At 42.8% G+C, this 144,179-nt stretch overlaps 2 protein-coding genes and 1 long non-coding RNA gene across 5 annotated transcripts; 2 read left to right on the top strand and 1 right to left on the bottom strand.

Moving 5' to 3' along the window:
- Positions 1-47,228: 47,228 nt before the first annotated feature.
- LOC123343563 lies at positions 47,229-113,457 on the bottom strand. Of its 2 annotated transcripts, none has more exons than XR_006572277.1 (3): positions 113,416-113,457; positions 95,863-96,110; positions 47,229-47,310 (listed from the first exon to the last, which is right to left on the bottom strand). It is a non-coding gene; the product is annotated as an uncharacterized LOC123343563 (long non-coding RNA). The 2 variants fall into 2 exon arrangements; XR_006572276.1 differs by lacking the exon at positions 47,229-47,310 and adding an exon at positions 93,791-93,868.
- On the top strand, positions 110,799-115,727 carry LOC123343560 (coiled-coil domain-containing protein 70-like). 2 transcript variants are annotated; one of them, XR_006572274.1, is made up of 2 exons: positions 110,799-111,023; positions 115,203-115,727. XR_006572274.1 is itself a non-coding variant. In XM_044978693.1 (2 exons), the coding sequence occupies exons 1-2, from the start codon at positions 111,020-111,022 to the stop codon at positions 115,673-115,675; spliced, it is 360 nt and encodes a 119-aa protein (XP_044834628.1). In that variant the 5' UTR covers positions 110,878-111,019; the 3' UTR covers positions 115,676-115,727. The 2 variants fall into 2 exon arrangements, 1 of the variants encoding a protein (XP_044834628.1); XM_044978693.1 differs by having other exon boundaries at positions 110,878-111,023; positions 115,320-115,727.
- Positions 115,728-116,746: 1,019 nt separating this feature from the next.
- Positions 116,747-119,978, top strand: LOC123344463 (coiled-coil domain-containing protein 70-like). Its single transcript, XM_044980717.1, has 2 exons — positions 116,747-116,865; positions 118,624-119,978. The coding sequence occupies exon 2, from the start codon at positions 118,765-118,767 to the stop codon at positions 119,707-119,709; it is 945 nt and encodes a 314-aa protein (XP_044836652.1). The 5' UTR covers positions 116,747-116,865; positions 118,624-118,764; the 3' UTR covers positions 119,710-119,978.
- The last annotated feature ends 24,201 nt before the right edge of the window (positions 119,979-144,179 follow it).

The raw sequence follows: 144,179 nt of genomic DNA, 5'->3' as shown, positions 1-144,179 counted from the left end.
CGCGGCTTGCCGCCCCAGGCACACGCTTGGCGTGCTGGTGCCTGGAGCCGCCCCTGATTAGCATATGCTAAAGTAGAAGGGAAGAGCAGGGGCTAGTTTGTTCCCCCACCCCAAAAAGGGACGAAACATGGCAGGGGAGTCAAGGAAGTCTAATGCAGTGGTTCTCAACCAGGGATAGATGTACCTCTGGGGGTACACAGGTCTTCCAGGGAATACATCATCAACTCATCTAGATATTTGCCTAGTTTTACAACAGGCTACAAAAAAAAAAAAAAAAAAAGCACTAGTGAAGTCAGTAGAGACAAAAAATTCATACAAATGACTTGTTTATACTGTTCTATATAGTATACACTGAAATATAAGTACAATATTTATATTGCAATTGATTTATTTCACAATTATATAGTCAGCAATTTTTCAGAAATAGTGTGCTGTGACACTTTTGTATTTTTATGTCTGATTTTGTAAGCAAGTCGTTTTTAAGTGAGATGAAACTTGGTTATGCAGGACAAATCAGACTCCTGGAAGGGGTACAGTGGTCTGGAAAGGTTGAGAGCCACTGGTCTAACTCACTTTTGATCCCTGGTGTCTCCCTTCATGATTCTCGTGCAGTTTTCTGGACAAAGTTGGCTCAAGGGGAAAAGAGGTTCTGGAGAATGTAGAGTGGGGAAAGAATCATTCTACCAAAATTTTGGACCTTGTACTGTTAGATCTCCAGGGCAATGCTGTCTTGATATCTGTGTCTGGTACACGATAAAGCACCTTGCCAGTGCTTTAATTAATAGCATCGGTACTTAGTATTTATTCACTGAGTGCCCAAAGTCATAATCTGGTTCTTGACCTGCTCCTGTAGCAGCAAAATCGTGCACTGCCCCTTACTTGGGACTTGTGATAAAACCACAACTGAGCCCTTAGTGGGTACTGTTCACTGATCATGCCAAATCCCAGCAAGCTGCATATATTTACTCAAGTCTGTTAGTCTTTCTCCACTGATCACTCCCTTGATAAATCTTACTGTACTTCTCAGAATGCCCGGAAAGCCACTGATGGCCACACGGACAAAGAAAAGATTCTTTTCTTTCTGGAAATGCTGGTGATATTTGACAGCAAAATTGCGCTTCAGAAATATTAATTAGCTTGTTTCGATCACTTGACCATGTCACTGCTGGGGTAAACACAATGTCCTCCAGCTGGTGGAATTTCAACTATAACTTGTCTCTCTCCAGCTCTGGAAAAAACTAGTTGTACCATAATTCTTCACGAGGCAAGCCACACAGTAAAGAGGGCCATTCGAGTAAACTTTACACAAGAAAGAAACAAAATGAAATGTAAGATATACTGATCTCCAGCCAAGGTTGCAAACATATTTCATTCCATACTGGTGAATCACGGTGAACTCAGCCACTCATTTTTAAAAGGAGCCATTCGGGTGGTGCCCGTGGCTTAGGCCATGCAACGTAGATGCTACTGGAGAGAAACCTGAAGCGTGGCTTAGATTAATGTTTTGACAATACTGAAATTTCAGTCTTCATTCTCATTCACTCTTTCTTTGCTCTCTCTTTTCAGATACTTCCTGACCCCTATTGTCTCGGGTTTTCATACTGATGTCAGAGAGCTTGGCTGGCAATGTAAAGAGACCTTAAAGTGGGTGTTAATGACCTGCCTCCCTAACCAGTGTAGAGCTTTACCCCAGGCTGCTGCCAGGCACTAGTGTAGAGGGCAATTTGGGGTGTGGCTGGAATGCACTGTACTGTGGACCTTCTGTTTCCTATGGCCCATAGGAAGCTGCAGGAACAGAGTGGAAATTAGCCTGCCCCAGAACACGGGGAATGCCAAATGGGCTTATAGAAGCCTTTGCTTTGAGCCTCTCCCCTGTCACTTCTGTGAATGCAGGAATGCAATAAGAGTCAGCTCCAGCGTTTCCTCTCTAGGTGACTCTGAAGTGGCCTACTCGGCTCCTCAGGGGACACTTGTATGGGATTGTGCAAATAACTTCCATTCGCAGACTCAACCCACAAGACAAACTCTGCCCACGCAAATTCCTGAATGTTACCTGACAGCACCAGTGGCTGCCTATACACACAGCCCTCACTTCCAGAGATCGATGCACAGTGAAACTGCAGCTTCAAACCTGAGACAACCAGAGCTCTCCTACACTGAACTGGAAAGCGCTGTCACAGGATGATGGACCTATATAAGCCATAACTGTAGGTTTCCCTAGGGTGACCAGATGGCAAATGTGAAAAATCGGGACAGGGGGTGGAGGGTAATAGGAGCCTATATAAGAAAAAGACCCAAAAATCCTGGGTCTGATTCTCTTTTCCCTCACCTCAATGTAAAAAAAAAAAATTGAGATAATTAAAAATTATAGCATGACATGCTGATTGTCAGCATAATTTGCCTGTGCAGACACAATGGCATTCATAGAACTAAATCATTCTTTACAATCTGTGTTACTACAAATGGATTATTTACAGTCCAAGCCATTGATTGTAACTTGTCTAGACGAGAAATTATTCTATAGTCCAGTCTATTTTAGACACATGAAACCTTGATGGCCTTCTGGCCAGGTTTGTGGGTCAAGTACTCCACATTGTAATAATAAACCCTGACTCGTGAGTATTCTGACCAGTGGCTATTGTCATCATATACTTTCCCAAACTACCCACAAGATGCTGAATGAACCGGGCATGACTTATTTTTGGTATACAACTGTCTGGAGAATGTAACTCAGTGTCATGAAATATACTGCCCAGAATAACGCTGTTTGCAGAAATGACAGTTTCCAGGGAAAACTTCCAGTCTTGTGAACGCATAAGAAGTTCCTGGAAAGTGACTGTTCATTTTTGATAGTGCATCTCCTTCTTCTCTTCCCTTTCTTTGCAGTTATGAATAATTGCTATGAGATATCATGGGAATAAGATCAGAGTAGGTCTGATAGGTCCTGAACTTTTGAATGTTCCTGGGAGTTGAAAACAATGCAAGACAGAGCCTGTGAAGTGTGCACATGAGGCAGTTCAAGAGCCATATTCAGAGGCAATGTGTAGTGAGTGGGTAGAAGTAGATGTAAGAGAACCTGCTTCTAAGTGAGCATAAGGGAGTCAAAGATGGTGTAATTTTCCCACCATTCTAAGGAAGTGCAAGTTATGAGCTGAGAAAGCAAGAAATAAATATGTTACACTTACACCTCACTTCTGAATTTGGTTCTAACAATCTATCCATCAAGAGCTTCAGCACGTATAGCCAGCTCAGGCTATTTGTGGGAGACACAGGTTTGGGACTGCATATAAAGATCACCATCAACTTGGTTTATTCCAGAGTACACACCAATTGCTCTAGACATGTAGCCAAGCACCACATTGCATATTCTGGTTTTACCTGCTGGGGATTCCCTGGGATTCTTAGCACGCAGTCTGCCTGCCACTTCAGAGCCCCAATCTAAAATGATACAAATTCCAATTGCAACCCATACTAGGTATTCCACAAGGGTATCTTTGGCCAGAGTGCCATCTAATGGGGAAATCAGCAGACAAAGAGTCAGAACTCGGATTTTAATCCTGGGTTTGCCACTGATGGGCAGTGTGGCCTAGGGCAAATCACTTCACTTTACTGCCTCTATTTAACCATTTTATAGATGGGTAAACAATACCTGCCTCACAGGGATGGTGGGAGGCTTAAATAGTGCTATAAAGTGCTCTGAAGTCTTCAAATAAAAGGTGCTGCAACAGTGCTGAGTGGTAATATAATGGAACGTGAATGGTAGGCTTAGCTTTTAGAGTTCTGAGCTGATGTTAGGGATAATATGCATATTTCCTACCTGTAATTTCAAATTCACAGCAATACAGTTATACGAGAACCTCTGAAACTGCCCCCAGTTAGGTTTAGAAGCAATAGGGATGGATACAGATTCTCTTGGAAGCAAAGACAGTCCTTTTGTTCTGTGCCTATACAGCTCCTAGCACAATGGTGGCCCTGGTCCATGGCTGGAGCTCCTCGGTGTTACTGCAATACAAATAATAGATGCTGACAATAGCCCATCCAAGGCTGAAGAATGTGCCGTGACCAGATCCATTCATTACTTGTACAGAAAATGAACTGAAATTGTGACTGCTCATTGTCATCTGCTCTTATTTGGTTGTCTGCGTTATACTGTTTTGGAAGTTCTGAACTACACTTGCTCGAGTAAGGTTTCAGGACTGCTGCCGAGTTAGGAAGCAACAGGAAAGAAGACGTGTGTCAGGTGTGAAGACTCCAGGAAGCAACTGTAGAAGTAAATAAAATCAGCACATGGCCCTTCTTTTTTGGCAAGACCAGTTGCTGCTCTTAATCCTTCCTCATGGTAGATGCAGGCACTTTTCTGCTGTTCCTAGTAAGTCTTCCCATACTGTAATGAATTTGCTGCATTTGTGAAGGCTTTCGGCTGCTTAGGCCCCAATCGTACAATTGGATCCAGACCTCCATTGACTTTCATTGAAAGAGTGAGGCCATTAAGTCAGTTGCAGGACTGGGGCCTTTATATGTAGGGTTGCCAACGTTCTAATCACACAAAACCCAACACCCCAGTCCCAGCCCTTCCCTGAGGCCACACCCCTTGCCCTGTCCCCTGCTCACTACATTCCCCCTCCCTGTCTTGTTGGAAGTGCTGCAGAGGTAAGGCAGGCTAGTCCCTACCTGTCCTGCCTCCATGCTGCGCCCTAGAAGCAGCCAGCAGGGCTCTGCACACTGCCCCCACCCTGAGCACCAGCTCCACACTCCCATTGGCCAGGAACTGTGGCCAATAGGAGCTGTGGGGACAGTGCCTGCAGGCCAGAGCAGCATGCAGAACTGCCTGCTGCGCCTCCACCTAGGAGCCAGACCTGCTTGCTGGCTGCTTCCGGGGCACAGCGCGGAGGCAGGACAGGTAGGGACTAGCCTGCTTTACTTCCACAGCACTGCCAACTGGACTTTTAAGGGCCCAGTTGGTGGTGCTGACTGGAGCCACCAGGGTCCCTTTTCGACCGGGCGTTCCAGTTGAAACACAGACACCTGGTCACCCTATTTGTATGTAGAGTATGAAAATGTCAGCTTCCCCAAGTCAGCTGCTGAGTTTTGTCTTTTCCATTTGTAGAAGCAGGACACAGTGACCACTTATGAGCTGTAAAAGGGTAAATTGGAGGAGATCTGATCTCTTCTCTCCTTAGTCTTGCTAGATAAAACTGCTACAAATGTGAGGATAGTTCTACACTGACCGACAGATTCACATCAGAATCTATGTTAGTGTCTGCTAATAAAGGATCTTGTAGAGAGCCCACCATCAATGGGATGTCTGTCGGAGATGGTGTGTGAGGGGAAGTGTGTGTGTGGGGTGGGGGGCATTGCAGCACCAGAAAGGAGCCTCAATTCCCTCTCCACCATGGAATCAGCACAATGCCTGAAGTGGGCAGTGCCAGTCAGACAGAAGGCATGAACCAGCCACGTTCCCTGAGCAGCCTCTTTCCAATGGACTCCTGTGAAACTCCCAATATAGCTAAAACCTGTTTTACGCCAGTGGTAACCAGAAAAGAAACTGGCTGTGCCAGCAACTGCCCTCCCATCGGCTGAATCTACTGGGATTGAAGTGTCGTGTTTGGCACAAGGAATGTAAATTATGCCTTACTGCATCACAGCAGGTAAATCTAGCTCAATGTGTGTGTTTGTCATGCTCTGAACTGTTATTCGTACATACAACTCTTTCCTATAAGTCTTCCTTTCCCATATAGTCTATATTAAATAATCTATTTCGTGGCGGTGGTGGGGGGAGATGACTAATATCTGCTTACTGATAAGATTGGAGGGTTCTTTGCTCTAGTGGATTACATTTGGGACTGGAAGTTACCAGAACTTTGTTCTGCCACTGACTTTAGATGTGATCATGGGCAAGCTACTTAACCTTTTCCTTATCTGTAAGATGGGGATATCAGTACTGGTGAAATTCCTAAGTACATAAGAACAGCCATACTGGGTCAGACCAAAGGTTCATCTCGCCCAGTATCCTGTCTTCCAATAGTGGCCAATGCCAGGTGCTCCAGAGGGAATGAACAGAACAGGTAATCATCAAGTGATCCATCTCTTGTAACTCATTCCCAGCTCCTGGCAAACAGAGGCTAGGGACACCCTTCCCGTCCATCCTGGCTAATAAGTATGGTGCATCTTACATAGGTATTTTTAGAAAACTTTACTACTCTCGCTCTCCTCTTCTCTGGACCAGGAAGAGTTTGAAAATCCCACTCTCAGCTTACAGGGAAGATGTATTTATATGGCTGTAAAAAGTACTGAGTAGTTGATGAACATGTAAGCAAATTATAAGAGGTTGATGGCCTGGTGACTGACAAGAAGGATTAAAGTACAGTTAAATTCCTCTTAACAATAAAATAGACTGCAGCATGTTTGGACCCAGCACTTTTTCTCCAGAAAGAAGATCGCTTTTGTGTGATCTAACTGGAGTGTGGTGATCAGTTCAACATTTGCAGCCCAGAGGTTTTGTTACACTTCAAACCTTTCTTGGATGACATTGCCACATCTATTAAAAACAATTATGTGGTGCTAGTTTGAGTCTACTGCAAGAGCTGATATTTTAAAACCACTCAAATGTGAATAACATGGGCTGGCTGGTATTTGAAATCACTTTGGCAATATTAGCCTAGGCTGGCTGGTATCTGAAATCACCCTGGCACTGCTGAGCATTAGTGGCAGATTTAGCAGCAGCAGCCATTGCAGGTGTTGAGATAATGATTCCCAAGGCTAATGCTTTACTGCTACTACTAGGAGAGGAGTCTCTGTGCATGAACAAGTACTTTATGGAACTGCTGGGTCTCAGGTTTGTTCTCTGGACAAAAAAAAGTGTGAAAAATTCAGCAGAAAATGAAACCAGCAACTTTTGATTTTTTAACAATACCCCTGAAAAGACAGGAGAGGTAAAAAGCCATTCACCAATGTACTTTGTGAACTTTTACTGTTAATGAAAGGCAGATTAAGGCACTAAAAAGTGATTTTCACTTTACAAAAGCAGAAAATGGGATGCTACCCAGGGGCCCAGTCACAGGATTCATAGATTTTAAGCCAGAAGGGATCACTATTCTCATCTAGTCTGACTTCCTGCACAACACAGACCATATAATTTTACCCACTGATTTCTTGCTTTGAGCCCAGTAAATTCTACCTGAACTAAAACCTCTTTTTACAAAGGAGTCCAGTATTGATGTGTAATTATTAAATCAGGTGCCAGCATTGTTTTTTCTGCATGCCATCAAGCACTGATGCAGTGTTTTTTGTTCCATCTTTTACCTTCTCCACTTAGACTGACGTCATCTTTGGCTTGTCATAAATAAGAGAAAATCAGAAGGTCTGTCACTATTTAGAGGAAATGAAATTAGAGAATCAAAACAAGAAAAGAGGTGGTGGCAAGCGCAAAGGTAATTCATATTATGGAAATTTCATGAAGCAATGAAACCATCTTCCCCCAGATAAACTCTCATGACCTAATTGGCTATGCTAGTCAATTGTTAATGGATCTGAAGTTATGCTTCATTGCAGCAGAGCATGATCTTTTGATCTGTGCGTGCTTTAGCCAGAGCAATTCAGCTGATAACCAGACCAATAAAATTTTATTCTAATGATTTTAGAACTATGGTTGTTAAATTCATCACTAAATCTAAAAGATTAACTGGAGGTTCAAGTTTAGATGCCCATACAGAGGTTTATTGTGGGAGATTATTTCCAGCTGCATTCCTTCCATGTAGTTTGACAATCAATAAACAGAAAAAAACAGAAAAATTCATTAGCCCTGCAGAGTAACTCCTCTATCCTCCTTCCCAGCAGCCTCTACTTTGGCTTCCAGTCAGCACAACCCCCACTCCTAACTAAGCACAATGCCATTCTTTTAAAGGTGACAAGTCTGAGTGAATTCAGCTGTATATAATCAGTTCTCAGCTGGTAGTGACCCTTTGCACTCCCTCTGGGAATTAGCCCCTCAATCCTTGGCTTGGTAGGGCCTCCTCCTAAAATCCCTGCTGAAGTGGGGTGTGGTAGGGCTTTTCAGGCTCCCTCCAAGGGCACCAATAGGTCTGGATACTCCTTCACCAGCTCATCTCTCACACTCTAAAATTCAATTAATTTGAAAATTATAGTTAATTCTCCACCACATGAGCATATCCCACATATACACAAACACACTTCAATCCTCGATGCTCAGCCTGTCTATCATTCTGCAACTCTCAATGTATTTTTTGGGTAGCAGATGAAAGAAGAGAATTTCATCCTCAAACCCTAATATGATTTGGGTAATGCCTCTTTGGCTGGGTCATCACAGATGGGACTCAACCAGGACTTCTCGCTACAATGCGGAGAGTTATACCACTTAGGGTATGTCTACACTACGAAATAAGGTTGATTTTATACAGTCAGTTGTGTACGTCCCCACAAGCACATTAAGTCAGCGGAGTGCATCCTCACTAATGTGGCTAGGATCGACTTACAGAGCGGTGCACTGTGGGTAGCTATCCCACAGTTCCTGCAGTCTCTGCTGCCCATTGGAATTCTGGGTTAAGCTCCTAATGCCTGATGGGCAAAAACATTGTCACAGGTGGTTTGGGGTACATGTCGTCAGGCCCCCCCTCCCTACATGAAAGGAACAGCAGACAATCATTTTGCCCCTTTTTTCCTGGGTTACTCGTGCAGATGCCAAACCACGGAAAGCATGGAGCCCGCTCAGCTCTCCATCACCATACATCTCCTCGGTGCTGCTGGCAGACGCGGTACTACATTGCTACACAGCAGCAGCTCCTTGCCTTTGCAACAGATGGTGCAGTAGGACTGATAACCGTTGTACATTTCCTGGAAGCTCCTGGCAGACCTCAGTGAGGTCGATCAGGGGCGCCTGGACAGATATGGCTATCCTCTTAGAGCACCGAATGGGAGTCAAAGACTCCAGGTCATTCTCTTCTTTAAGTTTCATCTCATGGAGAATCAGTCCTGCTTGGAAATCATGCAAGCTGGAGCCTTCTGCCTCAGGCTGCTCTCCCAGCCAGCAGCACTGCGTGGTTGCACCTATCCCAGCCTACCCCTTGCTCCCATGGCTCATGAAGCCTGGACAGTAGTAAGGAGCAGTTCAACTATAGGCTGAACAAGTGCAGAATAGTAGTAGAATGTGCCTTTGGACTCTTAAAAGCTCACTGGCGCTGTTTGCTGACTAGGTCAGACCTAGGCATGACCAACATGCCCATTGTTATTACTGCTTGCTGTGTGCTCCATAATATCTGTGAGAGTAAGGGGGAGACGTTTATGGCGGGGTGGGAGGTTGAGGCAAATCGCCTGGTGTCTGATTTTGAGCAGCCAGACACCAGAGCGATTAAAAGAGTACAGCAAGGCGCACTGCGCATCAGAGAGGCTTTGAAAACCAGTTTCATGACTGGCCAGGCTTCGGTGTGACAGTTGTGTGTGTTTCTCTTTGATGAAAACCCACCCCCTTTGTCAATTTTAATTCCCTGTAAACCAACCACCTTCCCCCCTTCGAAATAAAGTAACTATTGTTTTGAAACCATGTGTTCTCTTTATTAATTAAAAAAATGAGATAACGGACAAGGTAGCCTGGGTGGGTGGGGGAGAAGGGAAGGATAAGGCCACATTGCTTATTGTAGCCACAAAAAATCAAACTCTTCGAATGACAGCCTTCTGTTGCTTTGGCCATCCTCTGGAGCGGAGTGGCTAGGTGCCCAGAGGCACATAATGGGTTTCCTGGTCCTGCTTGCAGGCTAGGGAGCACTGCAGCAAAATTGGAGCTCTCAGTCAGTCTGCAAAGAGCTGGCCTCCCACAGCAAGGTGTGCTGAGTTGTGTCTCTTTGCCTGAGAGAGAATCCTGCTTTGCTTCTCTCTCTTTTTGGTTCTTGTGTGTTAAGGTTCCAGATTTCAGGAAATAAAGTCATGATATATCATGACCTTGCAGAAAGAGCGTTTTCTGTTTTTTATCCAACTGTGTGTGTGTGTGTGCTGTGAACACAGCAGCTGCCTCTTGAGCTAAATGACAACAGTTAGCGTCTTCAAGAAGCAGAGGAACTAGAAGCAAAAGTCACACTGACCTACAATGAGATGACGGAATGGGACATGTGCTGCTCACTGCCTCCGGTGCTTTTGAAAGTCTTCCCCCTCATTTATGTATTTAAATGAGGATCCATTATGATGTTTGGATGATGTTGTCTTCTAATGTGTTCCCCTACAAGCTATAGGGAATAGGCTGAAGATTGATATTACTTTCAATGAGTTACCTGAAATAGACAACCTAGTTTACTATAGTTCTCCGCACTATAAATCTACAGGGTCATAAATCTACAGTGACCTTAGCTATGATATTTTTTGTCAGTCCAAAAACGTAATACCGGTTCTTGGTCAGCCCAGGTGATTTAGTGGGTTCTTTAACTGCCTTGCCACAGACTATTTCATTTGCGTCTCCCATTTATTCTTCTAACATCGCTGATCCAGATAATAAAGAATCATCTCACAGCTATTATCTCTGGTTAATCAGTCATAATTGTCTACATCCTACATTAGGGATACTATGCTGAATTGCATTTAATATAGTAGATTCACCATGTGCAACTGACACTAAAAAAAGTGACCTTTGAAATCTAAAATGGCTTGTGTGTCATCAAGCTATAAAAAAAAACTAATTTAGAAATACTAGGCAGATGAAGAAAATGAGCTTTGTCCTTCAATCTTTACTATGAGTTTCCCTGGTGCACTGAAGACAGCCTTGTGCAGAAGAGAACTGCCCCAGTTCAGCCTTTTCCTCACTATAAAAAGTATCTATTGGTGACAATAGGTGGTGGAAACACATGTACTTGCACTGATGTTGAGCATGTTTTGTCTTTGATTACCCTTGCAGTTAAACCATGTTCTGCTCCAGTTCACCTGGGCCTGCTGCTGAAACCCATGGTCAAGAATGGATACTTTTCTTAGGCCTTGTCTTTGCTATGAAAAAAAGGAGTGTTCTTAACTTGATGTAAAATCCTAGTGCCGAGAAGGTAATTTGTAGTTTTCACATGAGTTAGCAGGGCGAGTTAAAGAATATTGAGGCACCTGTGCTTCTACTGTCATATCACAATATTAGGCAAAAAGATAGTAACGTTGGACCCTTTTTTCTCCTGCAAATCAAAGAATACAAGTAGAAAGGGGTATAGCACTACTAAGAGCATAGCTGAACTAAAAACATTAGAAAAAGGAAAAAGAAATAGGTGTCAGAAGCATCAGGTTGAGCTATCGTTGTCAATTCAGAAAGCAATTGCTCATTCAGAGTTATTTTCCCCATCTTGCCAAGAAACATACAGCATGTGAAATATGTAACTAGAATTTCTTCCCACCATTTCAGAATGAGACGTGGAAGGCATATTGGAAAGGTGACACTGTCATTTAACACTGATTAGTTACACACTCTGGGAAAAGTAAAATATCATCAAGGTGCACTCAAAATAAAAGGTAGATATCCTAGATCCTCAATGGGAATACACTAATAATACACTAAAGGCCTTTAAGATCCTCACTGCCAAAATGAGGAGTTGAGAAGCCTTCTTTTAACACAATGAGTTTTAGTATCCATATGGAGGTCCAGATGCTGACAATGACTTCTGTGTGGCAGATGTCAGTGGCTAGCACTAAAATATATTCAGCCCATTATATGTTATTCTGTGCAGAGTACACCTCCAGGACTGCAAACGGAAGAATCCTGTGTTAGGAACAATCTCAATGAACAGCATTATTTAAATCTCACCATGAAGCCAAGGGGAGTAATTACACTGTAATAATGCACAATGTTTTTAAAAGGCAGAACAATCTTGCATATTTTAAACTGATATAAATTTTCAGTTGGTACTTTTGGGTTTTAAGCTGCCTCTAATGCGGAAGTTCAAAGGCAGTCTGTCCCACACCATTATAGCCTACACCAGACAGCTAATTAATTCCCTTTTCTTATGAACCTGTGACTGAAGATGACTTTTAGCTAAACGCTCTCAACCTAGCTCTCCCCTTGATTAATACTGAACCATCAAAGCATGAATTTTACTATCGGCTCTGGGACTCAGTCAACCAGAATGTCACTTTGGAATTTAATCTAATGCTAAAATAAAGTAGCCTAACCTACTGGTGATTTCTCCCAGTGTTCTCAATGCCACCATTTATTTCACTTTTGAAACACACTTTTTTTTTTTAAATATATTTTCAAAGAGCTCGGATGACCACTCTGATATCGCCTTCTGAAATCCCTTCTAAAATTATACACACGTCTGTCCTGCTTAAACACTGACTATCACTGATGTGGAATTACATTCCCTATAGAAAAATCTTAAATCTACTTGCAGTTTCTTTATGCCTGTCTGGACAAGAACAATCTTCTTTATGAACAGCCCCAGTCACCTCAAGATCATCATTAAACAGGACACTGTCTCCTAGACCATTTGTATTTCTGTCAGTCCCCAGTACAAATCTTCAAAGAGAACACAGGGTCTTGTTTTTATTTCTCTGTTTCATAGAGCCAGACAACTACATCTTCACTAACTTTTTCTTCCAGGAAATAAATGCAATCATTGTAAAAAAGTCACCGCCTTTTGTGCAATATAATTAGCATATAAGGCAGAGTGCATTAATTTACATCATTCCAATGTTACAGATGGAAGAGAAACAGGAACTTTAAAAAATAAAATACAAATTCACTGTGGCAAACTTCCAAAGTTTCGGGAGGTCCAAGCAGCCCTTTTCAATGACAGCATTCTCAGTAGGTTGCCCTGACATTACCTTGGTTAATTTGGTGACCTAGCAAGTTTTTACTTTCATTAGAACAACTCACAAATATTAAAGGTTCCGAGACAAGCACCTGTCTAAATTAAGAGTCAGCTGTTACTATTGATCTAATCTAGGAGTCTCCAAGATCTCTCTGTATCATTTATAGAGATGTATGAAATAATTTTCAGAAAACATGAAAATGGTGGGGGTTCTCTCTGAAACGGTGCAAAATAAAATTACTTGCTATGCAGCTTTTTGCCATTTTGTTGCTTTTCGGTGAAACAAAAAATTGTCAATACAGTGAAAATCCAAAACAAAAAACAAAACAAAACGCAGACATAAGAAAGTCAATAGGAATTTTTGCCAGGATCCTGCCAATTGCAGGATCAGGGCCTGCAGGCCAAAATTTTCATAAGAGTGCAGAACCCACAGTTGGGATCAGATTTTCCTGAGAGCTCAGATCCCATTTAGACACCTAAATAACATGCCAGAGTGCTGGGCACTTTTGAAAATCTGATCCCCGGTTTGGGGGCTGAGGACTTACGGAGCGCTTAGTGGCCACGTGCACTCTGATACCGTGCACACAGGGGCGGCTCCAGGCCCCAGCATGCCAAGCGTGTGCTTGGGGCGGCATGCCATGGGGGGCGCTCTGCCGGTCACCGGGAGGGCGGAAGGCAGGCCACCTTCGGCGGCATGCCTGCGGAGGGTCCGCTGGTTCCGCGGCTCTGGCGGACCTCTTGCAGGCGTGCCTGCGGAAGGTCCCGCGGCTCCAGCGGCATGCCGCCATGCTTGGGGCGGTGAAACGTCTAGAGCCGCCCCTGCGTGCACAAGGAGCTGATAGTGCACTTTGAAGTATACCTGGCCTGTTAACATCAGCGTGCGGTACAGTCAGACCCTGGCTTAAGTCACCAGGTAGAAATGCCCTGAGTTTTTAGACTCTCGTTGAATTTTTTGGTGTGGGACGCTGACTCACTTTGAGTCAGTTGAGGTCAGCAATACTATCCCCACTCACCTCACCGATCCCCCCTAAAGTCCCCATACTTCTACTGTTTCTTTTATGTGCTCAATTACCTCTTCATTAGGTTCCCAAGTTTCTAATTGATCATTGATTTGAGGACCAGTCCTAGTCCATTGAAGTCAATGGGAACAGGATCAAGCCCTTTGGGAATGAAAGATCTGACTCCTCGGTACTGGTTTTGCCATTGGCTTCTGTGGGAGCAGGATAGGGGCTAATATGTTTATAAGGGATGATTTGGGGCATTCTTTCACAGTTTTTGTACTGATAGCTATTCAGTTACGGGTATGATTTTTTTTTGCTGAAATAATTTAACTGGTATAAACCCAAATGGATGCAATTATACCAAGATGAAGGTGCCTTCAAGCAGTATAGTTTATTCTCCTTCCCTTTGGAAATAACTATCCAAGTATAAGCACCAGTATACAGGTATAATTGCATCCACACTACGGAGATTGTACCTCTTTAACAATACCAGTATAGTTTAAGCCAGTGGTTGTCAAACTAAGGCCGCAGCTTGTTCAGGGAAAGCCCCCGGCGGGCCGGGATGGTTTGTTTACCTGCCGCGTCTGCAGGTTCGGCCGATCGCGGTTCCCACTGTCTGTGGTTCACCGCTACAGGCCAATGGGGGCTGCAGTAAGGGCGGCCAGCATATCCCTCAGCCCACGCCGCTTCCTGCAGCCCCCATTGGCCTGGAGCGGCGAACCACGGACAATGGGAACCACGATCAGCCAAACCTGCAGATGCGGCAGGTAAAGAAACCGGCCCAGCCTGCTGGGGCTTTCCCTGAACAAGCAGCAGCCCTAGTTTGAGAACCACTGGTTTAAGCAGTACATGTATGCAGTACATCCTAATGTTTAGTCATGGGAACTGCTCCATTTTGAAATGATAATTAAAGTGCTTTCACTTAATTAAAAAAAATATCACAACAGTTTTGGTCTCTGTTCTGCTACAACTTAAAATAATTACCATTGCTTTGATGTAATCCAGTTAAGTTATTCTGCATGAATGACGCTTTCATTATTCTGAGAATACTGTCTGGTTCTAATAACCAGGCATGTCATCACACTGCATTTTGTATGCCTTTCATCACAATGGCTGCAGTAACTTGGTAAATATGCCTTGATTCCTTCCAAACACTATTGAAGTCTAAGACACTGATGTAATCAATATATTTGCAAGTCAACTCATGTCCTGCTAAAAAAAAGATAAACAGATCTATTTATAAGAGTTATGCACTTTTATAAGAAGCCTCTCTCCTTCATTGGCTATAAGGCAGTTACACATTATTACTGATCTTCCATACCATGACAATTTAAATTACAAACAAGAGTTTCACTGACTGTTGATTTATTGTCTAACACAATCCTGAGGTTCAATGCACCCTGACAGTCTACAATAGGTGGATGTTGTTTAATAGTAAATTCCATTCAAAGTACTGGAAAATTACATTAGAAAAAATATTTTATATGGAGAAAAATGATCAATTGAAGTACAAACTTCTTGTAGATTTGTTCCTCCTTGGTCCCCCACATTTAAGAAATGATGTGCCTATTCATATTGTGAATCCAAACAGAGAAGAGTTTGCACAAACCCTTGCAAATTGAAACAGCCATAGTTCACACAGCTCCAGTAAATATCCTAATCAATTAATTTTTAGAGACACCTTGCACTCACAGTACCACCAATTTCAACTGCAGCTCTGGGCACTCTGCACTGCTGAAAATCAGGTTTGTGAAAAGCCTGCCCAAGATCTTTTTATTTTCCGTCAAACGCCCACTGAAAGAAGCTGAGAAAATTTTGCAAAAAAAACAGATTTTTCCAAATATAAACAGGTTCATAATAATTAGCCCTCCCCATTGGTATTAGAGATGGGTCAGAATGTAGCTTGGGTGCTTATTTGAACATAATCTGACCTTCATGATTCTGTACTATTGGGTTGAAACCAGCTGGTTCTCTCATGAGATTTGGGGTAAAGCAGAGCCCCAATTTTATTAACGCTTCAGAAAACAGTATTTTTATAAAACAAAAGATTCATAAAGCAAGAGAATATACAATAATTTATCAGACTAAGGAACACAAAGGCATTTAGAAGTAGGATTCAAGGGAATTTCATAAAATTAGTGTTTCCACAACATTGGCAGTGCTTAAAGTGAGGCGGGTGGTGTCAAGGGGGTCACAAACCTGGTTAAAAAAAAACTGTTTTAATCAATCTGGCTTCCTGAGGGGGACACTTTACCAAGTGGTCAATGGCTCCATGTCTAGTGGGCAGCTGGTATCAAGCGGAGTGCCCCAAGGGTTGGTCCTGGGGCCGGTTTTGTTCAATATCTTCATTAATGATCTGGAGGATGGCGTGGACTGCACTCTCAGCAAGTCTGCAGATGACACGAAACTGGGAGGAGTGGTAGATATGCTGGAGGGTAGGGATAGCATACAGACAAATTAGAGGACTGGGCCAAAAGAAATCTGATGAGGTTCAACGAGGACAAGTGCAGAGTCCTGCACTTAGGAAAGAAGAATCCCATGCACTGCTCCAGACTAGGGACTGAATGGCTTGGCAGCAGTTCTGCAGAAAAGGACCAAGGGATTACACTGGACGAGAAGCTGGATATGAGTCGACAGTGTGCCCTTGTTGCCAAGAAGGCTAATGGCATTTGGGGCTGTATAAGTAGGGGCATTGCCAGCAGATTGAGGGATGTGATCATTCCCTTCTATTCGACATCGGTAAGACCTCATCTGGAGTACTCTGTCCAGTTTTGAGCCCCACAGTACAAGAAGGATGTGGAAAAATTGGAAAGAGTCCAGCGGAGGGCAACAAAAATTATTAGGGGACTGGAACACATGACTTATGAGGAGAGGCTGAGGGAACTGGGATTGTTTGGTCTGCAGAAGAGAAGAATGAGGGGGGATTTGATAGCTGGTTTCAACTACCTGAAAGGGGGTTCCAAAGAGGATGGAGCTTGGCTGTTCTCAGTGGTACCAAATGACAGAACAAGGAGTAATGGTCTCAAGTTGCAGTGTGAGAGGTTTAGGTTGGATATTAGGAAAAAACTTTTTCACTAGGAGGGTGGTGAAGCACTGGAATGGGTTACCTAGAGAGGTGGTGGAATCTCTGTCCTTCGAGGTTTTTAAGGCCCGGCTTGACAAGGCCCTGGCTGGGATGATTTAGTTGGGGTTGGTCCTGCTTTGAGCAGGGGATTGGACTAAATCACCTCCTGAGGTCCCTTCCAATCCTGATGTTCTATGATTCTATGAAAACCGGCCTCAGGACTGACCCCTGGGGCACTCCACTTGATCAAGCCGTTGATCACTGCCCGTTGAGCCCGACAATCTAGCCAGCTTTCTATCCACCTTATAGTCCATGAATGGCACCTTTCAATTAGAAGCCATCATGAGCAGCTAAAATTGGAGGGTTGGTCCCACTCAAACACCCAGACTCTCAGTGGTTTACCTGTTATGAAAACTGCATTATATGCCTTAGTGTCATGTATTTAATAAACAGGATAGAGGGTCCTTTTTCAGCAAAGATAACTGCTTTTTCAAAATCATTTACAGCCATCATCAATATCAGGGAAATGGTTTAAAGCCAATGTTGATGTTGAAGGCCATATACCACAATCAGAATCCTGGCAAACACTCTCTATGCACCCAGACAGATCAATGGTGAGGTTGGGCACAGGCTTCTAATCTCCTGTGATAGTTAATTCCACCCCACGAGGGGGAGAGGGAGAGGGGAGACACACTAAGGTTCCCTTATGAAGAGAATTTGTCCTCTTTTGAGACACTGAGCCCCTTGCTTACAGCATCTGTCTAAGATCTGAGATGGTCAGAAGATTCAATCAATATCAGATCCTTTAGTGAGGACCTCATGGTAAGATGAATCCCCCAGTCTGACACACTCTATTGCAGGCCTCAGGAATGGGGATATGTGCTGCAGTTTGAAATATGAAAACCAGCTGGCCCTAACTTGAGGCCATGAAACTGCCCTGGCACCGTGAAGCCACAAGACCCACAACTAAGATTTACTCCTGCAATGTAAGAAACCAAACAGATCCCTCTGCACCTTTTGAGACATTAAGTCTCCCTCAGTGAGACACCAGACACACTCCCTGGGCTCAGGAAGCAATTCCCACAATTTAAGACACTGAGGACATTCCCACAAAGAGGAGAATCACCCCCAAAAGAAGTCTACCCTGATCAAGCTCCCACCTTTCCACTTTGAGAAGAACTTGAGGGCTGCCCAGGAAGATCACGCCCTGCCCCATGCATCTGGGGCACGGAGTTGCCCTGTGAAAAGACAATGGCCCATACAGGGAACAGCTCCTTCTCAAGGTAAGGCACAAAAGCCCCTATCGTGAATGGCTTTGTGAATGGAACAGTAAGGCTTTCACAGGATAGCTCCCTCCCATTTCCTCCACCAGAGAGAGAGTCCCTCTGCCTTGACAAACCTTTCTCTGGCTCATCCAGTACAGTCCAAGAGCTCACCTCTCATTGCAGCATCACTGTAGGAGCCTTTTTCCCCAGTCAGGAGGCTGAGCTTCCTTCAGAACTGAAGTCATTTCAGATTTGGATTCTGTTGCCTGTTTACAATGCTGCAGGCGTGACTAAGGTGATCAATTACAATAGGCCAGAAACCTCGCTTCCCTCCAGCTCCTTTGCACTATTAAGGGACTGGAAAGCAGCTGGATCTCCCCAGCTGGGGATTCCTCAAGCAGGCAGAGAGCAACAAAGCTGGCTTCCTTGCCACGGCTCCCTTGCAAAGCTAACCATTAGGAGGCATGTGAGAAAGGAGGGGGTATGGCAATGCCAAGGTTGCACTCCAGCAATCCCTAGCTGACAGCCAGCTGCCATAGATCGGAGCAGTCCCCAGAGGTACTGGATGCAGCTTAGAAACTGGGCCCATAACTTTTACTGCATTTTTTTTAAATGTAACATCTTCTAATGTCACCCAGTAGACCACCACCCAGCTAGCATGGAGAACCCAGTAACAGCGTATCAACAGCTATGATTGAGAGCAAAATGATAGCTCTGCCTGTGCTATCCCAAGGCAGCTAAAACTCACATTGATAAGAAACAGTTAAGTCCTTGGCTTTGTGAAGCTCATCTTATTATCACATCTGAAGTGGCTAGTACTCGAAAAGTTTCCTCGTTAATGTGTTATCAAAATGCCTGTAACTTTCCCTTAAAACATTCATGTGATAGCACTGGGGGGATTTCTATACAACCAAATAGCTTTTCAAAGCTGTTATAGAACACATCTTCTAAATAATGAACAAGCCGAGGCAGAGCCATATTGATATGCTCACTTATTGTAATAGTCTTTCCTGCTAATTAGGACTAGCGCCAAGAAAGTAACATGGCGTTGCTTCTGGCTCTGTTGTTTCTGCTAACGTTGTATAGTGACAGGTCTGAAACAAAACTCACCTTGGGGAAAGTCTGGATCTGAATTTAGCCCATCGCCTGCTTTGTAACATGAAAGGCAGTGTTGTCCAGTGGATAGGGTATAGGACTAGGATTCAGGAGGCGTAGGTTCTTTTTCTGGCTATGCCACTGGCCAGCTAGGTGAACCTGGGTAGGTCACTTCCCCTCTGCGTCTGTTTCCCCTCCTACCTTGTGTCCCTCTTGCCTGTTTGGACTGCAAACTCTTCACAGTAAGGACTCTCTCTTGTGATGTGTTTGGCTGGGGCCCTGTTCTCAGCTGACCCCCATAGAAGCTACACAAATAGAAATAATGTAAAAATCACAGGCAAGAGAAAGCGGATTATTTTTCTATCAAATATTGCACAACTCAGTCAATCTATACTTAAAAGCAGATGTATAAATACAAATTTAACTAGATGGATATTACTACATTAGTAACTGTGGGAGTTTTAAAATTTCCATACCAATGGGTAACTGAGGCTGCTGTGTTATTGGTAAACAGATCACATCTGTGATGGAGGAAATCTATTTAGCTGAAAAAGCTTGTGTGTTTGAAATGCCATTGTAAGTTGTGTCTGGCAGGATTTTACAATTTTGGGGGGGAGTAAATGTAGATTTTAGTGCTAAATGAAAAACGAACATCATTTCCCCCACTTTTTTCCCTCATTAATTTCAAGTTTTGAAAAGTTTCAGCCAGCACTAGTAGTTTTGTTTTAAACCCATTTTAATTTACTTTTCAGGCAGAGGTCTGGGATTTACACATAAAGGGTGAGATTTTCTAAGTGCTTAATGGAGTTGGCCACTGAGGCCCAGATCCTCAATGATATTTAGGTGCCTAACTCCCACTGAAACCAATGAGAGAAACCAACAACCACTGAAAGTCAATGGGAATAGGATGCCTAATTCCCTTATGCATTTTTTTTAAATCACACTGAAATATTAATAAAAGGCTGGAGGCAAAGTTTTCTAAACAGCTGAAGTAACATAGGAACCCAGGTCCCATATTTAAAGACACATAAGAGCATAAATTCCATTGACTTCCAATAAGATTTAGGCTCCTAAGTCACTTTAGGAAAAAAATAACCTGGGCCCTTACATCATTTAGGTGCTTTTGAAAATTTCACCATGCACTCAATAAGTTGCTAAGAACTGCTCTTTGTTTATTCGCCCTGCAATACTTCTGTTGCCCCACACTTTCATACTCCAAGGCTAATGCATGGGGTGGGGGAATGAACATATATACACCAAGACTGCTCATTATTTTAACATCAACATCTGTCAGTGGAACCAGAGACACTTTTTGGTGGTAGCCAAGTTTATCTAATTCTTTCCGCGTAATTGTCCTTACTTGATCAATGAGAGGAGGGAGGGAATTCCTTTTCGTATTCTAAATGCTCGCGTTTCTTTACTGTACTGGACATCCTGGAAACAAACCTGTCTGAATGTTATGTTTATACATGACTCCTAATTGGTGCCACATTCCTTTGAAAAGACTATAGCACTCAGAATGATTAAAAGACCCCCTGAGACAATAGTGTGCGTCAGGGACAAGAGGATGAAACCGGAGTCAATCTCTGCAAAGCCAAGTTCTTTGAGTATTTCTACACTTAAACAAAAACCCACTCACCTTTTGCCCTCCCCTTCCCGCCCCCCGTCACCCATGGCAATAAATCTTAGAGCCCAGGTCTATATGGCTCGTGCCATGGCACTAAAAATGGCCATGTAGATATTCTGGCTCAGGTTTTCCAGGCCAAGCAAGGTGTGTGTGGGGGGGGGGGGGGCTGCAGACCCCAAGCTGCAATGTCTACTCAGCTATTTTTAGCACCTGTAGTGCAAGCCCTGCAAGCTCAAGTATGCAGACCCAGGCTCTGAGACTCTCCGAGGCGGCTTTGGGGGGCAATGTAGACATATCTTTTGATGCATATTTTAATTGACAAAGGGAAATGTGGTTTATCGTTACATTTTCCCTCTGAACAAGTTACTGCATGATGCAGGAGGCTGCTGGCCTCCTATTTTTAGCTGCAGAAAGGGAAAGGAGCAGCAGCCTCATTATCCTGTTCTGAATGAGTTCAGACAACCCTGGGAGTTAAAGTGCAACTATTCAAATGTATCAACATGCAGGTGAATTAGCACTGGCACCCTTTTTAACTTGCCTCCTGCTTTGAACGTTGATGGAGCAGCTGCTTAGCTCTCACAGAGGATATTATTGACATTTCTGAGTTTGCAGTTTGATGCAGCATCACATTTCCAGTTGTACTGACTCTGGTGCATTTGCACAGGACAATGAGGTCTACAGCAATCATACAGCACACCCGGATGAACGGATATCACATTAATAGGCATATGCCCAGATCAAACCAATGCTAACCAGATTCTTTCCTTTAACAATTATATGGATTTTTACAAGCCATGTAAATACGAAGCATTGTGTACCAGATTCCTGGTGATGAATGAGCTGGTTGCACTTGTATAAGGGAGGGAAGAAACAGGTCCATAGTGCATAATTTGCTCTTGACTTCTTTGTTGTTACATTTTTCTAGAAAGGTCCAAAGAGCTTCATTATATTGTGCTCTGTTCTGAAGCGGTCTGTTCCCCTGCTTAAGTATAGAATCCTCACTAAGCAGTGCAGCTGTCCAGTGTGTGATTGTCATATACTGACTACCAAGCAATCTCTGTAAGTAAGGGTAGAAATGGGCCCTATCAAGTTATTATTCAGTTAAAATAACTATTTAGAGAGTGCCTTCTGTTCTGAAGGCGCCGCAATCATCCTACGAACAGAACAATCTTACACAGCCATGTAAGCAAGCCATAGAGATCACTTCACCAGCCACTGAAATGTTGTTGCCCCTGTAGTGCAACGTGACTGCTCTTTAGTAATGCACAGTAACAATGACACTACACAAACATAGGTGCCAACTTCCCCTCTGCCCCATGGGTGTTCAACACCCCCCGGCCCCACCCCTGCCCTGCCCCAATTCCACCCCCTTCCCCTAAGTCCCCTCCCCTGCCCCGCCTCTTTACCACTTCCTCCCCCGAGCACGCTGCATCCCCACTCCTCCCCCTCCCTCCTGGAAAGCCCTAAGCACTGCCAAACAGCTGTAAGGCGGCGGGTGGGAAGTGCTGAGACGGGGAGGAGCGGGGATGCGGTGTACTCGGGGGAGGAGGCAGTGAGAGCGGGGGGAGCTTGGCTGCTGGTGGGTGCAGAGCACCCGCTAATTTTCCCCCATGGGTGCTCCAGCCCCACAGCACCCATGGAGTCGGCGCCTATGCGCACAAATATTTAAGGCCCTGATTCACGATAGCATCCCTGTTCAGGAAGAGCATATAAGCAATTGCTTAACTTTAACCAGGTGCTTAAGTTCCATTAAAATCAATGGGATGAGCTTAAATGGTTTCCTGAATAGGGATGGTTTTAAGCATGTAGTTAAGCGTTTCCTATATCCTGTCCTAAGGCTTGAAGCAAAGTGAATACAATGGGTCTGGATCCAGAACCCACTGAAATCAACAGAAAGACTCCCATTGACATCAATGGGTGGTAGATCAGGTCCTACTTCTATCTGAAACTGCAGCAAAAGGTAGGCAGGAGGTAGCTACAAGGTAACATCCTTCTATGTGTGTGAAAAGAGCTAGGCGAGTTCTAAGGGCAGGTGGCCAAGACCTCACTTTTGTGTCTCGTGAAAAGCAGCACTTCCAGAAATAGTCTGCCCCTGCCCACTCACCCAAAAAAACCCAAACACACCCATTCTGAGGCATTAGCCCAGTATCATCTCTTAGGCAAGCATGAGACTCGACAGTAATGAATCATCAACCCCGCTTTCTTCCCTAGATATTCCTGGAAGGTCTCTTACCCAAATAATGGCACTACTCAGTGCTGCTTAGTGTATGATATCGAATAGGATTGTAGCAACAAGTGATTCGCCTGCTGATACCATAACTAACAACCTCACACTGAAACCTTTATGTGCTTCAACAGGGAAAAGCAGAAGATAATGTAGATATTGAATCGATACATTCTTTTGGGGCAAAAAACTCTCATTGCTGCAGTACCATATGCAGCAAACTAATCTTATGCATTATTATAATCAACTCCCTGCCAATTATTTTCATGAAAAGAGTTGGATTGTGTGTGCTGACAAAACCGAGCAGCAATATCAGGCTCCTCGGAGACGACACAAGTACGCTTTTCAACAGCCAACTGTTTTCAGAGTGGAACTTGAAACAACTGACAAAGCAATACTTACTATACGACAGACTGCTAAGCAGCAATGAAAAAAGAAAGTTATAGAACTAAGCTATCATTAGGGTTCTTACTGGCATATGGAATCTCCTGCTTGAAGAGCAGAAGTTTAGAAAACAGGTTCCTCAGGGGCATATCTAGCCAACAATTTGAATACAACTGTGCACTAGGACAATATTTCAAGTAAAGTTCTTGCACACGTTTATGGTAATATTACTATTTTTGTGTTGTTCAGTAAGCCATAGTACAATAGGCTGTCCGAGACATCTGGTGATGCAAGCTGCAACTCTCTATCCTTCATAAACAGGGCTAGTGTTCCCCAGGACAATTTGAAAGAAAATGTATCAAAGTGATACTGAAGTTGGCAAAAAAAGTAATTGTGAACGCAAACCCAGCAATGCTTTTTTTTGTTTGTTTGTTTGTTCCCATAATAACTTTTATTTTTAAGGCTGTAACTTAAAGCTTTTGGTGCAATAAGAACTGTGAGATAACCCCTAAGAGTATCAGATAAATGTCTCTATCCATATCTTTAAATCCAAGATCTTTTTTTCCCCTCCAGACTAGATTAGAATTGCAAATGATGCTGAATGGATCAAAAAATATAGACTTCACCTTGAGTAGTACTGTTCACACAATTCCTCAGGACAACTAGACTATTATTCTCCCAATACTTTAATTCTTTTGCCCTGTTTTTTAGTGCCGCTGTGAAATGCAGCACCAGGTGTGCTCCCAGCCTTACACCTTTGCCTCCTGTTATGTTAATAAGGTAGTCAGTATGAGACATACATATGTCCATAGCTCGGAGTGTTTTGAGTGTAGTGAAAGACAATACACTGCTTTAAAGGCAAGCAATTTATCAGAGGAGATTAATTCTTATTTTCCTCATAAATAAATAAGGAACTAATATTCACTGCCTGCATTGGTTTGAATTCAACGAGGCGTAATAAGAGATCACAGTTCCAAATTCCCTAATTCCAAGGACATGGTAAATAATAAAGAAAGGCTGTGTGGGCTGTGGGTGAGTCAGCAAGCTGAGTAGCTTGTTTAACTGGGGGAGTTTCGTTTCCACTGGAAGTGACACCATAAAAGAGTCAGGACATAACTAAGAGTCCTTGCCAGACTGTAGATCCAAATGATATATTGTGGCTATTACACCAGTGCACTTAACTATAGTTGGCTACTGAAACTCTGGTATATCTTCTGGGTGACATTTATTAGATATAAGCAACTGTTTTTCGTCCTCATTAAATGCCACAGGCAGTGTTTCTTAAAGACAGCATAGAAATATATACTATAATACAGATCTTGTATTACTGAAAAGGCATTGGGTATGATTGATTTCATTTTCACAGAAAAATCTGGGGTGAAATCTTGGTTCCACTGAAGTCAATGGCAAAACATCCATTGACTTCAACAGAGTCAGGATTTCACCAGTGGGAGCATATACAGTAGAACCTCAGGATTACGAACACCAGAGCTATGAACTGACCAGTCACCCACATACCCAGGGCCAGCTCTACCATTTTTGCCGCCCCAAGCGGGAAAAAAAAAAAAAGCCGCTCGTACTGTGCTGCCCCAAGAATGGACGGAATGCCACCCCAGGCATGTGCTTCCTCCGCTAGTGCCTGGAGCCAGCCCTGCACACACCTCATTTGGAACTGGAAGTATGCAATCAGGCAGCAGCAGAGACCAAAAACAAAGGCAAATGCAGTACTGTACTGTGTTAAATGTAAGCTACGAAAAAAATAGAGGGAAAGTATAAAAAAACGATTCATCAAGTTAAGGAAATTGTTTCTATGTTTGTTTCATTTAACTGAAGATGGTAAAAAGCAACATTTTCTTCTGCACGGAAAAGTTTCAAAGCTGTATTAAGTCAATGTTCAGATGTAAACTTTTGAAAGAATCATAACATTTTGTTCAGAGTCACAAACGTTTCAGAGTTATGAACAACCTCCATGCCTGAGGCATTCGTAACTCTGAGGTTCTACTGTATTGAGGTCAGTGGACTATTCTGAACTTACACAAGCATAACTGATACCAGAATAAAGTCCATGCCCTTCTCTATTGCAAGAGATGTTCTTGTGAGGTGAGGCATTTCCACATGACAGGCACAATCCTGCTGCAGAATGTAGTTGATGGCCAAGAATAAAAAATGGGTGCTAAAGTTAAGCTCCAAATGTCACCTAGGACCTTCGTTTTTGTAAGTGGCTAGAGATTTGAGGCTCTATTTTGGGGGGCTCAACTTGACATACTTTAAAGGGGCCCAATTTTCAGAAGTTACTGAGCACCCAACCCTCTGAAATTCAGGCTCCTTGAAGATTTCTTCAGGTGAGCACCCGACAATTAAGGCACCCGAATGCAAACACTTCTAAAAATCTTGGCCTGTGTCCTTATTAAGTATCCAAATTAAGTGACCTCGTTATCAAAACCCTGAGTGCCTAAAGAAGTCAATGAGAGTTTCTGGACACTCAGCACTTCTGAAAGTCAGGCCCCTTACTTTGGTGTTTAAATAAAGGTATTTAGATGCTTAGTGGGATTTTCAAAAGCATCTATATTGCTTGAAATCAATGGGAGTTAAGCACTTTTGAAATCTTCACTATCTGCATCTTTGGGCATCTAAATGCCATTAAAAATCTGACCCTCAAAGCCTAATTTCAGGAATTTGCTTAAAAATCTTGACCCATTTGCTTCAAGACCTTAAGAAAAAATGTTTTAGATCAATGTTGCTGTCATTTTAATATGAATGCCATTAATGGAAGGGTACGAATACTGACTAGGTGAAAAGGGGCTCTCATGCCTTTGTCTCTCCTAGGATACTTACTACTATTTGGTCAAAGCTCACAGTGTCCTTGTTAACAGAACTGGCTTTGTTAATAAAACCCGCAAGTCCGGATTCAGCTCAAGGAGAGTTATCCTTCTGAAGTGAGCACTTTCTCTCTTACAGCCCCTGACGGATTCTAAGCGGAAGCTATTTGCAAAAAAATATATTTTCACCAAAGAATGAAGAGACTCCAGTAGCCTCAAAGGACGAGTTCTCTCTCAGGTAAATTGTTTTATGACAGTCAGTGAAAGAATTCCTCCCTCCTTCCCGTGTTGTAAACAAACACAAAGAATTGCCTGCAAGGAAAAGACATCCAAGAAAAAACTACAAACAAGGTGAATATGACAGAAGCCAACCCACGATGCATGTTGTCGCGTTTCTCCTTTTAAAATTGCATGAGTTACACAAAGAACACCTCTTTCTTCCTATTTCCTGATTTGCTTAGAGCTTTGCATGGCTCCACATTTTGGACTATGGGGGTGTGAATTGCAGCATGCACTAGCATCTCCAGGGTGGATGCTGGAGGTGTGAACTAAAAAGTACCGAATTCATGTTAACATAGTCCTCTTTCAAACAGGATTAGGTTAACACAAACTAAGTACCATTCAGTTCACTCCTGCAGCGTGCACATGGGGGAGTTACAACACGGCACACCAGCCTGCACTGCAATTCACGCCCCCATAGTGCAGACTGTGGGGCCATGTAGACATAGCTAGAGTTCTATCTTCAGGTTTAAGGTTATTTAAACGTACTTTGCAGTTATCTATTTAGGGACCAGTCTTCAGAGCACCCCCTGTGGGAGGGATTTGGCCCCTATCAATAGGGGTGGTCAGGATTCTTGCAGGAATTAATCTCTAGTTCCTGTTGCTAATTATCTGCTCTTAGTCCTTGAGTCGCATAAGGATGGAAGAATATGGAAATAAGCAGCATGGTTTCAGATATGAGCAGTAACTATTTGTCCAATTTCTACAAGCCTGTTGTCTATCTAACTGACAGTAGTGGGACCTAGGGCAAGCCATTTCGCCTCTGTCACTCAGTTTCTCTGTTGCTGTAGCATAATGCTACTTACCAACCTGTGGGAAGGGCTTGTGAGGCCTACAAATTAAAAGGACTGTGTCAGAGCTAATTGTTACTGGTGGAATTTTCACAGTTGTACAAAGGGAGAGCATCCCCATGCGTGCGTGCACATCTCCCTTCCATTGTTCTGGAAATACTCCCATTTTTATAATTTAAAATGCAACATTAAATCTCTGAAGATGAACAGTGGCAAGCACGGCTAAGTGCTTAAAAAGCAGCACATCATCATTCAGCTATTGTCAGCAAAGGATCCGAGTTGCCAGACCATGAAATCCTGCACACCTATAGTTTTTGCAGCTTTTTTGCTCTGTTAACTTTCAGAAGCAAAGTGAACAGAAGGTAAAAAAATACAGTAATGCACAGGCAGTTTGTTGAACTGAAATAATGTGACTAACTGGCAAGCCCTCCTCCATGACAATCTGACAAAATATGAAAAACCCGGCACAAAGAGCTTTTCAGCCAAGATCACTATGGCCAGAAGAGATGTTGCAAAGATAAAAGGGACAGAAAATAGTTATTATCCCCCACTCAATAGCACTAATGCACTTCTGTAATACCCAGAGTTATATTTTGCTATTCCTTCCATAACTGAGTAAAAAAAATAATAAAAACATTGAGTTAATAACCTGCACCCCCAACCCAAATACACTATATATGGGCCAGATCTTCAACTGGTGTCATAGAGTGAGGCCAATTTACACCCACTGATAATCTGGCCCATATGTGTGGATATGGATAAGAAAAAATATAGATATGCAAGTCCATAAATGATGCCCTAATCCAAGCCATGGAGTAGATGAACACTGAATGTTCTAGTACCCCAGTTTTATAAACACTTCTAGATTTCCCATTACCGAAGGGTAGAAGAACCCCAGCTGTAATTACTGATGGCCTGCTCGTGGGCCTATTGTAATCGATAGCCAAGATTCCATTAACTTCAATGGAGGCCCCGATACATGACCTTACACTAGAAACTGGAAAGCAAACATCTTCTGTTCAAGTAACAAACTATTAATTGCACTGAAAGTACGCCACTAAAAGAACAGCATCTAAGAATACTAAACTTTTAATCTTATGGGCTAAATTCAGCCATGGTGTAATCACATTGGCTTTAATGAAATTGTACTAGGGTTGAATCTGGCTCATGAATAAGAACAGAACATATTTGAAAAGTATGGGTAAATGTGTTTGCCTTTGAAGAAAAAAAAAATCAGAGTAAAAACTTGATATTTTCTAAACTTTCTCTCCCCACTCCTACCCAGTAAGTTCAGGGCATGGGGAGAAGTACCAGGGAGAAGGGACAGCCATGGTGGAAAATATGCCCACCCACCAAATGTTTGTAGTCACCACCAGTGTGACATTGTACTCAGAACAAGAGATTTCATGGACTACACTGAGAACCATTCACAACTGCTATGAGATAAACTGTCCTTTGGGACCAATTTTAGAAGTGTGCAGGCTGAGTTCAATATGCCATATTCCCCACTGATGAAAACAGAGGGGTGTTACACTGTGGATGAATTTCGCCCGTTACGCCTATTCCACTCAGTTTTTGCTTCAATCCACTTAAACCCTTAGAGTACGCTCTCCTGGAATTTTGGAATATTAATAGATCTAAAGGGAAAGCTGTGTTTGTGTGTCAGTGTCATGCAAAAAACAGCTCCTGGTCCAAATGCAAAGAAGAAACCCAAGCCTACCAACCAAGTCGGACCACTAGCAAGAAATAGATATACGGTCATTTCAGAATATTGTGTTGCGTCCCCACAAAACCCAAGGAGCTTTGCATGCCTCTGTCATTAAGCAGTGATGCATGACTAACGATTTGCAAGTACTCTCCAAGTAGAGGAGTAATGAGTAGAGCTGTGCTTCGCTACTTTGAGCGCCGGCAGACAGAGGTCTCTTCTGATTTATCTTTCAAACAGAAAGGGTCAGTCTCCATTACAATAAATAATGCTTATTTGATAAGAACTTACTGTTATGGATTTCCTCTTACTCTTGGTAATCTTGCAGTGAATTCTTCTTTGGTTTTCTCATGCTTTCTCTATTCTTTTCCCTGAACCTAGTGGGGGGGAGGAATATTTTGAAAACCAATTTGTTTTTATAACAGACAGAACCATCCTTAGGTTAGTCTTTTTTGGTGCACGTTAGCTGATTGCCAAAGTTTAACCTCCTAAATTCTTAAGTCACTTTTGAAAGTGCATCCCAGCCTCCTGCATCACGAAGAGCCAGATTTACAAAGGCATGAAGGTGTTTAAAAAGGCACACTGGCACGTAGCCAGGTTTAAAAGAGCACCTAAACAGATTAGGTGCCTAAATTCCATTGAATTCATTCTATTTAGGGATGTTTGTAAACCCCTCTACACACCTGTCTACATCTTTATGTACCTAAATACTTTGGTAAATGTGGCCTTTAGATGCTATTGAAAATGTTACCTGGGTTTCTCTAGGAGCATTTCTGAGTTAAAACTAGAGAGAACAGAGGTGGCAGATTTATCACATAGGTCTAAACTTTGAGCACCCCTTGTCTACCCTGAGTCCTACAGATTTCTGTGATACTATACTCCACCCCACCACCCTCCTAAATTGGCTTTTTGTCCACAAATAGAAGATAAGTGAGGAAGAATACAATACAATTGTCTTTGTAATTCTCCAGAAGGCAGGCATTTCTTACCCAGAGGTATCATTCTTTAATAAGAAAAATTAACGTTGAGCCTAATAATGGCATCCAGAGTATTCAGAAAATAATGATTAAAAGGGTTAAAGTCTTAATCCATCTTTAAGAAACTAAGATCAAAGGGGTCCAAGTGCTTTGCTCGGATGCGCCCACAAATCCATAACTCTCTTATGCAGTAGATCTCATGTTCTATGGAAGCTGCACACAGCCATAGCTGAGGATGGAATTTGACTCAATATATAATACATTTCATGCAAATTTCTAATTGCTTAAGCTGTTCATGCCAGTGTATTTAGTATTTCCTGTTCCTAATTTTATACATTCTTCCCTAAGGCATTAGTCCTGCAAACTAACTCCACATGAGCAGACTGTGCCCTGAGCCCCACTGAAGTTTGGGGTAAGGGGTGTCAAAAGCCAGTTGCAAGGTCTGTGTCTACAAACACATTGATAAGTGTATAAATGCTAACCATACATTAAGGAAAATTCATGTTTCATAGAATGGGGAACTCAATAAAAACCACACATGCAGCTTGTTCACCCATTAATACCTCACCCCACCCCCAACCCATTTCCCTTGTTAGCAGGCCCAAGAGACAGAATAATATCTCCCAGCTCTTTTCCAATTACCGGTATATTCTACTCTTCCACTAAGTCTTCCTTCTAGGTATGCCCTTATGTGTGGCAACTCGGTGCTTTCAAACATTAATCTCATGTTCCCTCCTCACCAGTTCTGTTTGTAAATGTTCCTCTTTAGTTTAGAAAGGTCCCACCAGCACTTGCCAAAGGCATTAGCCTGACAGTACAAGAGACTGAAGGTCTGTTTATACAGAGGCTAAAGACAGCTCAGGGAGCAGTAGCACAAGCCTTCCCCATACTTCCCTACAAATATGATCTGGAGGGACTATTCTGCCTTCAAATGATGTGACTGGTCATTAGATTACCTAGCAATTCAGATCTAAACCACAGCCCCTAGAGTTGAGGCATTTGGAAATATTGGTTTTGTAGCATCTCAAGCAAAAAACTCTATATTCATTATCAGTTGGATTGTAATAGGCTACCATAAAGGCACTGGTTGTAAACCCCAGCCCCCAATTTCTCCTGGTTGAGATAGAAATAGGTTCACTTTACCAGTCCAAGGGGGGAAGAGGAAAGATGAAGCCAACACACAATAGAATGTTTTCTTTTAACAAGGCTTCAGGACAAATAAACAGTTCATAAGATCCTCACCTCAGAACCCTGGCTCAGCTCCCAAACTTAAAGACCACAAAGCTCCTAGTTAGGCTACTCTCCTAGAGCCTGAAAACACCATCAAATACCCATTGCAGGCTCTAAAGCTTTGAGACACACCCCCTTACTTAATTGTCTCTTCCTGTTTATATATAGCCAAGCCCTTGGGCAGGGCCTCCTTCATTACACTCCAGACTGTCCTCCCTGTAGGCTTTAGCCTCCCCTTAAAAGGGAACTATACTCCTTCACAGTTACATTTTGTTCTAAGGAGCATTTTGTTTGGTTTCAAGATCATATCAGATAAGTCAAAGATGGCCACTGGCAAGCTTTTCTTGCATGCTCAAAATATTTGCTATTCACAGTTTTTAGTTCTCTAGTCTGCAACATTGCCACATAGGCTTAATTCTGCAGTTTTGCAAAAGTGGCTACTGAAAACATCCCCATGGCAATATGCATAGATACATTAAATTAGAAGGGGGATATTTATTTGTTACAAGCCTACTAATGAAAACAAGACCTACAGTATTTTCCCATTTACAATTTTGGAATATTGTCTCATGCTTTTTGAGGGGAAAAGCCCTGTATTTCTCTCTATATATATCTTTCTGTTTCGGCACTGCATGAGGGAGACTTTATGGGTGACATGCTTCCTTCCAAGATTGTTTCTACTTAGAGCATGTGTGTCTTTTTATAAAATTTTGGTGGTTTGTTGTGCAATTATGCCATGATCCTGTAAACACTTGTGCACATGTTTATGTTTAACCACATGAGTCTCATTGAATGTGCACATGTGCTTAATGTTAAGCACATGCCTAAGACCTTTGCTGGATCAGGGATTTAGACAAATATGTGCAAACCTGGGAAGCATGAATATATAGTTTGCTTTCTTGTTCCTACTGAATCTTAATACAGCTCCATTTTAAAATACAAACTAGATGGAATTCTTAGGCATCCTTTTCTGTAAATAAGTAAAAATAATTGCCTGAGTGCTGAAAACAATTAATTGGTGTAAATTCAACTGAATTTGAAAATTGCCTCTCATTCAAGAACCTCTCCATTCAGTTATAACCCCATTCTCTACTGACAGCATTGCTTCAGCCTAGAAAATGTCTGTTACATCAAGTGACATCAGCTCCACTCCAGCTTGATCAGTTGCTCTTCTTCGGCTTGATGTGTTCTCTGAGCAGGTTTCTTTGTTTTCAAGGTAGATATAACCCCTGTGTTTCTTCTGCTGGCTTCTAACATTACTCATTTAGAAAGTAACAGATTATTCCAGGACATTAGAACCATTACAGATCACTCTCATTTCAAAGTTCATGGGGAAAATATATGTCACGATTGTTTTATTCCATTGTTTATTGCTCTAATAATAACTGTTGTACAGTAATCTTGCAAACTAGTCCCATACCATCTCCGTGAGCAAGATACAGCTTGGTACTAACCTTTGGGAGAATTCAAAAAGCAATGGCAAGGCAATATACTACAGTAACTATGTGAGCTGCTTTATTGCCAGTCGGCTGGAGGAATGGGATTGCATTCTAGAAGAGAAGTGCTGTTTGGACTTTGATCTTAAGGGGGTCTTTATTTTAATAAGTCAGACAGTTGAATAGGATAGCCATGTCCATGGTAGAAGATTATAGCCATGACCCTATGATAAGGTGTGCAGATGTTCTCCTGAGACACACATTTTTATTTGACCATGTATTAGAGAGCAGGATCAAGATATATGTCTCCCTTCCGTAGTAACTCTAACTTGTGTGATGTTCCTTAGTGGAGGTGAGAGGAAGATAAATTTATTGGGAGAAGGTTTATTCTATAAAATAACAAAAGTATCAGCATTAGCTTGACATTTTATCTTCTGATTGAATAAGTGAAATAATATTGCTTTGGTTTATCACCAGTACTGTTGGATTAATTTCAATCTAAACTCTACATTTTTCCTTGTTTTAAACTCTGTGTAATACTAAAAGAAACATAAATCATATTAAATTGAGAATATCTGCTATTTAGAATAAGTGGCGAGTGGGGAATCATTCAAGCAAATTAAAGAATTCAGGACTTTCAAGGAGGGTGAAATACTGGCTCACTGAAGTCACTGCAAAACTCCCATTGACTTCAATGGGTCAAGATTTCACCCCCATAGCATGAAAACAGTCTAATATTTTAGGCCCTTTTTAAGGCTTATGGTTTAATTGTATGAAGTATCAATTTATCGAGAACACAACAAAACAGATATCGTAAATCAGGTATCTTCATTTACCATTGACGTGAATAGGAGTTAAACATATACAAGGGAAGTAGAATAGACACTCCTCCTCCCCCCACCCTGGCTATAATAGTCAATAAAATTTGTGACAACTTAAAAAGAATTAAATTAAACCAATAGAAATGAAAACCTCATTTGGCCCCAGTGTCATTGGAACCATGTAACTGGGACATAGTAGCTGTTTCAGCAGGGTAGGAACGTATACACGTGAGTTTCCTATCACACAGAAAACACAGAGCAGAGTAACATACTAAGCTCACTAGCACAGATCAAATGTAAGAAGCACCAGGAGCCTACCTAGTGGAAATCCATTTGGCCCCACACAAGGATGGGCACTTGCTCCTCTACACTGTCTTGGGTGTTATATCACAATATTCACTACGCTAACTGTGCTGTTCAGGATGCTCACCATTAAAACCATATTGGACATGACGGGAGTAAAGATGGACCAATCATATATCTGGTTTAAGAAGATGCAACTGTCCATAATGCTAGCAAAGACATGTACTATACGCTGACCAGTGGAGCAGATAAGAGACAAGACCGTCATGATCCAGGAAGTCATTTTAGGAGCAGTAGAGCTTGGTGAACACAGCAACAAGTTATTTGCAAATACATGTTGACTTTTAAAAAATATATCCAGCTGCGTTTGGAGCCACACAACTTAACACTGGGTGAAATTTTCAAAAGCACCCAAGTGATTTAGATGCCTAATTCCCAGTAAATGTCAATGTTCAGGGTTTTGTGCTGCCCTCTGGCACTTACTGACATGCTTTCTTCCAATACATCTAGGATCCCCTGCAAGCACTCCATAAGAGAGGCTGTTTCTTCTGCAGTGTCTTGTGAGTTCCCGACTCCTTGTTGCTATTACCAAGAACTTTATTCCTAGTTCTGGGGGCACAGACTTAACAGATTTGGGTTGGGGAAATTTTTAAAACCGTCATGTTTTGCTTATTCTTGTTTCTACCGCTGGTTTTGCACCTTTTAAAGGGATGCCAGGGAGTCACACTCCATTTGCTTCTATTCTTGCAGCACACACGTGAGTACTTTCATCCTGAACACCAAGTTGAGCATAACTCAGAGGTGAGTGTCTGCACATGGGACAATTCTTGAGGAAGGCAAAGTAATGAAAAAACATGTTGTTCACCTAGTACTTTAACCTGAACTCTATCCTGTAAGCCAGGAGCTGTTTCAAGGCCTGACCCAATGCTCACTAATACAATAGAAGGACTCACATTGACTTCAGCAAGCACTGTCTCAGGCCCTTAGAGGCTCCAGTAGAACCCCATATGCAGTGAGGTAGCATATCCTGAGCAGCACATACATATTTCTCAGCTTTACCAATGTTTTGTTTAGAGTCTCCGGCTATGTTTTTACTACAAAAGAGGTGTATTTTTACACTGAGGTAGCTAAGACCTCGGCTATACCTATTTTACACCCATTTTTTGCAGCGAAGACATAACCTGTACGGTTTCAGAAGTGCACTTTCAGCTGCAAACGTGGTCCCTACTTGTGTGTAGATTTATTCCAGTTGTTTGCTTAAATGATGAGAATGATTAACCATGTTAACTTTGGGGGAATTATGAACCCACTCAAACATCATGGATTAGACAGTCTCAGAATAAGAACAAAACAGAACTTTCAAGGGAGAGCTACATGGCACTATGCTCATGCCTAACATCCCTTCAAACAAGTAGTACAATGCAGAGGAAGTAAAAGGATAAGGAATAGTGCTGTGTTGCAATTAAACTGAATAGTATCCAGAGAAATATGGGTAAGGAAGATAAACTTCAGGCAATAGCAAGATGAAGCAAGGAGGATGTGGGGTTACTGTGGCTTTAAGAGAATGAATTTAATCTTCAGGACGTGGGAGCTGACAGTAAGAGGATGTAGTGAGGATATCTGGAGGAAGACAAGAGCCTAGAACGTAGCAGAAAGAGTCGCCTTCCCTGCACCCTCCTCAGCTCAGTTATGGATTTGGCCCCACTCTAGGGAGTCATTCTAACCTTATCTTATTTTTTTCTTCTTTAGCCCAGATGACTTCCTCACATGCCCACCCCGTTTCATTACTGCCCCTCCCCACACACACACCATGGCCCTGCTCTACCTCTCTAGCTGAGGACTAGATGAAATGATCTGAGGAAATAATCAATGCCATTCTATGAACCTAATAGAAAGATTCACTACACAGAAACATAAATGGTTGCCTCCCCTACCTGGCTGTTTCCACAGTTCCTCAAGCTCCAGGGCTTGAGAATGGAGCTAGCTGAAAAAGGGAACAGGTTTTTTGGGGGGGGAATCCCTTTTTGAAAGTCAATTTTTTTTAACCAGATCTACTTGAAAAATTATCTCAGCGCTGAACTCAGGTCACTCTGCTAGAGCAGAGGCAAGGGCACCAGACAAGCTCATATATGTTGTTCTTAAGAGCTAGAACTGAACCGCATCCCGAGGTGAACACCCCAAAAGTTTGGAGTTGTTTGTATTTGGGGCCTCATCTTGATAGTGCTCTAAAATTGCATTCACATCCAACCCTACTAACAGTTTGGGCCTTCTATCTAGTGAGCTGAACATGATGTAATGATATACATCAAGTCATTCACTTTTTAAAGAGATTTTGGAATTACTTTTTCAAGTTTCCATATACTGCAGAGCTGAATAGAGGGAGGATAATATTTTATACTTTGCAATTTTTATGCCCTTAGATTCTTTTTAAATTTCAGTGACAAGCATCTTTTTTAGATGAATTAATTTCTGCAACGTTTATTATCTAGCCTCTTCCTGGCTGCAGCTTTGACCTTAACTGAACAGATCCATAAAAATAGTAGAAATCAATTTTTAAGAATAAAGTATCTTGTAAAGGAGGTACATTTGCTAGAATGCTTTGAACTAAATGGATTATTGCAGATCATTACCACAATGCTTTCTACCCCTGACAGCATCTCTGCCTTGTTGACATTCTCTTGTTGACCTAAATATATAAAAATCCAGTAGTTTCTCTTGCTATTAATATTGATGTGGTAGCTGAAAGCTGTAAAATCATGAAGTCTATGGATGGACTGAATTCTTTCTGGCTTATGGAAAGAAACTCTTCTTCGTGGTCATTTATGACTTTTCATAATCTCTGGTCCGTATACTGAATGTGTTTTAAGACCAGTCCCAATTCACAAGCACAAATGGTGTATGGTCGGGGAGGGGTGGTGGAGGGCAGAATCCAGAGAAGGGCAAGTATAAAATCTAGCCTTTTATTTTTTTGATGATCACTCTCATCCCAAGAAGTCCCTTCTGCCATGGAGTCCTCTCTCATGGAGGAATGACTGGGGGACTGAAAACTGATCATTTTGTAGGAAAGGGGGAACCACTATTAAATGTTGCTAAAGCACTCTTGAGACTTTCCAGAGACTGCGGTCTATGTGCCTGAAGAGGAATTAGGCAAGCAAGTCAACGCTCTTGTGCTACATCACTATTTAAGGGCTACTGACACGGTGCTGTGAATTATTCAAAATATCACTGGAAAGACTTCTAGCAGACTCAAATGGGTTATTATTGCCACTCCTTGACTCCCATCTAGCACCTTTCAATGGATTGTCTCAAAGTGCTGTTTCACATAGCCATTACACAAATCTCACGGCACCACCTGTGAGGTAGGTAGGTATTATATGCATTTTATAGATGATGAAACTGAGGCATAGAGAGGTTACTGGCTTGATCCTGTGAAGCGCTGAGAGTACTTAGTCTCCACTGAAGTCACCTGTGTTAAATCCAGAAGGAATCACAACCTGAAGGGAAACTGAAAGACCTGGAGAGAGCAGAACCCATTACACTACCACCGTTAATACATATCACTGACATTTGCATCTGGTCCATAACCTGCAGGTGGGGTTCCCCTTCAAGGATGTCTTCCTATTAGTCCTTTCAGCTTTCTCGCTAACAGATAAGGGTCAGATGGTGGTGCTCTTACGCTCACTGAGTAGTACCTCACTCTGCAGATAGTCCCATTGATGTCAACGGGATTACTCATGGCATAAAATATGATTCAGCTTCAATAAGAGTATCACAACCTGGCTCTCAGGGTTTTATCCCAATTACCCATATCTGAGCATAGTCACTGCATTGCTGCAGTGGTCTCTCTTCTTGTAATTAACAGTGCTCCCTCTTTGCGACCCAGCCCTTCAGCTAGGCCACTATATAATCGCCCCTTCCAGGGTATCAGAGTCTCACTGGACCAGCTGTCTAGATTACATCTCCAACTGTCCTGTGCCACATCCCAGTGGCTGGTAGGCGAACCCAGGCCCTCCCACTACACTGGATTCCAACCCAGGGACCCTATAACCAGCCACCAAGGTCTACATGGTCTCCCTCCTTGCTGCTGTTTCCCTGGGATTCTTCCTGCCCTGCCTTCTCAGGGCTTTCTTTCTTCACAACTCTTCTGGCATTGATCTTTCCTCCAAGGCTAGAACCCCGGAGGCTACTCTTCCATCATGGTTGGTTGGTGTTGGTGTTGGTGTTGTCACATCACCTCTCCCAGCAAATGACTGCAGACTCTTCCCCTGAAGTCCCCTGATACTACAGATTTCTTTTCTTTATATTCCTTGCCTAGCTTCTCCCATAGCTGGGCTTCATCAGCAATTAGTAATTTATAAATTGCTGGGCCTCCTTCCAGGTGGAACCATGAAGGTTAATTGGTCTCTTTTGGGCCATTTTAACCCCTTCAGGTCTGGGATGGGGTGAACACCCCATCACAGGCCATTCCTAGCTCTGCAGCTGTATCTGGTAAGTTGGTGTCTTTGAATCGACTTTTTTTCAGGCAAGGAGAGAAGTGTTCTATTGTCTGAGCAATTCTCTGATGGGGCATCTGTACAACTGGCCCATATTGGGCCGTGCTTGGCCAAGTTTCCTGCTGAACAGAGCAATTATATTAAAAAAGAAGCTGCAGTCCTATGTGGGCTCTTCATGCAAATTGCAAACTCTAACTATACTAAATCAGGATTATTTGTGTGTGAGCTATTCTCCCTGCATCTGAAATCATAGATGAGAAGGGCAATAAAGCCCTTAAGGCAACTAAAATTAATACACAGTACTAATAGGGTGCTTTGCCCAATTGAGTGTAGCTCAATGGGAATGCTTGTGTGACAAAAGACTGTGAACCAGCCCTTAAGTAAGCTCAGCAACGGAATACACAAAAACATTTTCTTAGTATATTTATATCAGATGAATGGTATGTTAATATTAAACAAGCAGGAGATGTTCAGACTGGAATCTCTGAGAGAGATTAATAGATTTAAGTATTTATACATGAAATGTATCCCCTGTCCTTGTTTCCACCTATGCGCCCCCACTGCAGATTGACATCAATGTATGGGTGTAACTGAGGGCCAAATTTGACCCAGTATGTTTAAGTAACTTTAGGGTTACCTAGAATTCCAACTTGTATTGTCCTTAAGAACACAAGGAATGGCCATACCAGTGATCCATCTAGCCCAGGATCCTGTCTCTGACAATGGCCAGTGCCTGATGCTTTAACAGGAATGAACACAACAAGGCAATTTCGAATGATCCATTTCTTGATCCAGTTTCAGCTCCTGGCAGTGGGGGGGTTGTGTCCCTGACCACCGTGGGCAATAACCATTAATGGACCTATCCTCTATGAACTTATCTTATTCTTTTTTGAACCCACTTATACCTGGGGCCTTCCCAACACCCCATGGTGACAAGTTCCACAGGTTGACTGTGTGTTATGTGAAGTACTTGCTTTTGTTTTTAAACTGCTGCCTGTTTCATCAGGTGACCCCTACTTCTTCTGTTATGTGAAGGGATAAATAACACTTTCCTATTCACGTTCCCATTCATGATTTTATAGACCTCTAACATACCCCCATAAGTTGTCTCTTTTCTAAGATGAACAGTCCCCTTTTTTTTTTTTAATTTCTCCTCCTAGGGAGGTTGTTCCATATCCCTAATAATTTTGTTGCCTTTCTCTGCATCTTTTCCTATATATATATATATATAAGATAAGGCAGCCAGAACTGCATGCAGTATTCGAGGTGTGAGCGTACCATGTAGTTATATAGTGGCATTATGATATTTTCTGTCTTATTATCTATCCCTTTCTTAATGGTTCCTAATACTGTTAGCTTTTTTAACTACCATTGCATACTGAGCTGTTTTTCAGGGAAATGTCCAAAATGACTCCAAACTCTTTCTTCAGTGGTAACAGCTAATTTAGATCCCATCATTGTATGTATAGGATATTTCAAAACAAATTGTGATCCTTTTACTGGTAGTTGGCCTTTGTACCAACTAAAACTATATGGTTTTTATATGCTAAGTTTATTCATTTTAGGGTCCAATTTGGCTAACCTTACTTATGCTAAGAGGTGCTTACACACAAATAGTTTTATTATTAATTATTATTATCTGTATTGTGATAGGGCCCTACTGATAACAAAAAGACAGTCCCTCTCCTGAACTGCTTACAGCCTACATAGTAAGGCTTGTACTAAGAATACACCCACTGAAGTTAAGGAAACTACTCACTGTGGTGTACAGGCGACTCTTATCTTACGCAGGGGTTCCGTTCCATGGTTAGCACGTAAAGCGAAAACCGCGTATAGTCAAAATTACATTGAGTTGAATGGCAGGCAGAATCGCTCGCACTACAAGTACAGTATTAAAATTGTTGTTTTTCTCTTTTTTTGTTTTTGCCGACTGCATAAAGCTGAAATAGCGCATGTTAAATGCGCATAAGATGCGACAGACCTGTACTGAAGATGTTCTAAAATAACAAGCTATCACTTTAAATGTAAGGACTTTTCTGGTCCTGATTGCAGACTAGGGGACTCTGCAGGGAAATGTGTGATCTGGGCCTACCAAGAGCCAGTCTGCAAAGAGCCAGCCTACAGCGTGGTGATCTGAGCTATGGCAAGCTGTGTTAGGGAGCAGTCTGTTTTGTCTCTCTCTTTTGTTACTTGTGTGTTAGGATTCTGGATTTTAACAAATAAAGTGGTGTTATGTTGCAATCTTCCAGCACGAGTATTTTATGTTTTCATCTAATTTGTTGTGTGCCATGACCATAACACTCACATAAGAGCTACATCACATAAGGAAAGGTCGCAGAATGGGGCCCTATGAGCCTAATCCATTTCCCACTGAAATCTACTCACAGAACAGTACCATTTCATTGTCATGAAAAATTGACATGAAGTCTACCTAAAATGTATTTTATCATACAGAGAACTAATACCAACTGCAGTATACCCATGAACAGTAGGCCTGTGCCAAGGAATCCCTGATTCCCTGTCCTAGTTCCCTCTGCTTGTATTGTACTGTCAGCAATATCACCTGTTAGTGAATAATCATGCAAATGGCAAAAGAGTGAGACCCATCATGCATGTGTCAAACTCTGATGCCAAGTGATTTTGCAGCTGTTGCCAGAAGTGCCTCTGCTGCTAATTGCTTTTGCCATTTCAAAAGCATTTGTGGTGCTGGTAAAATGCCTAATCATCCCAGCGAATAAAGGGGTATTTTTTGGCCTTTATTCAGGCATCCCGCTTTGGAGTTGATAACATATTTATATGAGAAGAATGTCAAATGACTCTTTTGTCCTCCTTCGTTTGTACTGTAGATTTAACATGAGTTGGAAATGGGGAGGGAGGAGTTTTCAAAAAAGGAATTCACAAAGGGCCCTGATCATCAAAAACATAAGGAACATCATGGGTCTGACTATGATCCTCTTACTGTCAAACGACTTACAGGATATGTGTGCACTGTGTTTTAAAACCTGCAGCAGTGAATCTCAGAGCCCACTTCTATATATTCAAGCTTGTGCTACAACACTAAAAACAGCTGTGTAGACATTCGGGTTTGGCCGGAGTTCAGGCTCTGAAACCCAATCCACATCCCCGGGCTTCAAAGTCTGAACCTGAATGTCTACACAGCTATTTTTAGTGGTATATCTGATGTAATCAATGATGTTACTCCAAATCCAGTGAAATGACAGCAGAATTTGGCCCACTGTGTTTCATAAATTGATGCTATAATAGTTATGGGCTGCTCTTGATATTAATGCTAACTAGTGGTATTACAGGAGTGTACTGAATATCTGTGTTGTGTATTCTCGCCTTCCATGATACTAGTCACAACTAGATTGTGCAGAAATGAGTGCCAGAATTGGAAATTACTAATGGTTTCCTTTTGTTGTCTACTGGACACTTTGCACTATTCCACAATAGTGTTTCACTTTTTAATACAACACTCTAGTAAGGCATTTAGCAGCTACAAACTTTCATTTTTCCCCAGAAAAAAATATTCAAAGCAATTTGGTGGGAAAAATGTAAGAATTTCACATATTACCAAGCTTAAGTTGAAATTTTGTGAAATAGGTTTACCAGTCAGTGCCTGATGAATCTATTAAAGGCATAGGCTTTTGTGTCATGTACAGTGTGATGGTGTACCCCCTAAGGCTTCATGGGAATATGCTTATGAATGTATATATGATATAACTGGAATATGTTTTATGTTACATATGTCATGTAACATATCTCTGTAAAGGTTATGATCTACTGAATCTATTAATCCTATTTGTATGCATGTATCATTTTTGTGTTCAAAGTTATGAATATTAGCTGGGCACTGGCTTGATTTTTAAGTAGCCTTTGTAAAGCATTTGGTCAGCTTCTTGAGAAAGGAATGAGCAAATTAAGTGCCCAATCAAGAAGCACTTAAGGGACAATGGATCTTGGGAGGCTCCAATCCACATAAGAAGTCTACATGAGGATGTTCAAGGGAGCAGGTAAGCAATGGCTGTTGCCTGTAAAAATGGAATCATGCATGGACATGTGACTTGCCCATGTGACTCCAAAACTCCAAAACTGGACTTTTCATAGGGGAGAGGAGAAGGTCTCCACCCAGAGGAAAAAGTCTATTTAAGCCCGTGGGAGACTCCTCCATTTGGTCTTCATCTGGCTAAAGAGATAATCTCTCCATCCCCAAGGATGGTTTGAGCATTGGCTTGCTAAACCAAGGGTTGTGAGTTCAATCGTTGAGGAGGCCACTTAGGGAACTGGCATAAAAATCTCTCTGGGCATTGGTCCTGCTTTGAGAAGAGTGTTGGACTAGATGACCTCCTGAGGTCCCTTCCAACCCTGATATTCTATGATACCTGAAAGTGACTGGAACAAAGGACAATAACTACAAGGGGTGTGCGTGATTGCTGGACCCAAACTAGCAGGAGACTAGTCTGTAAAAGGAAGCTTACTGGAACTGGTGAGGTTTTTATCTGTATTCAGTTTTCTTAGACATAGACTTGCATGTTCTATTTTATTTTGCTTGGTAATTCACTTTGTTCTGTCTGTTACTACTTGGAACCAATTAAATCCTACTTTCTGTATTTAATAAAATCATTTTTTACTTATTAATTAACCCAGAGTATGTATTAATACCTGGGGGGTGGACAAACAGCTGTGCACATCTGTCTGTCAGTGTTACAGAGCGCAAACAATTTATGAGTTTACCCTTTATAAGCTTTATACAGGGTAAAATGGATTTATTTGGGGTTTAGACCCTATTGGGAGTTGGGCATCTGAGTGTTAAAGACAGGAACACTTCTGTAAGGTGCTTTCAGTTAAGTCTGCAGCTTTGGCGCACATGGTTCAGACCCAGGGTCTGTGTTGGAGCAGACTGGCGTGTCTGGCTCAGCAAGACAGGGTGCTGGATTCGCAGACTGGCAGGGAAAGCAGGGGCAGAAGTAGTCTTGGCATATCAGTTATCAATTCCCAAGGGGATTACTGTGATCCAACCCGTCACACATAGATCTCTTTTTTTCTTCTTTCCAAAACTCAGACTGTGGTATTATTAAACTGATCCATTTCTCCACTAATCCTAACTCTGCTGAAGTTAACGATGGTGCCTCTCCACCTGGGAAGGCCCAAGAATGGGACGGACACAGTGCATGACAAACACCCAAAATGATGTACAAATGATTCACACAGCAAACTTCCTTTAGAGGATACACTTCTCTTTAGAACCTCAGTTTCAATACTCTTTATTTCTGATGTAAGTAATTTGAAGCAATAAAAATGAGTGATGACCAAAAATGAATGGAAACCCTGGAAATTGGAGTTATGTCAGTGAGTTAGGTCAATACTAAATATTTATCAGACATCTCCACTGCTATGATGACCAATATACTCTAGAACACACCTTTCAGGGTCCATGAACGAACACTTTGTCCTACAGATATGTTAATGAGCCACTTCACCTTGAATTGTCACTTGCAACATGTGTTAGCCCCTTATGCTTAACAGTCTGATCCACCTTGTATTTAGTTGTGACACTCAGGCCTGGTGTACACTGGGGGGGGTCGATGTAAGATACACAACTTCAGCTACAGGAATACTGTAGCTGAGGTCAACATATCTTATTTCGATTTACCTCTCGTCCTCATGGCGCGGGATCGATGGCCGCAGCTCCGCTACCCCCGCTCCCTCTGGTGGAGTTCCGGAGTCGACGGGGAGCGCATTCGGGGATCAATATATCGCGTCTATATGAGACACGATATATCGATCCCCGATAAATCGATCGCTACCCGCCGATCTGGCGGGTAGTCTGGACATACTCTCAGAGCACCTTTCCAAGACCTGAAGAAGAGTTCTGTGTAAGCTCAGAAACTTGTCTCTTTCATCAGCAGAAGTTGGTCCAATAAAAGATATTACCTCACCCACCTTGTCTCCCAAGTATTACTAGAAGCAGTTAACATGTGTAGTTATCTAAACTTCCATCCATTCAGATACTTATATCACCCTCATTCTAGCATTACCGCACCTAATCTACATTTCTATCCCTTACAGAAATGTGACATTAACAAAATATCTATATTCTACTCATATACTGCCATAACACATATAGACAAGAATCATTTTTAGATGATTCAAATTAATGAAATATCTTTTACTAGAATCATAATGAAAAAGAACCTTATTGAATTTCTAAAGATTGAACCACATATGATGAAGCTGAGTGAACGCAGGAAAACATTCTTGTAAATAAGCTCACTGATTTGCTTTGCTGGTATTCATGAGCTGTTTCCTCCCTCATTTGCAAACATTACAGTGATGAATCTATTATGTGGCTAAAAAGGAGAGAGAAAAGCTTTTCAAATGGCTACAGGAGCATTTCTGTTGAGAATACTAATATTTATAAAATTAAATTAATAAATAAAAATAGCCATTGAAAACACTGTGGGGGCCAATTCCTTGGTTTTATTTGTACAAATATTCACAAACTTTTGATTTATTTTGCAACATCCTCCCACCTCTGCCATACAGCACAAAGTACCATCTACATTCTCTTTGACTGAAGCATGGAGTTTCCTTTCCATATTATTTATTTATATGTTTGCTCATGAATGCATCTTTAATGACATACATCTACCAAGAGTGTTTAGAGAAAAATCAAGGTGAAAGCAAACAGGAAATGGAACCGCTCAATCTCTTTCAGTTAAGAGCCTGGTCAAACAACCGCATTATGACTGTTACAACTGCAATATGACCATTACTAAGGGGAGAAGAAGAACTTAAAAGACATCTCCCAGAGCTGTTAGATCATTGGGGAAGAATTGATCCTCACAAAATAGATATTAAAAATTAATTTAAAAAAGAAAAAAAACATGAAATCACAGGATTTTATACAGTGCAGGACTCTAAACAATACAATAACTAAACAAAAGCAATGGGTAAAATATAACCCAAGACAAAAGGCTTATTGACAAGAGGTCCTCAGCTGTCAGCTATGAGGTGTGGAGGAGAGCAGATAGAGGCATATACCAGTTCACTGTCGCCAAGCGTCATGGGAGAGGGGGGAATAGAGCCATTATCCCATAAACTCCACCTCTTCCAGAGCCAGCAAAAGACCCTCCCTCCATTCAGTCATTATCTTCCTTCAAAACCCTCCTTTTCTGAGAAACCTACAAAAAATTGACAAGGGTTAGGCCTCTGGTGTACTTAGACCACTACCTATCATGCTGGCAAAAATTGTCTCATTGTTTCTTTCCCTGTGTCCATCTGTTGTCTCTTTTTTTTATGCTTAGATTATAAACTTGTTGGGACAGGGGCCATCTTTTTGTTTTGTGTTTGTACAGTGCCTTGCACAATGGGGTGCTGGACTATGGCTGGGGCCTCTGAGCACTGTGGAAATACAAATACATTGTAATAATAATAGCATGGTTACAGCCCCACTGTGAAAATGGGAGCACAGACAAGGTGTATGGCTGAGGGGATTCCCTAGGCATCAGTACTTCAGGCCAGCATGATTCCCAGGGCAACTCATGTAGTTTCCACGGCAAAATCCCACAGGTTACAGCATAAACTGCTAATGTGCGGCTTCTCCCCACTGGGGAGAGTATGGAGCTGAGGGCCAGAGGCATCCAAGTGGTTGCCATGAAGCTGGCATTGTGCTACCTTTGGGAGAGGGAAGGGGACATCCCACGGAAGGATTCGCTTTCTCTATGGATGCCCCAAGGTTGGTGGCTAATTCTATATGTTGGTAAAATACTGTAAAGATACAATGAGAGCTGATGGGCACAAAAGAATGTGCTAACTCCTTCGGTCCACAGATTAAAAACAGCACATAGACATAATCCAAAACCCTCTAACGTCACTGGGATACTTTTCACTGATTTCAGTGGTCTTTGGATCATGCACTGAAAGAGGAAGGCAGCCTGCATATGCATGCATACACAGCATGGGGACAGCAGCTGCAGGGGAAAAGTTGGACAGACCTCCTGGCATTATCATCACAGCCAGAATTCCTTCCCACTGCTTTTAATGTGTAGCAGGATATTACTGATTGTGACCCATGCAGGCTGCTACCTGCACACAGACTGTGCAAGCACAGAAAAGCAGCAGTGGAAGTTTAATACAGTATCACACAGAACAGCTTCAGCAGATGAGCTGGCAATACCCACCCACAATGGGGTATCATGTTTCAGCAAAGTATTCCTCTTTAATATATATAGAAATAAAGAAACGGGAGCCCAAAGGCCCATTCCCCATCCCTGAGAAGACATTTAGCTGATACAATAGCTGGTCAGCTAGGTAAAAACCAGAGATGGAACTAGACAAGATGATTTTGGTCAGACTCAAGTCATCTTGTTTTAGTCTTACAAGCAAAAGTCTTGCCCTGTTCTGGGGTTTGCTTCTGAACTCATAGCCTATAGGAATACAGAGTATTTTCCACATTCCAAGTTTCACTTGCTCAATTATAATTCACTCCTTTCTGCCTTAAAATAATTATTTCCCTTCTTCTGGGACTAAAAGGGTCATAAAACAAAAAGCACGCAAACCCCATCATTAATACTATAAAGCCTGCAGTCAGCCACCCTGGAGAAAGACGCATGAAGGCATGCCCTAATCAAGCATCACTGCTGCAAAACTAATTGTAAAAGTAGGCACGAAATCAGCCTTAACACTGGAAAAATATAACTAGGACCAATTAGTCATGGGGCAACCTCAAATGACATGAATTTGGTTCAGATAATCATCCAAAGATGTGGATGCTTATCCAAACCTTTGGAACCTAAGGAGATCCTCACAGGGTCCTATAGCCCTTCATCTCCCAATTTCACAGAAGCGAGTGTGACAATTCATATCCATTTTACAGTGTTATCTTCTTGAGAATGTGAGAGACATGACCACTCATACCAACCACATTTTTCTTGAGGATACTTTCTTCTCTTCCTGCCTCAGGCTTTGCTTCCCCACTCTGCTCTGCCTGGCCTCATACTGTGGAAACACATCTATGCACAAAGAGAAGAATCACTTCATTAAGTTCAAACAGGAATTAATTCAGGGAAGTCCTATGGTCTGTGTCATGCAGGAGGTCAGACTAAATTATTATGGTGGTTCCTTCCAGCCTTATAATCTATGAAAAGTGGAAAGGGAACCACCCCTGGAGTGGACTTCAGCAGCTGTTTAACCGTTCACAACAACACTACATGAAGTAAAGCTGAATGCTCCATGCAGTTGGAAACACAGGACAACTTAGGGAGACAGTAAGTGATTATCCAAAGTTACCTGAACAGTGACTCAAACTCTTGGAAACTGTGCCATGGGATTAGGACTGTCTACAAATACCTATCAAGCCCTGGCACATTAGCATTGGGGACTGTATGCACATGGTTTGGGGGGTTTGCTTTTTCATTCATATTAAATGAGCTAAAAGTAATACTTGGGGCCAGACATCAGACAAGGCCATTGAAGAGTTGAAATGCAGATGGAGATAGGACATTTCCATAAATGGCTATGCCTTTGAGAAGGCAGTGAATTAACAGTTCCAAAGGGATCTACAGACTGAAGTCTCAAATTAATAGTGTAGGCTTTTGACACATTCAGTTACAACATAACATCTCAAAATCATCTCATAACGAAGAGAAAAAAGCACAACACAGTTGGTAGTGAAGTAGGGAACGATTCATGCCTCTGGAAAAAGAAAGCTATGAGTACTCTCGCCAAGCCTCCTGAGGGGGAAGATGGTCTTGTGGTGAAAGCACTGGGGTAGGGCTCACGAGAGCCTGGCACTGCCATAGATTCCCAGTTTGACCATGGGAAACTCACTTTATCCCTCTGTGCAATGGTGATAAACTTTCTTTGTCTGTCATGTCTATTGATATTGTTTGCTGTTTCGGGCAGTGTCATGAATCTGTCCATGGCATAGCGCCCCCTTTAGGAGCTACATGGGGAGCACACACATGCGGGTCCAATTACCTCCACCCCCGGTGCTGCAGGGTGTCTTTCGAGCAGACCCGCCTCTTGGCAGCTTCTTCCCTGCACAGGGCTTAAGCTGAAACAAAACAGCCCACAGACAGCAAACAAGGTTAAACAGAAAGGCAAAGAAAAAACCTGTAGGCAGCTCCCGCCAGACTATGTGCCTCTCTTACTGCAGGGGGACCTGGTGGTCCACTTCAGAGTTCACTGAGGCTCCAGTGCAAGTCTCAGTCTCTTCCCCTGTCTACCTCAGGGGATCTGCATCCTCCTTCAGCCAGGGCAGGGGCTCTGCAGACTGCCGGCCCTCTGGCACTCAACAGTCTGTTCCCTTCTCAGGGCTGCCCCCAACTGAGCGGAGTTCCCCCCTTTTAACTCCTCCTCCGGTCCTGCCGTGATCTGCAGACATGGAGGGGCAGGGCCACGCCAATCCAAAGCAGCTCTCCATGTCCCTTTCCATGCCAGTGGGGGGGTTATATACTCCAGCACAGGCAGGAACCATCTTTCAGTATGTACATTGCTTAGCACAACAGGATGCTAGGTGCCACCGCAAGTCAAATGAGAGATAATAAATAGTAAGTTCCTAGTCAGTAATGAGCATCATACACTGTACATTCATTAAATAGTATTTTTCTTAACTATGGGTTTGTTTGGATTTCATTTAATGGCAATAAGGCCCTGATCTTGTGAGGACTTAAGCACACACTTAACTTCAAGCATATTGCTAGTCCCAGTGAAGTCAAATGGGCTCACATGCTTAAAACTAAATATATGCATCAGTCCCTTGGTGATCAGGGCCTAAAAAAGCATATCTTTGGGGGGGACATTTTCAGCTCAGCTTGCCTTGAGTTATGCTTTAACATTTGCCATCTGCATTTTGTCCTGACATTTGAGAAGTATATTCTTGTTTCTGTGCTCTGGAATGTCTGTCTATAACTCCTGTTAGTTTCAATAAGGAAATAAAGACCATTGTGTTTTATAACTAGAAAGGAGTTCAACCTTTACATGCAATGTCTTCAGTTTTGCAGCAAAATAAAAAGGAATTTAACTTGGTATTGGAGTACTGGTCTCAGACAAAACAGTACACAATTCATAGACTAGTCAGTGTTGAGATATTTCTTGTATTAGTATTTTATCTTTTAATATTTGTCAGTTTTTAGAGAAAAACTGGAAAGAATCCAGAAGTGAGATGTACTTTATTGTGTCTGCAGGAAATTAATGAATCAGTAGATCAAATAAAATGTTTTTTGAAATCAGCCAATTTCCATTCATCTTTGAAACAAGAAAAGGGTTATAACAACTTTAACACTCATTAACCTGGATGATCATTCTGATTTATGCTCACAAGTTACTGGAGGGATGGATCCTAACAGGAAGTGTTACATTTTCCCCAGTAAAAATCAATTTGGAACCTTTTAACTATTGAGCACCAAACTGAATATCTGTCTGTGTTTTTAAAAGGAAATCAAACCAAAAACTTTTAAACATTTGTGTTTAAAATTTTGATGGACTTAAATTTCTATTAATAATAATAGGAGTTATATACATACACATTCCCAAAGAAACTACATCTACTGTATTATACAATTATGATATCTCAGCACTGGTTAAGAAATTTATTTGCAAGCAAGTATGTATTTACAATTATCCAACTTCTCTTGTCTGTTTTATTTGGAACTCTCTCTATGTATGAAATCTTGATTTTCCTGTGTTTGTGACCACAATAAAAATATTTTGAAAAAAAACATGTTTCCCTGTTCTGCTACTGGGATCTGAGTGCTCTGAATACACATCTGCTTTTCATACTCTACTGCTTGAAGGAGATATGGGCCTTATCTAAAACTGTGCACATCCAAACAATGGGATCCAATCAAATGTTCCCTGTGTGATGTGCTGCAGAGGAGAAAAGACACATTAGGCCCTATTTCAGCAGAGTATTTAAGCATGCACTTAAATCCCATTGAAATCAATTTCCCATTGTGCTTCACAATTTCCCCCTTGTTCAAGGCACTGTGCACACACATAACACATGATATTTACTGCTCAAAAGAGCTGACAATCTAAATCCTGTAGATGAAACAGAGAGAGGGTGGGAGAGAGGGGATATTACTTTTACAGGCATGGATCAGTGAGATTAAGGGCCAGATTCTCCAAGTAGTTTACAAATACGCAGCAGAGAGCTCCCATACTAGAGAAGAACTCCCTGCTGACATGTCTTGGCTCTGCTCCTCCACCCCATGTCCCTCCCAATGTAGTGGGCAAGGTGGGCAGGGCAAATGCAATCCTCCCTGATGTAGCATCTATTAAAGAGGCTATAGCAATGGCCCAACTTAATGCTGCCAAGGAGCAGCTCCAATCATCACTGGGGCCAACTCCAGTTCCCAGAATAAGGGATCCAGAACCAGCTCCTTGAAGAACCTCCCCCTCCCTCTCTCATATCAGAGTTTTGCTCAGCACAGGTCAGAATCAGCCACTAAGGGATATACCCCAGGGCACACAGTCAGTCTATGGCACAGCTGGCAAACACACCCCAGATTTGCTGAGTCTCAGTCCAATGCCTTGACCACAAGAACACCCTTCTAAATAACCAGCAGCAGCAATGGTAGGAAATTCTTGGCAAAAAAGGCCTAAAGCCTAATTTTCAGAGGTGCTGAGTACCAGCAGCTCCCACTGAAGTTAATTAACAACAGGAGTCATGAGGGCTTAGATCTCTGAAATCAGGCACCTAACATACAAATGGCTAAAGAAACCCAAGAGAAGTGCAAACCTCTGGGTAATGAACCCACCACTTATCAGACAGGATCACAGCTGGGACCTAGAACCAAAGATGACATGAGATCCTAGACATGCACTAGGCCAGTACATCACACACTCTCCCCTCCAATACAACCTTGTCTCAAGCATCTAGGACCCCACAAGAGTTCAAGTCCTAATTTGTGGTGCAACTTTATAATGATCCCACCCTGGTTCTTCAGCAGAGATTGAACCCAGGAACTACTACACCAGAAACACAGGCCTCTACTTTTTGAGCTCAGGGAAAGCACCTTAAACTGAAGGTAATAGGGAAATTTAGTTGCAGAGGCAAGCCTCTAAAGGGAGACAAAAATCACACATTAAATCAGTGTACGATACATAGACTGTCAGGGTTGGAAGGGACCGCAAGAGGTCATCTAGTCCAACCCCCTGCTCAATGCAGGACCAATCCCCAACTAAATCCCCAAATGGCCCCCTCAAGAGTTGAACTCACGGTTTAGCAGGGCAATGCTCAAACCACTGAGCTACCCCTCCCCCCTATGCATATGCTTCATAAGCCCCTCTATGCTAGTGATGGCTGTTGAAGAGAGAACACATTTTGCTTATCTTGTCTGCTTTTTGCCCAACATGCATGTGACCCGCTCACTTTCTCTCAGGTTTGTGTCACGCACATGGTGGGACTAAGCAGTCTTTGGAAGATGAAATTTATAAAATAAAAAGAACTACGGTAGTTTCTGGAACTGGCATAGACAGGTAACATGACAGGGTTTCATTTTTCTGTCACTTTTTTGCTTGGCGTGGATACCTCACATCAGCGGAGTATCTCTCACACCAGACAACATGATGCAGTGGGTTAAAGAAACCTTTCGTCTCTTCAGACTTAACTTGAAATACTGCAAGTGGAAATACTGATGGCATCCCTAGTAGATGGTTACACACATCTAGAAAAGCACTGCATGGTTCGGCATCATTGGCAAGCTCAGCTCATAAGAGATCTGAGTCAGAATAACAGGGGCATTATAGGTCAAACTTGAGTTGCCCTAGCAGAGCTGCAAAGGGAATTTTGCCAAATACCTGCCTGTATTGTACCAGTGCCATTTATTTTTCCACTTTAATGAGGGCCAGATTCACCTCAGACTTACCCAAACTAATTGATAGGAAGAAAAAGTACAACTTGTCAAGGAGAAAAATGAAATACAATAGCACTAGTCTTCGTGGAAACAAAAAAGTCTGATTACAGCTTTTTGAAGCACTTCAAATCTTAGGAAAGGGTGTTTTCGGTCTCCATGGGATAGTTTTAGGGAGAAAGACCTAGGAGTGTTTGTGTATTGTATTAAACTTTTAATCTATCCATTAATTACAGATGGAAACATTTGGTGATGTATTTTATTTGCTAATCTCCAAAGTTTTATTTGACAGAAGAAACACTGCAAATGAAGTAAAGCAAACAGTTAACAAAAATTGTTCTCTCGTCTATCTTATTTTTATATTTAAAAAAGGAGGGGAAGAGCCAGTAGCCCAGTGAACTGATTATTTTAATGAAATTCAAAAGATTATGCAGGAGAAATGGGAAAATTCAGTTTTCTTTGGGTTATTTCAGGAATAATAGCTATTCTGCTGCATATCTGCCAATTCTTCTGCAGCATTGATTTTATGTTGGATAAGACAAAGAGCTTGTACTGCAGGAACATAGGAGCTACCAAACCAAAAAGAGAACAATGGTCCATCTAATTCAGCTTCCTTTCCTATTTCCCTATGTTTCAGAAATTAAAATAACCCCATAATATATATAATTGTAGAACTGTTTGAAAAAATTGTCACAATGAAATTTCAGCCAAAAAATGGAGGGAATATGGGGGGGGAGAAGGAAAAACGTTCATGGACATTGTGTTCAGCCCAACTAGTACCTACACGTTCAATTCTATGGCAAACTTGGCAATGGAGAAAATTTCTTCCCGACCTGAGCTGGTGATTTGAAACTGGAGTCTGATAGGAATTTTAATGAATTCTAGCAAGTGTAAACACAGACACTGTTCTTATTTATATGATATCAGATTTTACTACTCTTCACAGGGTGAAATTCATCCCTGTGCAAAAGATCAGTGCAGGGCATGTGAATCACTCCAATCTTACTTTGAGGATGTGAGTTAGATTTGAGGTGGTCCTCATGCTGGTTTTCTAACTGGGGTGAATTTCACTCATTTAGTCCCACTTTATTGCAAGGTTCTGACAACCTGCATAGCCATTAAGGAACCTGTAGCACATTTCACAAGAGTCAGATGTATTAGCCCCAGTATCCTGGCTAATTTCCAAGTGGATCAGAATAGCCATCAGAAGATGGTAGAGCAAAATCATGGAAAATCTTCAAGACAGGAAGCCAGATCCATAGGCGAGATAAACCACCATCGCTCCATCAAATCAATGGATAAATCAAATCAATTGATTTACACACAGTGAGGATATGATCCAGGGTTTCTCATTTTCCATCACAATTTCATTCTGATCAGTTTTCTGACCAGTTCCAGTAACTATCTCCTGCTTACTTAAAATTGCTCCTGTCACTTTGAATGGCTAAGATATTCTTTGCTTCAAGTGCAATTTATCCCAATGCAAAGAGCCAGGCCAAGATCTAGGTAGTGCTTAAGTCTCACTTAAGATCTGAAAATGGAACCTGAGTGATACAGAGGCTATATCCTGGTTCTCTGTACACAAGTGAATTTCATCCTTTCTCTGATGAAGTGTTTGAAATATTACAGTGCACTGAGAAAACAGCCACTGCACTTCATTGATAGCAGAAATTAGACAGATAGCTAGATGCACACACTGTACAACAGAGAGAGAGAGAGACTGCTAGTTCAATATCTTATAAAGCACTTTGGGAACCTACTGTATAAATGGTGCTAGTTAAATACGAGTCAGACTCTTTAGTATTCATTGTTCATTCCAATGTGCATGACACTGCACTTATCTGTGTTGAATTTCATCTGCTATGTGCTCTTCACTTGTCAAATTTCATCAGAGCCATATGAATTCCTGTTAATCTCCCATGGCCTAGACTAATCTCAGTAATTTTACATCTTCAGCAAAATATGTCACTTTACTTCCTTTCCTCTAGAGGTCAAAGCTGGTCCCAGAGGTACCCTACTAATAAACTCATTTCCTGTTCTCTGACCTGTTCATTCATTCTTAATCTTTGCTGCCTATTAACCATCTTTTAATCCCTGACAAGCCGACAGATGTCAGCTCATGGTTATCATGTTTCCTTACTAGCCTTGTGAGAGACTTTATCCAAAGCCTTTTGAGAGTTAAAATATTTTCACAAGTTCTTAATTAGCCACTGTTTGTTGTCTTTAAATGAATTTTACAAGTTGTAGAAGTTCAATTTACCCTTACAAGAGACTTGCTGCTTGGTCCATGTCATATTACCCTCATCTCCTGTAGGAGCATTATAATTCTGTATTTCATTGCTTTCTCAACTGCAGTTACATCTGGGCTAGGCAAGCTTTACACACCCAAGAACAGGGGAATAACAAAGGTGATATAAAATATACCTTTATCCTTCACCCTACATTTCCTGACCCAAGTGTAGTGATGGAGTAAGTGAGACTCAAGCCCAGGAACTCAGCATATAGAGACTTTTTCTACATTAATATAAGGGGGTGGGAGAGAACCCTGCTGCTAATGGTACCTTTATCATTCTTTCCAGCTTTCTATCCATTAATTCTTACATTCAGTTCTAATCTGACAAAGTTAAACAATTCAGGAAATATAAACTAAAGTTCAGAGGCCTCTGGCTTAATGTAAAACTGTCAGTTATAGATCACGACCTTAGCTTCACACTACTGCAAACAAAAAGGGGAGTGAGGGAAAAGGGTGCTTTGACTGGCAAGTACAGCACATTATACTCTGCTGCAGTTACAGCCAGTTCTTTTCCAATTAATGCCAGATGTGCTGTGCATTATTGTCAGATTTAATGTAAAATGAAGTGGATTCAAAAGGGCTAAATTCATACTTGGTGTAACCCCACTGAATTTGTCTCTTGGTACATATTTATTATTACTATTAATTTTTATTATTCTACAGTGCCCAACACATGCAAAGTGCCTCACAGTAGAAGTCAGACACTATACTTGCAGTCTAATCTCAGATATGATGCAACAACATTTGCACAGTGTCTAGCATCATGGGGCTCTGGCATGGTCTGAGGTATTGAGGAGCTACGGCAATATAAATATTAAATCACAACAGGGTAACAAAACAGTACAGAAAGGTTGAAGAACATGAATACAGGCACAAGATGACTCATTAATTCAAAGACTAATGTACACTATGGTGAAGAAAATGTGCAAAGTTATAAAGGAAAATATAAAATCCTAATTCTCCTTCTCAACTGATTTCTGCAGTAGAAGTAGACTTGGCCAACATTTTTCAATTTAAAAGGGCCTTTTTTAAAACCAAAAACTTTTGGGCAAAATGGTTTTTTTCCAAAACTTTCCAGTTTTGCACTAAATTTTAAAATTTTGAATTTTCTCCCCCTTCCTCCTCCAACTCCCATTTTTTGACTGAAGACAATAGAACGATGGATGTTTAGGAATCTTTTCATTTTTTCTTTTGCCCCTCTGTAAATAATGAAACTAGCTGTGCCTCTGGACCTTCCCCAAAGTTAGAGAATTCTTGAAATGTTACACAGTAGCAAGAGGAACAAGGCAGAGGGGAAAACCTAGACATTGTTCATTTTATTGCATGCAGTGACCCAAAAAAAGAGAGAGGGGAAGAGAATTAAAAAAAACTGAAAAAAAATTCCATCAAGAATTTCTAAAATTGTTGCTTTAAAACCCTGGGAAATGGAAATAACTTCAAATATTCTGTGAAATTGGTTCTCCATTATTTGGTCATCTCTAGATAGAAGTGGTATGAGTCATCTCCTGGCACTAAATAGGGGCCTGCAGAATAGATGCTTTATTATTATTGTTATTTATTTGTATTGTGTTAATTCCTTGGACCCCATTGTGCAGGTGCCATAGAAACACAGAATAAAAAGGTGGTCTCTGCTGCAAAGAGCTTATGCTCTAAATAAACATACATGAATAAATAAAATACTAATACATGTGCATAAATAAATATCTGTTGGAGTGCGCATTCTTTGCATCCAACAATGATAGGAGACTGGGGCCAAATTCATCCCTGGCATAACTTCATTGGTACAAGTACGCTGAGCTTAATTTATGGCAGGGATGACTTTAGTGCTTTTTGATTAACTTATTTTTTCTCTGTATGTTTAGTTACCACGTGAAGCGTGGGAATGTCTCACAGTACATCTAGCCGTGACATGGAAAGAACTGGCAGCACTATAATAAAGTCAAATTTGCCCATTTGCTAGTTGAAGCACCACTTTTTCTTCCCCTCCTCCTAGTAGTATGAAACTAAGATCATGATATTATAACTGACAGTTTAGATAAAAATTCTAGCTTACTTTTTTAAATAGGAAGTTTCAATGTGAATAAGAAAAAAAATCTGCAAAGAGATTAAAAACCTCCTAACCTGATACTGGTTAATTGCCCATATTTATTGGCTCAATAAACCTGCGTTTTGTGTCAAGCAAATCAATATCATGCGTGAAATTCACTGCTGTGCAAAGATATATGTGCCACTTAAGTCCTCTAAACAGTGGTACTTAAGTGGCGCGTACAACAAGAATTGGTCCTCGGCATATGGGCAAATTTCACCCATAAAGAATAGACAGTTCCCATTTTCTTGAGGACATTTTTCCAGAACCTGGTGGTGTGGATAAAGGGATTCTAATGTCTTTCCTGTAATGATAAAAAATTACATTAAAAGCACACCCTATATGTGTCATTTTTGAGAGGATTAAGTCAATATAAGTTTGCCTTTATACAGGCAGTACATTCACTATCATTACATCAATTTTATTAAGACTTACCAATTTTGTCTCTTCTAGGGGAGACCTTTTTCCTGTGCAGATATGCAATCTCCAAATAAACTCATTTGAAATTAAAATCCGAAAAGTGTTTCATTCCTTCAATAAGCAATGAATTTATGATTCAGAATGTCAGACTTTATATGTGGTAAGGAAAAGTCTAGCCCCCAGTCTGCTGCAGAGAGCCTGTATTTAGCGAGCAACAAAGACATGCAAACTGAAGAGCAGCTAGAGCTGTTGATCTACATGCACAATTCCCATGGGCGTCATTCGGCGTTGTGGGGGTGGATTCAGAGCAGTGTATGGCTTTAACACAGGGCATAGGAAAACAGTGTCCCAACAATACAAAACACATCTTCAGGGCCTGTAGACACAATAGCTCAAACCCATCTTAGGTCTAATTCCTCTGACTTCAATGCAGTTACACCAGAGATTAATTTGATCCAATGCAATCCAAAATAATCTTCATAAATCTTAAAGGTAAAGTCAGAACTTTGACTTTCAATCTTAAAGTGAATATTGATTTCCAAACACCACAACAGAATTGATCTTCGCTGATTTGCAAGCCAGAGGAATCATTTTAATTGGACTTAGTTAATTTTCTGAAATGACAATTGGTCCTTTCTCAACTGCTCATTTCTTCTAAATGGTAGAACATTTGGAAAAATTACTTTAACTGATGATGCAGCGAGAGGCCTAAGTGAAATAAGAATATCATTAATTACAACTCCTTCTGAAAACACTGTTTTCCAGCTGCTTAGCACTTAGAAAAAACACACTTGTCTTCACTCTGGATTAACACTTAAGGTTCTTATACACACTAATCTTAACTGTGGACAAGAAACTGCCCTTACACTGCTAACATTTTTGTCAGATAATTTCCTATCTCCAACTCTGTGGATTAAATCTTCTGCACTTGCAGTTACAGAGCTGTGTGCAGCTCTACACAGCTAGGCTCATGCATCTCTCTGTCAGGACAGATATCTGGATCGATCATTTCTATTAGCTCCCAATCTCATACTCTTCTGTGATGTCCAAAATGTAATCCCCTTTTCTACACAAGGGCCATAGTCCAATGGGCTTTGGATCAGGCCCTAAATTTGCTGCCAACACCACCAATGCTCTCCATGGAACGTTGCCTTCTGATCTTTATGAGAATCCTCCAAGTTCTAACTTGAACCCTTTGCAGCTTTGAAATGAGTGACTAGAAGCTTCTTAGGCTTTCATCATTGATAGACTTATGGCTACCTTTGTTTCTTATATCTTGGTTCCTGCCAGATGTGAAGCTATAGTTTTGTAAAGAAGGAAAAGCTTCCAAGCAACACCTAACAATTTGCAGGAATATGAGACATATTCATAGTAGAAAAAATAATATTTACCCTAATAGTCAAAGAGCAGGCCTGGGTTCTTCAACTGGATGTCAATGAGCAACATTCTCTTGCTTCTCAGCCAAGCCATGAAAGACAGAGAGAGAGAGTGCCTGAGTGTGTGAGAGCGCGCACAAGTGTACACTAAGTATGAAGTGTAACTTCAGCTTGATGATGTGCCTCTGGCTCTGGGAATCAAGATTTGTCCCATGTGATCATGTCTGAATACAAGAGTTTTTAGTTTATAGGTAAAATTTTCAGACGCACCTAAGCATTTAGGTGCCTAAGGCTCATTTTCAGAAAAGACTGGCATTTAAGAGCTTACGTCTCACTGAAAGTCAATGAAATGTAAGCTCTAAGGGCCTGCTACTTTTGAAAATGGAACTTCAGTGCTTTCCCGCCCCCCCGCCCCGTATTTGCTCATTTACTCTATTCCTCTTTGCCAGTTTTATGCATGTCTACACATGATTTGTAAAAAATGCAAAGATAAAGTTTCCTTTGCAATTACAAATTAAAAGAAAAAAATAGTTTAGAAGTTGTTGCCAAATCTGAGACCTTTGCTCCCATAAATTCCAAAAGGAGCAAGTTCAGCTTGAAAGTCCAATAAGTGCTCTCATGAACAGACACTTTAACAGGTCTTTGAATGGAATCTTCAAGAGAAAAAGGGAGATTAAATAATTGGAAGAGACTTTTACATAATGAGCTCTTTCAAAAGGGCATGGTAATAAGAACTTAATTCTATCAATGATTTTAGCACAGACATTCTCTTTTTAATTAGGAGAGCGGAAATCCTCTGGGATTCCCACACCCATGTTCCTACATCATAGTGACTGTTCCCATACAAGCTTGATTATACTATAAAAGGTTTCAATAATTCCATAATTCCTCTGGAGAAAGCAATTACTGGTTCCAGTAACATTACAACCCATACTGGAGCCCAGTTCTGTCCTTGAGTGACTGCCTGAAGCTCCCATTAACATCTGTGGGAGAAATACACCTGAATTCAAGGTAAAAATTTAACTCTATGCTATAGGAAAGTGAGTGGAAAGACTAAGCTCCAGAGATCCAAATTCTCCCCTATATGGGAAAAAATCTGCAAAGGGGGCAGGAGAATCCCTGGGCCAAATCCTGCTCTCAGTTATGCAGCTGGAAAGCTACAGTCATTTCACTGGAGTTCTTCCAGATTTATACCAAAGCAAGTGACAACAGGCACTGGCCTCGTTGGTTGAAATTTGTGCAGTTTCTTCTGAAGGAAGGAGGCAGGATTTGCCTCTTCACAGTGAATGGGGAAGAAGTTTGGCCCATTAAACAGTTGATGCACACATACCTTGGAACACCAGTGGAGGCCCAGGGTCTCTGCAAAGCTGTTCAGGGGCAGCTTGAGAGCAAGGCCCCTTAAGGGAACTTCCTGCCCATGAACAGCAAAATGGAGGGAATCAATTTGCTTAAAACAAAAAACCTCCCAGGAATCCCTGTAGCGCTGAGTGGTAATGGTGCTGCATGGAGCAGGTCCTACCTCAGTCTGCAGAGCCCTGACTCCACAATGTACAGTACCAGTCGAGGGACTACAGCCCTTACCACAGAGGCGTATATTCTCCTCTTTAGTTGTCTTCCGTGCATAGTAGTTTCCACAGGACTAAATCACCTCTGCTCGTGTCCTAGCAGTAGGGGAGAATGTGACCAAGAATGGCCAGGGCACCTGCTGCTCTGGTGGAATAGCCTCAGGAGATTGCTTTTTTCTGAGGAGTCTTTGTGCCATTTTGCAAAGAATGGAGGATTTATGATCTGGGAACCAGCTGATATTCTACAGAATAGGTAGTACTGATGTGATCTCTGTTTATCACCTTTCTTAACATCTGGGGGGATTATAAGAGATTTAGCAGGAGGGAGGAAGCTTTTAATTCTGACTCTCATTCTTTTAGGAACTCAGTTGGTTTTTTTTAACCCAACCTGATAAATCAAATGATTTAACTTCAAATCTTATTTCTTTTCCCCTTTATCATGAGGAAAGAGTAACAAAAGTTCAACATTTAATAGGATTTAGTGCTGGCAAGTGTTGCAGCCTTTAAACTTGAGACAAAAATCAGAATGGCTGTCAGCAGAGGAGTTGGCAAATAATCAGTCTTTTCAGCCCAGGGAGAGGATAAGGAAACTGGAGACCAACAGTGTCATCCTAGCCCAGATGCTGCTTTACCTGCTCGGAAAGCATCTGTTGCTGTGAATCACGCTGCCTGCCAACAGACACAGCAATCACATCATTTAGAACTATGTCACTGTAAAACATTCACACAGTAGGACCAAATGGATCGCAATTTGTTGTGCAAGAAAATGAACGCGCTTTAAAGACAGCTGAGGAAAATCTCAGACAACCAAACCAAGGGCGGACTGCTAGCAGAGGGGTTTACAAAGCCCACTGCCATGCCGAGGCCATTCCAGTACAGGGCTCCAACTGTTGGTTGAAATCGTGACACTGTCTCATTTTTGTTGAACGTGAATCCCAGGAGCTGTGGAATCTAAAAGGTCACCTTCTGCAGCAAGAAAGTTTGCCAGATGCCCAGATTTTCTTAGACAGAGAGTTAGGATGAATTGCTCCTCCTGGTAGTAAATCATTATGACATAACTATCAGAACCAAACCTCCAAACCTAGCTGTCTGCTAGCAGAAAATTACTCCAGTCAAGAACCAAACTACTCCCTTCCTCTAACTCAGGGGTTGGGCAAAGTTTTTGGCCTGAGGGCCACATCTGGGTGGGGAAATTGCATGCAGGGCCATGAATGTAGGGCTGGAGCAGGGGGTTGGGGTGCGGGAGGTGGGAGGGAGTGTGGTGTGCAGGAAGGGGCTCAGGATACAGGACGTGTGCGGGGTGTACAAGGGGGCTTGGGGAGGGGGTTGGGGTGCAGAGTATGGGAGGGGGCTCAGGGCAGGGGGTTGGGGTGCAGGAGAGGGCTCAAGGCAAGGAGTTGAGGTGCTGGGAGGTGCAGCAAGGGGCTCAGGGCAGGGGGTTGGGGTGCAGCAGGGGATTGGGGTGTAGGAGGGGTGCAGAAGGGAGCTCAAGGCAGGAGGTTTGGGGGGCTCAGGGCAGGGATTGGGGTGCAGGGTGCAGGAGAGGTTTGGGGTGTGGGCTCCGGCCTGGTGCCGCTTACCTGGAGCAGCTCCAGGGTGGCAGTGGGGCTAAGACAGACTTCGTGCCTGCCCTGGCCCTGCGCCGCTCCCAGAAGCAGCTGGCCCCACGTCCCTGCAGCCCCCGGGGGGGGGGGGCAGAGGGTGCTGCCCTTGCCTGCAGGTACCTCCCCCAAAGCTCCCATTGGCTGCGGTTCCCCGTTCCCAGCCAATGGGAGCTGTGGGGGGCGGTGCCTGAAGGCGAGGGCAGTGCACAGAGCCCTCTGCCCCCCCACCCCACCCCCGAGGCCACAGGGACGTGGTGCTGGCTACTTCCAGCAGCAGCGCGGGGCCCATGGTGCCACAGGGGTGGCAGTCCCACGGGCTGGATCCAAAGCCCTGATAGGCTGGATCATACCCCTGCTGTAGCTGCTGCACACACAAGTGGATAAGCTGATATGACACCAAGAAGACAGGACTAAGTAATATGATTGTTTCTTGGCTATCTACACTAAGCCCTTTTTCTTTGACTGATATCAGGCCCTGTTCATAAGCTGCTTGGCCATCATAGATACCCGGAGATAACTGATCCAATTCAGAGGTAATGAAAATGCTGCCGTAAATTGACTGACTCCATGCCACCAGGGGAAAATGGCTAGGCTGAAATAGGAAAGGTACTGAACAGGAGGCTGTATGAAGGAATAAGAAAAAACAGGCGGGACCTACTTTTTTAAAAAACAAAAAAAACTTTCTGCTTTTCCTGGTGCCCCTTTGGTATATCAGTTATACCAATTTACCAATGTATAACATACGCCACTATTCAGGTCAGGTCTGAATTTGGTCCAATTTGTTTAGGTGTCATTACTTCAGAAAATGCCCCAATCTTGGTCCCCTAATACCAATATACTTGGAAGAGAAATAGTACAAAAGGAAATTTGAGCACAAACAAGCTGAGGGAGCACAAACAAGCTAAGGGAACCAACCTAGAAAGACAAGTATCCCTTTAGTATGGTTGCTGCATTACAGTAACAAACCCAAAGGACATTGTTATTTATGAGGTGTAGTCTCATTTCACTGGAATGATGGACTGCACTTAAACCGTCTGATGACTGGAAAGCCCTTTGGGTGGTGAAAGTCAAGTCAACCAGTGGCGAATGGTCATCAAAGACGACAATCTGTACAAAGACTAAATCTGCAGAAAAGGAAACTTCCCCAAGCAATTTAATCTTGATGGACACAAAATGGCTAAGGATGAACAAAACAGGAATACAAAACAATGTTGGGAGGGCAAATCCTTTCTAACAACTCTAGCATTCCATGGCAGTAAAGAACTTCAGCAGGGAATTACCTAAAGGTGACTAAGAATCTGTTGAAACCAGAGCTGACTGGGGGGTGGCAATTCCATTTTGGGGGTTAAGGTATCAAAGTTTATTTTTATTTGCATTGAAACGAAAGCAAACCCTTTCAAACACTTGCCCCAAAACAGAACAGAGTGTGTATCGCATGGGATACGGGAGACCCAAATTCAAGTCCCTAATCTCCCTGATTCAGAGCATAGTTTTTCCTTCCAGATCACTCTGAGGGCTTGTCTACATAAAGTCTACCTGCACTCCTTGGGGGTGTGATTTCCAAAGCGTACTAATGTGATGTGTTAGTTGGTTCATGTAGACCCTGCTGATGCGCTTTAATGTCCTGCTGTTTTAGAGCACTATGTTAAAGTGCCCTTGGGAACCTTTAACGTCCACCAGCAGGGTTTACACGGCCCAATGAAGGCGCAACATGTTAGTGTGCTTTAGAAATCACACGTCCATAGTGCGCATTACCCCACTGCATAGACAAGTCCTGAATCAAGCAGAGCAGGAACATGTATCTTGGTCTCCCACCTTTCAGGCCAATATCCATACCACCTAATCTCTCCCTGTCTCTCAAAACATCTCCATCAAAAGGTTCCGACCAGCTCTAGTTGAAACTACAAGTGTCATGTGGAAGAGACAGACCTGTTCAGCATCACTGCAGTCTTTTGTATATCCTTCCGTAGGCTGTGCTATTTCTTTCACTCCTTTGGATTTTCAAATAAGTCTTCTAGTAACAATTTCTTGTTTTCATTTTTTTCCTCAAACAACATGAAGGGTTAGATGGCAATAAAAGCACATAGGGATTTAGCTGCATAATCCCAGAACATATGATTTATAAAGCAAAATCCCTAGGACTTTGCTAAAATATACCCTTTAAGAGTCTGACTTTCCCCACAAAAAGAAAGGAAATTCTAAGTCACAGCTGGAAATCCATCTCCCTGTTACATCTAGATTTCACCACAATCATATCAATATAGTGTTTGAAGGGCCCCTTATCCTAGAACATCCCTTAGCTACAGTAAAAGGGAAGGACTATCAGTGGATGATCAGCACTCATTTTGCATTTAAAAACAGAATTTTTTTAGAAAGTTTAAGTCAAATCCCAATGTTACTTGAAACTTACCAGTAAATGTATGAAAGCTTGTCCCAGGAAAATTTGTTCTTATACATTAAGGAGGAAACTACCAATCTCACTGTTTTGTATCAATTTTTTTTTTAAGAAAAGTTATTTTATAAATTCAAAGTAACTCACAGAGTGTCTTTTTAAAGAGAATCAATTGGAACATTTCTGGGACTATACCAGGGGAGAGAAATTAGAAAATTAGTATTGTGGGGACTGCCCTTGTGCTCCTAGGGTGAAACTCACAGCTGTGCAGAGGACCCACACAAAACTTAAGTGCTATTTAAGTTCTATGTAAGCACTCAGAGGCTGCAAAACACAGAGTAACTTTACTGGTGCATTGGCCTGGTATAAGCCAACTGCATGAGGGTGAATTTTACCCTGACTGTATAAGGGTTTGGATGTATGAATGCAAATTTCCAGAAATTTAAGATAATTTCTTTGTTTAGTTTAGATGGATGAAACTCCATTGAAATGAACAAGGCTGCCTATTTACAACCAAAGAAAATTGGGTCTTTAGAATATAAACACAAACAAATATAAACACAACCCTTGTGAGTATTTAAAAAAATATACTAGACAAGATACTAACCTTTAAAATTGTCTCCTTCATAGGCACATTACATTTCTTCACAATATTCAGTAAAGATTTTTATGATATCATTACTCATCATAATTATACTATTAAATATATTCACACTCATTATGGTAATAGGTGCTGATTAGGGAAACATGACTATAAGACTAAAGCAAGGGGTGTTCACATACATACACCAAAAAACTGCATTACCGATTATTATGGCCCAAACACTGCTGCCCTTGCTCACTCAACAAGTCCCCAACATTATGGGACACACAAAAACAAAAGACTGAGTTGAGATTACATCTTCAGCACTTAGACTTCAACAAAACACCACTTCACTATTACCTTAATGCACCCCCTGTGGTTTCAGCAGTAATTGGAAATATTTTCTTCTAGTGCATTTATCTGATACTTTTGATGCTTTTCAGTGTAGATTTTGTGATGCACATGGCAATAAAATCTTCTTACCAGCAGCAACTATATTCTGCAGAGCCACAGAAACAGACCCTAATTTGCTCAATTACTATTTTAGGGCTGAAAGGAGTTTTTATTCCATTTTTGGACAAGCCTTCATCTCTGGATACCAAGCTTTCATGTTTGGCAGCAGCCAAGCTGACTTTTGCTATAATGCCACTACTCTGTTATCTAATGGATTATTGATTGTTTTTAAGCAAGTGTTATAGCAATCAAAGGGTGGGGGAGCTGAAAAGAGTGCAATGGCGGAAACCCAGCCTTCAATCTTTTCATTCATAGCTGGATCCATGAGATTTGGACTGAGGGCATAGAGCCCAAGTCTGTCAGGTGCTGAACATCTCGTGTCAGCTCTCACTGACTGCATCTTTCAGAGGCAATGGTAAACCAAAACCCTTTCTACCTATCTCTAACACCTGTCCAGATGAAAATTAGAGGTTCCAAGGCACTTTTTGAGCAGAGTCATGATTAACCCCAGATGCTGTTTAAGAGCTATCGCTGAATGCATAAGGGCTGTCCCCTTTGCCTTCAGAGATACTGTACCAACTCGTGACTTTATCGAGCCCTTTGGGATACCTTGAGTACAAATGGTGCAGTCTATTTCTGACCACATTGACTTTTACTGTGTTCTTTAACATCATTGTTTACTACTTCTATGGTGTTTCTCCAGCTCTCATTCCCAGTATGTGGGCTGAAAACCACATGATGCCGCGCACTCTCAATTTCTATTGAAATCCCATGTGCAGTGTTTGTGGCAGCGGCGGCTCCAGGCACCAGTGCCCCAAGCGCGTGCCTGGGACGCAAGCTGCGGGGGGCGGCCTGCCGGTTGCTGTGAGGGCAGCAGTCAGGCTGCCTTCGGCGACGCTTCTGTGGGAGGTCTGCCAGTCCCATGGATTCGGCGGCAATTTGGCGGCGGGTACGCCGAAGCCGCAGGACCGGCGGACCTCCCGCAGGCGCGCTGCCGAAGCCGCGGGACTGGGGCCCTCCCGCAGGCATGCCGCCAAAGGTGGCCTGACTGCCATGCTTGGGGCGGCAAAAAAGCTAGAGCTGCCCCTGGTTTGTGGGTGCTCAGCACCTCACAGGACTGGGCTCATAATGAGCAACCAAACTGAGACAAGGCCCTGAGAAATATGCAAAGAGCACAGCATGAACAACACAATTAAGTAACTGAATAAAGAGAATATGCTTTTATTTCATTTTTCATAGGGCAGGTATCCCAGAATCCTTTGTAAAGTAATGAGATGTCAATGGTGCAATAGTCTCTATAGGAAAAGGTGGACGCGCTAAGCCCTCTGTAATAGCTCATGCATAGTGCACCGTGAACCAGCACTCTGTTTGAAAAGTGCTATGGGATCTTTACATTTCAGCTACATTGACAGCTACTTGAGATCTTGGTTTAAAAATCTCATCTGAAGGATGTAAAGACAAAACTAGGAAGGGCCAGGAAACGAAAGAAGGAGATGTGTATGTCAGTAGCAAGGGAACAAACTTATGCCAGAGCAAAGAGAGGACTGGAAAGATTAATACAAATGAAAAGGAGAAAAATCTTTATCTGCAAAAAGAGGAGGCAGAAAGGGATGTAAATTGATCTCTAATACTTTAAAAAAAAAAAAGGGGGTAAGACTTGAATCCCAAAGTCTACCCTATCCATCTAATTAAAGACTGATGAGGGCAGCAGCAAGCTTCTGGTCCTATGCTGATCCACACATTGAGGGCTAGACTGTGCAAACCTTACTCGTGTGGGGAGTCCTTACTCACAGCAGTGACTCCACTGACCTCGGCAGGACTACTCCTGTAAGTGCAGGTTACACAAGGTAGCCTTGCCCGAGGGAGAACACAGGCTTTGGATCAGATTTTTTGTTTTAGGAGAACATCAAAAAATAATGTGTTTATTGACTTCCAGTTTACAAGTCTCTTCCAAAACTGCTTTCACTAGAGAAATTCCAATTCCTTATTGACCCTTATATTTCTGTCCCACCAGCCTTGCACGCTTTCATTCCTCAGATGCTTCATAGTCCCTAAATAAAATATTAATGTTTCATTTAGATTTTAAGAAGACTATCCCATGACGTGGTTTTACAAAGCAAAGCGGACTCCCTAATACCTCTACTCAATGCTTTTAGGCCCTGATTATACAGTAATTACCCAGAGACTGCAATCATGATTGATCTCTTCTCGAGTGGCCTTTGCAATTCTGCCTGGTTACACTTGTGGTGCCTGACCTATTTTCAGCTCCTTCCCTTGGGCACAGCCAAGCACATCAAAGTCTTGGCAAAATACTCTCTTTCCACTCCTTATAAAGTGATAGAAACAAAAAAGAGATGCACAAACTTTCACAAACTGTTGACAATGGTATCCCACAAGCCATTGCCTAGTGTTACATTCAAACATCAGAATGAAGAATAGCCGACATTTTAACAGCCCTGTTGGGGTTCAATATACTTAGTTGTGCTCTAACTTTGTAACTAACTTTATGTCACATGCTGCTGTCATTTCTCCTTATTTCAAAATTTGTACCCCTTACTCAGCCTTCGTAGCTGCTCTTTCATGGACTTGGATGTATTCTGCTGAGCACTGAAAATAACTGAACTTAATTTGATATAGTTTGGACACAGTGCACAGAGAATTGGACCCAACACTGATGTTCACAACCTCACGACATGTTACTCCCTGAGCATCACTCTGAAAGTGAGTGTGTGTGGCACACACTTATTTTGCATAATTGGTCTATGTGAACAGGTAGGCTCATTGTAGATATAAGATTACTATTAGCACCTAGTGATTCTTAAACTGTATATCCTTTGGAGACTCTTTATGCTTGTATGGGCAATCAGTCCTGAATTCCCCTTAGATTATGATTAGGAACTGAAGTTGACCATATGCTACTGCAAAGATAGATGTCCCCACAATTGTACAAATGTCTCATATTTTACCTGTGACTTGGATGTCATGATTATTTGGGAATTCTCAATATAACCATCCCTTGAACAGACCATTTCACTAGTGTTCCAATGATAACCCTTCTAGTGTGCTTTCTAGTTAAGGTTGAAACTAGTTTGCAATTTTAAGCTGAATTTTCAATTTCCACCCCACAACTTCCCCCAGAAACCTATTCACACTAACATTTCACATGCTATAGCTCAGTCAGCCTCAACCCTACGCACCTATAAGGCTTATCAAATCTGGAGAAGGGCAACACCTTAAAAGGGAGGATGCAAGCTCACTGTGTGGTGGCACTTGGATGGGAACAGAGCTCTCTGGTCTCACAGACTGGTGGGAGGCTTACCCAGACAGATGATGAAGAGTCACTATGGCCAGAACCCTCTAGAGAGATGGGGCCATCTTTATTTTGCTTTGTTTCTTATTAGAACCCAGGTTGCTCAGGCTGGACCTCTCAGACTTCCAGTGGGTTAGGAACCCAGCCCCTTCATAGGGACTATTTGCTGCTTGTCTTGTGAGGAACAGCAATGTGAGCCCAGGCTGTTTTGTGGGCTGCCAGATTATTGTGTTTGCCTTTTGCTTTTGGTTTTGAATTACACTTACTCCTAGAAAGTTTTGGGTGGGGAAGCATCTCCCCAAGACTGATAGCTGGGAGATGGCCCCCTGCATGCCACACAGGTGCTACAGGACATCTACAGGCAGAGGGGGATGCTGGGGCTGAAGGAGTTGCTCACCCTAAGGAGGTGCCCTAGAGGTACAACCTATGACAACATGTATACAGGGGATTTAATAAGAGTATTAAACAGTCTAGCTCCAGGCTGTGATGCTGATGCCCCTACTGGACTGTGCCAGCGGTGGGAAAGCATGGGTCTGCTGTAGGGAGGCATGAATCTAGGAGGAGATTTGGAGGACCTAGAATAAACAGCAGATGACCAGAAGAGATGTGCTCTGGAGTATCAGTCCAGGGGAACATGGAGGCATGGAGCCATTCTTCCTGGTCCCACATTGGCAGTATGTGGGAAAGGAGTTGGGGCATGGAGGAGTCACAGAGGACCAGGGTAGTAATGAAGGGGAGTAGAGGGGACTAGCATGGCTTAGAAGGATAGAAAGATGACTCCAAGAGGGAAAAACCAAGAGATAGAGCCTGCTAGACCAAGAAAGAGGGGAAAGAGATAAAGGTTTTGAGGGAGGACAAGATCCTAAAAACAAAGGAAAAAAGATGAGGGTTTAAACAACAGGGAAATGTCAAAACAAGAATGAATGGCAGGAGGCCAGTGGGTGGAAGGTTAAATATGCTACGGAGATATCTAGCCCAGGACCTAAAACTGAGAACACTGTGTCATGTTTTTGAATTATGGTTTGCCAGCTAACATCCACTGGAGTGGGGGAGAAGAGAAGATTTTTTTGATTATTTAAATGTTTAGTTTTCTAACTTCTTAAAGCTTTACAGCAGTTTGGAACTTGGATCTTTCCAAACTTTGTTTCTATTGATCCTTTATAATCATCTTTGCAGACTAGCAAAGGAACCTTACAGCACTTGTAAGCTCTAGTAGTAGTTTCATTTTAGGAAATGATCATTCCTGCTTTCCTTTTATGCGAAACTTAAAAATGATAACTACCAAGTTTTAACCATAAATTTAGTAAAAAATAAAAAAGCCACCTGAATCTTTGTCTCATCCTTGAAACCCAAACCAATTCTTTTTCTTGGTTTTCTCTCATTCCCTTCCCTCAACCTCCTTTCTTCAGGGGTCCTAATCTAGCAGTCACAAGTATGCTCTTTCACCATTTTAACAAGCTTCCCATAGGTCTGATGGGTCTTCCCTGTTTTCTGGAGTCTCTCTTTTCTACCTATTGAAAGACTTGGACAAGTACCAATTAAAACTGGTGGCAAAACGCTCATTGATTTCAAGGGGAGGGTGATCAGGGCCTGAGATTACTCCCTTAGGCCTGCTCAGTTTTTAAATGGAATTTATTCTGCCTAACTACTGATTCTTGAGCTTCATTTTCATGGTTTATGAGCCCCTCCTTGTACTTATTCTCTTGTAAAATAGTGCAACACGCTAAAAAAGGGGGAAGACGAGGAAATAATTTTCTTTACTTGGACAAAATATGTTGTGCACACTGCAAGAGAAGAGATTAGCAAAGGTAATAGCGTGTAACTGGTATCAAATTACTACAGGCCAAGCAGCATCATTGCTGCATGGGGGCAATCTATGTCAGACAGTTCTCTTTGAAGATGTAAAGGTCAAATGGGTTGAGAGATTAATTTTGTACAGGGAAACATATTTGCTCAGTACTCTTGCAGCAACAACAGACTTTAAGTGTTACCAGGACCCATTTTCTGGGTTAACACTCCAATGTTTCTGAAAGTGATGAAAATGGAAAGTGGTTTTTTGTTGGTGGTGGTTGTTTTTTGTTTTTTTTTTATTTTGTTTTTTTGTTTAGTTTTTTTGGCTTTTCTATTTCCAGCATAGTTCCTGAGTTTCAATGAAGATAATACTCTCCCTGACATAAGGTCCAGATCCTGTGAGCTGCTGTGTGCTCTCAGACTTCAATGTGACCTCAGTGTGAGCCAAGGGCACTCAGCAAGACTGGGCCCTCGGACATTCTGTTTAAAAGCTATATAGAAGCAGCATCTCTTTATGTTCCAGTCACACTCACATCTGCTCTAGCCTGGAAGCATTCACCCTGCAGTATCAGTTAATGGCTGTTCTTTAATGCAAAGTGCCCCACTTAGGAAGGAATAATTGCATACAATATGCCTAGGAAGGAGTACTGTGGAAAGGGATCTGGGGGTTATAGTGGATCACAAGCTAAATATGAGACAACAGTGTAACACTGTTGCAAAGAAGCAAACTTCATTCTGGGATGTACAAGCAGGAGTGTTGTAAGCAAGACACGAAAAGTAATTCTTCCACTCTACTCCGTGCTGATAAGATCTCAGGTGGAGTATTGTGTCCAGTTCTGCGTGCCATGTTTCAGGAAAGATGTGGACAAATTGGATGCAACAAAAATGGTTAAAGGTCTAGAAAACATGACCTATGAGGGAAGATTGAAAAAATTGGGTTTGTTTAGTCTGGAGAAGAGACGACCGAGAGGGGGGACATGACAATAGTATTCAAGTACATAAAAAGTTGTTACAAGAAGGATGGTGAAAAAATTCTCTCATTAACCTCTGAGGATAGGACAAGAAGCAATGGGCTTAAATTGCATCAAGGGTGGTTTTGGTTGGACATTAGGAAAAACTTCCTAACTGTCAGGGGAGGCTGTGGAATCTCTGTCACTGAAGGTTTTTACGAACATGTTAGCCAAACACCTGTCAGGAATGGTCTATTTATTACTTAGTTCTGGCTTGAGTGCAGGGGGCTGGACTAGATAACCTACTGAGATCCCTTCCTATCCTACACTTCTATGATTCATTAACAAAAGTGCCAATTACTATATGAGTGTCACTTACTACACAATATTAATAATTTGTATTACCCTGGTTGTGATAGTTTCCCCTCCCCTCCCCCCACCGGAGTGCCAGCTGGAACTGGGATACCACTGAGACCCTCAACCCACCAGCCTGGGCTCCCTTTACACTGTCTTGCTGTGACCAGCCTGCCAAGCCCTCTCCCAGGCTCCTGCACATATAGAGGTAGGACACACCCAGCTGCAGTACATACAGACTGTGTGATCAGTTCTGCAAGGGGAGGCTACAGCTACAGAACTGCCAAGCTGCTGAAGTACACGCCTCCCTCTGGAGTGTAAACCTAAAATTATACCGTCTTGTGCTGCACAGAGATCTGTACAGCATAAACTCATGAAATTCCCCTCCTCCCTCAATGTGGAGAAGGATATGAAACACCTCTCTGCCCCAAGTTATGAATTCCACATACACTGGTTTTAGACAAAGCAAAACAAGTTTATTAAGTACAAAAGATAGATTTTAAGTGATTATAAGGCAGGGATCAGCAACCTTCGGCACATGGCACGCCAGGGCAAGCTCCCTGGTGGGCCGGGTCGGGTTGTTTACTTGCTGTGTCCGCAGGTTCGGCCGATTGTGATTCCCACTGGCTGCGGTTCACTGTTCCAGGCCAATGGGGGCTGCGGGAAGCAGTGCTGGCCGCAGCTTCTCGCAGCCCCCATTGGCCTGGAATGGTGAACTGTGGCCAATGGGAGCCGTGATCAGCCAAACCTGTGGACACGGCAGCCAAACCTGTGGACACCGGCTCAGCCTGCCAGTGGGCTTACCCTGGCAGGCCGCGGGCCGAAGGTTGCCGATCCCTGTTATAAGGGATAGCAAACAGATCAAAGCAGATTACCTAGCAAATAAACAGAACATACAAACTAAGCTCAATATACTAAAGAGATTGGATATGAGTAGCAAATTCTCACCCTAAAGGATCATTCAAGCAGGCTGCAGAGATTCTTAAGGGATCAACTTCACTTGCCTACAGCTTAAAACCCCCAAGTGTTCCTTTCATCAGCTAAAAATTCCTTCAGCCTGGGTCCAGCACTTCCCCCCAGTTCAGTCCTTGTTCCTCAGCTCTTTCCAGGAGTCTTCTTGGGTGGGGTGTCAGTGAAGAACCACAATGATGTCACTCCCCTGCCTTAAATAGCTTTAGCATATGGCGAGAACCCTTTGTTTCAAAGCTTGGTTCCCATGCCAGCCAGTGGAAAATCACTGCTATCCCAAAATGGAGACCAGCACCAGGTGACCTGATCACATGACCCTGTAGTGTCATAGCAGCCATGAGTCAGAGGCTGTTTACAGTATCCTCAGGAAGGCTTCCCAGTGGGAGATTAACTTCTTCTAAGACCTATTGTTTTCTCCTAATGGCTCATCAACCTGAATGGGCCCTTCCCAGCCAACCATCTAGACTGAATGTCTTTTGCCTAATAGGCGTTCCCCAGGTACAAACACATTTGTAATACAGATACAGTCAATATTTCTAATTCCAGGTACAAAAATGATACATGCATACAAATAGGATAATCATATTAAGGAAATCATAACCTTTCCAGTGATATCTCAGATGACCTATCTTGCATAAAATACATCAGAACTATGCCATAATCATAGCATAATAATATCTCTATGAAGAATATGGAGTGCAGTGTCACATAGTGTCTAGAGGCCTAAGCCAAGGGCCACAGGACCCCACTGTTCTAGGCTCTGTACAAACATGAACAAAAAGACGGTCCCCCTGCCCTAAAGAGCTTTCAATTTATGAATAATAAGCTATGAGAGCATATAACATGTCAGTCTTCTATTCTTGCAAAAAAGGTGGGACCTTTTTTCCTAAAAGGGGTTAAACATTAGTGCTGCTAAAAGATACATAGCTGTGTAGAAAGACAATGGTTAAAAGTTTCAAATGATTCTGGGTCTCAATTTTTGGCTTCCCAACTTGAGGCACCTCAAATGGGTGTGGTTTTCAGAGGTGGATGCTCAACACTCTGACAACTAGATCCCATTTCAGTGTCTAAAGTTGAGCATCCAAAATTCATGAGTCACTTAAAAAAATATCTTGACCTGAAATCTTTACTTAGTAAATATGAAAACTGGAACAAAAACACCAACACTGCCAGACTAATGTAGTTAAGCCCTGACCTAGAAGGACCTCTTCTAATGGGACAGGAAAGTTCAGTGTCCTAGGCTTATCTGCTAACATAGGCTGAATTTACTCCTTTCTGGTGACCTAATGGTGAAAGCCTCCATATTCCACTCCTGGGAAGTCCAGCACTGCCATGAGCAGAAACACTAATGTCACAGTCCTTTAGTTTAGGATAGCTGCTATACAATCTGTGTGCTTTATGGGATTTAAACAAACAACATTTCCACACTGAAAAATTGAACATTCATTTTCTTACTAAACTGCTTGCACATCCCTGTTACGGTTGTATAGTAAGTCTATCCATCACTAGTACAGATGACAAGGACAATAAAGTTGAGATCAAATCCACTGTACCCTCACCCACTATCTCATCCCATCTCCAAACACCCACAGTAACAAAGAGCATCACTAGTTCTAAACAGGAGAATATGTTTTCTTCAAGGTGCATGGCAATGTATCAGTGTGGCTCCCTTTAATATGACTAAACACCATGTGAAAAAGCTGTACAGTATGCTCAGCATTAGGACAACTAGCCCCCTCTGCTCTGATAATCTGATTCCCTTGGACTTTTAAATGAACATCTCTGCTAAGCAATTTAGAGTCTTTACAAACCAAATTTAGGAATTAAGTTTTCCCCTGTCTTTGCATGTTTATAAAACATAATCAGTGTAATGATGACTATTTCCCCAACTTTGTGTGCACATGAGGGGAACCCATAAACAACTGGTTATATTGAGTAATGTAAATGAATTGGATTCCCCCAATATGGATAGTACAGATGGTTCTTCAGAAACATACATAAATTATACCTTCTTTCAAGTGTCCCTTACCTAATGCTTAAGTAATGCCAATTTAGCTGAAGTGGAACATTTAAACACCAAGGGAAATGAATGAATATCAAATGAATTCATTATGATTAGCACTATTAGAATGAATTCATAATGGTGGAACTTTAAAAGTTTTGCCATCAAATGAACTCAGGTAATGGCTCAAGCTGAGAAATATGGGAATTAACCATTTCTGACACTTTACCTCAGAAACTAGGGTACATTGTAGAACTTATTCTGATAACAGAGACAACGTGAAAGGCTCCATAGGGCTACGAGTAGCAATCCCCCCATGTGGGCTGATAGAGGTCTGGGTTCAAAACCTGCTATTAGTTGAGCTAAAGGACTAACCCCATTAGCCGTAGCAGGTGACTATCCACCATGTATCAGGCACAGAGGAGAGAAGGGAAATATAAATTGAACAATGGGTTACCTATGGATACAATAGCAAAATGTGGATCTGCTCCTACCACACTGAAGTCAACAGGAGCAGGATCATGCATTACAGTCCCACTCCAGTAACTGGATTCAGCCAGCGACCTTGAGGCACTTCATATCTTTTCATGAGCCACATGCACCCATTAAGATTGTGAAAAAGATATGTGCCAATGGAAGCAGCCAGGACTGTAATGATTATGGTTGGTTGGCTGTTGGGAGCGAGGGGAGGAAGAGAGGTCTACCCCAATGAATAAGCCTACAGAGCTCCTGATATGAAAGGACATAGTCAGAATGTGGCCTTCTCTGTATCATGCCCTCATTCTGAATGGGATCATTTCAGGCGTGGGAGTAGAAATGGGCAGATTAGTACAAAGGAAGAAATCATCACTGAGATAATCCAGACAAAAAGGGGAGGAAGGGATGCAAGCCAACAACCAAACAAGGCCAACCCTAGGTGCACTGGTATTCAAGATGAAAGACTTAATACCCCTCATTACCCCATAACTCAACTTTTCCTTGCTCCTCAGCCAGTCGAGCAGCCTTCCTGATTGATCCCTGACACATCCTATTCCCTTCTCTCAAAGGCCACTAGTCTCCAGCTGCACCCAGTCTCTTATGTATTTAGAGGGTACCAATCCCAAAAGTATCTTAAATGGAGCTATATCAATTAAGAACATCTGAGGACCTGCCCCTTTGTGTGCACAATAGAATTTTAAGATAAGTATACAAATAATGAAACTAGACTCTGCTCTTGCCATCCTTAGGCTCAGCCACTTAAATTTATTCCCCCCCATTCCTTCTGTTCTTCATCCTCTTATTTTGGCAAGCTTCTGTGGGAAAGGGAGCAGATGGAAACAGTTCAGAGCACACTCCAATCTCTTTCAGCAGTGCGATTCATAGTGTAGGACCTAACAATGAGAATGCCCTGCCTTCAGCTCCCCAAAATTGTTTTCCCCATGAACTTCTAATTTCTCTATACACAGTCAGCACAATCATTTGGATACATTGCACATCAGCAAGATAATCTCTGAAGTAAACAGGTTCCAGACATAAGAACAGCCATACTGAGTCAGACCAATGTTCCATCTAGCCCAGTATCGTGTCTTCTGGCAGAGGCCAATCCCAGGTGCTTAGAGGGAATGAATAAAACAGGTAATCATTGAGTGATCCATCCCCTGTCATCCAATCCTCAGCTTCTGGCAATCAGAGGAAAGGAACACCCAGAGCATGGAGCTGCACCACTAAATTTTTGCAAATAGTCATTAATGGACCTATCCTCCATGAACTTATCTAGTTCTTTTTTGAACCGGTATAGTTTTGGCCTTCACAACATCCCCTGGCTATGACTTCCACAGGTTGACTATGAGTTGTGTGTTTTGTTGGGTGACCTTGGTTCTTGTGTTTTGTGAAGGAATAAACACTTCCTTACTCACTTTCTCCACACTAGTCATGATTTTATAGACCTCTATCATATTTCTTCTTAGTCATCTCTTTTCAAAGCTGAAAAGTCCCACTCTTTTTAATCTCTCTTCAGACTCATTTAAGATTCTTACTCTATTTGACTGTGTATGATTTATTTCACATATAGTGCCATTGCGCCACCAGCACGACCAACTCTGTCATTCCAGATCACAGAGTACACTGAAGATTAAGACCTAGGCTTGGGCTAGCTAGTGGTGGTCAAACAGAAATGGTGTGAGATGCTTCCAAAAAGTACTCCCACTCAAGAAATAGACTGCCATGAGTTGTACAAGCTGGATTTTTTGATTGGCCGTAACTGATAGCCCAGGAATTGAAGAAGCCCTGTCTCGAGATGAATTCAAGGTGAAAAGTTATGAAGACTTCATCCATTACAGTATCCTAACAGTTGGAGTTGGCAGGATGCAATTTTTGCTATTGCTGTTATTAGTTATTGAGGAAAAGAAACTAGACTAACTATATTAAAGCCTTAATGCTACTCTGACAATTGGAAGACAGATACTCTGATGGAGAGCAGTCAGGGTCTTTGTAAGTTCTTCAAAATCAGATCTGGTCAATGTTTCAAATTTAGATTTTAATTCTTCAAATTATGATGAAATTAACAGTTCAGGTTTGGAATACATTTAACTGTGAAATATTTTCAAAAATGTTCAGTTTGGGTTTTAAACTGTTTAAAAAAAAATCCGCTCCATTCAAAATGCTTTCTTCTCTCTAGCAGTGTCCCTTCTGTCTTCACTGGGCTGAATTTGAGCCAGCTGTATTAAAGTTAGGACCTTATCATTAGCACACGCTCTGACACCTGCCACAGCTCAGAACCTCAGCAGGTTTCAGTGGTTCCTGCCAGTTTAGATGCCATGTACAAATCTCACTGATCCTGAGGGTTCCTGAGGTTAGAGGTAGCGGTGCATTCCGACAGACCTGCGGCCCAAGAAATCCCTGGATCAGATGCCATATGAATAAACCAGAGTCAGAACTAAACATTCCTACCTGCAGTGGAATATACCCAAGGCAAAATGACTTGAGGTGATGGGAAGGAATGGTGGGTTAGAGAAGAGACTGGTTGGGACTGGAGGCATGAGAGGGAGACGAGCGAGATCTCAAAAAGGATTAGATGGGTCTCAATTAATATTCTATACTCTTCTCAGTTTATCTACAGCTGCTTTTTGAGGTGTGTCCATCACTACCATTAAGCCTAAAGTCCACTGTCACAGAAAATATGGAAGCAGCAGAAAAGAGACTTTAAAGGTTTAGTATACAGAAATTTGAAACTAAGTCTCGTTAGCTTTTTGCTTCCATCAGAGTGCCGTAGAAATTTCCACAGATGATTTGTTCACTCTGTTCCCTAGAGCATTTTTAACATGGCAAAGTATGATTTTTAACTTGTTTGATCAGAATTGGCAGCATTAGTCATTGTAAATTGCCTTTTAATTTCCTTATATCTGCAAAGGGGAATAAACCTAATGAGTCAAAAATAAGACAAAGCAGCAGGAATTCTATCAGGCAAATGCACTGGACTTAAATAGTTTTATATCACAGCCTGTCAACAGAATAGGCCCCTCTCTAACGATGAAGCAGCTATATAGGAGGCAATCACAGTGACTTTGGTGCTTGTCTCAGTCATGGAAGCCCTGGCAAGCTGCTTGGATTGAGCACTGTATTAAGGCCCTCAGCCAGCACATGCTTAATTTTCATTTTAACCTAAATGTGGTCTAAAGTTCAGCATGTACATTAGTACTTTGGTGGATTGAGGCCTAATATGAGATGTTGGAAATAAGAGGGACATACCAGCCACTGAAAGATGAATCCAGTTGTCCTATGTTCAATACTGATTGCAAAGCCAAAGCTCTGAGCTAATGGCAGTTAGCATATGTATTGATTTATGCCGCCAGGCCCCAAATGGTAGTAAGAGAAGTTATAACTATTGTGTGGTTTCTTTCTAATATAGAATGCAGAGGCAGCAAACAGTGCTCCAAGAAAACTTGTTACAAGAGACTAAGCTGGTAAACTCCGAATGTGAACCTCGGAGAATAAAAATTGCCTTATTTTTACTCAGTTATAGTGCTGTGTGTGTATTATGGTTGCCTTTGTTATGTAAACATTTTGTTGGTTTTGCTCTCCTACAATAAATGATGCATGGACTAAGCTTAAGTGAAGACATGGCTAGAAAAGAAGTAAATACAGATGCCATGATGTAGCACTATGGAGTGTAACTTCTCTTACACAGACCGGCAGGCCTACATTGTGATATTTAGCTATAATCATGACAAGAGCAAGGTGAAGCTTTGCATTGCCCCTAGGGGGAGCTCTGACAAGGAGGCATAATCCCTCCCAGTGCTCCAGGAAGTACAAGGAAAGTTCATAGGCTGCATCACCCCTTAAGATGGTGCAGCCTGTTCCCCTTTCTGCACCCAACCAGCTCTGCAGGACAATGCAGAGAAGATGGCATCCATGGTCCTGTCTTTTTTCTACTCCATTTGGGGTGATTTGCGATCTGGAAATGCATGAAAAGAGCAGCCTTTACAGTCCCCTGAAAATAGCCTTTCAGCAGAATGTGTCAAGCAGGGGGAAAGCTCCTTGTGCCTTTTCCCACCCACCCACCTTCATACCAAATAGCCCAGGACAAGCTGGGCCAATGAATTTTCTGATTAATACTGCAATACAGTCACTGCTGCACCAGTCTATTTGACTTCTGCAATACTTCTGGTATTATAGAACTTTAAGAGATTCAGCCTCAATTTTGAGCTTGAATAATGTATGGGTGGGGAGTATAATGCATGCCTTGACAGCCCATCCTTAACAAGGAAGAGTCATTATCTTGTTTCTGAGAGGATTTGGAAAAAAAAAAAGTGACTTTGACACTGAAGAAGTGGAACTGTTGGGAAAAATGCCTTGAAGAGGTCAAATGGGTTTTCCCCATTTAAGCATCCATTTCACCTCTTCATTTCCATAGTTCACACTGTAATTGAGGCTTAAGGATTTTGACCTGCTAGTGATTTCTTAGGCTGAAAGTATGAAACTGCGAAAAATTGATGCTCAGATGAAGTTAAGGGTCTGCCTATAACCCCAAAGAGCAAGGAATCTAGAAGTTAGAATGAAAACAATTAAGGAAAAGAAATTAAACAGGAACTAGCTAAAACAGCAGCCTACCTGAAGGAGAAATCAAACTTTTGTTCCCTCAGTGACCCATTATTTTGTCCCAGCAACCCTGTCAAATAAATAGTGTCAGCAGCAATTTTATATAATATAGAAAATTGTCAGCTGGGGTTAGGAATGAAGTCACCAAGGACTTGTTTGTGGATCGTGGTTTGCTACCACTTCTCAGCTATCACTATGATTGGTTTTTTCTCTCTCTTCATTTAGGCCCCAATTCAGCAATCCATCACTATTCAGGAAAGCATATAAGGACTAGTTTATGTTACACTGACTTCAGCATCACTGGCACGTGTTTAAATGTTTTACTTAATTGGGGCTTTAATAATCATTATCTACCTTTTATATAGTGCTATTCATCAGTAGATCCCAATGTGCCTTGACAAAAGAAGCCAGTATCCTTATCTTTAGAATTCCTGTTTATCTTGGTCATATCCTTTCTCACTGACAATCTTTTCTGTACTATTCCTAGTTTTATCTAGTGCATAGCTTTTCCTGGAAATATTCTCTCTTATTATGGGATATATCTTATTACTGCATCTAGAGTCATTTGAAGGCTATTATAACATCAATTCCCTTCATGTGTTTCAAACACTGTCTGTGTGATGACCAGAATAGGGCATAAGATTTTCGGTGTGGGATGACTTGGAATTGTATAAAGAACAGGAGTACTTGTGGCACCTTAGAGACTAACAAATTTATTTGAGCATAAGCTTTCGTGGGCTCCAGCCCACTTCATCGGATGCATAGAATGGAACATATAGTGAGGAGATATATATACATACCGAGAACATGAAAAGGTGGGAGTTGTCCTACCAACTCTAAGAGGCTAATGAATTAAGATGATCCGATGAAGTGGGCTGTAGCTCACAAAAGCTTATGCTCAAATAAATGTGTTAGTCTCTAAGGTGCCACAAGTACTCCTGTTCTTTTTGCAGATACAGACTAACACGGCTGCTACTCTGAAACCTGGAATTGTATAGTTGCTTATCTCTGCAGGCTCAGACATGCCCTAGCCTATATGAGACACAAAGTAAGTGAGGCACTGTCTTTTATTGGACCTTGTATTTCAACTAACCTACATGGGTGAAAAGAACCCCCTTACTCCTCCGCATGGGCTATTTGTATTGCAAGGCACAAAATGGGCATAGATCCTATTGGACTACTGCCAGGAAGAGGGCTGGCAAATCTTACTTCTTCTCTGGAGCAAACTAGGACCAAACTATGAATCAGAGATGATTTGGTCTGCCTGCTCGAGGGTAGATTGCAAAGGGTCCCCTATCAATCCCTTCCAAACTCTGGAGGATAAAGGGCTGTTGTCAGCATAATGATTTCTATCTGATTTCCTGAACAAGATGGAGGGTTATCAGGCTGTTCTTCATCAGCATTTAGTTTCTTGTGCAGCTTTCCTCTCAACAGTTAGATACTATACACAGCAAGGACAATCAAATACTGAGTATGAACGGAATAATGTGCATGTTTTTAAAATACAATTTTCTTCCTAAATCCCTGTGGATGATGGCACATATGTTGCTTGTCAGCACAAAGCAGCATTGGTGCTAGCAGTGCTTACAAATGTACCTAGAGATAAAGGAGGAATCCCAATTGTAAAGAAGACAAAGGGGAAGATTTAATTCTGGTGAGAGAATAATGGTGGCTATAATTTTTTCTTAGGGAATGGCATCAGGGGATCTCCTCAGCACTTCTCATAAAGATCACCCTCTCGGAAAACAGCCTGGATGGAGTCTCTTTCTCCTGGGAGCTCTTACAACATATTGTTTCCTAGCTCATCAATCTCACTTGGTGTAGTTAGGTTTAGCTATGTTGCCGCTCTCCCCAGACAGCCATACTTCTGCTCATCTATTTCCTTCTTTTCTAACCCGGTTCTTTCTCTCTCCTTTTCTTGGACTCCTTTCTGGCCCTATTTCAGCAAAACACTTAAGCACATTGGGAGGGAGCACACTCACCTCTCGTGAGCACCTCCTCTCAGCTGGGTGCAAACATGCACTCTGCCTCTGTTCGCGGTGCCCCCTACGTGGGGCCGGTCTTCAGTGACTCAGCTCTCAGCTAAGTGACACAGTTTAAAACGGATTAACCCCTTTTGGGGTAACAAAGGTCCAACAAAAACTATAGATGTGCCCTTGCTGGTATCTGTGGCCCTGCCTCTGGGCTCAGTTCTCAGCTCTGTGCCTGCCCCATTATACAGCAGTGACCTCAGGGCTTTCTCCCTGGAGACTCTGCCTTTTGCGGTTCTGTGGTTTCCAGTTCTCCAGCCAGGTCACTTCTTAATGTCAGTTCCCTTCCACGGTAACACAGGCCAACTAATGGTTGGCCCTCTCCAGCCCCATCTCTGGGTCTGTTTAAATTCCAGCCCTTTGCTTGGGCTCCAAAGCAAAACTCATCCCTTTCTTGGGGCCGTGGCCACTTTGCCAATGAGGGGACCTGGGCCTGCTCACTACTCCAGATCCCAAACCAGGGACCCTATAAATAGAAGCCACATGAGGTTTTTTGTAATAGCAGCTGCCATTCCTACTCTGCTGCTTCCCACTCTGTCCCATCATCTTCACCCATTACCTTAGGGTTATGGTCCTTGGGTTCTCTGTCTGTTCCCTTTTTGCACAGGATCTCTCCCAGGCCTCCCTGCCTGGACAGTTCCTCTGTCTTATCCCTTCTAGTCTCAGCCAGAAACTGACCTGCTCATGCCCAGCTGTTCCTTTTAACTGAGCCTGCTGTGCTCTGATTGGCTGCTTCTGTGCAGCCTCTGTAGGCAGGCCTGCTTCTTTCCTGGGGCGTGGTGTGGTAGGACCAAAAGTCCTCCAGCAGGGGGCCTCAAAGGGCCTGGTACACCTCATCACACAGATGCTTAACTGTAAAGCCCATTAAAGTTACCCATGTGTTTAAGTGCCTTGCTGCATAGGGACTGGCTGCTGAAATGGGGCCTCTAATTTCTTAGGATCTGACTCTGCAGTCAGATCAGCATGGGCAAACCTTGAACCTACATGAAGTTTCACTGAAATTATTCAAGCTCCTCATAAAAAAATCTGTAAAACTAAATTATTCTTCAGCTCCCTCATTAAAACTCTCCTTTGACATAATGCCTACAAAAAACCTTAATGATGATTAGGCTGTTGATGTGCTGAGATCGCTGCCCATCATGGTGACCAGTATTATCTCTGTTTCATTGTGCTTCCCAGTTGGTGTGTGTGCATCCATCTGTCATCTTGTGTCTTATACTTACAATGTAGGCTTTTGAGGGCAGGGACTGTCTTTGTTCTGTTGGTAGAGCACCTAGCACAATGAAGTCCTGGTCCAGGACTGAGGCTTCTAAGTACTAAGATGATACAAATAAAGATAATATTGGCATTCTGCATGGATTTAGGTCTCCACCCACATGCATCCAATTAAAGGACTGGGGCTTTGCAAACCTTCAGGCACCCATCCTCTCACGTAACCCACTGAAATGAAAGCAATTTGGGCTCGTAACATCAAGCCTTTAATTTTTTAATTCTCCCAGTCTTCTGCTGGGAGAAAGAATGTCTGGAAAAACTGTGTCTGGGGTTTTGTATTTGTGAGCGTCTCTCTTTATGAGGCCATTACAGTACCGCACCGACAGAAATTGAGCTCCGTGTATTCCAGATGTTCTAGTACGCGTTCATCTTTTATTGAACAGACACTGCAGAGTCATGCAGCAAGGAAAAGGAAGACGGGATGTGTCTCTGGGCAGCCTCATCCCACACAGCTCTTTTTACACTATTCTTTCCAATTGGAGGACGACTTACACACCAACTGAGGATCCAACCCTTTAAGTCAATGTACCTCCACTGAAGTTAATGGAACCATGAATATTTACACCTGCTGAGGATCTGGCTCTTAGTTCATTTCCTCTCTGCCTAATACAGTCCAACTCCATTAGTCTTGTTCTGTTTCTTTTGCCCCATTGTACCTCCTGAAAATATATAATGGACCGGTTAACATTTCCAAAGGATGGAGAAGGGATAAAACTGAATAAGCATAAAAGTGCAGAAAGCTGCCCAGAGTTATGACCTGTAACTTTTCTTTTAATGAACTGAGCCCCTATGTTCTGTGGCATTACATAACAACATCACATGAACAGGCAATGTGATTTGTTAATGTGAATTAATGTTATATAAAGATAGTCTCTGACCTTATACATAGCAAATCTTGGTCACATTTAATGTTAGGCCACTGGCACGGAAACAGCAGAGGTAATGCAAATGTCAAACAAAATAATACTGTGTGTGAGGACAACTTGAACAATGTCAAAGGGAAAAGAGGGAGATAATTATCTAAATGGAATATACAGATCATTTGTTAAGCAGATCTACATGCATTCTGGGCCTGATCCAAAAACCACTGAAGACCATGAAAACACGTGGCTGAAAAATAGGGGGGAAAGTCAGACATTGGAAGCACAGAGATACTGTATTTTCTACACTGACATTTTCATTAGGAATCAACTCATACAGGCTGAAGTGCTCACCTTAAAGTTGCCCAGTGCTGTTTCCAGTAGAATTTTGTTCATCGTTTAGTTAGAAACCTCTTCAAAAAGGAAACTGCCTGCACTGGTCCATTAGGTTAAGACAAATTTAGGGGCTTAAGACAATTTATTGGGCTTGATTGTCCTCTCACTTGCACTGGTTTGGTTTATATCAGGACTAGAACTGGTCTGAAAAACTCAAACAAAATATTTGTCAGAACTTTCTGATTCATCAAAATAAACATGTTTTGCACAATGAGTTCTATTTTTTTGACCCTCTTCCCTTCCCCCCAAACATCCAATGGACACCAGCTTTCATACCATCTAAATCTGCCCAGCTCCTCAGCAGCCCACTGAACCAGGAGCTGGCATACCAGGGCGTCCCAGCTCCCCTCCAGCCCACCAAGCAGGATATGGAGAACCCAGGGCTTCCACCGAGGAGGGTAGGCTGGAAACCCTGGCAGCTGCTCACTGAAATTGATATGTGTATTGTCGGTTTCACGGCTGTCCACCACTGAATAGCTGAAGTGAAACCAATCAGACTCTTAACTTGGGAGCAGCCAGGAGTCCTGATAAGTCTATTTTGGCTTGGAAACACCATATTTCAATATATCCATAGTATATTGTGGGATTTTTGATCATTTTCATGTTATCTCCTGAATTCATGACAAAAATATTTCCAAAAACTCAAATTGTGGAACTAAAGTTTGGTTTCCCAGACAGCTCTAATCAGGAGTAACCCCAATGTAGCCAATGGTGTTAGTCCAGGGTAAAACTGGTGTAAGTGAGATGAGAATGAGGCCGACTGGAAACAAAGATGCCCACATAAGGAGATATGGGGAATCTGATCCTCTGATGTGGTACATCTGCAAAGGTTCATTGACTTTAGAACAGCTAGCTGGTGTAAATGTGTAAAGTGCAGCCCAGGGTGTTTTAAGTTGGGATATTTACAGAGCCCAAATAAAACAGTCAATCGCATTTGAGAAAACCAAATGAGCTAATAATAGGACTGTGTCACTGGACATCTCCCAGCTACTGCCACTGTGCCTTTTTTCAGAGTAGGATATCTCGTTCAGACTGTTACTTTCCACTTTAGAAGGAAAACAGTATTTGTTGTTTTAGCAGCACTTATAGTAGGAACAATTGATCTACGGGGGAAAAAATCCATTTTGAAATAGTTCTAATTACATGCAGCCCTGTTGTGTTGGTAAATGAGGCTCACTGCTGTTTTATGAATAATTTGAAGAACTCATTGTAAGTAAATTATAGCTGGAATTGGGAATAGGCTCCGGACTGCAATGCAGCAGGTTTTTCCTTGCCTCCTGCTTCCTCATAATACATTCAGATTATTTCTTACCACCACAACTTATAATTGCAATTATACTCAAAGACATGGAACTATAATGTGAAAAACAGGGTTTGATTTCCCACCAGATTTGTGATTTATGCTGCAAATAATCTAGGTTGCTGAGGTAGCAAAAATGAAGACCCTTTCCAATTAGTGCACACCGCCTCCCCCCTCCCCCCAAAAAAGTTTTGCCTACAGAGGGCTGTAAACTGTAATGGCAAAGTGTCTTAAATATATTTTAGATTTACATACCAAAGTACCAAAATAGTTCTCCTACTGAATAAAAATCTCACTTAATGCTTATTCCTAGAAGACAAGCTTTTAGGGTCCGATCCAATGCCCAGCCCAATCACTGGAAGAATTTTTACTGACTTCAATATGCTTTAGATTAGGTTATTTTTAATTTCCTATCAATCCAATTTAAAAAATAACCCTTAGAGTTCTGCTGCTCAATAGAACCTAGCCGACTTGGAGGAGGTAATAGATTAAGAGTCTGATCCTAAAAGGTGGTAAGGACTGGAACAAGTTGGGAATTTTCCAGCAAAACAATTTGGCAGCCTCAGGCTTAATTGAGGAGGATTTGCAGGCCATCAAGGATGCAGCTGTTGTTTTCCACACTGTATCTCTTGATCATACCCTTAATTTTGAGGACCTCCTCCCAGACCTTGGGTCATGGTTTACTGGCCTTTTCCGTAAAATTGTCAAATGGATTATTTTCTTTCTTTTCTTTCTATGTGTCATTTGGGTAATGTTGCAATGTGCAAAATGTTTGTGTAGTGCTGTTACTAAGGGTTCTACTGTCCGTAGGAGAACACAAAATCTCTTCCTCCAGCTTGATCGCAAAATGCGTAACGGGCCTGACAATTTGGGTTATCAGGCCCGAAGGGGGGACTGTGACAGTCAGTAGAGTTTCCCCCGCAACAGCTAGTTAGGCAGCTTATAATAGCTGGCAACCATTAGGGGAAATTGGACACCTCAGGGACACAGTAGCCTGAACTTTTGAACTTTCTTCCCTTATCGGTCTAGAGGCAGTTGAAGCTAGTCCTGAACTGTTTTTTGCTGAGCAGATTGCAGGAGTGCAGGGTTTGCTAACCACCAATCAAATGCTAACACAACTGAAGCCTGTGTGTGAGTGTGTATAAAAGATTTTTGGTTTTTGTATGGAGTTAGAGTCTTTGTATCTTAGTACAAAGCTCTCCTTTCTTCTGCAGAATAAAGCAGCCTTTCCTTATCCCTGTCTGGCTGTCATTGGCTCTCAGCTAGGCGGACCCAACATTTCGGTAACAGATGCAGGCTCTGAGTGGGGCTTACCTCAAGCAGCTCCCAGAAGCAACTGCATGCCCCTTCTCCAGCTCCTACACAGAAGCCAGGACAATGGGAGCTGCAGGGGCGGCGCTTGGGGCGGGGGTGGCCCCCAACCTTGCTCTCCAGTTGGAGCACCAAAGCAGGACAAGCCCCAAACTCCGTTCCCCAGCAGGAGCTCAAGGTCCGGATTAAAATTGTGGGCGGGCTGGATTCAGCCCGCAGGCCATAGTTTGCCCACCTCGGCTCTAAAATTTTACATTGTTTTATTGTTGAATGCAGGTGGGTTTTTTTACATATTTCTACATTTGTAAGTTCAACTTTCATGATAAAGAGATTGCGCTACAGTACTTGTATTAGGTGAACTGAAAAATACTATTTCTTTTGTTTTTTATACAGTGCAAATACTTGTAATCAAAAATAAATATAAAGTGAGCACTATACACTTTGTATTGTGTGTTGTAATTGAAAATATATTTGAAAATGTAGAAAACAAGAATATTTAAATAAATGGTATTCTATTATTAACACTGCGATTTATTGTGTGATTAATAGTGATTAATTTTTTTAATCGCTTAACAGCTCTATTTCTAATGATTCTTTTTTAAATGTCCCTTCCACAGAAGGTTTTCATGTTCCTAGTTCCCCAACCACCAGAGTTTTCTGTGGAACAGAAATTCTGACTTTCGACCAGCTCTACTCAGGACCCTCAATTCCCATTAATGTTGATGAATTTACTCTGAGTTTTTGTACTGGATTGGGGGGAAAGCAGGCAACAAATATATACCAAAATAGACAATGGCAGGTCTTCAGTGCTTCACAAGGCTGGGCCATAGACCAACAGCTGTACTGTACATAGAGGTGCTAAGGCAATAAAATGAAATCTAATCTTCCTAGACAGTGATTAGTGACTGTGGAAATTAATGTGTTAATTGGCAAATGCCTCTCTTTAGCATGCTGCTGATCTTTCATATGCAGGGATCTCGCATTGACCCATGACCTGTTTGGCATGTTTTTCCCTCCTAAGGAAATCCCTTCCCCACCACTTCAGATTTCAACTTCTCCTCCTTGCCTTTGAAGACCTTAACAGCTCTGCCCAGCCCTACGTCTCAGATCTGACTTATTATCAAGTCTGCTTCACTCCACCCTCATGCCAGCTTTGCCACTTAATCTGCTTCCTTCGCCCATTCATCTCTGTACTTTTTTCCATGCTGCCTCCTGTACAGAGAACAGCATCGCTGTCCCAATGTATAATGCCCTCATCTCATCCAAAGCTCTCCCAATGACCCACCACTTCTGTAACACAGACACAAACTCAAGTCTGACAGATGTCTTCCCCATGCCAACATTTTAAAGAGAGGTATTTAAAAAAAAGAGAGTGGGAAGAAGGATGGAGGAGGGGGGGCAGAATTCCAGTAGGTCTCTCAGTATCTGTATTTTGGTTTGGGAACTGTATAGGGTAGGGAGTGGTCTTTATGTGTCCTGAACAGCACTAATCCTGAACAGATTAACAAATCAACACTGACTCCAAACCATATTTCACAGATTCTAAGGCTAGAAGGACCCTTGTAATCATCTAGTCTGACCATCTGCATTACACAGGCCTCAGAGATCCTCATCCAGTAAAGTCTGCATCAAGCTAAAAACTTTTGCTTGAGCAGTGGTTTGCTTTAGCAGTGGTGAGCTGGGGCCAGTTCCCACCGGTTCGCAGGAACCGGTTGTTAAATTTAGAAGCCCTTTTAGAACTGGTTGTCCCGGTTCTAAAAAGGCTTTTAAATTTAACAAAATCTGTGCCAGCTCCCTGCCCTGCCCCTGGCCCCAGCTCACCTAGCTCCACCTCCTCCCCTGACACTCCCCCCGGCTTCTCCTCCCCCTCCCCTGCTTCCCGTGAATCAGCAGCTTCCTGCAGGTGAACTGGGGCGGGGATGGGGTGCGAGGAGAGCTCCAGGCACCACGCGGCCCGACTCAGGCCGCGCGGCGCAAGTCCAGGATGGGCCCCGGACCAGGCCTCGACTCCTGCTCTGGGCCGGGCCCCGGGCCCAACTCTGGCCGCACAGCTCTGGCTCTGGCTCGGGCCAGGCCCCGACTGAAGCCACGCGGTGTGGCTCTGGCCCAGGCCCCATCCCAGGCCCTGACTCTGGCCCCGGCCAGGCCCCAACTTCGGTCCCCAGCCCCAACTCCGGTCCCCAGCCCCAACTCCGGCCATGCAGCGCGGCTCCAGACCGGCCCCGGTGGGGGTAAGAGGCCGGGGTTGGGGGGGTTGGATAAGGCAGGGACAGGGACAGGGAACGGGGGTGGGTTGGATGGGGCAGAGGCTCTTGGGGGGCGGTCAGGGGATGGGGAAGGGGGGGTTGGGTAGGCGCCACATGGGAGTTCTGGGGGTCTGTCGGGGTGTTGGTGGATGAGGTCGGGGCAGTCAGGGGACAGGGAGCAGGGCGAGTTGGGCAGGGGGTGGAGTCCTGGGGGCAGTTAGGTTTGAGGGTCTCGGGAAGGAGTGGGCAGGGGACAAGGAACGAGGAGGGGATTATGGGTTGCAGTTTCTGAGGGGGGCAGTTGGGGACAGGACATGGGTGGAAGGTGTACTCACCGGGCAGTTCCCTACCGGGTATTCGGCGGCGGGTCCTTCACCCGCCGGAGCCATGCCGAAGAAGACCCGGTAGGGAACCAGTTCCTAAGATTTTGGCAGCTCATCACTGAGCTATAGGATAACATTGGATATACAGCCTGATTTAAAGACTGAGGGTATGTCTTCACTACCGTCCGGATTGGCGGGCAGCGATCGATCCAGCGGGGATTGATTTATCATATCTAGTCTAGATGGGATAAATCGAACACCAAGCACTCTCTCATCAACTCCTGTACTCCAGTGTAGACCAGGCCTAAGTGACTGAGAATCCACTGCATCCCTAGGTAATTATTCTAATGGTCAATTACCTTCACTGTTATATTTAGCCTTATTTCTAGTCCAAATATGTCTAGCTTCAGGTTCCAACTGGGTCTCATTATGCCTATTTCTGCAAGATTACAGAGCCATCTACTATCACAAATTTCTTTCCTTTGATTACTGTCTACAAAAATCTACAAGTAATTCCCTAACCTTCTCTTGCAAAAACTAAACAGATTGAGCTTCTTAAGAATCTCACTTTAATGCGTTTATAAGGACAAGGCGGGAGAGGTAATATCTTTTATCGGACCAACTTCTGGTGGTGAGAGAAGCAAGTTTCCAGGCCTCAGTTCATTTTTGTAGCTCTTGTGTTAATACTTCTAACTCTTTAACATCTTTTCTGAAGATCTGATTCACCCTCTTAGCTGCAGCATCACACTAGGCGATCATGTTCTCTGTCATGATCCCCAAGTCCTTCTCAACGTTTCTGAATTCCAGGATACAGTCCCACATCTTGTAAGTGTGACTTCCATTCTTTGGGGATAGTTTTATGGTACTACACTTGGCTGTATTAAATCACTTGTTCAAAAGAGCCTACTTTAGCAAGCATTCCACATCAGTCTGTATAATGGGCTTGTCTCCATCATTATTAACTAATGCACCAATTTTTTGTCATCTGCAAATTTCATCAGTAATAATTTTATATTTTCTTCCAGTTCATTGATAAAAAGAGATGTAATAGCTTTAGGCCAAGAACAGATCCCAGCAGGAATTTACCAGATACTTCTCCATTCGATGACAATTCCCAATTGCTTTTTGTCACTAAACCAGTTTCTAATCTATTTAATATGTGATACATTGTACAGTGCTATTTTTATATCAGACTGCCATGTGAGATGAAGTCAAAGTGGGTTTTAGCCCACGAAACTTATGCCCAAATAAATTTGTTAGTCTCTAAGGTGCCACAAGGCCTCCTTGTTGTTTTTCCTGATACAGACTAACACGGCTACCACTCTGAAACCTAAATACAAGTAATAATGTTAAGTTACCTTTCTCAGCAAAACTTGTGATCTCATCAAAAAAACACAAGTTTCCTTGATAAGACCTGTTTTCCATAAAACTGTGTTGATTGGTATTAGTTATGCTACCATCCTTTAATACTTTACTGCTATGTCCCATACCAGCCTTTTATGATTTTGCTCAGGATCAATGCCAGGTTAACCACCCTACAGTTAGATGGGTCATCCTATTTACCCTTTTAAAATATTGACATAGCATTACCTTTTCTCCAATCCTCTGGCACTTCCCCAGTGTTCCAAGATTTGTTTACAAAAACATACATGATTGAGAGAGCTCCTCGGCCACTTCTTGTAATACGTTGGAGTACAAGTTATCGGGTCTTGAATAGTTAAAAATATGTAACTTTCTCAGTTAACATCCTCCCTAGTTATTGGTGCAATAGGAAATATTTCATGACCACTGTAACATATGAATGCATCATTCTGCTTCTTTTTAAATACAAAACCAATATTTACTACTTCTGCTTTTTCTAGATCATGATGGACAATTTTACCATCCTTATCTATTTGTCCTGGGCTCATAACTCCACTAAGGCTCACTGGAAGATACACAAACTTAACCCAAGTTTCAGGTTACTACTAAATCCTGAAACCAGGTCCTGGCTTTTGACTTCGTTACAAATGTTTTGCTTAGCTCCAGTTCTGACCAAAAAGGAAGGCAAAATTCTCAGACAAGTTGGGTTAGAAAAGTGTAAAAGATTATGGTTTTAACTTTATCTAGTTATGCAACCAAATTCACACCTAATGTCGGTAAGTACAACCCTGATGGAAGTCAAGGGACTGGCATTCATCTCCACCAGGTCTAAACTTGGCTCATATCTTATTATTCCCACTGGGTATTCTGACAAACTCTTGTCATTTCACCATTTACACTTCCACAAATAAGTGTCTGTTTATTATTAGATTTCAGCTAACACAATTGAATTTATCAGTTAGCATGTCTGTAGCCCCTCTTAGCCTCACAGTTAAACATCTGACCTTTACCATTTTTGTACTCGTGCACTATATCGTCTCTTTGGCAGAGGACTGCTTTCCCATAATTGCATCCAGATAGCTCCATTGGTAACCTGAGGTTGATCTTCAGTGATATAAACTGGGGTGTCAAACTGGCCCAATTCCAAGCGCAATATTTAAAAGTAGTGAAAGTTTTTGGATTTTTTCCCCATTAAAATGAGTCAGAAATTCACTTCTAGGAGAATTGCTTAAAAAAAAATTAGTTGGAGTTCAATGGTGCATAAACTTTTTATGAAACAGGTCTTAAGTAGCTGTTAAACTCCATTAATACAAAAGCTATATTCTCCAAGGTTCTAACAAACAGAAACTGAATGCTTTCTTGGCCATCTGCCATTAACTAACAGCTGGCAAAGAGTTGATCTTCTAGGCATTTAGATGTGTTGGCATTGTAATACCAGACAGTGTAACCCCTACCAGATGATCTACAAAATACTTCCTTTTCCAACAGCATCCTACATTTTTACCTGTAAAATCTGAAGGTATTCTAGTATCTGGGTAAGTCATAGCAACTAGATTTGGGCCAGAATCCAAACCCCAACTAAGCTCCCTGCTCCCATCACAACCTATAGTGTTGCCCTTTTATAAATTGGCAGCTTGATCTGGCAATTACTCCCAAAGCTGAATATTTAATATCGTCATCAATTACCAGAAAATGACTATCTGGATTTGGATCAAGAATGATCATAAGTGTTGAGCCTCCACATCCTAAACTCAAGGAGAAGGAAAAAACAAGCATAGAAAAGAAACAAGGAACACGGTGGCACCTTAAAGACTAACAGATTTATTTAGTCTTTAAGGTGCCACCGGACTCCTTGTTGTTTTTGTGGATACAAACTAACACGGCTACCCCCAATATCTGACATCAAATAGAAAAGAAAAGATGATAAAAGCAGTAAATGTGAGCAGGGTACGTGTGGGGCAGAAGCGATAGGTTTTGTTTAGAGAGGCAGTGCTGTCTAGTGGCTAGAGCCATGGACTTGGAAGGAAGAGGTCTATTGCTCACTCTGACACTGACCTGCTGTATGATCTTGGCCACGTCATTTATTCTCTTTCTTCTCCCTCCCTTTGTCTGCACTCTCTCCTTAGATTGTAAGCAGTTCATGGCAGAGATTGTCCCTCACTGTGTGTTTGTACAGTGCCCGCCACAATGAGGTTTCAATCTCAGTTGGGATCTCTAGGTGCTACTGTAATACAAATAATAGTAAGTTTCTAAATGGAGCTATAGACGGACTCTCTTGATAGGGCTTTCTAGCAAGGTGAATCGCAATGGTGCAAGTACAGCTGTACACATCTAGGACATGAGCATTGTTCTATCTATGCCAGTAAATCCTGGAAGAATTTTACTTTAGAGAGTGTGGATATTACTTCATTTCTAAATGGGGAAAAAAGAACCCAGCTATTAATCTCCATCAAATCCCTGTTCAGCCTTGGCCTCTGAATTGTAAATTAAAGAGGTACATGTACAATCTGGGATATTTTCCAGAATCTCTTTTTAAAGAGCATGATGTATTCTTACTTTACACAGATTGTACCAAGAAGAGCTCTCTGGTTGGTCAAAATGCCATCAGCAGACCTGATGATGCTCCTGGAGTGCATGAGCTTCATGGTGGATAAAAACTGGGGATGGGAAAGAAGGCTTTGCCAGAGCTGCCTGCAACTCACTTCACTGTCCCCACTGCACTACCAAGATCTTCACGCAAATCTCCTCTCTTTCCTCATGGGCATATTTTTCCAAGGATATCAACACAGATGGGCATTGTTGCCTGAAGGCGAGCTCACGATGGCTTGATCAAAACCTGCCATCCATTCCAGAGAACTAAATGCAATGGGTGCTCTGTGTACTGGCATCATTTTACACTAGTACTAGCATCTAGTGGGCTATTTCAGCAACTTGTATATGTTCTGTTCCATAAGATATACATGCCTGCCTGGGAGCCGGAGAGAAGGAGGATCATGAGGTGACAACTGATGACGTGACAGCTGGCACATCATTTATGAAAACATCCTTGCAAAAAAATCTAGGCATAGTGTGGAGACATAGTGCCAATCAATTCTACCGCTAAGATATGGATCAGAGAAATGTTGCCATCACATTCTTCCCTGTCCTTTATATTTTACTCATTCTGGAACCTGCAGAGAGATAAGAGGTAGATTTCTAATAAAGTGACATCTGTTTTGCTTCAAAATCAGGTTTCAGTGGTGTGTGTGCTTGACAGGTGACTAAATTTCTGCTGAACAACATACTAAAATGCCTGCAGCACAGTAAATTACCTGGGAATATGCTCATCACCATCCATTAATCCTCCTGATTCCCAGTAGAGCGGGTAAGGCATAGCACTGCTGTTCTCACTTGGGCAAACACATAGGAAGAGTAAGTAAAAAGTAGCCAAATTTACAACAACCATGTTGATTCAGATACCAAAGAAACTAAACATCATTCTTGGTGTCTTATGGGCTTGTTGTGCTTTGTTCGGTCTTCCTTGGCTGTAATCTGTAATATCATTTCCATTGTTAATAATTGCAAACAGTATCTTGCCAGTGTCTGAATCAGCGTAGCTACAACTTTCTACCTGTCACTCCCTAGAATTGTAAAATATTCAAATTTCATTTTTGTTGAAATATCATATTTCTATTGAAAACAATGATTTTTGCCATTTTCTAGCCAGCTCTAATAATAACAACCATTCTAATTAGCTGATAAGGACAACAGCTACATTTTTGATGTGTTTCTCATAGTTATGTGCAGCCGTTTTGGGGGCGTTTTTTGTTTGTTTGTTTGAACAAGAAGCTGAGTCTAAAACTATTAGTAAGTGAGAATGTCTTGTTTAACTGACATTTCAGAAAGTTGTTTCCCCTTTGCAGCTGGCTCAGGGATTTTTTTTTCTGCCTTTGAGCAATGTTCAGGATTATTCTGGTGCCTATTCCCTATGTTGCTATGGGAAGTTTTATGCACTAGGTACCAAAAATCTGCTACCAGATGTTTTTGATTTATAGAGCGAGCAAGTGCACACGCACACACATGGATCTCTCTGGGGGTCTGCTACCCTACTGGTAGGGTTTAATCATACTGCTTCCCTAACCCTAAAGGGAAAGAACCTTCTTAGACTAGAGAAGAATTTTATAGCTGTTGACAGTATATTTGAGTTGCATGGATGAATGGGAGTTGAAGACAGAATATGGCCCCAAAGAGCCTTTGATTATCAAACTAAAGGAGTCTGGAAATCATGGCACTTAATACTTTGTGGATATAACCTGGGGCTGAGATAGTCAATGTGATGCAAGCAATATGGATGGCCAGTTCCCATTCAAGTTAATAGAAACTGGGTACTCAAATCCCCCTGGCATCTTTAAAAATCTTACCCGCCATGTACATTGTGCTCCACAAAGATTGCAGTAAAGTTTTAGATTATTCAATTAATCTTCAGCAGTGTATGTTTAAGACCTAAAGTTATTTTCACTGTAAATTGACATGATACAATCTAAATAACATGTTCTGCAATGTAAGTGCCAGAATTTTAAAGGCGGTTAAGCACTTTGCCATTGAAGTCAATGGGAATTGTGGCACCTAAATACCTTTTAAAAATCTGCCCCTGAGCTCTCTGGGTTCTTTGTTATGCATTTATACACTGTGTCGCACAATAGGGCCCTTATCTAGGGCTGGAGACCTAGGCACTACCAAAATGCAAATAAAAAAGTCTCTTCCCATTAACACTCATTCATCCTATCTATCCATTGGATGAGTCATCAGTTCAGACAACGGATCTGTGGACGTATCATTGGTGAGGAGACAAAGCCTTTGCAAAAATGGGTCTGGAAGAGCTCTGTCAGAGGAGAGGGAATGGGCTTGGCAGCACAGGACATAGGGTGCTATCCAAAGCACAGGGGACAGAACGAGAAGTTCAGCAACTGGTGAGGACTGAATAGTGAGACACTCAACTATTGTCTGTGCTCTCAATTTGGGTCTAAGTACAGAATGAGTCCTGGTTTAGGAGTACAGCAGGAATGCATTGCTGGGAACAAGATACAGAGGTCAGACACGGTTGGGGTGGTAGCAGCGGGACAGGAACAAAGCCACACCTCCAACTGACACTGCATATTTCAATAGGGTTCCCCACCTCACCCAACTAAATAAATAAATAGAGCTCAGTGGTTTAAGCATTGGCCTGCTAAACCCAGGGTTGTAAATTCAATCCTTGAGGGGGCCATTTAGGGAACTGGGGTAAAAATCTGTCTGGGGATTAGTCCCTCTTTGAGCAGGGGGTTGCACTAGATGACCTCCTGAGGTCCCTTCCAAACCCTGATATTCTATGACTCTCTTTTTAAAAAGCCTGTTGCCCTCTTACTGGTCGTGTTGCTGAGCAGGACAAAGCTGCCACTCTGGAAGATTGTGAATGACAGGTAATCAACTGCCTGATGATGTCCACATGGCAATTGGAGAGGAATACCTTTCAGCTAGTTTTCTTGAGGTGGGACTGTATATTATGTTGTCTTCCAAGCATCATTTCAGCAGGAGCTCCCCGCCAGTAGCCAGCTCTTCCTTTGTCATCACTTTAAGTGGTCATTCTGCTCTCTCCATGCAGCTGTCTTCTCCCTAGCAAGCAAATACAAGATAAGGTATCAGCCCAAAATATGCCATCATGCATTCTTCTGCCGATCCCTCCATACAATGACCCTCAGTTATTGTTTGGATTTATTTTAATGACTCCCATCCTGGGCTGATTACCAGACACAAAACAGATCTAGCAGTCTGTAGGAAAGCCCACACTAAAGTGAATGCTCTTCTTGTTACCTGCTTCCATTGTCTAATTACTGAAGTGCTTTTCTACATGCTGTGCTAGTGATGCTGAACAATAAGAATTCAATTGGTCTAATCTCAGCCAACAATTTTAAAGTTTTAAAGTAATTGAAAAGCCTGTCTCACCCTTTTTTTCACATATTACACATATCACAGATTGGTTTGCCCAGAGATATTTAGGGAGCCATCTGGCCAATCAATAGGTTAGCTGTGTTTGCCATTAATTTCAAGTCCATTTCAAGTCTCACCAACAAATACCCAGGGTGTTATCACCCAGTGCTACTAATTGTGTGCATTCCCATGTCTTGTTTCTGGCAGACTTTCCAGCACATTTCTTGTGGCAATTCTCCTGTTTGTTTCCTGAAAATTTCTGAGATTTCTTCTCTTTCAAGTTAAATTGCTAGATGTATAAATTTAGCTCTTAGCTTCAACACAGAGGTGCTGGAGAATCCACAGGGGCATAGCTCAGATAATTGAAACTGCATAATAAACATTCAGCGTAATGAAATGGTGATGTTGTAACAATAGGAAAACATCACAGAATACCCATATGACAATATTAAATAAACTGACATTATAGCTCTAAGTGCCAGCCATTTGATTAGAGGCCAGGCAACAATTTCTTTGGAAGAGAAATTCTATGCTCAATGGGCTGTTCACTCTGTTAGTGAATGAAACTACTACACAAGCAACTGCCCATATAACAATATCTGAGCGGCAGACACTTTTGCCTGGCACAAGAAAACAAAACCATATCCAAGGATAATCCAGCATCAGAGACAGCACCCTCTTTATGTAATCTACTTCACAGCTACAAGAGTAGAAATAGTTTGACATGAAAAATCCCAAGCCATAGAACAGACACTAGTTTTACCATACATATGCTGTATATTACAGGAGTGCCTAGACATCCCAGTCAAGATCGGAGCTCCACTGTGCTACGTGCTATACATACAGTCACCTGAAGGCAGTTCTGTCCTGAAGAGTTTATAATCTAAAGAGGAAAAGGATAGGAAGGGAAATAGAAGCATAGAGAGATGAAATACCTCGCCCAAGATCAGTAGCAGAGCCAAAGAATAGACCCTACATCTTCTGTGCCTTGGGCCAATGCCCAGTCCACTAGGCCATACTGCCTCTATCAATACAGAGCAGGGCTAGTCAAAGAAAGCACTCTGTGTGCACCTGTGGGGACGTTATTATAAAGTGGTATTACTGAGCATAGCCTGGCCTTTAAGGATCAAAGCAAATACAAATGTATGGATTTTCCTTTTACTTACACTGAGGTAAATCAAGAGCAACCTCCCTGAAATCAATGGAGTTACACCAGTTTTACACTGGTATGAAAGGAATATGAAGCCCCTGAGATCCTTCCTCCACCATAATCCAAAGAAAGGATTACATAGATCAGAGAAGTCCAATTATATATCCATCTCTAGAGAATCAGATGCCAGCTCATCTGCATTTCTTGTAGGAAAGACCTGAAAAGCCACCCACTCCTGTTAGCCTGCTTGACAAAGTCTCATGTTAAGAGACATACAATTTGGAAGAAGGAGTAATCCCCTCATGGCCAGGACCTAAGCAGACATCCATCAGCCCATCACAATGCCCACTGAGTGGGTCCACAGTGAGATGCAAAAGATAATAGAGCAGAAATGTCAGATATAATTGGGTAAAGAGGTTGCTCTTATTTTGCACTAATGTTCGCATATGCACGCACACACCTTAGTAGGCAGCTTCGAAAGAAAGTTCATTTTATCTCTTCTCCTTACTTTGTCCCTAAAGCAACCCCTTAATACCAACTTTCACAAAGATTTTAGAACTGGAATTTGTGTTTTTTAAAGTGTTTTAAAAATAGCCATTGGTTTCACTTTGCAGAGTCTTGCGCTAATATTGAGTCAAATCCAATGCTACTGTAACCCACACACCGCCTGGATGTGGTGTTCTGTCCCATCTAGTGGCACCAAGACCACTTAGAGAGGGAGAGAGAAAGTTAAATGGTCTGCACTACAGCCTTAGCCAACAGTCAGTTGGCTTTTAGCTTATGCAGTAGAGGCTTCTGCACTAAGCTCCAAAGGTCCCCGGTTCAAGGTGCAGCCACTTACAACAAGGCCATATTTGTCCCACTGGGTGCAATTCTGCATCCCAACTGATACACCCTCAGCTCTGGAACAAAGTGAGGCGAGAAAGGCAGCTCCATGCCACCACCACAGCTCCTAGGATTTGGGGAGTAGGGCTACCCTAAACTATGTTACCCATGGCCCCCTAAGGAAATGGAGGCCAAGTGGCAGACCAGCCTTACAAAATCTGCTGGGTTGGAATTGCCTGGGTTCACAATCCCATAGAGAAAGACTATATTGGGCTTCTTCATCTTTAGATCTAAGGCGACTTTTTAGGTCATAGAAATTAGAGCAAACATGCATGAACTTCCAGCCTTGCAGTTTGGCCTGGAGGGCAGGACTAACCCAGGGAGATAATTACCTATTGCCCTTGACAGTGTTTCTAGTGACAATACGGGACACTTTTTAAAGTAGTTCCCATCTCTATTTGCTGCCTTCAGTTGTTAAATTGAATGGATATAAGAAGGGGGGTTAGAATTTGGAAACACTTAATCAGAGTAATTTTGATAATCTTCTAAAGTCTTTGAAACCATAGAAGGGAAAGTTACACGGGAAAAATGTATCTATTCCAGAACTCAAATCAGCTTTTTGGGAGGCGGAGGGAGAGTTGATGAATAAATGTGATGCTGATTCGTGGCATGGAAGGACATTCTCTTTTACGAAAATCATGTTGAACTACTTTGTGGGGAAATGTGGTTCTGAGTGAGAGAGAGATAAATGTATAAATAGCTAGAACAGATTTTTGGAGAATAAGGCAATAAATCAAATCCCCATAAATAGCAGTCAGACTCATGTACCATAAAAGTGACCTAAAGCAGAGCAGAAAGAAATCACCTTTGGAGATCATAAGACTCTAAAACCAGACAGCTTCAAGAGGGCACAACTGGCACATGATTTATAAATGAAAAGGAAAACTGCAGCGGTAGCAGAAAAGTGAGGAAAATGAAAACAAGACTTTTTCACTTCAAATTTTTCTTGGAAATGTTAGCGAGTATGGACCAAATGAAGTCAACAGCGATTCAGAGGTCGTAAGACAGAAAAAATAGCCCGTTATTTTATTTTCATAGAAATTTTGCTACTGAAACAGTTTCTAATGGGAACTCCTTAATATGGGCCTGATTCAGAGAGAAGCATGGGGCCCAAACCAGCAAGTGGCTCTCTGAAGTCAGAGTACAAAGGTCCATCAGCAATCATCATTATTTATATGAACAACGTGTCATATTATACAAGTTATATTGGAGGCCTCCACCTAAATCAGGACTACACTGTGCACTGAACAAACACATAGTAAGAGACTGCCCAGAAGAGCAGTTTAATTTCGATAAACAGATGTCTGGTAGATGTGAAATTAAAACTAGATGACCAAATGAAAGTTTGCAATTAACTGAAGAACAAAACTTGGAAACATAAATGCTTCCAAGCTGTTCCTCCAAAACGGGGTTGAGGCACGTTGGTGAGTCAAGGAATTAGAGGAAGCTTACACCGTCACACGTCTTCTATCCTTCTTTTAAAAAACAATATCGGAGCACCATGCAAACATTAAGGCATCTATCCTCACAACATGCCAGTAAGGAAGCCCGATACTATTACCCACAGAGAGATTAAGCATCATGCTCAAGGCCATGCTGGAAGTCTGTGACATGCTGGAACTGAGGCCAGATTTCCCAAGTCCCAGTGCCCAGCCACTGGCCCATCCTTCCTCTCCTCATTTTGTGAATTAAAAAGAGGCACTGAGTCTGTTGTGTTGTCACTTTAGCACCTTCTACAAAAACATTAAATCCGCTGTATATAAAGAACAAATGAAACAAAGAATTCCTGGTGCTTTAAGAGGGAGGGTTTTATGAGCTGGTTTCAAACGATGTACTGCAGTGCTTACTGCAAAAAGTTGATGTATTTGCAGATTTCTTTTTGTGTTTGTGTATGTTTAAGCAGTACCTATGGGAGCTGTTGCTATGTGTAACCTGAACTATATAGTACTTGAAAATACAATAAAAATACCAAGGAATTCAAAATTAAATCAGAAACTGGCTCACGGGCCAAATTCAGCCCTGGTGTAAACTGGAAGTCCTCCATACCATAATGTGGCCCACTAACTACATTTCCTGGATCACCTGCAGCAGACTTGTTTTGCTTACGGTTGTTGGGATTCCCTCTGAGATGTTTTTCCACTCAGCATCCCAAGAACTTAGTTCGACTCAAAACTGTGTCACTCCGGTATCTTGGGCATAGAGCAGTGCTATGCTGAGTTGATTAGACTCAAACGCAGGGGGATGGATGAAGGATATATGAAAGATCCAGAGTTACACAGAAACCCTCTCCCTTTTTATATATTTATGCATTTCATTGCATTTACTATACGTTGCATCGCACATTTCGGGATTGGTTTGGTTACTGAGTAGGAACTAATCCCTGTACAGCATGTTTAATTACTCACGTTGAGCCAGGCCTACAATGGTGAAATTCCATCGTTCTCAGCCTCTCTTCCACTAATAAAACCATCCAAATGGTATGCAGTTCTGAGCTGAGAAACATGCGTCATGACCTCTGGTTTAGCTCCCTGATCCTGGATCTGTTTACTGACCAATGGCATTCACATTATGCAAGGCAAAGCATTGCCAGTCAGCACTAGATTCCCAAGCGTATATTTTCTGAGTAGCAAAGGTTTCCAGAGATTAATATTGTTGTCTGCACTTGCACAAGCTGCAGAGTATGAAGTTTAAAAGGCTCTTGAGAGGGAATGTAATGCTTTGCAAGCTCAGAGGTAGGTCAGCTTTTTACAGTGTTGCCAACTCTTGTGATTTTTATCATGGTGTTCAGAATATTTGATGTTTTTCTTAAAGCCCAGCTCCTAGAGTCGCCATTATGTACAAATCTCAGCTGTCATTAAAAAAAAAGTTTCTAGCTCTCATGGTTGCAAAGAAAAAGCTTGAAAATGTAGTCTGATTGTAACCTCAAAGGCTTAGAAAGCAGAAGACAAAGAAAATAAACTTAATTTTTTTTAAAATTATGATTGGCTTAAAAAAAATCTCATTCTTTTGGGGACCAGTCTTATGATTATTGACTAGTTGGGGTTGGCTTTTACATTTCAGAGGTTCATTTCAGCTGAGCACCCAAAAGTTTGGACACTATTTTAAATCCCCAAGTCCTGGACTGGAAATAGTGTGAGAACAAACTTTCCTGTGAAATGAAAAGACCTAGTCCTTGTGTAGCACTTTTCACCAGTAGATCTCAAGGCACTTTACCATGGAAGTCAGTGTCACTATTCCCACTTCACAGGTGGGGAAATTAAGGCACAGGGAGGCAAGTGACTTGCCAAGGTCACCCAGCAGGCCAGTGGCAGAGCCAAGACTAGAAGCCAGGTCTCCCAAGTCCCACTTTGGGTGATCTAGCCATTAGGCCATGTAGAAAATCTCTCTTATGACAGCTACATTTTAAGGAAACAACACAACTGTCAAACAGACTAGGCAGAGAATGGTAATATTTTGTATGCAAGTAAATTACTTCTGAATTGATTTGAATTGAGTTTTGTGCAGAACTCTACTGTAAGTGATTATTGCAGTTGTCTGATAATCTATTTGAGATACAATGCTCTGGGAATACCAAAAAACTTACTACCACAAACACGGTTCAGTTGCTTGTAAACTGGACTTCAATGATTTATGGGAGATGTACAGTGATTGGATGATACAGTAACTCCTCACTTAACATTGTCCCTGTTAACGTTGTTACATTGCTGATCTACTAGGGAACATGCTCGTTTAAAGTTGTGCAATGCTCTTTTGTAATGTCATTTGGCAGCTGCCTGCTTTGTCCACTGCTTGCAGGATTCTCTGGAAGAGCAGCCCCTCCTTGTGGGGATTAGAAGCATCAGCGCCCCTAAATTCCCTGTAAGCTATGTGGCTCGGCAGCTGCCCAGCAGCAGTTCAGCTGTCCCTCCCCCCACTACCCTGCTGCTCCTGCCCTGCCCTCTGCCTTGGAGCTGCTCCCAGGAGCATCCTGCTTGCTGGGGGAGGGGGAAGAGGGGTGCTGATATCAGAATGTCCCCCTGCTCCTGCCCCACCCCGTTCTGTACCACCTCTCCACAAAGCAGAGGAGGGGGACAGGGCTCAGGGACAGAAAGGACGGAGCTTGCTGGAAGCTGTTGCTTCCTGTCTGAACTGGCTGATCTGCTTAAAAGGACAACTTACTTGAAGTGGGGTCAGTGTACTTAAAGGGTCAATGCACGTCTCTCTCACTCATTCACACACACTCCCAGCACTTTGGAAAGTCAGTACCCGTGCAGCCGTGCATATGCTGTCTGGACGAGGGAGTTCTGCACTCCAGCTGGATAGCGTGGGCTCATCATCATGTTCAGTTTTTGCAGGGAAAGTGTTTATAGCTACTGCCCTGCATCTATTGTGTTTCCTCCCTCCTGCCTCAGTCCATCATGCCTTGTACAGTGTGAGGCTACATTATCAACAGCATGTTAACCCTTGAGGGCTCAGCTGAGTGCTAGTTCATCATTTAGCAGTAAGGCATTCCCTGGGAAATATCCCACCCTCTGATTTCACCACCTCAACCAAGCGTCACAATCATTCATTGCTGTGTACAATATTAAATTGTTGGTTTAAAATTGTTTAAAACTTATATTGTATATGTATATAATACCTTTTGTCTGGCCAAAAAAAATTCCCTGGAACCTAACCTCCTATTTACATTAATTCTTATGGGGAAATTGGATTTGCTTAATATTGTTTCACACAAAGTTGAATTTTTCAGGAACATAACTACAACATTAAGTGAGGAGTTACTTTACATGCTGAATGCATTGCTTCACAGCGAATATGCATTCCTTAGTCTAAAACTAATTATTCTTTAAGCAATCTTTTAATTTCACTTAAGCTCAGACAAGGCACCCCAGTTCTAAACAGAAATACTGGCGCTTTACTGTGTGCCATGCAATTTCATGGATTAGAGTTATGATCACACATTTTATTTTAAGTATAGAAAGAGGCAGAGAGCTTAGAGTCAAGAGAAAGAAAAGAACTTGTCACAGTTAACTCCATTTAATCCCACTCAATATTGGCTTAGCAATCAAGATGCCAACCTAGGTGCACGCGTAGGTTACAGAGTTAGTAAACAGTTACTTTTCTTGGTAGGATGCCTCTTGAGTTTATCATCGGAGTTAAGAGGGGCTCTTATGTTTACGGTGGCGCATGGTGCTGTCTGGCTATGTAGCAATCACCAGGGCATGTGAAACCCGGGAAAGCAATGGGCTAGATTATCAACCTTTTACAGAAGGAACAAAAGGCCAGCAGTTATCAGGCTAGAACTGCTATTAGGTCCTGCCTCGGGAGGAGATATAGCCCTGCTATGAAGCAATGACTTGCATGATTGCCAGCATTTTTATTTTCTTCAAAACATGCCACTTAATTCAATTTATCCTCCAAAGCCACAAGCTTCACTCTGCTGCATTTGCAAAGAAGAAAATTAAACCTAAAATCAACAGCTCTGGCCTTTGGCTCACTGTGATTTTCCCAGCAGTAGTAAGAACGTATGAGATGATAGCAACAGGAGCCATGCGAGAGCTCCTGATGTGTCTCAAGTTGCAGCACAAGATTACAATCTGCAATGATACCCTCAGATGATGAGTTTTAGTTCAGTCATCTGTGATTCCCGTCACAATCACCTTTAGCATGAGAGTGACCAATATATTATCATGCAGCTTTCAGTCATTGGAATAGATCACACACACCCTCTGTGAAAGAGAGCTATCTGCAGCTGAATGTCTCACGTGCTCTAGTTCAGTGGTTCTCAACCAGGGGTCCAGGGCCCCCTGGGGGGCCACGAGCAGGTTTCAGGGGGACCGCCAAGCAGATCCAGCATTAGACTTGCTGGGCCCCAGGGCAGAAAGCCGAAGCCCCACCGCATAGGGCCCGAAGCCCCATCACCCGGGGCTGAAGTCAAAGCCTGAGCAACGTGGCTTCACCAGGCCCCCTGTGGTCAGTGATTTCTATTTCTGATGCCTCTCCTTTTTGTCCCCTTCCTTCTAGGACTGCGGTGAGAATACTGTGGGAGGTGGCATGCAAAGGCTAGCCAGTTTTAAAGACTTGCATTATAAGCCATGTATAAATGGGTTTTGTGTCTGCCCTCCTATGGAGGGAGGGGCCCTGAATCCCTAGTGGGTGATTCTGAGTATTTGCTGAGAAGAGGTTTCTGAGGGTTATGTGTTTATGTCACATGCTTTAACTAAAAGATACTAGAGAGAGGAAAACCTTGCATGGAAGCTCTGGTGGTTCAAGTGAACATACTGTGGAAGCAGGGGTGAAAGTAACTTAAAGGATTTACCGGTACACCAGAATCCTAAACAGGGGCGTAGCCTCATCCAGAAAGGCGTGGCCTCAACAGGAAGAGATGGGGCCTTTCAAGATTTAAAGGCCCTGGGGCTCTAGCTGGGAGCCCCAGAGTCTTTAAATCACCCCAGAGCTACCAGCTGCAGAGGCAGCTTGGGAGCCCCGGGGCTCAGGGGCGCTTTAAAGGGCCCGGGGCTTCCCGCAGCAGCCGGAGCACATCGCAGCGGCTGGAGCCCTGGGCCTTTTAAATCACCGCCAAGGAAGCCGGTCCAGTCTGGCACAGTGTACGGGCTCTTGCTGGTACGCCATACCTGACCGGACTGGCTTACTTTCACCTCTGTGTGGCGGTAGATACTATAGCATTTGTTTCATTTAGTACAGGCTGGATACACATTTGGCCTATGTTTGGGTGCTGTGCCAGCCTCTCCTGGAGGGACCACTGCCACCTGGGATGGGAGAGGACCAGGACCAGTTCTGCCAGCATGCAGACTCTGAGTTTGGAAAGGGCACCACACAATGGGAAGAGAGGGAGAGATTGTTCGGTGCAGCTCCTCACTCCTCCCCTCCACATGCCTTGTTGAGAGCAATCTGCTGAGCCTTGAGCAGCCAACGTCCACCAGCTCTGATTAAGTGTCCACAGCACTGGGAAAGCCCCCTCCCCTAGGCAGATATGAAGGAAAGGGGAGATTAGGAGGAGGCAGCAGTGTTCTCCATTGATTCCCAGGTCCCATTTTCCACCCTATCTTCCTACCTGCCTCCCACTGCTATCAAGGTCTTCTCTGATTGGGGTTTTCCTCCAGCCTTTACCAATCAGTGATTGTACCTGTAGAGTGGGGCTTCTGCTGGGCCCCTTCCCGCAGTTGCCCTTAATGGAGACTTCCTCCCAGCAGCCCATACTGCCCCAGCTTGCCTGTCCCTAGAGCTTTAATAATTAAGTGAGGCACGAGGATGGACAAATAATTATGTAATCATCATTAATAGGGAGCCTTCATCAAGTGGGTGATGAGCTTGAAAAAAGCCCTGGAGTCAGAGGTGCACTGCAGTTTATTGTCATAGAAAGGATAGGCTGCAAAGATTCACCCCATGCTTATCCTTGTCACTTTACCCTGTGTACCCACAAGGAGGCAATTAAGATGCTCAGCTACCATCGTAATGAGAATGGACTCAAGTGCTCGCCTTTAAGCAGGGCTTTGGAGCAGAGCCCAGAGCTGGAGCGTGGAGCAGCTCCGGAGCAGTAGGGTTTTGCCTGGAACTGGAGCGGAGCCGGAGCACAGCTCCAAAGCCCTGCCTTTAAGCACCCATGTTTGAAAATTTCAGCCTAAATGACTTGCCCAAAGTCAGAGAGGGAATCAGCAGAGTCTGGCTTAGAATTCAGGAGCAGTATCTGGCTCCTAGACCTGTGATTTGACCATTAGAACACACCCCCGTGCAGACCACAGCACTGCCACATTCACTTACGGCGGAGGAGCTGCAACATGAGTGGGTAGCAGTCAAGGGAAATGAGGCAGGCAAAAATCTCAAGCATGAGCCTCTCACCAGGATGATGCTTCATCATAAAGCAGATGTGATGGCTTGTTTTCAACCAGCCTATACAGATACCTATTGTCATTTGCTTTTGCATTTCAATTTAGCAGTGCATTAAAAATCCAGAAAACAGGACTGGACTACTCAACATGCAAGAGCTACCAAATGAGACACCTGTCAAAACTAAGAATTTTATGGCCTACCACCTTGACAGCATCCCTTTAATTGCATACTATGGCCTGGAGATGATCAATGGTAATGAGTTAAATATTTCAGAATAAATTAAATATTAATTCAACATCAGATACCTCTGGGTGATTATGTCACTACTACCAAACCTCTTGGAACAATATGTTGCTACATAGAGCTGTCTGCCTGAAACTAGAAGCATGGGGAGGGAGACCTTTATTCAAACACATCTCAACTTCAGAGACCTTTCAGTCTGTGTTTAGATCACACAGTGTGAGCAAATTTAATGGGGAGAGGAGAGGTTTGAGTTGATCTGAGCTGTTTTGCTGATCCCCAATTATTTGTGGTCCAATTTTCAGAAGTGGTGTTTAATTTTCAGTGCATCACTTCGAGTGCCTAATGCATTGGCCAAATTTTTCAAACCTGAGTGACTAATGGCCTAAGTGTTATAGGTGCTTAGCAAAGCCAGCTCTCGTTGACTTTCACTGGAATGTGGGTACTCAGCACCTCTGAAAATCTGGTCTCTAAAGTTGGGTTCCTAAAATTAGAGGCTACCTTTGAAAATCTGGGCTTTGGTATTTTAGTAACTCATTGATTTTCACTTCTTGTGACACTTCAGTGTTAATTGACAAGTTTTATTAAGTTGGTGGACCTAAACTAATTTACATCAGCAGAAAAGTTGGCCCAATCAGTCCAGAATTGCACCAATTGACTGTAGTGCACAGACCATGGTTCTACTAAAGTTGTTCCATGGGAAGAAAAAACTGTTTCCATAGTAGCTTGCTTTGCTGATTTTGTTGTGAGCTAATGGCTTTGTGCTAGGCAGCCCAAAAAAGGGCATCTCAAAGAAAGTGCCTGAAACTCTGGCTACCCATGAATCCATTCAGCACCATGCCCTATTGCACATGGAGTGAGGAGAGTACAAGAGACTGGGAAGAGAAGTATAAGAAGTGTTTTGTGCTATTTTTGTACTGTATATTTTTATTCCCAATTATTTCAGATATGAATGGAAAGGGTCAGAATCTTAATGTGCTCTCTTTTTATATCTTAATTGTATCCTAACTGTGGAAAAGCACTAAGAGGAGATTAAAGTGTTAGAATTGTTCTGGTTTGTCAGCAGTTGAGGAATTAGTTGGCAGGAGGAGGATAAATTTCTGCCTAGTTTTATTAAATGTAGCTGTGGGTGCTCATGTTAAGAATTTTGATAACTTTCATATGAGTTTGTTACTGCAGGTGATTTGCTAGGTATCGAGGGACCCAGAGCCAGGCAGCCTGTAAGAGGGGTATATCTGTGAAGGGGATGCTTTAAAATTAAGTGGGGCTCAGAGCCACAAAACTTCCTCATTCATCCCAAACCATCAGCAGCTCCCATTCTCTACACATCCAGTTTCCCTCCCCTACACCACTCCTACTCCAGCTACCTTTGCTGGACTCCTTGGATTTTTCTGGTCTCCCCAAACAGACCTTTCCTTCTAATACTAGAAGTCCTCCTCCCCTTAATCTTCCCTTCCCATGCCCCACCTCTTGGAAAGACACTTTGGTTGACTAATTGCTGCAGAAGACCCCTGCAGAGAACTAGCCTTGAATCCTAAGGATTTTCCCTTTTTTTGTTCCTTTGGGGATCCAGATTCTTTTATATTTCTGTCTTCTTGTCTATTCAGTTCTCCTTGCTGTATGCAAGTACTGCAGAGAGATGAGATAGGAATGTGTATCCCCGTAATTCAAACTGAAACTGGCTGGACTCAGTGTAAAGTTACCAGTCTTGCCAGTGTCCCTTAAAACTTGTTACTTCCCAACACCTATATCAAGAGAGGAACCGGTGATCACTGCTATGGCCCCTAAATCAGGAACCATGATATACTGTCAGCTGCCCTCAAAGGGCATGCCTACACTACAAGTCACCCTTCATTAGGTCAAATTACAATAATTACTGCAATGGCTGATGTCCACACTATCCTCCTTCTCTTGGTGGTGCGTGTCCTCCCCAGGAGTGCTTCCAACTGAAGAGAGGCAGTGGAGAGGGGGCTGAGAGCCAGGGCTCTCAGCTCTGTGCAGCTCCCTGCCCAGAGCCCAGCTGCCCCCCACCCCTGGCTGTTATCTTCCTGCTCCCAGGCGAGAGCGGGGAAGGGGGCTAGCTACCCAGGGTTCCTTCCTGAGCAGGGCCGCAACCTCTGGCCAGCTCACTACTGTGGTTTCCCCTTTCAGGGGGAGCAGATCAAGGTTCCTGCTCTCCAGCAGTCTTCTGCTTCATTGCCTCACAGTGTCACTTCTGCAGTGACTGACAGGGGAACCCAGGCCCACCCTCTTCTCAGGGTTCTGCCTCAGGGACCCTCTACATAGTAGCCAAGGTCCATTCCCTGCAACTCGCTGCCTTTCCCTGAGCCACTTCCATAACTCCTGATTTTCCCCACTCCACTGGGTTTGCCAGTCTCTTCCCTCTCAGGAACTAACTTTCGGCAAAGTGTCTCTGCAGCCCCCAAACCCGCCTCTCTTTTCCCAGGGAGTAACTACAGCTTTTCCCAGCTGCCCCCTTTTGTTGCCAGCCTCCTGGCTTTTGTAGAAGTCCCACCTGTCCCTCACAGGTGAGCTTCTCGCTAATTAGCTGCCTCCAGCCTAAAGTTCCCCTGCTTGTAGCCCAATTAGCTGATTGGGCCCACCTGGCTAGTGTGGGGAGCACACTCCATCACAGGGCCTTCAACCAGATTCTTGAGGAGCAACTAAAACTATTTCTACAGCAGTAAAACTGAACTGACTAGAGAGTGATTTGGCCCCACTAGTGAATCAGACCCTAGTACCCACAGTGTTTCACAAAGCTGCATTAAGCAGGTTTCCTTGAAAACATTGGGAAGGTGTGTGGTGGGGAAAGATAGTGAAAGTTAATGCACTCACCCACATTCATTTCTGGGGGCTAAAATGGACTCAGCTATTGAAGTTATAGCTAACCAACACCCTGCTTATCAAAGCAATTCCGTAAACCTGCAACAGCCCCATTTCACCCCTTTGCATGGCTTGGATCTCCTTAGCAGAACATATGGAGACTAGCCTTCTGTGAAGAAGGGAAACATGCGTTTTTAGTGCATATTGATGTTCGTTCACATTGGCCTGAGGTGGTGCAGATGTCAAGCCCAACCACAGCCAAACAAATCGGAGGTGTTATGAAATATCTGTGCTACTCATGGGTTGCTGCCAGGGCAGCTAGTTTTGGATTAACAGGTTTTAATTGCCTCTGAGCTCAGACGTTGTGTAGTCAGGAACAGGAACATCAAACTTCCTAGCATATAGTTTGCAGAATGCAGAAAAGGTTGGGAGAGAATTTTAAAAGAGTAGTAGAAAAAAAAAAGAAAGAAAGAAAAAGATTCAGAAACATAGTATCTCAAATTTTTGCTTTGTTATAAGAATGCATCCCCATAGCACAACATTTCTAACTGATGTTTCAAAATGCATCTCTGGAAGTACACCATGTGTTAGTCCTGATGCTATATTTTACATATGCAAAATAATACTTAGCTCTTACAAAAGTACTTCCCATCAGTAGATCTCAAAGCACTTAGGAAGGAGCTAAGGGAAACTGAGGCACAGGAAGAGGAAGCAACTTGCCCAGGATCACCCAGCAGACCAGTGGCAGAGTCAGGAATAGAACCCCAGACCTCTTGCACTGAATGATTCCCTGAATTTTTGTTGTATCATCTGATCACTTGCAAGACTTTGGAAACCTACAAAAATGAAACTAACAACTTAGCAATGTGCTCTCTCTTGGCTCTTCTGCATCCAGTGCATTCAGCACCTTCAAAATGTCTGTTTTGGGGCAGGCGAGGCAGGAGAAACGTAGGCCAAATCCTCACCAGCAGTAAATCCGCATTGCCCCACTGATTCGATGTGAAATCCTAGCCCACTGCAGTCAATGGTAAAACTCCCATTGACTTCAATAAGGCCAGGATTTCACACCTGGCTTGTAGGAGATAAGAGTGCTTCAACCCCACTATTTTCCTTCCTGTTTCCCTGGGGGATTCAGACATCTGCTTGGGCTCTACACTGGAAATGAGGAATAGCAAAGGAGAACATCACATTTAATGGGTCTGCCAGTGTTGGATCAGGAGAAGGTGTGGGTCAGTTCATTGTTCAGACAGTGGCATGATAAGTGTTATTTTCAACATCCCAAAAGCTGGTTTTATAATTCAAGGTTTACAACTCACCTCGAGTTTAGAGTGCCATTTTCATGGTACATGTAATAAAACCCTCAACTAGGAGCTTCCAACCCTAACACAGACAGACTCCAAGCAGGAATTAAAGCCTACCACAACTGTCTGCATCATCCTGAGGAGTAACAGCAAAAGGAACCCAAACCTACACTGGCAATACTGGCATCCTTGCCTCTCATACACTTTCATCCTTCCCTCCCCCAACAGCTACCATGGGGACATGACACATCATTCAGTGACTCCTGTGACAATAGTGTTGCAAATCAAACTGAGACATGACATCACACCAGAGGTGGTGACATGAGACAAGCTCATGACACAGCTAGCTGACTGAAGAGCAGCACATGGGTAAGCTACATTTTATTATTTTGGGAGTACCTACAAGTAATGGGGAGCTACAGACCAACATCACAGGGGTTGAATCATTCTAGCACCCCCTATTTTTAACCAATCTCCCAGCCCAACTCTCTGGCCAAGTCACATTTCAAACTCAGTCCCCTTCCAGGGTAAGGAAAGTCCAACTGAAAATCCAAATAAACACCCAAAGAAACAGTTCTTCTGCTCCCCTTGTGCTATGCTGAAGTTCTCTGCTCTTCACCCCTTCTCCTGTGCCCTGCAGAGTTCTTTTGTGCTCCTTAAACAAACAGAGCACTGCCTCCTAGGGCTGTCCCTGAAGGCACATTTTCTCCTAATACATTTCCCCCAGGACACTCCCCTCACCAGGGTCACCCACAGCTTCCCTCATGGTCCTCACTGCTTCTTCCAGACCCTACCTCACAGCCACCTGCTCTCTATAGCCTCTCTCACAACTTCCTTCCCCAGCTTTGTACTCACAAAGCTTTTTATGAGGCCCTGGGTGTTCCCCCCTACTAATACCTGTCCCCATTAGTCCTATCTCCTCAGGCTGAGGGGCAGGTAATTATGATCCAAGTGAGGCTAATTGAACAGGGCTGGCTAACTGAAGGCCTCCTGGCCCTTAAAGGGGCAGGCCATCTTGTTAGCCTATCTGTTCACTGAGTAGCTTTGCCATGTATCAGAGAAGGGCTTGTATAAAGACCCACAAAAGGCAAAAAATGCAGAGGGGAAGGAGGGCAAGAGGAATGGGAAGTGGGTGGTGTAAATAAAAAGAGGAGGAGAAGGAGAGGGAAGATATACTGGTGGGATAGAGTCACTGTGTATATTAGCTTGGGATTAAGCTTGGCCATTCAGTCCCTGAGGGACCCAAAGCACAGTCATTGGGAGGGATTCTTCCTCCCCACTATGGCCTCCATATCTTGCAGCAGTGAATGAGGACTATAGAAGCCTCAAAGCAAATAATACCTCTGAGGCAGATGCTGCATAAGACAGCACCATGCTGCCCTATAACTCTCCCCACCCACACACAAACACCCACTCCTGCAAGGTCCGGTGTCAGGATGTGCTGTGAGCAGCGCTGGGGGGCATATCAGGGCCAGGTGTTGTGCAAAACACTATGGTCATTTTGAGTAGCTCCAGGTTACAGAGCTGATCATAGGCAGGCCAAGCAGAACTGCTATAATTTAGAACAACTCTTTGACCTGTGTAAGTTACAGGGAGAACTGTTCTGCTGTCTGCTCAGGTCCAAATCAAGAAGGTACAAAACTGTCTCAAAGCCACCTTTGGCCTCACCCCCCTGGGCTGTTAGTATTCTCAGGCAAAGAAAGACTAGTAAGAGATCTGTGGAGAGATTCACAGAAATAAGGAGGGGGGAAATAAGAGATTGCAAGTGGAACGAGGTGAAATTTTGGGAGCAAAATGTTTATTCACCAACAAATGCAGTTTGAGTCAAGGAAAACTGTTTGCAAATCCAGGCCAATTTCAGCAAATAGTGTTAGCTGGAAAAAAAATGATTTTTTTTTTAAATAAATAAATGAGACTGTTTTGTTTTGACATTTTTAAAACAAAAAAAATCAACTTTTTGTTTCAAAGTGATGTTTTCCTTTGAAATTGAGCTTTTGTTTAAAAAAAAAAAAAGGTAAAAAATACCTGGAAATTAAAAAGAAAGAAAGAAAGAAAAAAAGAAAGGGGGAAATCAAAATGTTTCATTCAACCCCAATTGTTTTTGTTTTGTTTTGGCTGCTGAACCAAAGAATCAATTATTCACTCAGCTCTAGTTAGAAGAGCCATATCTAAAATAGAGGCAGGAGGGACTCTGGGAAGGAGAAAAGTTAACTGTTTAATTTGAGAAGCAACAGGATATTGAGCTATTTTAGTCTCACCAATGAGCCAACCAACCAACCAATTTACTGTGCTACGTATTTGTAGGTAAAAAGACCTGATTCTAAACCAGGGGTCGGCAACTGGTGGCTCGCGGCTCGCCAGGGTAAGCCCCTGGCGGGCCGGCCCAGTTTGTTTATCTGCCGCGTCGGCAAGTTCGGCCGATCGCGGCTCCCACTGGCCGCGGTTCGCGGTCTCAGGCCAATGCGGGAGGCAGGAAGCCGCGGCCAGAACATCCCAGTGGGAGCCGCGATCGGCCGAACTTGCCGACGCGGCAGATAAACAAATCGGGCCGGCCCGCCAGGGTGCTTACCCTGGCGAGCCGCGAGCCACCAGTTGCCGACCCCTGTTCTAAACCATACTAATCTCTCCCATACACATTGGAATCTACCCCCATATTGTTATGCTTATAAGAAGCACACGGGATCTTTTTTCAGGGAAAAAGGCAATACGCCGCATTTATTGAGAATACAGCAGTTAGCATATGCCTTTCAGTCACACTCACCCCACACAGTCCTGCCAGTTGATGTTTATAGTTACCAGTCCAGAGTCTGGATCATCAAACTAGTGGCCAGCCAGATTGGTCACAGAGGGGAGCCGGGCTCTGTCAGTCATGACCTGATGCTCCTGGAGTTGTGGCAAGATGAACCCAAAGTCCCACGGCCAAGCACCCTGTTCTTATAGTCTTTTTTCTCTGTTGAAGTCTATGGATTTTGCTGTGTCAGTTTGTGACCAGTTACTCCTTAACTGGTGTTATCTTTTGATGTTAACATTCCAAAACACCTCCGAGAGGGTCACCCTGTTCTGGTTTCGATTTAATCAATTGTCTTGTCTTTAGGGGTGGCAGCCTCCACCTCAGGGTCGTCAATCTGCCCTTCCTTAATTATGGATGTGCATTGATGGTTCTCTGGTGTCATTAACAGGGCCAGCTCCAGGCACCAGCAAAGGAAGCAGGTGCTTGAGGCAGCCAATGGAAAGGTGTGGCACCTCTGGGTCTTCAGCGGCAATTCAGCGGCAGGTCCCTCACTTCCTCTTGGAGGGAAGGACCTGCTGCCGAATTGCCACCGAAGAATGAAGCAGCGCAGTAGAGCCACCACCTAAGTGCTTTTTTGGGGGGAGGAGGTGGCGCGGCAAAAAACCTGGAGCTGGCCCTGGTCATTAAGTCTCTTCACTCCTTCCTTGACCATCTGGCTATAACAATGGCCTTCACACCTTATCTTTTCCTGATGCATACATTCCTCATTTTGGAAAGGAGTATATGGTTACTAAAGAGATTAAAAAAGAACCTTACACAACTTAGTTTGCAATGCATACAAGAAGCAAGACCTTATAGCAAATACTGTAATGAAATCTTATCCTAAAACAAAAGGTGATCATAATCAGCTGTAAGGACTATTCTGGTCTATTCCTGCCTTGAAATCAAAAAGGGTGGCTGGCAGGATTATTAATTAATTAAATACATTAATACATTTAATACATACTACATTATTATAACTGTCAATCATTATAATCTCTAATACAAATATAAAATCCTACTCCTACAATATTACATGGTCTTTATTTGTTTGCTGCAAATGGGTTTCATATTTATTAATTTGCTAAACAGCTGTAGTAAATTCATAAATTTTAAGGCCAGAAGGGACCATTATGATGATAATTTAGTCTGGCCTTGGGCATAACATAGGCCATCAAATTTTACCCAGGAATTCCTTCATCAAGACCACAAAATCTGCTACAGCATATCTTTTAGATGCTATGTCAAGGCTCCCCAGAACTACACCTGTATACATTATGATTCCCTTATAAATTAGACTTTCCATATCACAAAGACAGCCAGCACAATGGACAAGCTCAGAAAGGAGGCTAACAACTACCACCAAAGAGAATGGTCATCTCACCCTAGGGTGTTTTCTTCAGGATGGGATGGAGGGATGATAGCAAGGCAGTGTAAAAAAAATTGCACTGACACTGTCCTTTCTGCACCAGACAAAACTCCTATTTCATTCAGGGTGAGGAGGATCAGGCCTTAAATTCACACCAACTATTTTTATGTAAAAGAATTGAAGGTTGAATTCATCAGCAATTCCATCAGTTAGTTTGCTTAATACTCTGTTACTTATTATTAGTGTTCATAAATTAAAATATGGAGCTCTGCTTTTAGTGATTTTATAAAGGGATGACAAACAATAATTTGATAAAGTTGCTTAGTCTTATTTAGCTTCTTTCTAGCCCTCAAACTTCATAACTAATGCTCCTTTGATGATTATTTTGTTCTATAATTTGACTCTGTAGTTGCTGTAGCAGAATATTGCTTTGTCTAACAAGACTGTTGATGGACTATGCAGCAAGTTTACCCAGGGGTTTCCCAGTTGGCTAGATCTTCTCTCCACTTTGCTTCCAACCTAATAGATCGCTTGAAGGATACGATGGGCCTTGTTATCAGAAACCTGCAAGGGAAGGTGGTGGCCTTACCAGAGGCAATCCAGATCCTTCAGGAGCACAATGTAAGAAGACAAAATCACAAGGCATTATGGGAAAAGAATGAGGATATGATCAAGGCCTTCCAGGAGAGAAACAAGGCCTTTTGGGAAAAGAACATGATCCTCTGGACAAAGAGTATGAATCTCTGGGAAAATGTCAAGACCATATTAATGGAGGAGCTGGAGCTCTGGGAAGAGGACCTAGACCAATGGAAAAATGAGCTGGGGCTTTGGAAGAAGGAATTGGACCTCTGGGAGGAGGAACTGGGATTCCTTGCAGAGTAAGAATGGCCACAGGGAGGAGGAAAGAGCCAGTGTAAACTAGTATATTGCCCCAGAAGCCAAAAATTGTGGTTTTATGTGTGTACAATAACTCGTCTTCTTGAGCTAAGAAACCTAATAAAGTATTGATTGAGTTTCAGCATCTCAAGCATCAGAGTGTTTTACATCTAGGTGTGTTTGTATTGCATTCATTCCATTTCCTTGTTTCCATTTCTGCTCTCCTGTGTGAGGGTCAATGTCACACAGACACTATTCACCAACTCAGTCTCTGATCCTTTCACCTGTAAAAAGAGTTAGTGGGGTCTACTAGAGCTTAGTTCTCACGAGGGAGAACGTGTAACCACCAAATTGCTCTTCATCCTAATACAATTAAACAGAACTGTTACAGTGTCAATTATTTTCTTACATACGATGCACTGGAGGTGATGGATATTACTGGCTAATTTTCTTTTAGAATGCAAAAGACCTTATTGCAGCAAATGTGCTGGAGGCTGGACAAGTCATGTCTACTTGGCGATTTCTAAGAACAGGTTAGACAAACACCTACTTGGTCCTGCCTCAGCACAACTCGAGGTCCCTTCCAGCCCTCCCTTTCTATGTTTCTACTTGTGCTCCTCCCAGCTTCCATCTCTTTGCTTTTTCTTGTGCTCAGAGCCCAAGGGCAGCCGGACACTATCCCAATACCACAACTTGCAGGGATTGGCTCTTGGAGCATTCCCGAAAGCCAGATCACTTCCCTTTCACTTCTCATGCTCCTAGATAGAGCAGGTCAAATAGGGAGAAAATAATTTGTGCATACTTATGCAAAGCCATGCATTGAATTCACAGTTCTGCATGGCTAGTGTGGTCAGATTGGAGTCCTTAGCTGGACTACTTACTAGGTGTCTTGTGAAAATGTACATGAATCTTGCCTGTTTTAGTAGGAATGATCATCCATCCAAACTGTAGGGAAATGTCATTTTGTTACGCTTCAGTTATCGAAGCGGAGAGCAAAACCAATATCACGTGACTTCACAATCACACCACACGTGCCAAATAATTAAGAAGCTGCAGTCAGTCTCTGCATTCTGAGATGGAACACTAAGGGTTCTGGATCTTTTAGAACATTCTCATCTTTAGGGTGCATGCACTAATTGCCATGACAGCACTATCCATAACCCAAGAGACTTCAGCAGAGTAGAGAAGAAGAGCAGGTCAGTTCAATATAAATAATACTTAATTACAATTCCATGTCAGGAATGGAAGTTTTAGTTAAGAATTCAGTCTGAGGGGTTAAGAAAGACAGACATTGAAGAGAAGGTTAATTTTCCAGCAAAAAGGGCCTCGAAGCATTTTTTAGCCTTTTTTCCCCAAGCTAATCATGGAAAGGTAGCACCACATAGGGCTGGTAGTAGGCAATTGTGCAAACAATCTGCTGATCACTCAGTCCATCTTGGGAAAGGCATTTCTGATCTATGTTCATAGTAGAGTGAACTCTGAAATGAAATCTCTCCACTAAACTTTTGGAATCCCTCTACTCATTTGAAAGAGCGTCAGAAGTGAAGGAACAGGGGAGATTTTCCTGGACAGACAATATTGAAATAAAATCCCTGTGTTTATATATTATTGTTTTTTACAAGTAAAATTCAGCTCTGTGGAAAGAGTTAGCACAAGGTATTCACACTGCTTCAGTGTCACTAATCCTGCAACATGTGCCCATTGAATTCAAGAGAGCGCTATCCAGATGGACTGCTGACTCTCTGCACTACACATTGCAGGATCAGACCCTTTATCCCTATTCTGTAGGCCTCAGTCAGAGCTAAGGGTGCATCCGCCTGGGGCTGGTTCTCTTCACAGGAGAAGATTTCTCCTTACATTTAGATAATTCAAGATATATTTGCTGTACCTTGATGACATCAATGATTTAGTATTTTTCCAGAGCTGTTATAAAAATATTTGCGCTCAACTTATTCCAAGTTGTTTCTTCTCATCACCTACAGACAATGGGACATTACTGGAATTGTAGGTCCATTTTCCAAACATCGTGGTATTTTTTTAAAATGTTGAATGCAGAAATTAGTTTCAACATCTAAATTACAAGTTGTTGCATCTTAAATTATTTCACACATTTTTTTTATATAAAGACAACGTGTGTAATAAATATTTTTGGCCTTTGTGCAGCACATTCATCCTGAGGAATTCAACATGCTTCAAAACATTCATGAATTCATAATCCTCACAAGCACCAATCTGGGTATTACCATCCCCATTCTGATGCACATAGAAGTTATGAGGCAAATCTGCTAGTAGTGCCAGAGATTTTAACTGGCCTACTTGCAGATTAAGATACATCCTATTCAAACTGAGTAAAGATTGTAAGATCTCAACCTAAATTAATTGTTCAATACAACACAGAATGTAAGGAGCAGATCTGGGAAGAGATCCCAGATTTCCTTGCACAGCATCATCAGCACCTACAAGACTAGTTTTCCAATACTTAACATTAAGAACCACCAGGACAAGAAGTGCTAATAGTATGTCTATAAAAATATCAGCTGTAGCTATAATTTCCTTTAATAAAGTCAGACCCCAATTTTTAACAATACCTTTTCAAATCTGGCTACTTAAATTTATGCTGGTCATGTTAAGGGCCAGTAATTTAAAGGATTTTATTTTATAAAAAGTGATGGTAAGAAAAAAATATGATACAGAGTAGTTGCGTACACAAAATTTTCAAAAGGGACTAGTGATTTGGGGTGCCTCAATTTTTCAGTGCCAAATTTGAAACATCTTAAAGGGGCCTGATTTTCAGAGAGTGGCTGTTCAGCACGTTCTGAAAATCAGGCTCCTTTAAGAAGTCTCAAGTAGGACACCCAAAAGGGAGGCACCTTCTCTAATGTACCTTAATTCAATCCTATAAACTTCATAGCTAATGCTACTTGTTTGATTTCTATTTCTATTTCCTGCTTTAGTGGTCCTGCATGAGCCTTTTCACAGACACCCACCTGCTCAGCTCCTCACACAGGCTATCAGCTAGTGCTCTGTACAGCAGCAAATTTGTGCTCAAGAGGTTCCTTGTTTCACCCAATCATCTCCAAATTCAGCAGTGACTGATGGACCAGAGGAAGCAAAAACCAGAACGAGGGTTGGACTATAGCACCTTACGGGTCAGAATAAACAATGAGACATCTGTCTCACATAACGCAAAGCAGGAGACCAAGAACCGTCTGGCACCCTTTACTAACCTCCGCAAGAAGCACCTCAGCAAGAATCTGAAGGAGGAGAAAAGAACCTTACAAGAAGAGATCAAGGTCTTTTGGGAGGAAAATAAAAATTTCCATGAAGAGATCAAGGCCTTTCAAGGGGAGAACAAAGCCAAATCCATGGGATTAGAGATTAAGGCCTTTAGAGAAAAGAACAAGAACTTCATGGAAGAGATCAAGGCATTTCTGGAGGACAACAAGGCCTTGCTGGAAGAGATCAAGGCCTTCCAACTGAAAAAGAAAGCTTTCCAGGAACAGCTTAGCACCATTCAAGAAAAGATTGAAGCTTTCCAGGAGAAGATCAAGGTCTCTGAGGAGGAGATTGCGGTCTTTGAGGAAAGGAATGAGGCTTTCCGGGAAACAATCAGGGTCTTCCAGAGAAAAAACAAGGGCTTCCAAGAAAAAAATAAGACTCTGCGTGAGAAAAACAAAGCCTTGCAGGAAAAGAATGAAGCTGCCCAGGAGAGGAACAATACTTTCTGGAAGGAATACAAAGCTTTCTGGAAGAAGGACAAGGTCTTCTGGGAGGAGGATATGGCCATCTCAAGGGATAAAATGGCCCTCTGGGAAGAGTACATGGCTTTCAGGGAGAATGATCAAGACCTACAAGAGGAAAAAGGAGCTCTTTGGGACATGGTAGAAGTCCTGTGGGATGAGAAATATGCCCTGTGGAAGAAGGTACACAGCCCAGCAGGAGAAGAACTATCTCAAGCTGCAGAGAACAATGCTGATGGTGATCATGGTCCAGCTGTACATACTATGACAAACGCTCCAGAGGGACCAAGGCAGGTCTAGAGGAGTACCTTGCTGCCAAGCACGGGGTTCCCATGTGTACTGAAACACACATATATATTTGCTCCTTTGACCTCAGAAGCTTAATAAAGTCCTGATGGAGCTTTAGGAAAAGGAAGCGTCAGAGTGTTATTTTACCCTTAGGTATGTTTTTATTACATTCATTACCTTCAGCTGTGTCACAGTTGGACTGCCGGTTGGGTGAAGTTTCCCATAACCAAAATTATTTACTGTTGTTCTAAAAATAGTTGAGAATTGGATACACACACACACATACACACACGTACACAAAAAAACTTCCTTGCAGGTACAGGTTTCCTTAATCCCACTGCAGATGGCTGAATTTCTTTTTAAAAACGTTTACCCAAGAAATTAAACTGCAAAGTCTGATTTCCTATTATTCACATTGCAATTTGTTTATGTTTTTTGTTATTTTCATGTATTCCGATCACTTCCTGATATTTGTAAAATATTCATGGGCAGAGTTGGTTGAAATTTTCTGAATTTTGATTATAAATTAAACAAAATGGGATGAAATTTTGCAACTATTTTTGCAAAAATATCATCTCCTTTTTTAACCACTCTGTGATGGGGTGTCCACCCCACCCAGGACTGGAAGGGGTTAAGGTGGCTGGGTAGGCCTATTAACTCCACAGGCTGCCCCTGGAGGAAAAGACAGGGAGCAGGGAATTGATGACAGGCAGGTTCAGCTGAGCAGGAACAGGTTGGGCGTATAAAGCCAAGAAGCTGTCACCAAATAGAGGCTGCTGCTGAGATAGAGCAGCAGTCATACCCTGGGAAGAGAGAGAGGAGGTATTGCCAGAGAAAGGGGGAACCAGGAGTATAGGAAGGAAGCAGTCCTGGGAAGAAGCAGTGAGGGCTGGGAGAGTAAAGCCCAGAACTGCTGGGTTGAGGTTCCCTGGACTGGAACCTGGAGTTGAGGCTGGGCCCAGGTTCACCTACCAGCCAGTGAAAGAGTTGCACCTGAGGCAGGGAATGGGAAGACTGCCTAAGACTGCTGAAGGAAAGAGGGGAATGCTGAGTGACCTGACTGGATTGCTGAATCATGAAGACGGCGCTGCGGTTCCTGGAGTGAGAGAGGACTGCAGATCGAGAGAGAGAGAGAGAGAGACAGATGGTGTGCAACTGCAGGAAAGGGCATTGACCTTGAGAGCTAATTCCCAGAGTGACCAGGATTGGGTGCCAGACAAGCGGTCAATGGTGTACCCTGTGACACACCCATAGAACTGGTTGAAAAAAATTAAACCCTTCCCTCTTCCCCCCTCCACCCAAAAAGGATTTTTTTGTTGGGTGGAGGAGGTGAAAAATTTCATGAAAAATGATTCCATTTCTCAACTAGCTCTATTCATCAATTTTAGCATGAATACATTATGTACAAAAATTCCCATTGGAAATGTTTCAGGCATCACTTCTTGTTCTCTGTTCATTATTGTCCTGGTCTTAAAAGTTCCAGTCATCCAATCAGGAAAAAACAATGCCATTACCACTGTCTCCTTTTTTGCAGAAGCCTTCAGAACCTTTCCAGAGCAGTGGTTTATATACATAACTAGGCCTTGCATGTTGTAGTAAACATAGTTATTTGGACTTCCCTGTCCCTGTGTGGTTCCTTCATATTATGTTTGTTGCATAAAGAGCAAAAGAACAACAATGACCAATCCTGCAGCACTAATAACAGATAGTGAATCACCAGAGTAATCAGTTTATGAAGCCAAAATCTGCTCTTCCCAACTTTTCAGCATATTCTGACAAACAACAAATACATTCAAAAAAATTAAAAATCAGTTGATTCTGGCTTACAAATTATTTGTGAACAGGAAATGGAGCTCAATTTATAACAAATACTGCAACTCAAACATCCTTTCCCTTTCATTGTTAGCCAGGTAGGAATATGTAGCCAAGGAGATGGAGACTTCAGCGGCGAGTTAGAAACAAACACTAACCTATACTCAAAATGCCATTTCCATGGAAGCTGTTCAGCATATGGTATAGCATTTCCAAGATGAGTTCACTAACTAACACTAGGGTTACCATAGGTCCGAATTTTCCCAGACAGGTCTGGCTTTTTGGTTCTTAAATCGCTGTCTGGGAGGAATTTTTAAATATCTAAAAATGTCTGGGATTTTGCCATTATTATTTTTCCCCAAAGAAGAGTTGATCATTCAAGAAAGAAAGTGAATGTTGATCACTGGAGAAAGAAAGTGAATGTTGATCACTCAAGAGAGTGCCTGCTTTTCCCCACTAGCTCCCAGCACTTGTGCAGTGAAACAGTTGTTTCGCGCAGCTAGGAGGGAGGTGGGGGAATGCAGCGCAGCGCGCTCAGGGGAGGAGGCAGGGCTGGGGTGGGGATTTGGGGAAGGGGTCCAATGGGAAGGGAGGGCATAGAGACTTTGGGGAAGGGTTGGAGTTGCGGCGGGGCCGGGGGTGGGAGGGCGCGAGCTCCCATCGGCGCCAGGGAAAATTTGCACCTAGTCCTATGGTCCAGACACGTACAATCATTTTTCCATAGTGGTGGTAGTGCAACATCGACAATTTCAGTGTCTCTTCTGAGTTCGTACCGTGCACGGTAGTGTTTCCTCAAGAGCTCTTTATTTGATATTTTATTTTACTACCCCCAGACACAATGCCAAAACGAAAGGGTAAATTCAATGCAGAACTAAAGATGAAATTCCCATGTTTTTGAAGTGGTAAAGAAGAATGGAAAGCAGAATGCTTGGTATGTAGATCTGGTACTTAGGTCTCTGTGAAAAATAAAGATGCTAATGATTTATGAACTCATGTGGACTCAGAGAAGCACAAAAAAGCAGTTTGAGGAGAGTTCATCAACAAATTGACAGATTATTTTGTAAAACCAGGCAGCAAATCAGAGGATGCTGTTACTGCAGCAGAGGATGCTTTTGCATTTCACACTGTTAAGCATCATAATAGCTTTAAGCCAATGGATTGCACATCTGTCTTGTTGAAGAAGACATTCCCTGATTCTGAAGTAGCACAGAAATTTTCAAGTGCTAGAACCAAGACAGAAGCAATTGTTATCTCTGTGCTTGCACCGCATTCTGTTGATGTTGTTCTGAAAACGTTTGAAGAAAATGACATAGCTTACTGTGGAGTTGCTACAGATGGAAGCAATCGCGGTTCAGTGAAAATATTTCCAGTAATTATTCAGTATTTCAATGGGAAGAATGGCGGTTTGCAGTCAAAATTGATTGAGGTCCAGAACACACCTAATGAGACTGCCAACACGATTGCTCATTACGTAAAAGAAACGCTTGAAAAAAATGGTTTGTTCGAGAAGTGTATTGCATTTACAGGTGACAACTGCAAAACTCCGGCGTGATGAAGATGGAAAGAATGTGTTTGCAAGCTTAAAGAAGTTGTTGCAGATGAGAACATTAATTGGTGTGGGTTGCCCAGCACACATTTTGAACAACTGTGTTCACCATACAGCAGAAAGAATGAACATTGACATTGAGAACATTATTTTTAAAATTTACCAGTACTTTCGTACTACACTGTCCGAACTGAGCGGCTGAAGGAGTACTGTGACTTTGTTGACATTGAATACAGAAAGCTGCTTTCTCATAGCAAGACACGATGGCTGTCATTATTTCCAGGCATTACAAGGCTGATACAGATGTTTCTGGCCTTGAAGTCATTCTTTCTGTCACAGGATGAACCACCCACAGTGCTTAAGACATTTTTTTAGTATGAATTAAGAGAGATTTACCTCTGGCACATGCATTCACTCATGAGTGTATTCCAAATTTACATCCAAGAAATCAAAAGGGAAAGCAATTCTGTCATGGAAATGCTGAAAAGTTTGAACTCGGTTCACACTATCCTTCTTGAACTCAAGACTCACAACTTTATGTCCCTGAAAGTTAAGGGACTACTGGCACAAAAGTGCATGGAAGGAATTGATGAAGAGCGTGACAAATTCTGTGCTGAAGTAGATAATATGTACAGCAGATGCTTAGAATATTTGGAGAAGTGGCTTAGACCCCTGGAAGACTTCTCTTGTTTCAGGTGGATTACCCTAAGTGAGACACCGAATTGGAGTGATGTGGAACCTTGTATCAAGTACCTGATCGATAAGGGGGTGCAAATGATGACGTAAAGTGTTTTGATCAGGTCAGCAACCTGAAGACGTTTTTGAAAAGTTGCAACAGCGATGAAGAGTTCAGTAATTATTTGCTAGCACACCAGAAGTGGACCAAATATTTTGAGAAATCCAAAAACATTGAGAGTCATTCAGAACTGTTAAAGATTGCACAGTTCTTCTTTGCTATTCCTTCTCACAATGCAAATGTAGAGCGAATTTTTTCAATGTTATTCCTTCTCACAATGCAAATGTAGAGCGAATGGAAAGCCAGTGGACAAAGGAAAGGAACAACTTGAATGTTGAGTCGCTGAAAGGAATTCTACTTGTATAGTACAACTTCAGACAAACTTCTTGTAAAGACTTTCATGCCTTCTTAAAGAGCAATCAACGACTTCTGAGAAAAATGCGATCTACAGAAAAGTATGTGTGGGCACATGAGGAGAAAGAAAACTGAAGAACTGGTGAAAGGAAAGGACTCACTACATATAAAGAAGTACAGTAAACTTAAAATAATTAAACTTCACTTCTGAGGCCATATCACTTTTTCTTATATATACTCAATGTAGACAACATATAGCGCACAGCATATATAACAGTATAACAACACATTAATACAACGCGAGTTGGTAGATATTGGTGCAAACCCCCCCCCCCACGCCACCCCCATGGAGTGTCCTCTTTTTTGAATGTTCAAATATGGTAAGCCTAACTAACACTAACAATGAAGCGTCTGTGTTATACCCAGGCCTAAAAGCAGACTGACTGGTATGAAAGAGACCCAAGGTCTTCGGATATTCCTGGAGTTGCCTTGTTAAAATCTTTTCAACCATCTTTCCAAAAACTAGGACTTTCAGAATGGGGTGGTTATTGGAGGAATTGATCATATCAACAAATATTTCTTAACTGTGGGACTAATGCTAGCTTAGAAACTGATACCTTGCACTCCCTCCAGGAGGGGGGTGTTCATGTATAATAATAGTCCCAACAGTTATCCTGGATTATGCCAGCCAGAAAAGACACATCTGCAACTTGCAGGCCAAAGCATGTACTCGCTACAGAACTGTGGTGAGTATCAGCAGCCAAAAGCCAAGCACAGAAGACTCTGCAGGTGTCTCTCTGGGAAATGCCTCTAGTATAAAGGAGCATTGATCAGTCTGAACGCAAGCGATAGTTGAGGGTCTGTGGTCAATACTGGATTGGGAACAAGGTATGCAGATGTGGTGTTTGCATGTAAGGGGACTGTTGGTGGATACACAGCGAATGGCTCTTGATATGGAATTAGAGATAAGGCTGAATGTGAAAAGGCTGTAGGACCTGGCCTCCATCATGGTAAATGGAGATTTAACCAAAGATAGAAGAGTCACCTCCTGTGTTCTACCTACTGGCAATGAGAAACATTTGCTTTATTTGTGAGACATTTTTCCAGTTCATTTACATGCTCAGCACCTCCAACGTGGTGGGTGCGGGGGGAGCTGTCTTTTGGAATTTCCAGGCTGGCACATTTTGTTGTGACACTTCATGTCAATTTGTGTCAATCACATCACAATACATCACATCATGTACGGGAACAAAATTTGACAGAGGAAAACAAACCAGATGAGGCTCAACATGGTCTGGCAGTCTAGTGATTAAAAGATTCTATATATTCAAAAGTTTAGTTAGATAAACCCCACTGGCAATGATTTTGGAAAAGAAAAGAACGAATCCCACTGGACTGTAGAGGAATTGGGTAGTATCCTTTTCAATTGTTTGAGAGCCGCTAGCAGGCCTGTCTATCTTCTATTGCAGAAGCACCCAGAACCTGACAGACTAGCAGCATATATATGTAGCTAGGCTTTCTATGTTTGTATATAATAGCTAGTAAACATGGTTATTTGGAATCTCACTCTGTCCAAGTGGTTTCCTCATAGTCTGAATCGTGTTAAGAGAGGACAGACTCATTATGTAGTCCCTATATGCAAACTGATGAAATGAGTATTTGCTGCTTTAGCACTTGGTGTACATTTTGGGCTGGATTCTACTAAGCTAGGTACAGAAAAAGGTACTATTCTGCATGAATAAGGGTAGCAGAATCTAACTCTTTGTAAATAAGTTGCCCATTAATTATGAAATAATTGCCTACACTCCTTGGTGGAAGGAAGACAGATGCTACAATTTGGTTGCAGTGTAAAGACTTTACTTCATTTCACACTACGTACCTAATGTTTTTGTGCTGGTGAAGGGGAACACATAGGATGTGGGAAGCACAAAAAGCAAGTATCAACTCTATGGTATGCTTCCTGGGGAGCCCATCTCCAAGCATATCGCATATTTGAGGTTGCAGATGACATATAAGAATCAGTTTGAGACAGAAATGGGGAGCAACAGCTCTCTGTAATATCCCTCCCTTGGGCTCATGTGAACTAGCACTGGCGATTCAACTACTAAAAGCAGGGGCGGGCAAACTTTTTGGCCTGAGGGCTGCATCAGGTTTCGGCAATTGTATGGAGGGCCGGTTAGGGGAGACTGTGCCCCCATCACTCCCATACAACCCCCGCTGCTTCTCACCACCTGACAGCACACACACCCTGCCCCCGGGACTCCTGCCCCATCCAATCCCCCTGCTCCCATCCACTCCCCCTGCTCCCTGTCCCCTGACCACCCCCGGAAACCCTGCCCTGGACTTCCCCCAGCCACCCCATCCAACCCCATCTCTCATTCCTGACTGCCCCCTGGGGACTCCTGCCCCCATTCAATGCCCCTGTTTCCTGCCTTCTGACCGCCCCGACCCCATACACATCCACATCACCTGACCACCACCCGGAATGCCCATGCCCTCTATCCAACCCCCCGTGTCCCCTTACCACGCTGCCTGGAGGCGCTACAGTCACACAGCACAGAGCACCAGGACAGGCCATGTCACCGCGCAGCACAGAGCACCGGGTCAGGCCTTGGCTCTGCAGCTGCACTGCCCGGCAAGAACTCGCAGCCCCACCACCCAGAGCATTGTGCCGGTGGCGCAGTGAGCTGAGGCTGTGGGAGAAGGGGAACAGCGGGGGAGGGGCCGGGGGCTAGCCATAGTTTGCCCACCTCTAACTAAAAGGCTTTCATTGTCTGTCCAAAAATAGTAGGACCTTCTAAGCATGGCTGTGAAATGGGTGGCATAGGGCCTTATCCAACTCCCAGTGAAGTCAACGGAACTCCATTTGAGTTGAATCATCCCAATAATGATTTAGACATGAGCAAAACAGTCACCTGGAGTGTGTATGTGAGATGTGTGTCCTTTGTGCACCGTTGCAATTCACTGCTAGTGTACTGGTGGTCTCTAAATCTCAGACGGGCTTGGGGTGGATGGAGACAAGAGGAGTTTAGGCAAAAAAGGGGTATGTATCGCTTATGCAAGTCACTAATGAATACAGAAAACTTCAGCAAGAATAAGTTGACTCCGCTCCATTGTTTTCAATAGCACTCTGCTGATTTACACCATCGTGGATTCTCCATTTTAAACAACCAGAATTCCAGTTTTCTAAATCTACTTTGCTAATACCCCTTACTGAGATGACTAGTTATTATAATCTAGTTTATTACCTATTGGCTGCAGATTAGGTGATCAAAGCTAATATCTTAAAACAAACAACTGACCACTGAAATATCCCTGTAGTGAATTGTACATCAGCAGAATACAAAAGCATAAATTACTTCACAGGTTCTTCCTTGGCATCTCTATGAACTGACTCTGTGGATGTAATTCAGCTAATATATCTTCTCCGGTGAAGCTGTTCTACTAGAAAAATTGCCTCTTTATTAGTTTAACAGGTTCATTCTTTAATCTTCCTCACCTCTTGACCCCAAATCAGATTCACAAAGTCCTAAGCGGGTGGCAGAACAGCTGGATACAGCAGGTGGTGATGTAGCTAATGGGAAATCCTAGGGGTTCATTTTTGATTATTATATACAGATACAGTAATTAGAAATGAAGCAAGTCAACCTGTTTGCATGAAATTTAAATGGAACCAAACGCCAGGGGGGCTCAAAGAACAAGTATTCTTTGAAGCTTCATCAATGGGTTATCAGCATGTTTGATCTTATGTACCATTTTCTAGGGATATCGATGTTAGGCAAACAAAACAATGACGTTTCAAAAGGTCAAATCCTGTAAGATGTTGAGCCCCAGTTATACTCAATTCCCATGACTGTGTCGACAATGCTCAGGACCTCATAGGATTTGACCAATACCCTATAAAACCTAGATTATCAAGTGATAATGTTTATGGAGAGGTCATGTTTATAAACAGCTTAAACTGCAATATATAATTAAACCTGTAAAGAAGATGTGAAATAATTAAAAACATATCAAAGCAAAGTTGTCCTAAATATTTGTGCTTTAGTGCTAATTACTTCCACTTGCACTATAAACACCACATGCTGAGTTAATCTCTGGTGTAAATCTGCTGCCTGCAGCAGAATTTCACCAAGGATAAATTTGGCCCCTCCTTCAGCATGGTCACACTAGATTTTATTTCTCTCTGAAAACACCAGATAGTAGCAGAGAGCTTAAAATTAAGCTCTTCCCCTGCAAATAGGGCTTATGTTTTCTCTCTGCCTCAAGCTCCTAGTAAGTTTTAGGGATTTAAGAGGATGGGGAGGAATTTTTATAAATCTACAAAAATAAACAACTGGCAAAGGAACCGGTTGCATTGTGCAATGCCTTTGTGAACCACACAATTTCCAGCTAGAAGTTAAAGAGTTTAGAAAGGAAACAAGTTTCTCTCTCTCCCTGTAACCGGTCGGACTCACCCCTGCGGCGCCTCCTGCTGGTGACTCCGGGGGATTAGCTCTCTTTCAGCCCAGGGCGCCCTCTGCAGGCCGGTGATCCCCCTTTTTCCTATTGGCCCCGTGTCCCTCCCAGGACCCGGTGCCCCTTTAACATAATTGGGTCTCCCCCTCCCAGGGGAACCCCCACCCTACTATCCCCACTTTGCCTCAGTAGTGGCCACTGAGGGTCATGATCTAGCCCCACACCCTGGGGCAGACTGCAGTATCAGCCCACTCATCACAGGCAAAAGGGGTTTGGACCTGCTGCTTTGTCCTACCCCTGGGTTGTCCCTTGCAACCCCCAGTACCTCTTTGCCCTTTACTAGGCCGCAGCCTGGGGCTTTCCAGGCTGGAGCTTCCCTAGCTCCTCAGCCTGTCCCCCAGCCCTGCTTCACTCAGGTACCTATCCTCAAGCTAAGCAGCCAGGCCCATCCCTCTCTGAAGGCAGAGAGAGACTGACTGTGCTCTGGCTTCCCTGCCCTCTTATAAGCCCCAGGGCTTCAGTTTGGGGCGTGGCCCCAGCTGTGGCCACTTCCCTACTCGGCCCAGCTTCCAGAGCCACGCCTCTCAAGCCCTGGCAGGCAGCATTTCAAGCCCCTCCGGGCAGGAGCCGGGTCCACCCTGCTACACTCCCAAAAGTTTTTCTTAAAAGTGCTATAATTGTCTGTAATGAACAATGAATGAATTAGTGAAACTGTATTGATTTTCTTTGATGAACAGAAGGGAACTTCTAAAATCAGAGATCCCTCAAGAAGACACCATAGCACTTAAAATGTTAATTTCTCTTCTTTTCTCCCAGACCTCGCTCCACCAATGCCTCAAGAGTCTTGGTCGGTTTTGTTCCAGGCCCAGCCCAGTATGGATGTGAACTTCACAGCACAGGCCTAGCACTATAGTGGAAAACAAAGGCAAATACCCTATAAGAAGGATCTGTTACACACTAGAGCTGATAAGATACTTTGTCTTAGGCCCAGTCACATGTTTTGTCAGGGTTGCAAAGGTAGACACCCCTGTCACATAGCAGAGGTCAGTCTCTGCTGGCTTTAGTGGTTACTGGGATAATTAGTGCTATTTGAAAGTTTTCCAGTGAAATATTTTTTATGAAAAAATTGAGTTTTTGAAAGAACAAAACTTTTCACAGAAAGTGTCTGCTTTCGTCAAAAAAAAATTATTTTTTTTTATAAAACCAAAAACCTAGAAACCAAAAGATTTCGAATTTTCAGCTAAACATTTTCAGTATTTTTGGCCAAACAGTGATAGATATTTTGTTTGTTTGTTTGGGCCAAAAAATTCATGTGTGTGTTTTAAATAAAAGTTGAAATTTTCTATGGGGGAAAAAACCAAAATTATCCAACCAGTTCTAGAACTAAGCTGCATTTAGGGGGGACTGTTTTACTCTGTTTGTGAAATACCTAGCACAATAGGGCACTGATCTTTCCCTGGAGCTGTGGACTCTAATGTAATACACATACTCAAACTATTATTATGGTTTTTTATCTGTACCACTTTTTCTGCAATTTAAACCCAAATTTTATTTTATTGAATAAACTATAAAAATATTTTTCCTAGCTAAAGGGAAAGCTGCTTTATGTATTAAGGATAGAAGCTTGTAAAGCATTTACAGACGCTCCCTGACTTACGCAAGAGTTCCGTTTCGGAACACCGTGTGTAACTCAAATTTTGCATAAGTCGGGAATGTATACCCGACCGTTACACCAAAAAAACCACCTCCTATTTCTAGCTTATGGAACTTTTTCCGTAAGTGCAGATTTGCATAAGTCGGGTTTGCATAACCCAGGGGGCGTCTTTATATGCATAACCATGTATACAGTAGATATTTTCCTTTTTACTTTTTCTCATTATTTTAACAGATTTTGAGGGGTTTTCCCCCCATTCTCTTCCGAGTAGGACACAAACCCAATAATGCTTTAAATTAAGTTGAACTTTGACTCCACAAAGTTCAGTTGAGTTGGGTCAACCCTCCTCATTACACAGTAACTAGGAGTGAACTGGTTTAAAACAAGAGCCTAGAATAATCAGCACCATTCAATTACTAGAATGGAAAAAACAAAGAAAGCAGTGCTATTTATACAGGCACTTGATGACAGCATGATGGATCCACACTGATCAAGGGTTGAAGAGGTCCCAGGAATGAGTTCCAGTGTCAGGCTGATTTCTCCACTAAAGTCCTCGCTGCTCGCTCAGCACATCAGATACCATTGGGTTTGTTGTTTGCTCCCTCTGATAAATGAATTATTTCATAATTTAATCCTGGAACCTGGTACATAAATTGTTCTCACTTGTGCCCTGAAAGATGACCTCCTCTTTAACAGAGTATAACTGGGACATGGGGCCACAGTTCTTCAGGCTGAACATTACAACACACAGTTGATGGCTGCCTCATTGGCACCTACTGGGTGCTTGCGTGGTCACTCAGCAGTAGACAGTGCAGCCTCAAGGAAAACAGAGCTGTACAGAGCTGGGAGAACGTGTGAGAAGGAGTGAGCCTTATTTTCACATGAGAAGCAGGGTCTGAACAAAGGACAGAAGAAACTCCTGGCATCCCTTACTATGCATGCTCTTCTGTCTTACAACATGCGCTGTCTGCCTGTGGAGGCCTCATGCCCATTGTGATGTGCGTCGTCATCTGCATTCTTGCTACAGCCCAGTGACTGAGACACAGGCAAGGGGTGAGAAAGATGCAAGTTCACATTGGAGGAAATGTTTGTTAAAGGGCAGTCGGCATGTTACTTTTCACAGCCTGTGCTCTACTTGCACATGCTTTGCATACTAATGCCTCAGCAAAACATATGTGGAAGAAGTTGCATTTGGCCACTTCTTTTCCTGAGATCATGCTCCTTTTCTCTGCATCGTGCTTCCACTCAGCAGCACAGTCATATCACTGCTCTGTAGTCAGTTACACTGTACAATGGATAGAACAACTGAGCCCTTAAAAAGTCTGCTTTCCACCCTTATTTTCCATCAGCAGTTCTGTTTGTTTGGAGGATTCTTTCATTTCTTTCACACTGACTTTTGGGTCCTTATTGTCCTATGTTCTCTTGGTCCATCCATTCCCCTCTCTCATTTCTCTTTCTTTCTCATCTTCTGTCTCTTTCTTTTCCCCACTTCTTGTCTACTCCCTTCTGTGTGCTCTCACATTGTTTTTTTTCCTCTCTTGCCTTTCAACTTTACATTCCCCCCTTCACAGATTCAGAGCACACACTGCTGATGCTGCTTCTGCAATGCCTTGAAACTGACAACACGCTGAACTCCAGTTCATCTGGGATCAGGAGTTCAGCCTCGTCAGTTTCAAGCTGCTTTGGCAGCAGCACTGGCTTCTTCTGCAGCTGCAGCCCAATCTGGCAAGCAGGCATCTCAATCCAGGTGTTCTGGGTCAGTCCCAGCATCGGCTTACTGCCTCTGTCAGCCAGAATGCATTTCAACCCCAGTTCACCAGTCATTTTGTTTTTTTAACAACTCTCCCTTGACTTGCAAGCAGGATGAGCCTGCTATGCTTGTAGCTCCCCATGCAACATTTTTCTGACATTCACAGATTTGTAGAAGGGACCAGCATGATCATCTAGTCTGACGGTGACATTCCCCACAGGTATGCAGAATTGCAGCACCTCACCATCACCTGCTCTTAGCATGACACAGTCTTGTTTGTGCCTGCTGTGGATCATTTCCCTGACACTGCCAGCCTCTGGCAGCACAAGCACTGACTTCCAGTCCTCTGCAAGCCTCGCTCTCTCTGTACAGGTAGCAATAGGCACACACCAACCTCCAAGTCCTCGGAGCATTCCCTGCAGAGTCCGGCCCCTTCTCCACTGAACATTCGTTACCAGGCCTGCTGTTCTCAAAGGGACAGTACACACCAGCTTGTAAGGTTCAACGTGGAGCATTGCTTTGCCTAACCACAGCACTTATTCTTGTTTTTGCTATAAACGTATCTATGTTTATTATCAAAGAACAGAGATTCTAGTGATGGTAAGAACATTGGAAACAAATGGTTACACAAAACAAAATCATAACACATTTTCTAGATACGAAAAAGACGGTTACTCACCATTGTAACTGTTGTTCTTCGAGATGTGTTGCTCCTATGCATTCCAGTTAGGTGTGCGCGCCGCGCGTGCACGGCTCTTCGGAACATTTTTAGCCTAGCAACACCAGCGGGCCGGCTGGGCGCCCCCTGGAGTGGCGCCGCTATAGCGCTAGTTATATACCCCAGCCGGCCCGTCCGCTCCTCAGTTCCTTCTTGCCGGCTACTCCGACAGTGGGGCAGGAGGGCGGGTCTGGAATGGATAGGAGCAATACATCTCGAAGAACAACAGTTACAACGGTGAGTAACCGTCTTTTCTTCTTCGAGTGATTGCTCCTATGCATTCCAGTTAGGTGATTCCCAAGCCTTACCTAGGCGGTGGGGTCGGAGTGAGATGTGGCAGAGTGCAAGACTGCGGAGCCAAAGGCTGCATCGTCTCTGGATTGCTGCACCAATGCGTAGTGGGAAGCGAAGGTGTGGACAGAAGACCAGGTGGCCGCTCTACAGATGTCCTGAATGAGAACATGGGCCAGGAAGGCGGCAGATGAGGCGTGCGCTCTCGTAGAGTGAGCGGTAAGACGGCTAGCTGGCACACCAGCCAGCTCGTAGCATGTTCTGATGCATGCAGTGACCCATGAGGAAATCCTCTGAGAGGATACCGGTTTGCCTTTCATGCGCTCTGCAACTGCTATGAACAGTTGTGGCGAACGCCGGAAGGATTTTGTTCGTTGTATGTAGAACGCAAGGGCCCTGCGGACATCCAGGGTGTGCAGCTGCTGATCCCGACTCGAGGCATGAGGCTTCGGGAAAAAAACGGGAAGGAAAATGTCCTGATTTACATGGAAGGCTGACACCACCTTAGGGAGGAAGGCCGGGTGAGGCCGAAGCTGGACCTTGTCCGCATGAAAGATGGTGTACGGAGGACCGGCCGTCAGGGCCTGGAGCTCGGAAACTCGCCTCGCTGAGGTTATGGCGACGAGAAAAGCTGTTTTCCACGACAGGTGGAGCAGCGAACACGTAGCCAAGGGCTCAAAGGGGGTTCTCATGAGCCTGCTCAAGACCAGATTCAGGTCCCAGGGCGGAGTTGGAGGCCGCACTAGTGGGAACAAACGCTCTAGACCCTTGAGGAAGCAGGAAACCGTCGGATCGGAGAAGATGGACCAGTGACCGACGGGCGGCCTGAAGGCAGATATACAGCCAGTCAGAACATAGCCCCTTTAACAAGTACTTGCTCCCAGGCCAACTTCTATCCCTCTCCCTTCCTGCCCTTGACCCCATCACTTGGCTGTAGCTGGAGTGTTCTTAAGCACTTGCCAGAAGCTTCTCTCCTACAGGAGCAAATGAAGGGTCTCTTTCCCTTAAGACAATTAACGTGGTTTTGCTTTCTGAAATAGAATAACGCCGTTATTTTGTTTTGAATGGCTTCCTTAACAGAAATCCCCCCACATTCTCTCCCCCCCCCCTTCATGTGGGGAGGCCACACTGCAGCTGCATTCCCCACCCCCCTCAACTAGGGCTGACTGAATAATTCTCAGTAAATTAGTTAATGAATTTTATTCCCTCCCCTCCCCCCAGCTTCATGGACTAATCAGTTTCTGTACTACCCAAAAGAGTTCGGCTTCTATGGATGAGGATAAGGAATATTTCTTCATTTCATTTTTTCATATGCATAAATTCCTTGATCGTACTCCAGCTGACTCCCTGGCCATCTCCACTGCAATTTGAGCTGGTCAAAAAATGTTCCAGCCAAATTTTTGTTGGATGGAAAATGGATTTTCTGTGACATGGAAATACACACCTATACACAGTGGTTTTGAAGAAAATTTGGGGAGATTCATTTTTTCAATAACCCCCTTCCAAAAAAAGTCTAAGAAATGTTTCAACTAATAGGAAAAAATCATTGTTATTTTTATGGGGGAAAATAAACTCATTTCCTGCTCTGCTGTAGTTCCAAACTACGGCCCAGCTGTGAGAACTGCAGGAGCTCACCATTAAACGACATACAGCAGAGAACACCAGGGTATGAAGAGCAGCCGGGAGGTAGGCAGACCTCTCTCACAGCTGACAATGTTTGTCAATGAGCTGGTCTGTAGCCTGGATGCAAGGGAGCTCAGCTGTGCCTCTACACCCCTGAGGAAATTACTAGACGACATGGGATTCATTTATCTCTGATCCCATAATTAAATACCCTGGCTCTGGTGCTGATAGAGGTATGGAATAGCACCTGAATTTAAATGGATGAGGAAATGATCGGAGTACCCAGCAGGGTAACCTGAAATATTCAAACCAAACTCAAAACATGATGCTAAGCATATGGTGGCCCTGTAAGAGTTCTCTGTGCTCCCAGGGAATTCATCACTTTCATGGAGATGTGTGTCAGCCATTAGGAGCTGACATTCGCATCCATGCTGAAATCCCCAAGGCCGTTAACCCGTCAGGATTCCAAAGGAAACCCCAACAGTATCTCAGAGAACTCAGCTGTGAAGTCCCACATTAGTCATGTATAATCCAGCAGAGCCATAGGGCCAGATTCTCAGTGGCTGTAACTAGCTGTAGCTCTGACTTGAATGGTGCTGTGTTTATTTACACCAGCTGATAATCCAGTCTGTAACCTTTGGTCCTGCCCCAGGGGACAACACAGAGACAGGTGTTCAAACACATTTGTCTTCACAGAATTTCAGTCCCGGTTTTCACATATGAAAATGTACAAAGTTTAAATGGAGAGGTTTGTACGGTTCTCTTTGTCGATACAATTTCACACTTCCTTTCTGTGATCTATACTTCTCCATAGGCTAATCTCCCTGGGTCAGTGACATAGAGAACTAGCCTAGAAAGAAACTCTTCATTTCAAACACAAACGGTACGGAAACTCGATCAACACAAGAGAGGGAAGTCATGGGTGATAGTCTTGCAGGTCCTACAACCTCTACAGGTTCCAATTAACCAAACCACTTAAAGGGATATGATGGTACTTATACTTCAGCAGCTATCACTGTGTCCCACTGTTACCAGCAAAATAATGCCTTTTAAGAAGCAGATGTTGAATGCAATTGGGTTTAACTACTGATGTCACTGAATTCCACCAAGAAGTCACCAGTTATCTTTCTCTTTGTACTCATCCACTTAAGCAACTATTAAAAGATCAAGGTCTGACAAAGAATAATGCACAGCAATCATTGGGGAAAAAGAGGCATTCCGGATATTCTCTGTGTCACTCTCAATCCAGCTAAGTACAGGGATGAGTGCTTTGGACGTGGCTATAATGAAATAAAACAATATGTATATTTAAAGTGATTCACAGATACTGTGACTTCAGCTAACTCATACACTTTGGCTGACTTGGTAGCACTTTCTGCTACTAGGTGGAAGGCTTTTTCTCTTCTGTCCCCAAAGGCTGGGAGGGTTGTGGTGGGGAAGTGCTCAATTCCCAGCCCAGGTTTTGCTTTGAATCACCATTGGTCTGTCACTGCAACATTAAATGGGTTTTGAAGGGAGTTCAGGAGAGCTTACCAAGAACTACACTTACATGGAGAGAGGAATGTATATTGAAGAAAAAGGCAGAATCCAAAGATACTTTATAAAGGTACAGGATGGCCTCCAACTCCTCCCCTATACCTTGGCCCCTGCAGGATAGATCTAAAACATGGAGAACAGGAAGCAGGACCATAAATGTCAAAGCTAATGGGTAATTTGATGGATTTTGAGAATTTACAACCAGATTTTCAAAAGAGCTCAGCTTCTATTTAGGCACTAAAATAAGTTCATGTTGGGTGCTGAGCTCATTTGAAAATCTGGCCAAAACTATAAACCAGAGGTAAACAAAACACAGGCATTTCACTGATATTGTGAGTTACATAGCATATGTATTACTATATAGATATAGTATGTCTGCATCTAAGGAAATGTCACATATCAGATGAGACCAGACAGTGATGTTAGAAGGAAGATAAAGACATACAGACATTACTTAGATTCTATACTGATGGTTACTACTGATAACCCTATGATGGATAGAGAGATGACAGTTTCATACAACTTCAAAAGAAGTCATACTTACTTACACCACGACTGAGTGTGGCTCCCAGTTTCTTTGGTAATGACTCTCCTTTCATCTCCTGCCTATCTCAGAGATCTAGTAAATTATGCCTTGCTTCTATTTTTGACAATGCCGTGTTTCCAATCAAAAATGAAAGTGGACAAGATGTCATTTTCACTTGTGAAAAGCTGCCTTTTGCATACCTAGAGGCAGCAAATAATAGTGACGCAAACATGGTAATTTTCAATATTGCCTGGTTCTGGTGCAAACAGGAGAGCTTTGCCAGTGGGGATTATTTTTCCATGGAGCTCTAAATTAAATATTTTCATCAACAGTTTCACAGAGATTGACACTCACAACACCTAATAGAATGTGCCTTTCTATTCCCTCACATACAGTCAGATTTAAATCCTCTTCAGTGCACTGGGCCAAATTCATGCATCCCTGGAGTCACTCCTGGTGACTCAGTGAAGTTACACCAGAATAAGTTTGGCCCAATCTGCCTATTATACGCTTGCAAATTGAACTATTTGCACTAGTCTACTAATGGGCACTGCTTTTGACAAGATCACCAAAGGAAATGATCACTCTTATTTCTTTATGCATTAGCTTACAGCTAAATGATTGTTCCAGTAGTGCAAGCCTCATGTTTTATTCAAATTCCAACCAGTGCATTAACTGTGCCGAAGATTATGGTTAAAAATAGACAGTACATGTACTACTTCAGAATATGTTCAACATTATTAACAGCGCCTCCGATTTTGCTTGACCCAAAGAGTGAAGTTTAAAAAGTGAAAGCCACTAGTATATAACCAGATCCGAGGGAAGGCAAGACTGTAAGTGGTGGCTACATTTCACTAGCTGATGAGAGAGATAATGTGCAATAAACATATTGATTTATTGGGAAAGAGGTAGTCTTATTTATTTTGGGTTTATTTTTACTTTTAAATGCCTAGAAACAATAAGGCAGGCAGACTGGAAGAATCTTGTTGCTCATAAAGATGGGTCAACAATAGAACTTTACATTCAAAACCCTTCTAATTTCATAGGGTGAGGGGCAAGTTGGATCCAAACCTCAGATTGGATTTGTCCCTTAGAATCCATTTTTGATTCTGGGACAGATCCACAATCAGAGAGGACCTCATTTCATTTCTAGTTTGGATGTAACCAAAAGTCTCAAAAGGACAGCCATTTCTGAGAGATTTCAGTCCAAGATGGTAGGAAGCTTGTGAGAACAAATGTTCTCATGCAATTTCTGTTCTTTGAGATGGAGGAAATCTTATGAATTTCTAACATTTAGGGACCAACTAGTACAAATGCAAACCTTACCCCTCATTTGGGCCTCAGACCTGAAGCAAAATCTGACCAAGGCCCAGATATGAACACCAGCATCCTGGTCCATCTCTGTTATAACTAACTAAGGCTACAATTATGTCATGCAGGTCACGGAATCTGTGACTTCCATTGACTTCCATGACATTTTTTGCCCCAGAGCTGGAGCTCCCAATCCCTGCCTTGGGGGGGACCCCAGAGCCACAGCAGGGACTCCCCACATCTGCCCAGCCACAGCAGGTGGCGAGGGGACCCTACAGCTGCCCAGTTGCAGCAGGCACGGGAACCCCTGCAGCTCCCAGATGCCCTGGAGGCAAGGGGACCTCACAGCAGCCCAGCCCCATGGGCAAGGGGACCCCAGAGCTCCCATGTACCACAGCAGTGGGGGTCCCGGGAGCCCCAGCGATAGTGGGTGCTGAACCAACCTACCCCGTTTGTCAGGGATATTTTTAGTGAAAGTCAGGGACAGGTCACAGGCTTCCGTGAATTTTTGTTTATTGCCTGTGACCTGTCCATGACTTTTACTAAAAAGATCAGTGATAAAAACTTAACCTTAGTTATAACCAACCATTCACCTGTGCACTGAGAGGAAGATCTTCTCAACTCATTTATTCAATGTTATCACCCTTTGAAAATGCAGCAACTTTTTCACACACACACACACACACACACACACACACACACACACACACACACAGAGTTGTACTTTCCGTACATAGAATGATTCCACAAAATGGCCAGCTCGTGATTTTTTTTATATATAGTCCACTATGTGGTGACAGACCTTCCCTATAATCCTGTAGGTGGCAGTCACAGGACAGACGCCCTGGGAGACTTTAGGAAGGCTCACATCAGACAAAGCTATGCTTCATATTGCTTTGTCATTCCCTTATACTCTACCTACTTCATACAGAATTTCCCAAAGACTCGGAATGATACTATAGACAAAGTGCTGTTGGATGCCAATATTTTAACCACTGTTGTCTTCCGAACAGGTCTACACAATATGAAGACTGATTTCTTATTTATACTGAGGCTGTTTTACACTGCTCTTAGTGTAAAAGAATTAAAATGACCCACTGTAAGGCCAGAGTGGACTAAATGGAACTTGGTGTAAATGAGATTCAGATCCAGAGTGTTTAAAGTAAATCCTTGAATACACACAGATTTAGATGTGAAAGTTTTTGTATTAGCCTATCCAGTTTCCAGTGTATATACCTTATTAGCTCTTCAAAAGATACAGTTTGGCTCATGATTTGTTTATAATCCCTTTGAGCCATCTCTTAGGATAACTGCTTCCTGTTCATTTTCCTCTCTTATCAACTTTCCTTAGCATTCTGGGAATTTAGGAGCTGGAATTAATTAGAGCCATTCCACTATGCATCAAAAGAGTCACAACCATGCAACATTCCCCACCAGTTTAAAGATGAGAAGTGAAAACCTCCCATTTTATTTTCAGCTTTACAAGTCTCTTTCACCCAGTTGATCAACTAGAGTTCTCACTGCAGAATGAAGCGCACACTGCATTTTATTTTAAAATCAGCATGTGTTGTCTATGATAACTGCATTATACTCAATCTAGTCTGCAATGTCATACAAATACATTTCAGCAGCCTTAGTGGATTTAGAATAATAAAAGGATGTGGTTTTATTTTAATGTTAAGATAAGTGTTTTACTGGCTAAAAGGATCAAACTGCCTGGATGGATGTAACAAGCATACTCTGTTTACCTCTTGCCTCATTGATGAGAATTCCAGTAATTGCTCCTTTCATGAAGGCAGACATGTAAACTAAATGGTAAATACATTCACAATTAATTAAATTCATTAGGTAGGAAGCATGGCCTCGAGAACAATCTCTTGTGCAGATAAGGACAAACTGGTTAGAATCATAGAAGATTAGGGCTGGAAGAGGCCTCAGGAGGTCATCTAGTCCAAACCCCTGCTCAAAGCAGGACCAACCCCATCTAAATCATCCCAGCTAGGGCTTTGTCAAGCCAGGCCTTAAAAACCTCTAAGGATGGAGATTCCATTACCACCTCCCTAGGTAACCCATTCCAGTGCTTCGTCACCCTCCTAGTGAAATAGTTTTTTCCTAATATCCAACCTAGACCTCCACCACTCCAACTTGAGACCATTGCTCCTTGTTTTATCATCTGCCACCACTGAGAACAGCCTAGCTCCATCCTCTTTGGAACCCCCTTTCAGGTAGTGGAAGGCTGCTATCAAATCCCCCCTCACTCTTCTCTTCTGCAGACTAAATAATCTCAGTTCCCTCAGCCTCTCCTCATAAGTCATATGTCCAACCCCCTAATAATTTTCCTTGCCCTCCACTGGACTCTCTCCAATTTGTCCACATCCTTTCTGTAGTGAGGGGCCCAAAACTGGATGCACTACTCCAGATGTGGCCTCACCAGTGCTGAAGAAAGGGGAATAATCACTTCCCTTGATCTGCTGGCAATGTTCCTGCTAATGCAGCCCAATATGCCATTAGTCTTCCTGGCAACAAGGGCACACGTTTGACTCATATCCATCTTCTCGTCCACTGTAATCCCCAGATCCTTTTCTGCAGAACTACTGCTTATCTAGTCAGTCCCCAGCCAGTAGCAGTGCATGGGATTCTTCTGTCCTATGTGCAGGACTCTGCACTTGTCCTTGTTGAACCTCAGATTTCTTTTAGCCCAATCCTCCAATTTGTCTAGGTCACTCTGGACCCTATCCCTACCCTCCAGCGTATTTACCTCTCCCCCACAGCTTAGTGTCATCTGCGAATTTGCTGAGGGTACAATCCATCCCATCATCCAGATCATTAATGAAATGTTGAACAAAACCAGCCCTAGGACTGACCCCTGGGGCACTCCGCTTGATACCGGCTGCCAATTAGACATCGAGCCGTTGATCACAACCTGTTGAGCCCAACAATCTAGCCAGCTTTCTATCCACTTTATAGTCCAATCCTCCAATCTACATTTTTTAACTTGCTGGCAAGAATACTGTGGGAGGCCAGATCCAAAGTTTAGCTAAAATCAAGATATATCATATCCACCACTTTCCCCATATCCACAGAGCCAGTTATCTCATCACAGAAGGCAATCAGGTTGTTCAGGCATTACTTGTCCTTGGGGAATCCATGTTGACTGTTCCTGACCATCTTCCTCTCCTCCAAGTGCTTCAAAATGGTTCCTGAAGGACTTGCTCCATGATTTTTTCGGTGACTGAGTTAATGGTCTGTAATTCCTCATATTCTTTTTCTTCCCTTTTTTACAGATGGGAAATATATTTCCTTTTTTCCAATTGTCCGGGACCTCCCACAATCACCACAAGTTTTCAAAGATAATGGCCAATGGTTCTGCAATCACATCAGCCAACACCCTCAGCACTCTCTGATGCATTAGATCCAGCCCCATGGACTTGCGCATGTCCAGCCAGGGCCAGCTTTAACAAGTGCGGGGCCCAATTCATACTCACCTGGCGGCGCTCTGGGTCTTTGGAAGCACTTCGGCAGCGGGTCCTTTACTCGCTCCAGGTCTTCCACGGCACTCAAGGACCGGCCGCCGAAATGCCACCGAAGACCCAGAGCGAGTGAAGGGTCCACTGCCGAAATGCCGCCAAAGACCCCCAGAGCACCACCGGGTGAGTCAAAATTAAAAAGGCACCAGCGCGGGGCCCTCTTAGGCGTGGGGCCCGATTCGGGGAATCAAGCGAATCAGCCTAAAGCCGGCCCTGTGTCCAGCTTTTCTAAATAGTCCTTAACCTGTTCTTTCACTACTAAAGGCTGCTTGCCTCTTCCCCATATTGTGCTGCCCAGTGCAGCAGTGTGGGAGCTGGCCTTGTCTGTGAAGACCAAGGCAAAAAAAGCATTGAGTACTTCAGCTTTTTCCACATCATCTGTCACTAGGTTGCCTCCCCCATTCAGTAAGGGTCCCACACTTTCCCTGACCTTCTTCTTGTTGTTCACATACCTGTAGAAACCATTCTTGTTACCCTCCACATCCCTTGCTAGCTGCAACTCCAGTTGTGCTTAGTGGACCTTTAACTAGCAGTAATGAAATGGCTGCTTGCCAAGGGGCAGAAAGGGTTTCTTTGTTGCCAGTTGCTGAAAAAATCAAAGTGCCATATAAGGCCGGAGGCTCTTCCCCTCTCTTTCTTCCTCTCCCGCCTTTCCCTTCCCCATCCCCCCCCCCCCATCTTGCAGTCTAGCTCATTGGCAGCAAAATCCTAAATTCCATTACAGTTTTTGTCTGTTAGGAAACTTGACCAATGATAAATGCTTCAGATGTTTGAAATAAAAAACACTTTACAGCCCGTCTATTCAATCATCTGAAGTGATTCTGAACAGGAAAAGTTCCAAGTAACAGATTCTGTAGAACTGAGCAGCAGTAGTTGTTGTATGTAGACTTTGGACTGTTCAATACATAAGGTGCACTCTGGAATGGGAGCTCTGCTGCTGACGCCCCAATCCCTCCTCAAGTCCTGTTACAACCCTTGCAGCAACACTGTGATCTAGAGATGGGCCTCAGCTATAACCCCAGATCCATTCATTAAATCTGATTTGTGTCCAGTTTAATACCTGGGACAAGGAGCTGTGCAGGGGGACATCCTATCCCAAGATAAAGTGGGACTGGCAGGTTCTCTCTTCTTTCCCACATGGGGACACTTTACTGGATGAAGAACGACTCTTTTACCTAAACTGACTTGTGTATAAAACACACTTGAATATCCACAAAGATAGTCCTTGATAGTCTTTCCAAATACGTCTCTGCTTATATATGCCAATACAGCAAGTGCGTACATATGCAGATATCTATAGATACAGAGAGAGATCCTAAAGCACAAAGGAAATTTCCCTTTTCTGGCCACAACTTGCAAACAGGTTAGACAGACCTTCCACTGCTAAAAATACAGGTTGAACCTCTTTAGTCCAGCACTCTCAGTACCATACCAATGCCAAACCAGAGAATTTGCTGAACCACGGGAGGTCAATATTGTAGTGAGCATGTCTCTTCTTATTTTATCTCGCCGAGGCGAATAAACGGAACAATGTTTGCAACACTGCCTTATTGTCTCTCTTTGTAACAAAATGTTAGTATTGTTGCACAATTTTTGCCACAAGGAAATAAGTAGATAAAGCATAAAAAACAAAGTATTGTGACAAAAATAGATAACAATACAGGTAAATCTATAATTTACTCACCTAAAATGGTGCCTGAATTCTGCTTCCAAAGTGATGTGACAAGAACTGCTAACTCAAATTACATCTGGGGTCTCTTCTGTAGGTATATCTGGGGTAGATGAAGTGGAGGCAACAGGATTTTTGACTGTAGAGTGCTGCTCACCACTCCTCTTCGTTACCTTTAACCAATCTTCCAGCTTGGCTTGTCTCATGTATTTTGGTTTTTCTTTAATGAGTTTTTCTTGTATCATGTAGAGACACATGATCTCTTGCTCAGAAATGAAATGTCTTTGCTCCAGTCCTTTTATTAAATTTGTTGCCAGCTGAATGCATTTATCAATAGAAATTTTTCCTGCAACATCCTCCTCATCTTAGTCACCATCACTGGCTTCTTCGTTATCTTTGTTTTTTCCCTGCTGTATCATTTGCACAATTTCTTCATACGTCATTTGACTAGCAATCAATGCATCTTTGTCAACTTCCATCCAGTCTAGTAAATTTTCCTCTCCCAAATCCTTGGCCAGCTCAAGCACTACAGGATAGGACATACCGCTGGCATACTCCATTAACTCATTAACAATTTTTTGGTTTTCAGACAATTGAAATCCAAACTCCGACTTGTCATTGACATCAGAACTGTCCTCAAACATTAGGGCTGGCCACAATTTGTGCCATCTATTCTTCAGAGTAGATGGAGTTACTCTTTCCCAGTTTCTAGCTAATGTCCAAATCATATCCTTGAGGTTAAATTCTTTCCTAAATGTTCTCAAACTCTTTCCATCATTAAGCGATACTAGCAATTAGTGCATAAACTCAGACCTATGCATATACTTCAGGCATCGTAAGATATCCTGATCACAAGGCTGAATCGGTGAGGTACAGTTTTGGGGGTAAATACAGTCTCACCACATTATCTTTGACAAGCAGCTCTGCTTTAGGGTGGGCGGAACAACTGTTGAAGAATCAGCACCATTTGG

This window comes from Mauremys mutica, chromosome 11 (assembly GCF_020497125.1).
Source record: "Mauremys mutica isolate MM-2020 ecotype Southern chromosome 11, ASM2049712v1, whole genome shotgun sequence".
Taxonomy (NCBI): Eukaryota; Metazoa; Chordata; order Testudines; family Geoemydidae; genus Mauremys; species Mauremys mutica.
The sequence above is the reverse complement of the archived record's forward strand: the minus strand, read 5'-3'. Positions and strand labels throughout refer to the sequence as shown.

Coding starts and splice junctions, on each gene's coding strand:
- LOC123344463 (XM_044980717.1), top strand. CDS start 118,765: ATGGACCAGAGGAAGCAAAAACCAGAACGAGGGTTGGACTATAGCACC.